The sequence below is a fragment of the Mustela nivalis genome (genome assembly GCF_964662115.1).
Source record: "Mustela nivalis genome assembly, chromosome: 9".
Classification (NCBI taxonomy): Eukaryota; Metazoa; Chordata; class Mammalia; order Carnivora; family Mustelidae; genus Mustela; species Mustela nivalis.
The window spans coordinates 13,200,993-13,345,171 of NC_139028.1; the positions used below are offsets into that span (position 1 = coordinate 13,200,993).

The 144,179-nt window shown below is 40.3% G+C and overlaps 4 protein-coding genes and 1 long non-coding RNA gene across 13 annotated transcripts in view; 2 read left to right on the forward strand and 3 right to left on the reverse strand.

The window, feature by feature from the left end:
• ATM (ATM serine/threonine kinase) overlaps nt 1–8,901 on the forward strand; it is a 122,864-nt gene extending 113,963 nt beyond the window's left edge. Inside the window, 4 exon segments of the mRNA XM_082683215.1 lie at nt 393–507; nt 1,123–1,186; nt 6,244–6,380; nt 6,477–8,901. Coding sequence (XP_082539341.1) covers nt 393–507; nt 1,123–1,186; nt 6,244–6,380; nt 6,477–6,660 — 500 coding nt within the window. The 3' untranslated portion in view covers nt 6,661–8,901.
• Nucleotides 8,902–31,548: 22,647 nt separating this feature from the next.
• On the reverse strand, nt 31,549–94,705 carry LOC309840781 (protein MFI). 3 transcript variants are annotated; one of them, XM_082683234.1, is made up of 9 exons: nt 94,608–94,705; nt 78,951–79,040; nt 69,233–69,325; nt 55,806–55,859; nt 55,472–55,672; nt 53,972–54,102; nt 46,646–46,816; nt 34,196–34,251; nt 31,549–31,951 (listed from the first exon to the last, which is right to left on the reverse strand). In XM_082683234.1, the coding sequence occupies exons 2-9, from the start codon at nt 79,029–79,031 to the stop codon at nt 31,800–31,802; spliced, it is 939 nt and encodes a 312-aa protein (XP_082539360.1). In that variant the 5' UTR covers nt 79,032–79,040; nt 94,608–94,705; the 3' UTR covers nt 31,549–31,799. The 3 variants fall into 3 exon arrangements, with proteins under 3 accessions (XP_082539360.1, XP_082539362.1, XP_082539361.1); XM_082683236.1 differs by lacking the exon at nt 69,233–69,325; XM_082683235.1 differs by lacking the exon at nt 55,806–55,859.
• Nucleotides 94,706–95,795: 1,090 nt separating this feature from the next.
• On the reverse strand, nt 95,796–117,740 carry POGLUT3 (protein O-glucosyltransferase 3). 2 transcript variants are annotated; one of them, XM_082683229.1, is made up of 8 exons: nt 117,609–117,740; nt 110,837–111,034; nt 107,981–108,267; nt 104,786–105,002; nt 102,716–102,912; nt 101,279–101,473; nt 99,897–100,001; nt 95,796–98,483 (listed from the first exon to the last, which is right to left on the reverse strand). In XM_082683229.1, exons 2-8 carry the CDS (start codon nt 110,931–110,933, stop codon nt 98,358–98,360), a joined length of 1,224 nt encoding a protein of 407 aa, XP_082539355.1. In that variant the 5' UTR covers nt 110,934–111,034; nt 117,609–117,740; the 3' UTR covers nt 95,796–98,357. The 2 variants fall into 2 exon arrangements, with proteins under 2 accessions (XP_082539355.1, XP_082539354.1); XM_082683228.1 differs by lacking the exon at nt 117,609–117,740 and adding an exon at nt 116,807–117,065.
• Nucleotides 117,741–124,635: 6,895 nt separating this feature from the next.
• Nucleotides 124,636–144,179, reverse strand: part of EXPH5 (exophilin 5) — a 64,571-nt gene continuing 45,027 nt past the window's right edge. For 4 of the 6 annotated variants that reach the window (XM_082683216.1, XM_082683220.1, XM_082683218.1 and 1 more), the window contains 3 exons: nt 140,028–140,076; nt 133,252–133,387; nt 124,636–130,041 (listed from right to left, as the gene is read on the reverse strand). In XM_082683216.1, coding sequence (XP_082539342.1) covers nt 124,673–130,041; nt 133,252–133,387; nt 140,028–140,076 — 5,554 coding nt within the window. In that variant the 3' untranslated portion in view covers nt 124,636–124,672. The remainder of the gene's footprint in view (nt 130,042–133,251; nt 133,388–140,027; nt 140,077–144,179) is intronic. The other 2 variants (XM_082683217.1, XM_082683219.1) reach the window with 1 other exon arrangement.
• On the forward strand, nt 137,701–142,793 carry LOC309840784. Its single transcript, XR_014298786.1, has 3 exons — nt 137,701–137,824; nt 141,262–141,467; nt 142,011–142,793. It is a non-coding gene; the product is annotated as an uncharacterized lncRNA (long non-coding RNA).

The window sequence follows — 144,179 nt, forward strand, 5'->3', positions numbered from 1 at the left end:
TTGTATATAGTATCTTATGAATGCATATCAATCTATAGTTATCTCAGAATAAAAAGTTTCATTTAATAAAAATTTTTAATATATAACTATATGCATGTATACTTAAATACATAGAAATTAGGATTATAGGCATATTTTGCACTTCAAATCCTCATCACATTTCATTTTAAGAAATCACCCTTTAATCTAGAATTTCCCTATGTCTAGAAGTAGTTATGCTTTTTAAATTTGAGGTGCCTAACAGTGGCCCAGCAGAAAGAGAAAAACCACCATGAGTTCGGGTCCTATGCAGTCTCGGGCAGGTGATCTGGGGCCTTTGCGCAGCTCGCAGGCCCCAAGGGAGGGCAGTCGGTTTGCTCCGGAACCTGACCGTGCTCTACTGTTTACTTTAGGAGTTGCTTTTGAGCAGGGGAAGATCCTCCCGACTCCTGAAACGGTTCCTTTCAGACTCACCAGAGATATTGTGGACGGGATGGGCATTACTGGTGTTGAAGGAGTCTTTAGAAGGTAAGTGTCTAAAACAGATGGTATTTCATGTCAGCATTATTCAGATTATCGATTTCCATAGATTCTAGGGTTCACTGCTAAGTCACCTTCCTTCCTCAGGCCATCTGGGACCTCACCCCGCATCCCATACAGAGCTGTCCTTCCTCGCCCGCTCTGGAAGCAGCTTGCCTCCAGCATTCATGCTTCTGTCCGCTGCTTAGAGCTCCTCAGGCGCCCACTGCTGGGCAGATAAGCTCTGCTCCAGGAGCATATGCTGGTTCAGTTCCTGCTGAAAGCACTTCGTAGGTCCCTGTCTTTTCCCAGGATTGGTCCATGTGCTCAGCTTTTACTAGAGTAGATTCTAGTCATGTGAACTAACAGTGGTCAGTGACCGAAAGCCATGTTTCATAGTAGTACTGTGTGTAATTTTAAAGCTTAGCTTACATTCACATAAATCATTACATTCCTTTCAAAAACATTTACTGAAAACCCAGTCTGCCTAATGTCGTGCTCTTTGATATTAATTTGGGAATCATTAACAAAACAGTCTCGGCCCAGTATACACGAATAACAAGGATGAAGAGATGTTGGAAACACTGGTGTGTAACAAAATCCATTTTTGTAATGTGTTTGTAGATGCTGCGAGAAAACCATGGAGGTCATGAGAAGCTCTCAGGAAACCCTGCTGACCATAGTGGAGGTAAAGTAAAAGGAAATCTTGAATATTTTAAATCTTTTAAAAATTTTTAACTTACTGGGGCACCTGGGTGGCTCAGTGGGTTGAGCCTCTGCCTTTGGCTTAGGTCATGATCTCGGGGTCCTGGGATCGAGCCCCGCATCGGGCTCTCTGCTCAGCAGGGAGCCTGCTTCCCCCTCTCTGTCTGCCTGCCTCTCTAGGCCTACTTGTGATCTCTCTTTCCATCATATAAAAAAAAATTTTTTTTAAGATTTTATTTATTTAACTTATTTATTTGAGAAAGAGAGAGCAAGCACAAGCAGGGAGGAGGGCCAGAGGGAGATGGAGAAGCAGGCTCCCCACTGAGCAGGGAGCCTAATGCGGGGCTCCTTCCCAGGACCCCGGGATCACAGCCCGAGCTGAAGGGGGCTGCCTTACTGACTGAACCACCCAGCCACCCTGAAATCTTTATTTCTCTGCTGTTAGACTGTGTATCTTGTTAGGATGTCACTGATTTGAGGATCGGTGCTTTATGTTAATGTGGTGGGATGACGCCAGGCAGCAGGAGGGAGGGGGTGTGCACATCAGGAAATAGTGGTTCAGAAATGCCTCCAGTCCTTCCAGGTTTGGGGGCATGTTACAGCATCGTAACTCATCTCTAGTATTTAATTCATAAACTGGGCAGGGACCGTTGTGTCTTCACTCTGTCCTGTGGCATAACTTGCTTTCAGAATGGTTTCCGTTGGGTTTTGGAGAGAAATCATTAAATTATATCGCCTTTACCCCATCCCAGGTTCAGAATGTGTAATCACTGCCTCGTGTTGATCAGGAAGAAAGAAAAGAAAGTGATGCAGATTTCTAGTGCTTAATGGCATTAGCTCTACCCCAGAGAGAATTCTGTCCCTTAAAGCAATGACTCACCATGCTGGTGTGTGGGGCAAGAGATCAGGTGTTTCCTGCACAGGGAAACGTGGGCGGCGGAACACCGGGCTGACCTCACTTACAGTATCAGTGCTTATCCTCTAACCCCTGGTGCTCGGCGGGCCGTACTTGAGTATTACCTGCACAGCTCTTAAAAAATACTCACAAAAATACTCATTCAAACTATACTTCCAGGGGTAGGGCAGGGACATTTGTGTTTTTTTAAAAGCTTTTGCTCTCCACTGGGTGGAGGCCAGGGATGCTGCTAACCATCCTATCACACACAGGACAGCCCCCTGTAGTAGAAGTAGTAGCCAAAAATGTTAGTAGTGCTGGCACTAAGAAGCCCTGCTCTAGCTTAATCAGTCTGTAGTCCTTTATTGTTTTCATTCAGCTTCTGTTTTGATAATAAGATTCAAATCATTTTTTGAAGTACTCTGGTTCTTACTTGAATTTAAAATTCACAAATATGACTCCTAACAGAGCCCCTAGTGTTTGAAATAATTTGTGTTGTTTCTCTACTGAAACCCAAGATGGCCATATAGGCTCCTTGTAGTACTAGAAGCCTCCATCCTTTTCATTATTTGATTAATAAAATGTACCTCCCTGTGGGTTCAAACCTAAGCCATCATCAACCTTCATATAGACTGCTGCTATAAGCAGAAGACATCACACACAAACCTAACGGTAACCACAAATCAAAAACCGGTAATAGACATGCAAAAAGAAAGAAATCCAAGCATATCATTAAACTAACAACCATGAAAGAGAGACAGAAAAGGATCAGAGAAAAACTACAAAACCACCACAAAACAAGTAACAAAATGGCAATAAATATCTATTAGTAATTACTTTGAATGTGAATGGACTAAAAGCTTCAATCAAAAGTCACAGGATGACAGAATGGATAAAAAAAAAAAAAAAAACAAGACCCATCTATATGCTGCCTACAAGAGACTAACTGCAGACCTAAAGACACCTGCAGATTCAAAGTGAGGGGATGAAGAACCATCTTCATGCTAATGAATGTCAAAAGAAAGGGGAAGTAGCAATATTTATATTGGACAAAATAGACTTTAAAACAATGACTGTAAAAATAGACAAAGAAGAACACGGTATAATAATAAAGGGGACAGAGGGCGCCTGGGTGGCTCAGTCAATTAAGCGTCTGCCTTCAGCTCAGGTTATGATCTCCGGGTCCCGGGATTGAGCCCCATATCAGGCTCCCCGCTCCGTGGGGAGTCTGCTTCTCCCTCTCCCTCTGGTTCTCCTCCCCATTTGTGCTCTCTGTGTCTCAAATAAATAAAATCTTTAAAAAATAATGATAATAATAAAGGGGACAATCCAGGATGAAGGTATACAAAATTGTAAATATTTATGCACCCAGTATGGGAGTAACCAAATACATAAGACAGTTAATAAGAAACGTAAAGGAACTAATCAATAGTAATACAATAGCAGGGGATTTTAATACCCCTCTTACATTTATGGACCAACCTTTGAAACAAGATCAACAAGGAAACAGTGGCTTTGAATGACCAGCTGGATCAGATGGACTTAACAGATATATTCAGAACATTCCACCCTAAAATAGCAGAATCCACATTATTTTCAAGTCACATGGAACATTCTCCAGAACAGATCACATATTAGGCCATAAAACAAGTCTCAACAAATTAAAAAAGAATGAGGTTATACCATGCATCTTTTCTGACCACAATGCTAAGAAACTGTAAGTCAACCACAAGAAAAAAATCTGGAAAGGCCATAAATACATGGAGATTATGTAACATGCTACTTAAACAATGAATGGGTCAATCAAAGAAATCAAAAAGTACATGAAAACACAATGGTAAAAAATCTTGTGATCAGCAAAAGCATTTCTCAGCGGAAGCTTATAGCAATACAGGCCTACCTCAAGAAGCAAGAAAAATCCCAAACAACCTAACCTGAACACCTAAAAGAGTTAGAAAAAGTACAAACAAAACCCATACCAGGGCGCCTGGGTGGCTCAGTGGATTAAGCCGCTGCCTTCGGCTCAGGTCATGATCTCGGGGTCCTGGGATCGAGTCCTGCATCGGGCTCTCTGCTCAGCAGGGGGCCTGCTTCCCTTCCTCTCTCTGCCTGCCTCTCTGCCTACTTGTGATCTCTCTCTGTCAAATAAATAAATAAAATCTTTAAAAAAAAAAAAAAACCCATACCAGTAGAAGGAAAGAAATAATAAAAAGTAGAGCAGAAATACATGAAATAGAAGCTTAAAAAAATAAAGATAAGTGAAACCAGGAGTCGGTTCCTTGAAAAGATCAACAAAATGGATAAACCTCTAGCAAGACTCATCAAAAGAAAAAAGAGAAAGGACTCAAAATCACAAATAAAAAAGGAGAAATAACCCAGAAACACAATTATAAGAATATTACGAAAAACTATGCCAACAAATTAGACAACCTGGAAGAAATGGGTAAATTCCTAGAAGCACCTACCAAAACTGAAGCAGGAAGAAGTAAAAAATTTGGACAGACTGATTACCAGCAAGAAATTGTTGGGAGTTTTTGATGACTGATTCAAATAAAACTCCAGGACCAGATGGCTTCTCAAGGGAATTCTCCCAAACATGTAAAAAAGAATTAATACCTGTTCTCGAACTATTTCAAAAAATAGGAAAGAAAGGAAAACTTCCAGAGTCCTTGTATGAGGCCAGTATCACTCTGACACCAAAACCTGATGAACACAACATAAAAAAAAAAAGAGAGAGAGAACTACAGGCCAATATCCCAGATGAACATAGAGGCAGAAACCTTCAACAGAATATTAGCAAACTGAATCCATCCAGCATTACATTAAAATCACTCACCATGTGGTCAAGTGGGATTGATTCCTGGTATGCAAGAGTGGTTCAGTATTGCAAATCGATCAAAGTGAGACGTTGATAAGAGAAAGGGTAAAAATCTTTTAATTTCAGTAGACACAGAAAAAAGCATTTCACAGAGTATAATATCCATTCATGATGAAATCCCTCAGCAAAGTAGTTTAGAGGGAACAGACCCAACATCATAAAGGCCTGATATGAAAACCCACAGCAAACATCATCCTCAATAGGGAGAAACAGAGCTTTCCCTCTACAGTCGAACTAGACGAGGATGCCCACTCTCACCACTTGTATTCAACATAGTCCTGGAAGTCCTAGCCACAGCAGTCAGACAACAGAACGAAAAGCATCCAACTTTGTAAGGAAGAAGTAAACTTTCACTGTTTGCAGATGACATGATACCAAAAACAGAAAACCCAAAAGATTCTACCAAAAACTAGTAGAGCTGATAAATGATTCAGTGAAGTTGCAGAACAGAGTCAGTGTGCAGAAATCTGCAGGTGAGCAGACGTTCCACTTTGTGCTTCCACCGTTTTTGTGTTTTTTCGGTACTTCCGTAGGCTGGGACCATGTTTCATTCTAGGCCATGTCCTGCACCAGCAGTACCAAAATCTGCCCACTGTTTCATGCTGTTCCGGGCAACCGCCAGGGACACGAAAAACTGGGGGCAGTGACTTAGAATATATGCACTTTGTGCCAAGTTCCAGTGTTACCATGTGACGTGGCTTTAGAGTTGAGAGATCCAGACCAGATTCACCCACAAAAGGGACCTTGGGTTGGGAGGAGCCTTCAATAGAGTATACCCTTTGTTTTCGCCAGTGGAATTTAGAACTCATTGAGAGAAGAAGAAAAAGCCTTAAGAATAGAAATCAAAATGTTAGCTTTATTGCTGGTAAAATGATGGGTGAAATGGCCTAGGCCTAGGCTCGCTGCCGCCGGCCATGTGGTCAGCTCCTACAGCTGACCTCTCAGTTGGCACAGCCTACCCTTGTGCAGGACCCTAGTGGTGAAAAGGGGGAGAGAAGGAAAGGACTAGTCCTGAGCTCTTTTCAATAGACTAGTCAGGAAACTGAGGTCAAGGGATGTCCCCACCCCCACTCAAGGAGGGGAATGGATTCGGAAAGGGAGAAGCATCCCAGAGCATTATGCTAGCCCAGTGTCCTCCACAAGCAAACAAAGTACCTCGTTGGGTCAAACCCCCAGTCACCTACCATTCGACCAGCCCGTGCTATTTTATCACCCTGGTTCCTCTGTCATCGGAAAGCACAGCAGTCTTCTGATACATTCTGTCCAGGTTCTCCTCTACGACCCCCTGTTTGACTGGACCATGAACCCGCTGAAGGCTCTGTATTTACAGCAGAGGCCAGAGGACGACACTGAGCTGCAGTCTACTCCCGCCGGAGAGGACCAGGAATGCAAACGCAATCTCAGGTGAGCCATCTGTTACCAGCGAGGGCCTGCTGGCCTTCCTGTCCCCAAGGCCCGTGACCTGTCTCACCTCACCACAATCTGTGTGTTTGTCCTTAGTGACACTGACCAGAGTTTCAACAAAGTAGCGGAACGCGTCCTGATGAGACTGCAAGAGAAACTGAAAGGAGTGGAGGAAGGAACGGTGCTCAGTGTCGGGGGCCAGGTGAACCTGCTCATACAGCAAGCCATGGACCCCAAAAATCTCAGCCGGCTCTTCCCAGGATGGAAAGCTTGGGTGTGAGCTAGCATATGAATTTCCTTTCCGCTCAATCTTTCCAAATTATACTGTGGCTTTCATTTTTAACCCAACCAACAGACTCTGAATAGGTCTTAATATTTAACCAAGTGAACTATATACTGTGTTTTTAAAAAAATGTTTAATACTTGACTCAGTCACATAAAGAGGAGTTGAAAGTCTCAAGGAAAATCTCCTCTCTCAAATTTTAGAAATAAGTGGCATTCCTGCTCTACTTCTAGGCTAAGCATTTGTTTTTTCTTCTCAAGTACATGCCTGTATTGTTCAGTAAAATCCCTGATAGAGGCTTTAGCCAAAAACGGAAGCAGCTGGAGGGCGGAGCATCACTGACAGTGTTTGCTCAAATACAGAAACTGCTGGACTGAGGTAGCTTTTAATTAACACTTTTTTCAGATATTGTATATGAATGATAAATTATTTGATACTCATTTATAAAAGGAAGAAAAAAACTTTAAAATTGTAACCATCTATATTTCATGGTAAAGCCACATTAAAAATAGGCAGTGTTGAAAGCAAGTTAGTACTTAAGAAATATGTCTGGATTTTCAGTTGGAAGATCACCCATTGTTACTGAATAATGAAGCTGTTACATTACAGAGAACACATTTCTAAGACATAGTATGGTTTCTCTTCTTAAAAATGTATATTGGTCTTCTCATTCTGTTCTTTTAAACCCTTCTGTGCTTTCTCTCTGATGACTTTATATCTCTTCTAGTTCATGAATTCTCTCGTCAGCTGTGTATAATCTTTTTAGACTGTTCACGTGTTTCTTTTTTCAAAAATGATTTTTCATTTCAGGGTGCCTTGCTGCATGGCTCAGTCGGGTAAGCGTCTGCCTTTGGCTCAGGTCATGATCCTGGGGTCCTGGGATCGAGCCCCACATTGGGCTCCTCCCTCTCCCCCCGCTCATGGTTTCTCTCTTAAGAGAGAAATAAATTCTTCTTAAAAAATTGTTTTTCTAAGAGCCCCTACATTATATCAAATTCCTATTGTTTGTATCTGTCGAATCTTTTATTTGGTGAAATGTTTATCCATGTATTTTGTAATTTTGGAGGGTGAGCTTCAACCAAGGCTTTCTCTGTGGAAATCTTGAGTGACCTGGGTTAAGAATTCATTCCGGAGAAGTTTTCTGGAGAACTCTTCTTAAAATTATTGTTTTGCATTTCAAATTATAAACCTATCCTGGTATATCTTTTTCTTGTACACTGCCTACATGAAGATTTGGTATGTGCAGGAAGTTTTATTACTATAGTAAATCAGGGGATTGTAATAAACAGAGTCTTTAAGAAAGCCTTGAAATCTTTGTAGATGGAATAAGAAATTACTAGTTAGATGACAATACAGGTATATGAATTTGTAGCTGATTCTTGTTAGTTGATGTATGCAATTCTATAACATTAATCTTCTCATCAGCCTGGAGGTATGCCGTAAGTTTCCTGTCCTATTTCCAAATATTCTTAATAATAGTTTTGAAAAGTTGGCCAAATTTGCAGATAACAAATCTAGGAGGAATAGCTAATCACAGGTGATAGAATTAAAGATTTTGACAGGAACATGGTCTAGAAATGGATAGTTTTTTAAAGTATTAATTACTCAATGTGTTGTAAGCTAGGTGCCCCCCATATCTTCTCTGTAGCATATCACGGCACGTTAGGTTATTCCAGCTTGCAGCTGGAGGAAGTGAAGTTTAGAGAAATGAGTAACTTGTCCAAGACCAGAATATAGTACACTGAGGTACATGGGTAATAAGGAAAAGAATCTAGGCTTCAACCAGTCAGTTCAGTGCGAACCAAGTACAGCAGCTACCAGATAGGCTAATACATCGTAGACCGAGAACAGTGTTGTCTGGATTCAGGGAGATCATCGCCCTGACACCTCTCTCTGCTGGTCATCCCACCGCACGGTGTCTTCTTCCAGTACACATTTAGAAAATATAGGCACTTAGAAATGCTGATGATTTAAATATTCTATAAAGGAAGTCAAAGCAGAGAGGGAAAAAGTCTGGATTTCTTATTTGCAATAGGCAGTTCTTTAAAAAAGTAAGAAAGTATATGGACTTGAAATATAGAAAAATGTGCCATTTCAAATTTTTTTTTTGCACTTTAATGAAATTGTATATTTTCTGTAGGTTTATTTTAGTACCATCAAATGTATTTCTTTACTACACTCTTACCAGAATCTGGTTCCACTATTCCCTGTTTTTGAATAAATAATTGTAAAATAAAATATGTGCTAAGACTCATTTATTTGATTCGGATGTTTGAATGTTGTGAGTGTTGTGTGTGCCCGGCCCAGGCTGGTTCCCAGGAAGGCAGCGGTGAGCACGGCAGGGCAGTCGACCCTTGAAGAGTCTGCAGTTTGGGGCAGACCCGCCACTTCCAGGCCTGTGTCAGCTGCGAAGCTGCCACCCACAACCAGCCCAGGGGGCTGCGTCTCAGTCTAACCTGCCTGCTGGTCTCACTTACCTGCCCCATCACATAAAGGCAAATAGATAGATGTTCCTTGTTTGGGCCCAGAGAGTGATCTAGTTCACATTTCTAAAGTCTGAAAGATACCTTCTGGGATATGACAGATACAAAGGTCTTGATATTCTGAATGTGAAGTAAACATTCCATAATATTTATCATTTCTTAAATAAATTCAGTCCTTCAGAGTATCAGGCTCTTATTTCTGTAAAAATGAATTTTGCATAAATACCATAGAGTCAGATTTTTATAAAATTTAGATTCAGAATTTGGTGAGGAGGGAGAAAATCTTATACACTGAAAATTATTTCCTAAAAAATTCTGTAACTTGCCCATAAGGTACAGCATGCATAAGATTTCTAATGCAGCAATATATAAAAAGGTGTACTTTGTGCACTTAGGCACAGTTTGTAATTATAAAGCAGTGTTTCTCAGGGGTGATTTTGCTTCCTGACTCCGCACCCTCACAGAAGACATTTCACAGTGTCTGAAGGGATTTTTTGCTGTCACTCCCATGGGGAGAGCATGAGACACTAACACACAGTATTGAAAGTGAAGGTCAGTGTTTCCAAACTGGCACAGAAATGTGTAGGAGAGAAATGCTCATGATTTTCCTTGGCTCTTGCCATGTGGTAAGTGTGTGTTCACTGCTGGTCTACAAATAAAGTGTGGCTCAGCATTTTTTAACTGTGGTAAAAATACGCATAACTTGACCAGCCTTGACTAGTTTCTTAAGTGTACAGCTCAGTAGTGCTAAGTGCATTCAGTGTCGTGCAGCTCGTCCCCCGTGCCCTTCCCCCTGCACAACGGAATCCGTACGACCAGTCCACAACTCCCCAGTAAACCTCCCCTGTGGGTGGCCTTGGCAACCACTGTTCTAATTTCTGTTCCTAGCTACCTCCTATGAGTAAAATCATACAATATTTGTGTTTTTGTGACTGGCTTATTTCATGAACATAATGACCTTAAGTTTCATTCATGAAACTTCCTTTTTCAAGACTGAATATTCCATTGTATGTATATACCATTTCTTTTACCCATTTATCCATCAACGGACACGTGAGTTGCTTTCCCCTTTTGGCTATTATGAATAATGCTATGAATATGGCTGTACAAACCTCTCTTAATATACCAAAAGTGGGACTTCTGGATCCTGTGGTAATTAAATATTTTTTTGAGGAACTATCATACTACTTTCCATAGCAGCTACACCATTTTACGTGCTTATCACCAGTGTACAAGGGCTCCAATATCCACATCTTCATCAACACCTCGTTTGTTTTTGTTTTTATAGTAGCCATCCTAATGGGTATGGCTGAGTGATTCTTAGAAGTAATAGAAGTACTGTATACTTTATACAAATCCGATGAGTGCCATTGCAAGAACTAACAAGTTCTATGCAGGAATACAAGCAGAAACCCTAGCCCCCTACTGCTGGCCCCTAGCCCTAACCCAGCAGAAGTCAGGGGTTTTATTATATGCAGAGGACTCAACTACCAATTACCAGGCACATACCCTAACACCTAACTCTAACCCCTAAATTTAACTCGAACACAAACCCTTACACTCTGGAGAAGTCTCAACAGCAAAACACCAGGCACACACCCTGACTCTAACCCTAGACCTGAAGACAGCAGCTTCCTGAGCGCACAATAAGAAGAGCTGAGAAGCAGCCTAGTTATCCTGGAGAAGAGCCCAAACATTTAAGTATCAGTAGTATTTCTTAAAATGGTTGGGAAGGTAGAGGTCAAAAGGACCAACTAAATATGTATTTAAAGAGTAGTTAGAGCCCCCACATCCCTCCTTGCCTCAGTGGATGGCTGCTACATTTATTCTCGTGCCAGCAGAAGTCTGGGATTTTATTCTCTGGAGAGATCTCTGAAATGCAGGATACCAGGTACATAACCTAATCCCTCACCCTACTCCTAACACTAACCATAACCCTAACCCTCAGGAGAGATCTCTAAACTGCAAACTACCAGGTACATACCCTAACTCTGACCCTAGAGCTGAGAAAGTAAGTTTTATTTTTTTTTAATTTTTTTTTAAAGATTTTTTAATTTATTTGTCAGGAAGAGAGAGAGGGAGAGAGAGCGAGCACAGGCAGACAGAATGGCAGGCAGAGGCAGAGGGAGAAGCAAACTCCCTGCCGAGCAAGGAGCCCGATGTGGGACTCGATCCCAGGACACTGGGATCATGACCTGAGCCAAAGGCAGCCGCTTAACCAACTGAGCCACCCAGGCGTCCCGAGAAAGTTTTAGAAGCAAAATATATTCTCCAACTCAACAATTTTGAAACCAGATTCTGAGTACTGTTGTTAGCTTTGCTAGTAGATTTTAATATTAGCTTACTTGAAAACTACCCTAAATGTTCCTTGGTGGTATATACAGTGTTTGAATATTCACTGCAGACTTATAAATCTTTGTAAATAATGCTGAACTTAATATTTTTTAAAAGACTTACTTATTTTAGACAGAGTGGACAAACACGAGCGAGAGAGGGGCAGATGGAGAAGGGAGAGAGAGAATCTTAAGCAGACTCCATGCTGAGTGTGGGGCCTGATACGTGGCTCGATTTCACAACCCCGATATGACCTAAGCCGAAATCAAGAGTCAGATAATTAACGAACTGAGCCACATAGCTGCCCCTACACTTAATATTTTTAAAACAACTTTTTTAAGGTGTGCATGGTTATAAGAGTTGTAAATATTTTAAGAGAAAAATGGGTAATCAGTCAACTGGTTACAAATTTAAGGGTAAACCCAACATGGAAAGTGGATTTCATATGCCTCTCAAACATATTCATCACATGAAACACAATGAAAATAACCCTGATGAATCAATGCCTTCTACTTCTAAGGAAGAAGTAACACCAGTGCTACTCAAATTACCTTTATATCAAAAACTACAAGAGTTAACAAGGAAACCGAAGACCAATATCATGAACACGAGGCACATATTAGTAAATCAATTACATCAATATGAGGGGAAAAAAAAAAAGACTGTACATCATGACCAAATCACATTATTCCAGAAATGCCAGGGTGGCTTAGTATTTGAAAATCAAGGTTAATGAACTAACAAAGAAAAACCAGATGATCATGTCAATAGATGCAGAAAAAATATGTGACAAAATTCAACATTTGTGATAATTCATCAAATTAGGAACAAAAGGAACTTTTCAACTTAATAAAGGCCATCTATGGAAAACACAGCTTGTGTCACACTTAACGGTGAAAGACTAAATGTTTTCTCCCTAAGAGGAGGAACAAGGTAAGGATGCTGCTCTTACTAGTTCTGTTCAATAATGTGCTGGAGTTTGTACCCATGCAGTAGAGCAAAGAAAAAGAAAGAAAAGACAGTTTAAAAGGAAATACAATGATCTTCCATTTACAGATGACATGATTATCTATGTAGAAAATCCTCAAGATTCTATATATTAAAAAGTCTAGTGAGTTTAACAAGATCACATGATAAAGGTCATTATACAAAACATCAACAATATTTCTGTATACCAGTGTCAGTGTCCAGACTAGGCCCAAGATGGAGTCACTTATTCTACATCCCACATCAGCAAACCAAAACATCCCAGTTTCTATGCTCAGCAATCCCAGAAAAGGAATGCCCAGACCAACCAACTAGCATTTGCTTCCTCAACCTAAGTTACTTAACCAAGGTCCAAGTCTTCCCTTTTCTCCATATGAAAAGTAATCCTATTTTAACCAATTAAGTGCCCAGTGTAACTTCCTTGCTCCTGCTCACCTTGGTCTATGAAATCTCTTGCTTTGTAAGAAGCTCCTTTCTATTTTCTAGACTGGATGCATCCCAATTCATCAATTGCTAAATGAAAGTCAATTATATCAGGAAATAAAATATCTGTAAAACTTTCCTTTACCACCAGTAATGAACAGTTTGAAAAGGAAATTAAAAAACAATAATTAAAATTTAAAAACCATTATCAAAAACATGAAATAGCTGGGCATAATTTTAATAAAATATGTGAAGTACCTGTATGCTGAAATTTATAAAACATTAATGAGAAAACAAAGGCCTGAATATATACAGAGAGAGGTACTGTGTTCATGGATTGGGAGACTCAGTATTGTTAAGATAGCAATTCTCCCTGAATGGATACATGCATGGGATCAATGCAATCCTATCAAAAATGCAAGCAAGCTTTTTTTTTCTCTTTTTTCTTTTGGAGCTTAAAATCTATGTAGAAATGCAAAGGAAATAAAAAGCATAAACAATTTTAGAAAGGAAAACAACAAAACAAAACCTGTTGAAAGACTTAAAGCCATAGTAACAAATACAGGTGGCATTGTCATAAAGATGAGACACACAGATTAATAGAGCAGGATAAGGAATCTGGGAACAGGCCCTCCTATATGACTAAGTGATTTCCAGCAAAGTCTTCAAGGTAATTTAATTGGGAAAGGATAGTATTTACAAAACAAAACCCCCAAAACAAAAAACATACCCATATGCATCCCTCTCCCCTCCCAAATTTCAAATCTTCTCTCCCACTATATACAAAAGATTTCATAGAGGAGTCCCTAAAGCACTGGCCATAAAAGGAAAACAATGGTAATCTGGGCTTTATTAAAATGAAAACCTTTTTCTCCTTAAAAGACATTAGGAGAATGAAAACACCATCCTTGCCTGCCAAGCCAGTATCAGATAAAGGATTTGCTTTTAGAACATATCTTTTGAAACCTTTTAACCCAATAAGGAAATAAACAATCTAATTTGCAATTGGCAAGACCTTAAAAACCACCTTACCGAGAAAAACATCCGATTGGGAAATAAGCACATTAAAGACCCTCACATCTTAAGTCATTCAGGAAATGGAAAAACGAAAATCACAATGAGATGCCGTTCAGTATACATGCACTAGATACTTAAATTAAAACATCTGACAACACAAAACAACAAAATATGAGTGGAACAACCCAAACTTGTTCATTGCTGATAGAAATACAAAATGGTACAGGCACTTTAAAAAAACTGATTCTTGAGTTTGACAGGAGGGAGGATGGCCAAGTAGGAGGATCTGGACTCCACTCATTCCACAGACACACCAAGGTAACAGCTTTATGTATTGCAACTAACTCTGAGAATGACCCAAGGACGGGCAGAACAGGTTTATTAAAGCTAATCTTGGACAGACGGCCACACCGAAAAAGGAAGGAGTGATGGAGAAAAGGGTGGGAACCACCCCCCAACCCCACCCCCCACCCTAAGCAATTAACAAAAAACAGGAGGGACATCACACGCAAGGACAGGTGGGGAATCAGCCCCCACACTGGGCATCCCTGGCAATGGGAACCTGCGATGAGGAAGATGAGCTCCCATGATACCTGGCTTGAAAACCAGTGGAGCTTAACTCGGGTAAGTTTAAAAATCAGTGGATCTCAACTTCAGAAGTTTTTTTTTTTTTTTTTTTTTTTAATTTTTTTTAAGATCTTATTTATTTATTTGACAGAGAGAGATCACAAGTAGGCAGAGAGGCAGGCAGAGAGAGAGAGGAGGAAGCAGGCTCCCTGCTGAGCAGAGAGCCCGATGCGGGACTCGATCCCAGGACCCCGAGATCATGACCTGAGCCGAAGGCAGCGGCTTAACCCACTGAGCCACCCAGGCGCCCCTCAACTTCAGAAGTTTTAAATATCAGCAGGCTTCACGGTGGGAGAGTGTGAGGGCAACAAGAAACAGTCCTTACCCTTAAAGAGCCAACATCTAACTAACTCTGCCCAAGACACAGCACAGCAGCAGCAGTTTGAAAAGTGCCTAAGACATACATGAAGGAGAACATGTGCCAAAGGGGCAGGGATCTGTAGACTTCTCCAGGAACAAAAATGCTTATGGGTGTCATTCTAATCTCCTTCCCCAGCCTAGGTAGCCAGAAGCTTGTAGGCGCCAACACTAACATTCTCTACCTGGCTTACAAAGCATGCCCTGCCTCTGTGCGTCCCCCTGCAGACCTACCCCACCCTGTCTACGCAGAGCAGCTTTGGCTCCACCACACCCTGCAGGCAGCCGTGGCCGGGACCAGCATCACTCCAAAGTGACCCCTGCCCTGGACAGTAAAGCAGATAACCACACAGACCAGTGTGCCCCCTGTTACAGCAGCCTGGCTCCTTGGCCGGGTGTGAAGGGAGCAAGCCCTGACCCCCAGTGCACCTGCAGCTGTGACAGAGGCAAACTGCAGACAGCCGGCTGACTGCTGGCTCCACACAGCAGTGAACCTCTGGTGATCACAGGTGGGCCTCCCAACAACACTGGAAGCAAATGCTGCCCAGTGTACCCACAGCAGGCAAAGTGGGTCATGGCAGCAGGCTGGGCTAGAGGCAACTGTGCTTCAGCCATAATGGGAAGGTGCATGCGGCCCACACAGGGGACACCGCTGAAGCACCTAATCCTGGTGACTCTAGGAGATTATACTTTAATGCACCACAAAACCTCTTCTACACAAGGTCACCCCCTCCAAGATCAGAGGACACACCTGACGTAGAAACAAATACAGAGTCAGAAAAAATGAGGAGACAGAGAAATAGGTCCCAAATGAAAAAACAAGTCAGAATATCAGTAAAGCAGCTCAATAAAACAGAGAGAAGCAATATCTCTGATAAAGAATTCAAAGTACTGGTCACACAGATATTTGTTGGACTTGAGAAAAGAGTGAATGAGCTGAAGAATTTTTAACAGAAATGAAAGATACACTAGAGGGAATTAATAGTAGATTAGAGGATGCAGAAGAATAGATCAGCAATCTGGAAGACAAGAGAAAGGAAAGAAAACAAGCTGAGCAGCAAAAGAAAAAGGAATAATAAAAAAAGAGACTAGGTTAGGGGAATTCTGGACATCATCAGGCATAATAACATTCACATTATAGGGATCCCAGAAGGAGAAATGAGAGAAGGGGACAAAAAGTTATTTGAAGAGATAATAGCTGAAAACTTTCCTAATAATTAGTGGAAGGAAACAGACATCCAGATCCAGGAGGCACAGAAAGCCCCGAAAACAACCCAAGGAGGTCCACACCAGGACACATAATAATTAAAATGGAATAAAATAATGATAAAGAGAGACTCTTGAAAGCAGCAAGAGAAAAAGAGAACAATTATCTACAAGAGAAATCCCAAAAGGCTCGCTGCTGATGCTTCAGCAGACACTCCGCAGGCCAGAAGCAAGTGGCATGATGTATTTGCAGTGCTGAAAGGAAAAGAACCTACAGACACGAAAACCCCAAGGTTATCCTTCAGAACCAAAGGAGAAATAATGAGTTTCCCCCAAAAAGCAAAGTAAAAATAAGTTCATCACATTAAACTACCCTTATAAGAAATGTTAATAAGAATTCTCTACATGAAAAGCAAAGGCTGTAACTAGAAGAAAATTATGAAAGGGAAAATGTTAGGGGGACAAGAATGTGGGGAAGCAGGAGGAGGTGCCTTTTCAACCTGTACCCTAAAGTGAGCTGACTACCTACCAAAGAACTCCAATCACCCATGAAATCAGCCTGAGATCAGAATTATACACGTCTGGATCGCTACAGGGGCAGAAGACGCCAGTGGGCAGGTAAAGCGGAGTGGGACCGGCTGCAGACTGATATCGGAAGATAAACTAAAGGGGGAGGGAGCCACCAGATGCGACCGGTTGGAAAGTAATACCCCAATACGAGCGAGAGTGCCCTGCGTCTGGGGACCAGCATTAACTTGGAGACTGGTTGAAAGCACTCCCAAAGAGCAAAGGATCACGGGGCGGGGGGGGGGGGGCGGGATTGTGGGGTGGCTAGCGACAGGGGCTTAAGTCCCCGGTCCCAGGACAGCCTCCCCTGGCGCTGAGCCAGAGAGAGTGCGGCGGAGAAACCAGGTCTTGGTCCCTGAGCCGTCAGCTCGCCCGAGAATGCAAGCATGCGTGGGGTCCGGCTCCTGTGAGGGGCTTGGAGGAACGCCAGAGGGCAGAACAAGCGGGCCCTGCTACAGAGCCTGAGATGCGCACGCCCCTCATGCTCCCCTGAGAGAGGTGCGTGCAAGCTGGGTGCTCTTAGACCCAGAGGCACCAGGTACTCCCAGCCCGGGCCAGCGGCAAAATCTCAGTGTGCGACTGCTGCTTGGAAACTCTCTGGTGATCTGGAGCTCCCAGACAGCCGTGGATGCCGTGGTTTTGGGTACAAGCAGAAGATCCTGCATCCCCAGGGACCGCGACTCGGAACCTGCTCTGCCAGCAGCCAAGGGGACATTTATATGGGCTCTGCTACACCCACAGAAGAACAGACTGAGGCTTCTCTCTGAGAGGGAGGTCAGGGTGCAGTTTGCTTTCCTCTAAACCTACAAAAACCATCAAAAATGGTCAAGGTGAGAGGGGGAGAAAAAAAAAAGTGAAAAAAACCTCCAGAGAACAAAAGCCTGAAAAAACCGGTTTCCTCAGAGCCCACCCCCTTGAGGGAGGCGGGAGGACTTAACTCAGGGAACACCATGGACTGAAGACCCACTTGGCAGGCCCCTCCCCCAGAAAACCAACCAGGAAAGAAAAAACAAAACAAAAAAAGACTACAGAGAACCACCAACACTACTTCATAGGGCAACTTTTATTTTTAATTTGTTCCCACTATTCTGGCTCATTTTTTTTTTATATAGATAATTTTTTAACCTATTTACCATCACAGCGAGCTGTCCAGTACATCAAATTCCATAATAACCTTCCAACCTGAACTTTTTGATGCATACACCTGTGTTTCTCTTTTGCATTTCTATTTTTTGAATTTTTAAAAAATTTTAGTTTAGTTTAGTCTAGTTTATTCCTTTTTTATTTTTATTTTCTAATATTTTTTTTTAAAGATTTTATTTATTTATTTGACAGAGAGAAATTACAAGTAAGCAGAGAGGCAGGCAGAGAGAGGAGGAAGCAGGCTCCCCGCTGAGCAGAGAGCCCGATGTGGGACTCGATCCCAGGACCCTGAGATCATGACCTGAGCTGAAGGCAGCGGCTTAACTCACTGAGCCACCCAGGCGCCCTATTTTCTAATATTCATATAGAGTTAAACTTAAAAGTAATCCCCTTTCCCCAATCAATACTACCCCTATAGGTAAACCAATTTTGAATCCCCCTTTATCCTAGGAAAGTTGAGTCCTTTAACAAAGATATCAAGACACATCCAGGAAGGATCAAAACAACGCTCCTCGCCCACACTGAGAATTTATAACCACGCTCCCATCTTTTTCTTCCACCACTGTTTCTGTGTTTTTGTGTTTGTCCTGATAGTATATAAATCTTACACTTGGGGTTCTTTTCGACGAGGTTCTTCCTTTATTTGCATATATATATATTTTTCTCTTGTATATACTTTTATCAGTCTTTTTGTTTGTCTGTTTTTGTTTGTATACCTCATAAATCTTACCTTGGGGCCCATTTGGTCTGAACCTTCTCTTTCATCTTCCCTTTCTTTCCTGTCTCTCTCTCTCTCTCTCTTTTTTTTTTCCTTTTTCTTTTCTTTTTTCTCTCATTTGGGTGGGGAATCCTGATTGCTCAGAAGTGTTCCTGGGTGTACCCTGACTGCACTATGGTCGATACATCCAGCTACATCTTACAGAAGAAAAATACAAAGGATGGACCTTCCGCAACAGAGCTAATGGCTATCAACATAGACAATATGTCAGAAAGAGAATTCAGGCTAACAATTACCCAGGCAATACCTAGGTTGGAGAAAGCCATGGATGACCAAACGGAATTGATTAGGGCCGAGCTGAAAGTGACCAGACAGGATGTTCACAATGTTAGGGCAGAGCTAAAAGCTACCAAGGCTGAGGTTCACAATGCTCTTAATGAGTTCCAATCTAATCTAAATTCTCTCAAAGCTAGGGTAACTGAGACAGAAAAAGAATTAGTGATCTGGAGGACAGAGAGAAAGGATCAAAAGGAAGCCTGGAACAAACAGCTTAGAAACCACAAAAACAGAATCAGGGAAATAAATGATGCCATGAAACGTTCCAACGTCAGAATTATTGGAATCCCTGAAGGGGAGGAGAAAGAAAGAAGTCTAGAAGATATAGTGGAACAAGTTCTTCATGAAAATTTTCCCAATCTCGCGAATGTACTAGAGGCTGAACGGTCTCCACCCAAGATTATAGATTCCAGAAAAACATCAAGACACCTGATAGTCAAATTAAGGAATCATAATTGTAGGTATAAGCTCTTGAAAGCCGCTAGGACAAAGAGGCTCCTTACTTACAGAGGAAAGCCCATCAGAATAACTTCAGACCTGTCCACAGAGACCTGGCAAGTCAGAAAGGGCTGGCAAGATATATTCAGGGCACTAAATGAGAAGAACATGCAGCCAAGAATACTTTATCTAGTAAGACTGACATTCAAAATCGATGGAGAGATAAAAAGTTTCCAAGACCGGCAAGGCTTAAAAGACTATGCAACCACCAAGCCAACACTGCAGGAAATATTAAGGGGGGTTCTATAAAAGAGAAAAAATCCTAAGAATAGCATTGAACAGAAATATAGAGACTATCTACAGAAAGAAAGACTTCAAAGGTAACACGATGTCAATAAAAATGTATCTATCAATAATCACTCTCAATGTGAATGGCCTAAATGCACCCATAAAATGGCACAGGGTTGCAGATTGGATAAAACGACAGGACCCATCCATATGTTGTCTACAAGAGACCCATTTTGAACCTAAAGATACACCCAGATTGAAAGTGAAGGGATGGAGAAGAATCTTTCATGTCAATGGACCTCAAAAGAAGGCTGGGGTAGCGATTCTCATATCAGATAAATTTAGATTTTAAACTAAAGACTTTAGTCAGAGAAACAGAAGGACACTACATAATCCTTAAAGGGACTCTCCATCAAGATGATTTAACAATTGTAAATATCTATGCCCCCAATATGGGAGCAGCCAATTACATAAGAAAACTGTTAATCAAGATAAAGAGTCATATTGATATGAATACATTAATAGTAGGAGATCTTAACACACCTCTCTCAGAAATAGAAATAGATCATCGAAGCAGAAAATCAATAAAGAAACAAGAGCATTGAATGACACATTGGACCAGATAGACCTCATAGATATATACAGAACATTCCACCCTAAAACGACAGAATACTCATTCTTCTCAAGTGCACACGAAACCTTCTCCAGAATAGACCACATAATGGGTCACAAATCAGGACTCAACCGATACCAAAAGACTGAGATTATTCCCTGCATATTCTCAGATCACAGTGCTTTGAAACTGGAGCTCAATCACAAGGAAAAGTTCAGAAGGAACTCAAACACCTGGAAGCTAAAGACCACCTTGCTTAAGAATGCTTGGATCAACCAGGAGATCAAAGAAGAACTGAAACAATTCATGGAAACCAGTGAGAATGAAGACACTTTGGTCCAAAACTTATGGGATACAGCAAAGTCGGTCCTAGGGGGAAATACATAGCCATCCAAGCCTCCCTCAAAAAAATTGAAAAATCCAGAACACACCAGCTGTCTCTACACCTTAAAGAACTGGAGAATCAACAACAAATCAAACCAACTCCACACATAAGAAGGGAAATAATCAAAATTAGAGCTGAGATCAATGAGGTAGAAACCAGAGATACAGTAGAACATATCAATGAAGCTAGGAGCTGGTTTTTTGAAAGAATCAATAAGATCGATAAACCATTGGCCACACTAATCCAAAAGAAAAGAGAGAAAGCCCAAATTAGTAAAATTATGAATGAAAAGGGAGAGATCACAACTAACACCAAGGAAGTAGAAACAATCATCAGAAGTTATTATCAACAGTTATATGCCAATAACCTTAGCAACCTAGATGAAACGGATGCATTCCTGGAAAACTATAATCTCCCAAAATTGAACCAGGAAGAAATCGACAACCTGAATAGACCGATATCTAGTAACGAGTTTGAAGCAGTGATCAAAAACCTCCCAAAAAACAAGAGCCCAGGACCTGATGGATTCCCTGGGGAATTCTACCAAACTTTCAAAGAAGAAATAACACCTATTCTCCTGAAGCTGTTTCAAAAAACTGAAGCAGAAGGAAAACTTCCAGACTCTATCTATGAAGCCAGCATTACCCTGATCCCCAAACCAGGCAAAGACCCTACCAAAAAGGAGAATTTCAGACCAATATCACTGATGAATATGGATGCTAAGATTCTCAACAAGATCCTAGCAAACAGGATCCAACAGCACATTAAAAAGATTATCCACCATGACCAGGTGGGATTCATCCCTGGGCTACAAGGATGGTTCAACATTCGCAAATCAATCAATGTGATAGAACAAATTAATAAGAAAAGAGAGAAGAACCACATGGTCCTGTCAATTGATGCAGAAGAAGCATTTGACAAAATCCAGCATCTGTTCCTGATTAAAACGCTTCAAAGTCGGGGCCCCTGGGTGGCTCAGTGGGTTAAAGCCTCTGGTTTATGCTCAGGTCATGATCCCAGGGACCTGGAATCGAGCCCCGCATCGGTCTCTCTGCTTGGCAGGGAGCCTGATTCCTCCTCTCTCTCTGCCTGCCTCTCTGCCTACTTGTGATCTCTGTCTGCCAAATAAATAAATAAAATCTTTAAAAAAAAAAAAAACGCTTCAAAGTATAGGGATAGAGGGAACATTCCTGAACTTCATAAAATCTATCTATGAAAGACCCACAACAAATATCATCCTCAATGGGAAAAAGCTTGCAGCCTTCCCTTTGAGATCAGGAATACAACAAGGATGCCCACTCCCACCACTCTTGTTCAACATAGTATTAGAAGTCCTAGCAACAGCAATCAGACAACAAAGAGAAATAAAAGGTATCCAAATTGGCAATGAAGAAGTCAAACTCTCTCTCTTTGCAGATGACCTGATTCTTTATATGGAAAACCCAAAAGACTCCACCTCCAAACTACTAGAACTCATACAGCAATTCAGTAACGTGGCAGGATACAAAGTCAATGTACAGAAATCAGTGGCTTTCTTATACACTGAAAATGAAAATACAGAAAGGGAAATTAGAGAATCGATTCCATTTATTATAGCACCAAGAACCATAAGATACCTGGGAATAAACCTAACCAAAGAGGTAAAGGATCTGTTCTCGAGGAACTATAGAGCACTCATGAAAGAAATTAATTTAGACACAAAAAGATGGAAGACCATTCCATGCTCTTGGATCAGAAGAATAAACATTGGTAAAATGTCTATACTGCCTAGAGCAATCTATACTTTTAATGCCACTCCGATCAAAATTCCACCGGTATTCTTCAAAGAGGTGGAGCAACTAATCCTAAAATTTGTATGGAATCAGAAGAGACCCCGAATCGCTAAGGAAATGTTGAAAAACAAAAATAAAGCTGTGGGCACCATGTTACCTGATTTCAAGCTTTACTACAAAGCTGTGATCACCAAGACAGCATGGTACTGGCATAAAAACAGACACATAGACCAGTGGAACAGAGTAGAGAGCCCAGATATGGACCCTCAACTCTATGGTCAAATAATCTTCAACAAAACAGGAAAAAATATCCAGTGGAAAAAAGGCAGTCTCTTCAATAAATGGTGCTGGGAAAACTGGGCAGCTATACGTAGAAGAATGAAACTCAACCATTCTCTTACACCATACACAAAGATAAACTCGAAATGGATAAAAGATCTCAACATGAGACAGGAATCCATCAGAATCCTAGAGGAGAACATAGGCAGTAACCTCTTCCATATCAGCCACAGCAACTTCTTTCAAGATATGTCTCCAAAGGCAAAGGAAACAAAAGCCAAAATAAACTTCTGGGACTTCATCAAAACCAAAAACTTCTGCACAGCAAAGGAAACAGTCAAGACAACAAAGAGGCAACTCACAGAATGGGAGAAGATATTTGCAAATGACAGTACAGACAAGGTTGATATCCAGGATCTATAAAGAACTTCTCAAACTCAACACACACAAAACAGATAATCATATCAAAAAATGGGCAGAAGATATGAACAGACACTTCTCCAATGAAGACATACAAATGGCTATCAGACACATGAAAAAATGTTCATCATCACTAGCCATCAGGGAGATTCAAATTAAAACCACATTGAAATACCACCTTAGACCAGTTAGAATGGCCAAAATCAGAAAGACAGGAAACAACGTGTGTTGGAGAGGATGTGGAGAAAGGGGAACCCTCTTACACTGTTGGTGGGAATGCAAGTTGGTGCAGCCTCTTTGGAGAACAGTGTGGAGATTCCTCAAGAAATTAAAAATAGAACATCCCTATGACCCTGCAATTGTACTACTGGGTATTTACCCCAAAGATACAGATGTAGTGAAAAGAAGGGCCATCTGTACCCCAATGTTTATAGCAGCAACGGCCACAGTCACCAAACTGTGGAAAGAACCAAGATGCCCTTCAACAGATGAATGGATAAGGAAGATGTGGTCCATACACACTATGGAGTATTGTGCCTCCATCAGAAAGGATGAATACCCAACTTTTGTAGCAACATGGACGGGACTGGAGGAGATTATGCTGAGTGAAATAAGCAGAGAGTGTCAATTATCATATGGTTTCACTTATTTGTGAAGCATAACAAATAGCATCATGGACATGGGGAGTTAAAAGGGAGTTGGGGGAAATTGGAAGGGGAGGTGAACCATGAGAGACTATGGACTCTGAAAAACAATCTAAGGGGTTTTAAGTGGTGGGGGGGGGTGGGAGGTTGGGGGAACAGGTGGTGGGTATTAGAGAGGGCACGGATTGCATGGAGCACTGGGTGTGGTACAAAAACAATGAATACTGTTATGCTGAAAATAAATTAAAAATAAATTAAAAACAAAAACAAAACCAGATTCAGGGTGCCTGGGTAGCTCAATCAGTTGAATATCCAGCTCTTGGTTTTTGTTCAAGTCATGTGTTGGTTTCCATGTTTAGCGGGAGAGGGGGTTTGTGCTTTGGGATTCTCTCCCTCCTCTTACTTGTGCATGCTTATGTGCATGGGTGTGCTCTCTCTCAAAAATAAATAAATAAATAAATAAATAAAATTAAAATTTTAAAAAAATGTTACAGGTAAAAATCAAACATACAGTAATGATAGATTGATCACTCATATAGCCAGTATGGAGGCTGAAACACAATCAGTAAAATCAATTCTGTCTACAAAATTAATCAAGGGATATAGAAAATAAAAACATGTAAACTATGGCTTCGTAGACATAAAACATGGAGGAAGGAATAAAAATTGAGCACTTTAACAGTGTGTTTGAACTTAAGTGACCATCAACTTAATATAGACTGCTATGCACATAGGATGTTATATACAAAACTAATGGTGGGGCGCCTGGGTGGCTCAGTGGTTTAAAGACCTTGCCTTCGGCTCAGATCATGATCCCAGGGTCCTAGGATCGAGCCCTGCATCTGGCTCTCTGCTCAGCGGGGAGCCTGCTTCCTCCTCTCTCTCTCTCTGCCTGCCTCTCTGCATACTTGTAATCTGTCTCTCAGTCAAATAAATAAATAAAATCTTTAAAAAAAAAAAAACTAATGGTAACCACAAATCAAAAAACTATAATATATACACAAAACATAGAGTTATCAAAGCATATACTATAGAACCATCAAACCACATGGGAAGCAAGCAAAAGAATAAGAAACAGAGAACTACAAAAATAAAACAATCAAAAAACATAAACTACAAAACATAAAAAACAAAACTACAAAACATAAAACAATCAACAAAATGCACTAAGTATGTATCTATCAATAATTACTTTAAATGTAGGGGCACTGGGTGGCTCAGTCAGCTAAGCATCTGCCTTTGGCTCAGATCATGATCCTAAGGGCCTGGGACTGAGCCTCGAATTGGCCTCCCTGCTCAGCAGGGAATCTGCTTCTCCCTCTGACTCTCCCCCTGCTTATATTCCCTCTCTCTCTCTCTCTGTCAAACAAAGTCTTGGGGTGGGGGGATTGCTTTAAATGTAAATGAGCTAAATGCTCCAATCAAAAGACAGAGGGTGGCAGAATGGATAAAAAACAAGGTGCCCCCCCCAAAAGAAGACCTATCTATATACTGCCTATAAGACATCACTTCAAACCTCAAGATACATACAGACTGAAAGGAAAGGCATGGAAAAAGTTATTCTATGCAAATAGAAGTGGAACAAAAACTGGCTTAACAATACACTAGAGAAGATAAATTTTAAAACGAAGACTTTAACAAGAGATAAAGAGGGGCATTACAAGGCGCCTGGGTGGCTCAGTGGGTTAAAGCCTCTGCCTTCTGCTCAGCTCAGATCCCAGAGTCCTGGGATCAAGCCCCACATCGGGCTCCCTGCTCAGCAGGGAGCTGCTTCTATTCCTCTCTCTGCCTGTCTCTCTGCCTACTTGTGATCTCTGTCAAATAAATAAATAAAATCTTAAAAAAAAAATAAGGGCATTACATAATGATAAAGGGATCAATCCAACAAGATTATATAACTATAAATATCCATGTACCCAACACAGAAGCACCTAAATACATAAAGCAAATAGTAGACCAAAAGAGACAGTAATATTAGAGTACTTAAAAACCCAATTAAATCAAGAAATAGATCATCTAGACAGAAATATCAACAAAGAAACTGTGGCTTTAAGTAACACATTAGACCAAATGGATCTAACAGACGTGTACAGAACATTCCATCCAAACACAGCACAATACACATTCTTTTCAAGTGCATATGAAACGTTCTCGAAGATCACATTAGGCCACAAAACAAGTCTCAATAAATTTGAGAATATGAAATCATATCAAGCATCTTTTCTGACCACAGTGGAATGAAACTAGAAATCAATTACAAGAAAAAAATTGGAAAAAATACAAAGACATGGAGGCTAAACAACATGCTACTAAACAACCAACGGGTCAACAAAGAAATCAACAGGAAATAAAAAAAAATACATGGACACAAATGAAAATGAAATCACAATGGTCCAAAACCTTTGAGACAGAGCAAAAACAGTTCTAAGTGGGAAGTTTATTTTTTTAAATTATTTATTTGACAGAGATCACAAGTAGGCGGGGATGCAGGCAGAGAGAGAGAGAGGAGGAAGCAGGCTCCCTGCTGAGCAGAGAGCCTGAGACCCTGAGATCATGACCCAAGCTGAAGGCAGAGGCTTAACCCACTGAGCCACCCAGGTGCACCTAAGTGGGAAGTTTATACAGGCATAACACAAGAAACAAGAAAAATTCTCAAACAACCTAACCTTACACCTAAAGGAACTAAAGAAAAGAAGAATAAACTAAGCCCAAAGCTAGTAGAAGGAAAACAAGAAGATTAGAGTGAAAATAAATAAAATAGAGATTACAAGAACAAGAGAGGGGCACCTGGGTGGCTGAGCTGGTTAAGCATCCAACTCTTGGTTTCAGCTCTGCTCATGATCTCAGGGTCATGAGATCGAGCCCAGTGTTGGACCCCACGCTCAGCATGGAGTCTGCTAGAGATTCTTGCCCTCCCTCACTGCCCCATCCTTGTATGCACGTGTGCGTGCATGTACATGTGCGCGCACACACACACACACACACTCTTTCTCTCTCTCAAATAAATTTTTAAAATGTTTTAAAAAAATAAGTAAAAGAATAGAAAGGACCAATGAAATTAAGAGCTGGCTCTGTGAAAAGATAAACAAAATTATCAAATCTCAGTGAGAAGTCTAAAATGAAAAATGAAGGAGGAAAAATAATAACTGACACCACATCAAGAGAACATCATGGAAAATTATACACCAACAAACTGGACAACTAGGACAATCTAAAAGAAATGATTAAATTCTTAGAAACACAACGTTCTGATCTAAATTAGAAAGAAACAGAAAATCTGATCAAATCATTACCAGTAATTAAACTGAATCAGTAAACAAAAAATTCCCAACAAATAAAAGTCTTAAATTAGATGACTTCATAGGTGAATTCTACAAAACATTAAAGAAGGGTTAGTATTTATTCTTCTCAAATTACTCCAAAAAAAGAAAGAGAGGAAAACTTCCAAGTTCATTTTAGGAGGCCAGCATTACCTTGATCCCAGAACCAGACAAAGATGCTTCAAAAAAGAAAACTGTAGGCCAGTATTTCTGATGAATGTGTAAGCAAAAATCCTCATCTGAACATTAGCAAACTGAATCCAACAAAACAAAAGATTCATTCATCACAATCAAATAGGATTTGTTCTAGGGATACAAGGGTAGTTCAATATTCACAAAGCCATCAATGTGATACATTAACAAGAGAAAGGACAAAAACCACATTATCCCCTCAAAAGATACAGGTAAAGCATTTGGCAAAATACGACCTCTTTCATGATAAAACTCTCAATGACACAGGTATAGTGGGAATATACAGCTAACATCATACTTGATGGTGAAAAATGGAACTTTTCTTCCAGGCTCAGGAAAAAGACAAGTATGTCCACTCTCACCACCTGCCTTCAGCATAGCACTGGGAAGTCCTAGCTGTAGCAACCAGACAGGAAAAAGAAATAAAAGGCATCAAAACTGTAAGGAAGGGGCGCCTGGGTGGCTCAGTGGGTTAAGCCTCTGCCTTCAGCTCAGGTCATGGTCTCAGGGTCCTATATGAAGCTCTCTGCTCAGCAGGGAGCCTGCTTCCTCCCCTCTCTCTCTCTGCCTGTCTCTCTGCCTACTTGTGATCTCTGTCTGCCAAATAAATAAATAAAATCTTAAAAAAAAAAACTGTGAGGAAGAAGTTAAACTATCACTATTTGTAGAGGACATGATACTACATATAGAAAACCTGAAAGACTCCACCAAAAAGCTATTAGAATAACTCATAAATGAATTCAGTAAACTTACAGGATATAAAATTAACATACAGAAATGTGTTGTGTTTCGATGCACTAATAACAAAGAACCAGACTACCCAGAGCAATCAGCAGATTTAATGCAATCTCTATCAAAATACCAAACAGCATTTTCCCACAAAACTAGAACATGTAATCCTAAAATCTGTATGGAACCCGAAAGACCCCGAATAGCCAAAGGAATCCTGAAAAAGAACTAAGCTGGACATGTAACAATCCCAGACTCCAAAATATACTACAAAGGTGCAGAAACAGAACAGCACGGAAATGGCACAAAAACAAACACATAGGTCAATGGAACAGGACAGACAGCCCAGAAATAAACCCATGGCTATACGGACAATTAAATGACAAAGGAATAAGAATATACAACAGGGAAAAGACATTTACTGCGATAAATGGTGCTGGAGAAACTGGACGTCTATATACAAAAGAATGATATGACTGTGTTTCTACACCATACACAAAAATAAGCTCAAATGGATTATAGACCTTTATGTGAGACCTGAAACTATAATATTCCCAGAAGAAAACATAGGTAGTAATCTCTTAGACATCAGCGTTAGCAATGTATTTATGGATAGGTCTTCTCAGCCAAAGGAAACAAAATCAAGAATTAACTACTAGGGGGCGCCTGGGTGGCTCAGTGGGTTAGGCCGCTGCCTTCGGCTCGGGTCATGATCTCAGGGTCCTGGGATCGAGTCCCGCATCGGGCTTTCTGCTCGGCAGGGAGCCTGCTTCCTCCTCTCTCTCTGCCTGCCTCTCTGCCTACTTGTGATCTCTCTCTGTCAAATAAATAAATAAAATCTTTAAAAAAAAAAAAAAAGAATTAACTACTAGGATTACAGCAAAATAAAAAGCAAAGCAATGGAAACCATCAACAGAACAAAAAGGCAAATCTACTGGATGGAAGAATGTATTTACAAATGATATGATAAAGGATTAATACCCAAAATATATGAAGAACTTATACAACCCAACACCAAAAAAACCAAATAATCTGATTTTAAAATGGACACAAGACCTGAAAGACATTTTTCCAAAGACATACAGATGGCTAACAAACATATAAAATGATGTTCAACATTACTAATCATCAGGGAAATGTCAATCAAAACCACAAGATACCACCTTACACATATCAGAATGGCTAGGATCAAAAAGGTAAGAAATAATGTGTTGACAAGGATGTGGAGAAAAGGGAACTCTTGTGCATTCTTAGTGAGAGTTTCAACTGGTACAGACATTGTAGGAAACAGTATGACAGTTTCTCAAATAATTAAAAATAGAATCATCATATGATCCAGTAATTGCACTACTATTTACTCAAAACAAGAACATTAATTTGAAAAGATATATGCACCTCTATTTTTTAAAAGATTTTATTTATTTGAGGGAGAGAACATGCAAATGCGAGAGCACAAGCAGGGGGAGCAACAGAGGCAGGGGAAGAAGCAGAACCCCCACTGAGCAGGGAGCCTGATGTAGGGCTTGACCTCAGGACCCTGAGATAATGACCTGAGCTGAAGGCAGCTGCTTACCTGACTGAGCCAGCAGGTGCCTAAACCCCTGTGTTTATAGCAGCATTATCTATAATAACAAAATGTGATAAACAGACACATATTAATATTACTTGGGCATAAAAAAGACTGACTTTTGGGGCGCCTGGGTGGCTCAGTGGGTTAAAGCCTCTGCCTTCAGTTCAGGTCATGATCCCAGAGTCCTGGAATCAAGTCCCACATTGGTCTCTCTGCTCAGCAGGGAGCCTGCTTCCCTTCCTCTCTCTCTGCTTGCCTCTCTGCCTACTTGCGATCTGTCTGTCAAATAAATAGATTTTTTAAAAAAAAATCTTAAAAAAAAAAGACTAACTTTTCTGTCAACATAGAAGGATGTTGAGAGTATTATGCTAAGTGCAATAAATCAAAGACAAAAACTATATGATTTCATTTATATGAGGTATCTAAAAACTGTAAAGCAAACAAAAAAACAAAAGTTTAAATACAGAGAACAAACGGGTGGTGGCCCAAGGACAGGTGAATGGGGGGTTGGTTAAAATACATGAGGCGGGGAATGCCTGGGTGGCTCAGTGGGTTAAAGTCTCTGCCTTTGACTCAGGTCATGATCCCAGGGTCCTGTGATCAAGCCCCATGTCGGGCTCTCTGCTCCTCGGGGAGCCTGCTTCCTCCTCTCTCCCTCTCTGCCTGCCTCTCTGCCTACTTGTGATCTCTGTCTGTCAAATAAATAAATAAAATCTTTTAAACAAACAAACAAAAAATACATGAAGGGGATTAAGGGGTACAGACTTCCAGTTATTAAATAACTCAAGGAGATGGAAAGTACAGCATAGGAAATATAGTTAATGATCTCATAAAATAATATTGTATGGTGACTATAGTTATCATAGTGAGCATTGGGCATAGAATTGTCAAATAAGTATCTTGTGTTCCTGAAACGAATATAACACTGTATGTCAATTATATGTCAGTTATACATTTCTAATTTTAAAATACATTTATATTTTACATTTTATTTTATATAAATATTAAAAAAGAAAAAAAACAGGTTCTTAATAAATTATAGTTTGCCTTAGCTATCACCCTTCCAGGTATTTCCCAAGGGAAATGAAAATATATGTACCCACAAAGACTCACACATGAATGTTCAACGCAGCTTCCTTCATAATGATCCCAAACCGGAAACAACCAAATGTCCATCAATTGGTGAATCCCAAACTGTGGGATAGCCATATAACGGAATATTAGTCACTAAAAAAGGAATGAACTATGGATATAAGTGACAAGAAGGATGAATCTCAAAAGCATTATGCTAAATGAAAGAAGCGAACCAAAAAAAGACTACCGATGGAATCATTCGTTTATATGACGTTCTAGCAAAGGAAGAACTGTACTGATTCAAAGGAGATCAGTGGTTTCCAGGGGCTTAGGGGGAGGTGAGTGGACTGACTGCAGGGATGCACAATTTGGGGGTGATGGAAATGCTTTATGTCTTGAATGTTATATTTACATGAATGTATACATTTGTCTAAACTCCAACGGAACACTCAAAAAATTAGATCACAATAAATCTGATTTTTTTCTTAAATATAGAGTAGATCCTCTGAATGCTGGTTTTTGTTTTTGTTTTTGTTTCAGTACTCAAGGATCCAAGCCTCTATCTGTCAGTTGGATTATAGACAGATTTGTAAAGATACAGTGTGGAAAGTGGGATGATGAGTAGTAGGAAAGGTTGCTTCTGGGAACACAGAGTAATTTAGACTTGGAGGATGTGGGAGACCCAGCAGGTACCTCCACTCCTTTACTCCTCTCCTGTGGAAGCTGAAAGACAGATTTTGCTTTCTAGCTTCTTTAGCTAAGGGTGCCCCTGTGACCCAGTTTTATGTCAAGGATGCCTTAGGTGAAAAGGGCTGGGGTTTCCGGTAGGGATTTGGCTTTCCTGACAATAGGAGACCTTATCACATTGTCCCATTCCCTTTTTTTAAGTGGGAAAAGAGCTCTGCCTGACATGAATGCACAAATAAAGAATGCTTGAGGTAAAGAGGAAAATCAATCTGAAGATTTTTTTGCACCTAAATGTATTTATTTAAATGGGATTGTTAGAATACAAGGAGTAATTTCTACATTTTTCATGACCATTGGATTCAGTCTGATGTCCTACTTCTCTTTAGGCTTCCTTACTTAATTGAGCTATATAGATTCTGTGCCAAAAAAATGCAAGTCATCCCGGACAGAATAAACTCTCTCTTGACTATAACCAATAGAATCCGGGCTTGAAGGACTATAGCTCAGAAAAGCAGAGTACTTCATTTTTATATTCCATAAGTAGAATCAGGTGTTAGTCTAGTAGAATTTGACTTTTTATAAATATTTCCATCTAAATTATCTTCTGGTGTTCCCATTTTCTCCTCTGATATATCTGCATAGTCAAATCTTTTTTTCCATGGTTGCTCAAGTGTGTAACCTAAAGAGAAATGACAAACGTTTAGAAGGATGTCAGATATGACACGGTGTAGACTCATTCAATATGTCTCTATCTCCCAGACCAGGTCTCTTTCACAGTGTTTCTCACCACTCTTAGAGCAGATACCTCTGTATCTGACTTAGCCAGAAATGTCTCAAATTTCCCACTTCGTCTACTTACAACAACATCATTGTCCATCTCTACAAGAGGCTCTACAGGATCTGGGTGTGAGGTTCGATCTACTACTAAGTAGTAGTATAATTTGGGGCAGGTTACTTAACCTCATCTGTAAAATGGGAATAGCAATAGCACATACGTAGCTCAAAATTTCTACGAGAATTAAGTGTGAGGGTGCATGTAAAGAACACAACAGTTAGTTGGGCATCGGCTTGTGTTCCACAATTAACTAGTAGCCGATAATGAAGAGAAGCCTGTTCTCTCCCTAGAGCTAGAAGTTTCTTATTGTCTCTGGATTTGATTTCCTTGTGCTTCTTGGAGAAAGGGCACACAGTCTCCCCTCTTCTTCCATGCCAACTGCTTCAGTGTGTCACCTTCCACTGACCACACTGACAGGGCAAGTCCCCCCTACTTAAAATAATTTTCACTTGATTTTATGCTCCTTCCAATTGCCATGTTATAACTTTCCTTCTTTTCACCGTAAACTCTGTTAACTCAGTATTTATATTCTCTGCTTCAATTTCTTATTTGTCATTCCTCGATATTCTTTGATCCACCACTGAGAACCTCCAGGTGCTACAGGTTGGGGATTCATATCAAACAAATCCCTGTTGTCAAGTGAAGGTAGTTACCAAACACTGTTCTCTAGAAGGCCATGGACTGATTAAACCCCTCAAGTGGAAACCACAGAGCATTTCTGAGGACCAGGCAAGAAGCTGGTGCTGCAGGGTGTGGGGGAGGGGCAGAGCGGGACATGAGCAGGGTGGAAGGCGAGCCAGGGCCAGAAGGCCATGACAAAGTAACGACTGCATTCCAAGCACAGTGGGAAAGTATGAAACAGCAGAGGTGCTCATCGTTAGGAGTGAGGTTTCTAAAGCCAGCCTGCCTCTGTTCCAATCCTCACCCTCACAGGAACTGACTGTGTGCCCTGAGCAAGTAACTTCGTACCTTGCTTATCTGTAAAATGAACCTTGTCTCGTTGAGCTGTTATGAAAATTAAATGAGTTAATTTTATAAAGCACTTTAAGACAGCACTTCCACATAGTCACTGCTAAAGAAGAGTTGGCTAAATAAACGAGTTAACTGTACTGACTTAAATCTGTAAAAGATCACTATTGTGTGTGTGGGCCGTGCCCCGGGTGATTGTCAGTTTGGAGGCCGTTGGTTGGTGGCCGTGAGTTGGGAATATGTAGGTTAAGATGAATGACAAACTAACATTTACAGAGCACGTACGTGTGCCAGGCACTATTCTAACTCTTCACACGTGTTATCTCTTATTACATCACAACAACCGATGAGGTAGGTACTGCTGCTTTTCTCATTTTACAGATGAGGAAACTTGAGTCAGTAACTTCCCCAGTACCACACAGTCATCAAATGGCAGAACCAAAAATCAGAACCAGGCAGTCTGAATCACCATTCCACAAATGTAACCTACTGCCTCTCGCTGATAATCACAGGACAGAACCCATACACTCAGATTATACAATACCCACAATTAGGCTTGAGCTATGTTAGAATTCCTGATATTTCTAGGACATGAGAATATGCTTCCTCAATAGGCTATCACTTTCAGCTTCTCAGCACTGTGGACCACTGGCAGGACAAGTGGCACAGAACTTAAAAAATATTTCTAATGTTAAAAAAAATTTTTTTTTAAGTAGGCTCCATGCCCAACGTGGGGCTTAAACTCTTGACCTCGAGATCAAGAGTCACACACTCTAATAACTGAGCCAGGCAGGCACCCCTATTTCTAACATTTTGAGGTATTTGCTTTGCCAAGTGAAGTCTGCTCATTAAAAATAATTACCATAAGAGCAGCAACTTTTCAAAAGGAGGATTTATTTTTTTGAACCATTTTATCCAACATAAATAAAATGAAAATTTTCTTCTATTCCCAAATAATAAGCTTACATGTAAAGGTAAAAAGGACCTAGCAAATTCATCTCCATCTATATACTGTGCAACGTGCTGAGATGTAGGTGCTTAGAAATGTGTGTGTGTGTGTGGAATGTGTCATTCTGTTCACAAGAATTCCCCATAAAAGTATTGCTAAAAATCACCTACTTTTGAAGTTATCTGAAGAGTTGCTTGTAGCAATTTCCTTCCAGTTGGCAATATACCTAAGCACATTATATGGGCATTCATTAAATTAAATCGGTGTATTAGTAATAAATTGATCTCTTAGTACTTGTTATATTACTTCTAAAATTTCACTTTCTCTATGAAATATTGGATTGATAGTGACAAATGCACAGGTTCAAATGTTTAATTCTCATGACTGTTTCATCTCTATCTACCCCCCTGTATGTAAGACAACCCCTAAAACAAGGTGTTGGAGGAAGAATAAAAATGGTGCATCGACCCTCCACCATAGCCATGCCCTCTGATCTCCCTCCAGCACAATCTTCTCATTCTATCCTGTTCCATTCCTGCAACGTCCTGTCTCATACTAAGATCTCAGTTAACTTCTAAAAGTACCAAAAGAAAATTCTCTGGGAGGAAAAAAGTCAGGGGAAAAGAACAACAACAAAAAACTTTCTCCTTGGTTCTGGATTGTCAGACTTACGGTCTCTGTCATGTCAGCGGAAATCTAAAGTGTGTGCTTTATGATCTTAGTAGAGTAAGGGCGCTATCTTTGCCATGTCTGGTGAATATAAGAAATTACGTTAAAGTCAAGCACAATTTTGGGGCTGCCACCTCTCTTCCCTAAACAGAGAGATTGAATTAGGGAGACAAAGGCAGCCCAAGAAGACTTGACTCTATTTATTCTTCAACAATATTGTTCTCAGATGATACTGCTGCAACCAGAAGATGTCCATGATGGTCTCCAGTGGAGTGTCCATCTGTCACACAAGGGGCTAGCACACAACGTTTCTGGGAAGAAATTGATTTGTATCACTGAACATCAATATTCAACACATTTATGTCATTCTAATGGTCTGACTATTGAAGACATAGATAGGGAAGGATAAGGCACAATGAGCTACAGAGATGAGGTAGAGCTTTAAAGAGGCAGGTGTCCTGTGACTTAACCTATTTCATCCCTTTTCCCAAGCCTCTGAAATCAGGTAAGGAGTTGGTTGCACCCAAAAAATCAAGTACGGAGGAGGTTCCAACAGTTGCTGACAAGGGACCTGGCAGAGAAAAAAATGAGAATTCTGAATTATGTAATTCAGAAAAACGCTGTGATTTTTTCAAGAATTTATGTATTACTTTTGAATTGTTTTTATACTTTTGTTGACTATGTGTTTGTCTGTTTTGTTATAGGAAAGTATATACTATCCAACAGTAGTTAATTGTAACAAAGCATTGTGTCTAAGTTGGCTCCTTCTTGTCACCACTACCTATTGCTGCTCCAAGAACTTTGTTGTATGATCTTCACCAGGATGCCGCTGAGTCACTGCCACATGAAAAGATGCAGGAAAACAGCAGGCAGTGTAACCCCTCCAGGATCTTTTAGCAGACAATTCAATCTGGCTTCATTTTAAATTTAGGCGAATTCTGTCTTCAGTGGTCACTCTCCTCAGAGGAGAACTATGATGTGTTGGATGTCCATTATCCTGCTTCCTTGGATTTATATACCAGAAAGTTCTCATTCCACTTTCAAGAAACCAAGATAAAGAGCCTCCAAACAATTGTTTGCTAAGACCTGACAGTCTGGGGCACGAACATATACTGTATTTAAGGCTGATCACTAACCCTGCTCTACCTGAGATTAGGACGTGTATTTAGTTGCATAAGATTTTTCTCTCGTCATGTACATACCAGCTATAACCAAGAAAAAAATCAAAGTTTTACAAACAGAATCAATAATCTAATGAGAGTATTACCATGCTGATCGGTCCTTCTCACTGAGATACTTTTGGAAATTTTTACAGAATAAAGTGTATGTGGAATCTATAGTGAACCCCTCAAAAGTATAAATTTAACACCTTAATGGCCCAGGAAAAGTCCCTGACCAGAGAAGCCAAAAACCATGTCTTAGATATCAAAGGAGCAGCTTCAGATATAAAACTACCCATAATACACAAAGGCAAAGAGCTCTCACCAACAGGATGCCCAGAATATCAGAAGACTAAGATAACCCAGCAGCTGACCACTGAACAAGTTATGTCAAAATTCACTTGCAGTTTGAAAAATATGAAGACTCCGGAAGAGGAACAACCATCTTGATAGAGAATATAACCCTGAAACCCACCAGGATAAATGCCGGCAAGCAGGCAGAGTAGCCATCATGTGGGTGATTTAATCATGACAACACAAGGACTGTTTTACATGCGAAGTGCCTATAGCGACGTATCTCTGGATACTACAGAAGGGCAACAGTACTCCTCAGTAACCTTGAGTCCTAGAATTAAGTTGACTCTATTTATTCTTCAACAATATTGTTTTCAGATGATACTGCTGCAACCAGAAGATGTCCATGATGGTCTCCAGTGGAGTGTCCATCTGTCACACAAGGGGCTAGCACACAACGTTTCTGGGAAGAAATTGATTTGTATCACTGAACATCAATATTCAACACATTTATGTCATTCTAATGGTCTGACTATTGAAATGTGTCCACTGATTTCCACTGTCAATTTTATTGAAGGGAAAAATGTCAGACGCTGAACTTCTTAACAAACAAGGTGTTATCAAGACAACTACAAATATCTAGATGACTATGAAGGTCTAACAGAGAGTACACTGTGGAGACCATAAAAACACTGTGAAAATGGTGCTTATACCTAACTCCTGCCATTAGTAGGGGAAGGTGTTTGCAAGTTTGGTCTTCCCTGAGATAATCAGTAGCCTGAGTTCGGTAATGTTACTGAATTATTCCAAATAATCATGCCGGATTCCTTTGAAAACTTGTTGTCCAGGATTCCACAGAAAAAGTTAGAACAGATGAATACCACTAAAGAAAACAAACCACAAAGGGAGAAAGCAAGAGAAAAAGAACAGAAAAGAACTACAAAAACAACCAGGAAAAAATTAGCAAAATGGCAATAAATGCACAGCTATCAATAATTACTTCAAATGTAAATCAGCTAATACTCCAATCAAAAGATAGAGGGTGACAGAATGGATAAAAAAACAAGAACCATCTATATTCTGTTTAAAAGAGATCACTTCAAAATAAAGACACATATAGCCTGCTGGTGAAGGCATGGAGTAATGCAAATGGAAGTCGAGAAAAAGCCAGAGTAGTAATATTTATATCAAACAAAACAGGCTTTAAAACAAAGACAGTAGCCAGAGACAAATAATGGCATTACATAATGATGAAGGGATCAATCCTTCAGGAGGATATAACAATCGCAAATATCTCTGCACACAACAAAGAAGCATCTGGCAAATGTTAACAGATATTAAGGGAGAAACAGACACTTATACAATTATACTAGGGGATTTTAACTCTGCATCTGTGTCAATGGACAGATTACCCAGATAGAAAATCAATAAGAAAACAGTGGCTTTGAACATCATATTAGATCAGATGAATCTAACAGATTTATACAGAAAATTCCATCCAAACACAGCAGAACACATATTTGAGTGTAGATGGAATATTCTCTAAGACAGATCACATTAGGCCAAAAAACCAGGCCAGAAAATAAATCTCAATAAATTTAAGACTGAAATCATATCAAGCATCTTTTCTGACCACATCAGTATGCAACTAGAAATCAATTACCAAAACCCCCACCAAAACAACAACAAAAAAATTCACAAACACATGGAGGCTAAACAATACGCTACTTAATAACCAATGGGTCCACAAAGAAATCAAAGAAGAAATAAAAAAATATGGAGATGGGGTGTGGGTGGTTCAGCCAATAAGCGTTTGCCTTTGGCTCAGGTCCTGATCCCAGGGTCCTGGGATGGAGCCCACATCAGCCTCCCTGCTCAAGCAGGAGGCCTGTTTCTCCCTCTCACTCACCCTGCTTGTGTTCCTTCTCTCACTATCTCTCTTTCTATCAAATAAATAAATAAAATCTTTAAAAAAATACATAGAGATAAATAAAAATGATTCCACAACAGTCCAGAATCAATGCGATGCAAAAGCAGTTCTAAGAGGGAAAGTTTGTAATGATACGTACCAAACTCAAGAAACAAGAAAAATCTTAAATAACCCAAACTTACACCTAAGGAACTTAAAAAAAAAAAAAATTAGTCTGAAGCTAGTAGAAGGGAAAAAATAAGGATAAGAGAGGAAATAAATTACATAGAGACTAAAAGAACAATAGAAAGGCTCCATAAAACCAAGAGGTGGCTTTTTGAAAAAAAATCAATAAAATTGATAAATCTTTAGCCAGTCTCATAAAAAAAAAAGAATAAAATTAGAAACAAAATTGGAGAAATTACAACTGACACCAAAGAAATACAAAAGATTATATACCAACAAATTGGACACCTGAGAAGAAATGAATAAATTCCTAGAAACACATGAGCTTCTAAAACTGACGAAGAAATACAAAAAATTGAACAGGTCAATCACTCTTAATGAAACTGAATCAGTATTCAAAAAAACCCCAACAAAAATCCAGGATCAGGGGCAGCTGGGTGGCTCAGTGGGTTAAAGCCTCTGCCTTTGGCTTGGGTCATGATCCCAAGGGTCCTGGGATTAGCCCACAGTAGGCTCTCTGCTCAGCAGGGAGCCTGCTTACCCTCTTCTCTCTCTGCCTGCCTCTCTGCCTACTTGTGATCTCTCTCAAATAAATAAATAAAATCTTTAAAAAAAAAAATCCATGATCAGATGGCTTCACAAATGAATTCTACCAAACATTTAAACTACAAGATATCTAGAAATAAACGTAACCAAAGAAGTAAAGGATCTGTACTCTGAAAACTATAGTACACCTGTGAGAGAAATTGAGGAAGACACAAAGAAATGGAAAAACATTCCATGCTCATGTATTGGAAGAACAAATATTGCTAAAATGTCTATGTTACCCAAAGCAATCAACACGCTCAATGCAATTGAATTAAAATATTAAAATACCATCAACATTTTTCATAGAGCTGGACAAACAATTCTAAAATTTGTATGGAACCAGAGAAGACCCTGAATAGTCAAAGGAATGTTGAAAAAGAAAACCAAAACTGGGGCATACCAATTCCAGATGTCAAGCTGTATACAAAGCTCTCATCATCATGATAATATAGTGAGGCAACAAAAACAGAACATCGATCACTGAAACAGAACAGAGAACCCAAAAATCGACCCTCAACTCTATGGTCAACTAATCTTCAAAAAGGCAGGAAAGAACATCCAGTGAAGAAAAGACATTCTCTTTAACAAATGGTATTGGGAAAATTGGACAGCCACATGCAGAAGGGTGAAACTGGACCACTTTCTTATACCATACCAAAATAGCTCAAAATGGATGAAATACCTAAATGTGAGACAGGAATCCATTAAAAGTGTAGAGGAGAACACAGACAGCAACCTCTTTGACCTTGGCCACAGCAACTTCTTGCTAGACATGTCTCCAAAGATAAGCAAAAGCAAAAATGCTATTGGAACTTCAAGATAAAAAGCTTTGCACAGCAAAGGTTAACAGTCAACAAAACTAAAAGGCAACCTATGGAAGATATTTGCAAATGGTGGAACAGATAAAGGGCTAGTATCCAAGATCTATAAAGAGCTTATCAAACTCCACACCCCAAAAAAACAACAGTCCAGTCAAGAAATGGGAAGATGACATGAACAGACATTTCTCCAAAGAAGACATCCAAATGGCCAGGAGACACATGAAGAAATGCTCCACATCACTCCTCCTCAAGGAACTACAAAAATAAAAACTACAATGAGATACCATCGCACACCAGTCAAAATGGCTAACAACTCAGGAAACAACAGATGTTGGCAAGGATGCAGAGAAAGAGGAAGGAACCCTCTTATACTCTTGGTAATAAAGTAAACTGGTATAGTCACTCTGTAAAACAACATGGAGGTTTCTCATAAAGTTACAAATAGAGCTACCCTGTGACCTAGCAATTGCACTATTGCACTACTAGGTATTTATCCAAAGGATACAACCATAGTGATTTGAAGGGACACATGAACCCCAATGTTTATAGCAGCAAAGTCCACAGTAGCCAAAATACGGAAAGAGCCCAGATGACCATTGACATATGAATGGATAACAAAAATATAGTGTGTGTGTGTCCATACACACACACACACACACACACACACACACACACAGGAATATTACTCAGCTATGGAAAAGAACAAAAATTGCCATTTGCAATGACATGGATAGAACTAGAAGGTATTATTCTAAGCAAAGTCAGTCAGAGAAAGACAAATACCATATGATTTTACTCATATGTGGAATTTAAGAAAACAGATGAACACATGGGGAAGGGAAAGAAAAATAAAATAAGATGAAAACAGAGAGGGACACAAACCATAAGAGACTCTTAACAAATTGAGGACTGAAACAAACTGGAACGAACTGAGGGTTGCTGGAGGGGAGGTGGGTGGGGGGATGGTTTTGTTTTTTTTTTTAAGATTTTATTTATTTATTTGACAGACAGAGATCACAAGTAGGCAGAGAGGCAGGCAGAGAGAGAGAGAGGAGGAAACAGGCTCTCCACGGAGCAGACAGCCCTATGCAGGGCTCGATCCCAGGAACCTGGGATCATGACCTGAGCCAAAGGCAGAGGCTTTAACCCACTGAGCCACCCAGGCGCCCTGGGGGATGGGGTATTAATTAAGGAGGTCACTTGAAGTAATGAGTACTGGGTGTTATATGCAACTGTTGAATCACTAAACTGTACCTCTGAAACTAACAATGCAGTGTGTGTTAATTAAATTGAATTTAAATTGAAACATTTAAAAAGTAAAGAAAGAAGACTTAATACTGATTCTTCTCAAACTGTTCCAAAAAACAGAAGAGAAGGGAAAGCTTCCAAATTCATTCCATTAGGTCAGCATTACACCGATGCCAAAACCAGTCAAACACCACAGAAAAACAAAACAAAACAAAACTATGTGCCAATTTATCTGATGACACAGGTGCAAAAATCCTCAACAAAATATTAACACACTGAAGGCAATAATATTAAGAGGATCATTCACCACAATCGAGTGGAATTTAGTCCAGGGATGCAAGGGTGACTCAATATTTGCAAAACAATCAATGTGATACATCATGTTAACACTAAGAAGGAGGAAAACCATATGATCCTCTCAATAGATGGTAAAAATGCATTTGACAAAATACAATGTTGTTCATGATAAAAACTCTAAACAAAGTAGGTTTAGAGGGAACACACCTCAATATAATAAAGCCTATATATGAAAAACACATAGCTAACAATGGTGAAAACTGAGCTTTTCTTATAAAATCAGGAACAAAGTAATAATGTTCACTCTTACCACTTTTATTCAACACAGTACTGGAAGTCCTAGCCACAGCAATCGGACAAGAAATAAAAAGCATCTAAATTGGTAAGGAAAAAAGTAAAACTGTCATTATTTGCATTTGACATGATACTACATATAGAAAACCTGAAAGACTCCACCAAAAAGCTATCAGAACTTGTAAGTGAGGTGCCTGGGTGGCTTAATCAGTTAGGCATCTGACTCTTTTTTTTTTTTTTTTTTAAGATTTATCTAAGATTTATCCTGTGCAAGCAAGCACACACAGGAGCATGAGCACGAGCACGCGTGTAGGGAAAGGGACAGAAAATGGTGCTTATACCTAACTTCTGCCATTAGTAGGGGAAGGTGTTTGCAAGTTTGGTCTTCCCTGAGATAATCAGTAGCCTGAGTTCAGTAATGTTACTGAAATATTCCATATAATCATGCTGGATTCCTTTGAAAACTTGTTGTCCAGGATTCCACAGAAAAAGTTAGAACAGATGAATACCACTAAAGAAAACAAACCACAAAGGGAGAAAGCAAGAGAAAAAGAACAGAAAAGAACTACAAAAACAACTAGGAAAAAATTAGCTCCCTGCAGGGAGCCAGACATAGGGCTCAATCTCAGGACCCCAGGATCATGACCTGAACTGAATGCAAACGTTTAACCAACTGGGCCACCCGGGGGCCCCTCAGCATCTGACTCATGATCTCAGGGGTCATGAGCTTGAGCTTCATGTTGGGCTCCATACTCAGGAGCCTAGAAAAAAGGGGAAAAAAAGAATCTGTACTCGAGGAACTACAGAACACTCATGAATGAAATTGAAGACGACACAAAAAGATGGAAGACCATTCCATGCTCTTGAATCGGTAGAATAAACATTGTTAAAATGTCTATACTGCCTAGAGCAATCTATACTTTTAATGCCACTCCGATCAAAATTCCACTGGTATTTTTCAAAGAGCTTGTGCAAATAATCCTAAAATTTGTATGGAATCAGAAGAGACCCCGAATTGCTAAGGAAATGTTGAAAAAGAAAAACAAAACTGATGGCACCATATTAGCTGATTTCAAGCTTTACTACAAAGCTGTGATCACCAAGACAGAATGGTATTGGCATAAAAAAAGACACATAGACCAGTGGAACAGAGTAGAGAACCCAGATATGGACCTTCAACTCTATGGTCAAATAATCTTCGACAAAGCAGGAAAAAATATACAGTGGGAAAAAGACAGTCTCTTCAATAAATGGTGCTGGGAAAATTGGACAGGTATAGGTAGAAGAATGAAACTCGACCATTCTCTTACACCATACACAAAGATAAACTCGAAATGGATAAAAGACCTCAACATGAGACAGGAATCCATCAGAATCCTAGAGGAGAACATAGACAGTAACCTCTTCGATATCAGCCACAGCAACTTCTTTCAAGATATGTCTCCAAAGGCAAAGGAAACAAAAGGAAAAATGAACTTTGGGGACTTCATCAAGATCAAAAGCTTCTGCACAGCAAAAGAAACAGTCAACAAAACAAAGAGGCAACCCATGGAATGGGAGAAGATATTTGCAAATGACAGTACAGACAAAAAGCTGATATCCAGGATCTATAAAGAACTTCTCAAACTCAACACACACAAAACAGATAATCATATCAAAAAATGGGCAGAAGACATGAACAGACACTTCTCCAATGAAGACATACAAATGGCTAACAGACACATAAAAAAATATTCATCATCACTAGCCATCAGGGAGATTCAAATTAAAACCACATTGAAATACCACCTTAGACCAGTTAGAATGGCCAAAATCAGAAAGACAGGAAACAACGTGTGTTGGAGAGGATGTGGAGAAAGGGGAACCCTCTTACACTGTTGGTGGGAATGCAAGTTGGTACAGCCACTTTGAAGAACAGTGTGGAGATTCCTTAAGTAGTGCAATTGCACTACTGGGTATTTACCCCAAAGGTACAGATGTAGTGAAAAGAAGGGCAATCTGTACCCCAATGTTTATAGCAGCAATGGCCACAGTCACCAAACTGTGGAAAGAACCAAGATGCCCTTCAGTGGACGAATGGATAAGGAAGATGTGGTCCATATACACTATGGAGTATTATGCCTCCATCAGAAAGGAGTATTGGTTGATACTTTTGTATCAACATGGACGGGACTAGAAGAGATTATACTGATTATACTGAGTGAAATAAATCAAGCAGAGAGAGTCGATTATCATATGGTTTCACTTATTTGTGGGGCATAAGGAATAACACGGAGGACATGGGGAGATGGAGAGGAGAAGGGAGTTGAGGGAAACTGGAAGGGGAGGTTAACCATGAGAGACTATGGACTCTGAAAAACAACCTGAGGGTCTTGAAGAGGGTGGGGGTGGGAGGTAGGGGGAGCCAGGTGGTGGGTATTATGGAGGGCACATATGGCATGGAGCACTGGGTGTGGTGCATAAACAATGAATTCTGTAATGCTGAAAAGAAATTAATAAAAAAAATTCATAAATGAACTTAGTAGAATTGCAATATTCCAATATTAATATACAGAGATCTATCACATTTCTACACACTGATGACAAAGTAGCAGAAAGAGAAATTAAGAAAACAATCCCATGTTCAATTGCACCCAAAAGAGTAAAATATCTAGGTATAAACCTAATAAATGAGGTGAAAAACCCATACTCTGGCAACTGTAAGATACTGATCAAAGAAATTGAACACAACAAAAATGGAAAGATATACCACATTTGCACATTGGTTTTTATAAGATTTTTTTTAAAGATTTATTTACTTATTTATTTCACACAGAGAGAGATCACAAGTAGGCAGAGAAGCAGGCAGAGAAAGAGGGAGAAGCAGGCAGGAAAGAGGGAGAAGCAGGCTCCCTGCTGAGCACAGAGCCCAATGCAGGGTTCGATCCCAGGACCCTGAGACCATAACCTGAGATGAAGGCAGAGGGTTAACCCTCTGAGCCACCCAGGTGCCCCATTGGTTTTTAAATGTTAAAGTGTTCGCACTACCCAAAGCAATCTATAGATATAACATAATCCCTATTGAAATACCAAAAGCATTTTTCACAGAACTAGAACAAACAATCATAAAATTAGAATGGAACCACAAAAGACCCCAAATAGCCAAAGCAATCTCAAGAAAGAAGAATAAAAGCTGGAGGTATCATAATCCTAGAATTCAAAATACACTACGAAGTTATAGTAATTAAAACAGTATGGCACTGGCATGAAAACAGACACATAGGTCAATGGAATGGAGTACAGAGCCAGAAATAAACCCATACATATATGGCTAATTAATCTAGAACAAAGGAGGCAAGAATATATAATAAAGATATTTTCTTCAATAAATGGAGTTGGGAAAACTTGACAGCCACATGCAAAAGAATGAAACTGAACCACTTCTTCAAACCACACACAAAAATAAACTCAAAATGATTATAGACCTAAATGTGAGACCTAAAACTAGAAATATCCTAGAACGAAAATGTATGCAGTAATTTCTTGATAGTGGTCTTGGCAACATTTTTCTAGCTATGTCTCCTCAGGCAAAGAAAACAATACCAAAAATAAATTACTGGGACTATACCAAATAAAAAGCTTTTACATAGCAAAGTAAACTATGAACAAAATGAAAAGGCAACCTACTAAATGGGAGATATTTACAGATAAAATATCCAATGAGGGGTTAATATCCAAAATATATAAAGAACTTATACAACTCAACTCACGCACACACACACACACACACACACACATCCAGTTAAAAATGGGTGGGAGATATGAATGCACATTTCTCTTAAGAAGACATGCAGATGGGCAACAGACACATGAAAAGATGCTCAACTTCACTCATCAGGGAAATGCAAATGAAAACCACAATGAGATATCACCTTATACCTATCAGAATAACTAAAATCAACAAGAGAAGAAATAGTTAAGTGTTGGTGAGGATATGGAGAAAAGGAGACCCTCCTGCACTATTGATGGGAATGAAAACTGGTACAGCTACTGTGGAAACAGTACAGAAAATTAAAAACTTAAATATCATATGATCCAGTAATTCCACTACTGGGTATTTACCAAAATAAACAAATATACTAATCTGAAAAGATATGTATGTTTATTGCAACATTATTTACAGTAGCCATGATATGGAAGCAACCCAAGTTGCTTCAAGTTGTCTATCAAGTGATGAATGGATAAAGAAGATGTGGTAGACACACACACACACACACACACACACACACACACAGTGGAATATTACTTGGCCATAAAAAACGAACTCTTGACATTAGTGGAAATATGGATGGAGATAGAGGGTATAATGCTAGGTGAAATAAGTCAGACAGAGAAAGACAAATACCAAAGAATTTCACTTTGTGTGGAATCTAAGAACTAGATTTTGTTTCTAAAAAACAAATGAACAAAAAAACCCAGACTCTAAATATAGAGCACAGATGTTTGTCAAAGGGAGATGGGTGGCAGAATGGGTAAAACAGATAAAGGGGATTAAAAGATACAAGTCACAGTGATGAGAAGTACAGCACTGGGAATACAGTCGGTAATACACATAGTAAAGTTGTGTGGTGACAGATGGTGACTGTATTTATTATGGTGAACACTGAGCTATACACAGAACTGTTGAATCACTATCTATAGACCTACAACTCATATAACATTGTATGTTAATTATACTTCAATTAAAAAAATACCCAAGTCCACTTTTTTTCTTTTATATCATCTTTTTTATATTCTTCCCTCATATCTTCTTTTTTCTAGACAAACAATACCCTTTCTTTTTTTCTTTTTTTTAAGACTACGTTTGTGGGGGCGCCTGGGTGGCTCAGTGGGTTAAGCCGCTGCCTTCGGCTCAGGTCATGATCTCAGGGTCCTGGGATCGAGTCCCGCATCGGGCTCTCTGCTCAGCAGGGAGCCTGCTTCCTTCTCTCTCTCTCTCTCTGCCTGCCTCTCAGTGTACTTGTAATTTCTCTGTCAAATAAATAAATAAAATCTAAAAAAAAAAAAAAAAAAAAAGACTACGTTTGTGGGCCCAAGATTTGAAGCAGAGGTGGGAACATCAGAAACACACACGGGGCCTGCCTTTGCTCCCCAGGAAAAGCAGAAAGCATTTACTCATCAAAGTTCAGGGCATTTGTCCAGTTCAGCACTTCATCCACTTCCCATTCCATCACTGAATCTAGTCCACCGCTTTCGACAGCTCTCATGAGCCCCTTGGTTGCTGTGTGAATTAAATCTAGAGTTCTACGATTTGTTGACTTAGCCTCTAGGTTTCCTGCATAGTACCTAAACGGGGAAAGGAAGGGAGAAATCGATTTTGTGAAACCGGTCATTACTAGTAGATGCAGTTAATAGATATATTGTTGCTGTGAAGCCATTTACATATTAAACCACGTTTTCACCCGATTTAACTTAAATACATCCAAACCAATTCTATGTGATGAGATGTTTTGGGGGGAAAAAAGAAAAAGGAAAGGGAAAGAAAGCAACTGAATCAACCATGTTACCCATAAAGCCTCATTTCAAAACCACCCCTCAGTACACTGCACTGCTATGATAACAATGAAAATACAACTAAATCACTGAATCACAAAATTAGAGTCAAAGGATCCTGGAGATCAGATGAGTAGCCCTCTCGTCTTTCAGGAGAGAGATTAAGTCCTGGAAGACAAGGTCATGTGGCTAAGGGCTGGGAATGGCTGGGAAAGTGGAGGGGAACAGGAAAGAGAGGGAGAGTCAAAGGGAGGAGAGATGATAACACCCTCTTTTGTGTCAGGTACTTTTCATACATTATCTTGTTTAATTCTAAAAAGACGCAGCCCTCCGTGACAGCTGTTTTTACTCCCATTTTATGGGTGAGCAAATGGGGAGGTGAAGAAGTTAAGACATTGATCAGGATCATGTAAGCAGTAAACAGATGTCAGAGCCCGTATTCGAATGGGACTCCAAGCTGAGACTTCTTCGGTGGCACTGTTCTGTCTCATGTCCTGTCTCATGCATCAGTGCGTGCATCTACCGCACGTGAGCTGAGTGAGTAGAGACAAGTCAGCAGTCTTTACCAAGAATATTGGAAAATAGCATTTTTCCTTTGGTTTTTCGTTTTAGGATCTATATTGGCATTCCGTTTTTAAAGTTAACCTATGCTGAAACTGTTTTCATTTATTAAATCAACACAGAGCAGGAAGCGGCACAGTGGTCATGTAGGGCTAGGTAGGGCTCTGATATCCAGCCATCTGGCCTTGAGTCTTGCTTCTGTGATTTATTTACTAGCTCTATGACCTTTCCAAATAACCTAGTCTTCTTGGGCTTCAGATTACCTTAAAATGGTAATCATCATATCCTCTTCTCAGCATTCCAGAAGGATTTTGAAGTGTGAATCTTTATAAAGCATTCCAAACTATGACTGGCACATTGGAAACATTCAATAAAAGAAGGCTTACAAATTCCTGGATGGTAAGGGGTCTGACAGTAACAAGGTACGTCTTTGCCTTCATGAAGTTTCTAACTTTTTCAAATAGTTAATGATCCATGAGAGCTACTCTCATAGAAGGAGAAACATGCCTCTTAGTTTATATTAGCTAGCAAGAGCACAAATTTTAAGAAAGTATGATTTCACAATTTTTCTATAGTTCTTCAATCACTTCCTCATGTAATAAATATTTATCGACTGTCCACCATTTGCAAAGCATTGTGTGCAGAGGTGGGATTCCTCCGTGGAACTTCAATCCTCTACTCTATATTTCCCGAACATAATAGGCAATCAAAAATATATACACTAAATGAATGAATGATGGTACCCAATGGCCCAGGTTTATTAACAAATGCTGATGCCACAACAAAAAGGTACTTAAAAATCAGAAACTTCTGGAAGGCAGAGGTGAACACATTTTTTATGAGTTCTTTCCTGTTTTACATTCCCAAATATACACTTGTGATTAGATTCAGACACCTGGATGATATTTCTTTTTTCTTTGGCAACAGTGATTTAAAAGTTCAGTTATCTATTTTTGCTCTCATCAAGGATATACAGGAAAAGGATGAATTTTAAAGAGAATTATAATACTTATTCCAAGAATTTAATTCTGTTTTAAACTTTTTAAATATTAGTCACTATTTATAGTTAAGGGGGCTAGAACAGTAATCAAACAATGATAGGCTAGCAAGTAGGACAGAACTTCAAATATAATAGTAACCAGAAATACAGATCACTTTATAATCATAACTTGTTTTATAAAAAATGGTATTTAAAACAAAAACAATATAAAATTTGGCTTTAGAGGTAATGTTCCAATATATCCATTTTAAAATGATCTCTTATTCTAAGATAGAAAATTTAAAGAGAAAAAAATTATGAAAATGTCTTTCTGAATATACCACCAGGGAGAGAAGTTAAAATGCAAAAGACCTACTAAGAATCAAAGTTTAAACTGGAAAAGAAGTCAAGAAGAGCTAAGATCTGTAGGACACAGGAAGGGAATATAAAAAATACACTTTTTTTTTTTAATTAAGAGAGATTAAAAAATACAAAGATTTTGTTTGTTTTGTTCACTGCTGATTCTCAGCAAAGGTCGGTAGAGGATGCCATCAGTGAACAAAGCATACCAAGTAACGTTTCTCCTTCACCCCCTGCAACCTTACATAAAGGAAACATTACAACCACATCCAGCCATAAGGACTGAATGACTGACTTGCTCACTCACTCAATTTATTCAACAAAAAACACGTATTCATTAAGCATCTACTATGTCTACAGCCCTGTGCTGACAAATAGATCAGAGTGCCTGTTCTTCAGGAGCTCAAAGTACAGTGGAAGCAGCAGACCAATATGAGGAGATCTGCAAAAGTGTGACAACTTAGTATTTATAGATCTGTGAAGGCACCTCCAAAAAAAGTGCCAGTGCCTAGCTAAGTCAGGGCAGGCTTCAGAAAGAGATGTTTGAGCCACGTATCAAAAGGTGAAAGCTGGGGCGCCTGGGTGGCTCAGTGGGCTAAAGCCTCTGCCTTCAGCTCAGGTCATGATCTCAGGGTCCTGGGATCGAGCCCCGCATGGAACCCCGCATTGGGCTCTCCGCTCAGCAGGGAGCCTGCTTCCCTTCCTCTCTCTCTCTGCCTGCCTCTCTGCCTACTTGTGATCTCTGTCAAATAAATAAAATATTTAAAAAGAAAAAAAATGGTGAAAGCCTTGTTGCCATGGAATTGAGCCAGAAAAGAGCAACCTGGGGAGAGAGACTATCATGTGGGATGTAGGGACAGTGAGCCCCTAATATGTTTCAGGTAAGGAGGGTATTTAATCTGTTTTTGAGACATGGCACTAGTGTTTACACAGAAATGGCAAAAAGACTGGAGACAGAGGGAGCAAGCAGAAGGACCCTGCCTGTGAAGTAGAGACGAGAGCACTGAGCGCTCCAGTCGGGGAGGGACGGGGACGCCGGACTGAGGAGAGTGTTTGGAAGCAGAACTGATGGGACTTTATGACAGATGACACATGGGAGCTTATGAAAGGTAAGAAGTCAAGGCGAACCCCTACATTTCTGGCTTGGATGACTGGGCAAATGATGGTATCTTAATCTGAGGCCAAGAGGAATATGGAATAGAAACAATTTTTATGATGAAGAATATAAGAAATTCAGTGTTACACCAGTTGATTTTGAGATAGAAATGTTCGTGTCATTAGAAATAGAGAGCTCAGTTATGGATGAGGATTGTTTTGAGAATAAACAGAGGAAAGGGAAAAAAAGGATTATTGTCCATGTACATTGGCTTATTACCAGGCAGTCTCCCCACCCCACCCCACCTCATCCCCCGCCCCACCCCGTGCTATGCCTGGGCTTCAGCAAATCATACTAATGTTCCATCAGTGCCACTTCTGGGTGATGGCACACACGGTGCATGTACTTTGTTGTTCTGAGCCTATTACTACACTTCCTGTACTGTCCATGGGCCCCTGGTTAGAGGCAATGTTGAATGGAACAAAATGATGATGGATAAGGCTCTGTAATAAATGGTACTGCTGACCGAAGTGACGCAAGCAGAGAAATCAAACACACATCCAGAATGTTTGTCTATCACTGTGAACACGAAGAGATGCCACCTGACTATGAAGGGACTAACCACCCTGCCACCAGGTAGCCAGCACACTGTCGGAGGCAGAGCAACGGCCTTTGCTGTCCAGTCAGCTGAGACTATGGAGTGGGAACGACCGCAGTGAGGAAAAGACCAAGTTTAGGAGTCTGTATGCAGCCTCTATGCCTGCACCCACGGCCGCCTTGTGCACGGCTCCACTGGGCAGCCACAGAGATGGTCAGTGAGACGGACATCCACAGGCTGGGTCATCTCGTCCATCCGAATACTTAGCGCTTTCTGCATCTTGGGCCCTTGGGAGGGCACTCACAAGGACACAAACATACGCTATGCCCATTGTGAGTATACCTGCCCCAGATCCAATCCCAATTTCCCCATTTAATCCCACCCAAGTGCCTAATCAGCGGAGAAGCTCTCAGTTATCGCCCACAGACAATAAGGTTCCTGTCTCAAGCTGTTCCTCCTTTATATATGAAGTAGAAAACCGGCTGTGCTCACTGGGAGGACACCCTTTGACCATTCTCTGAGCCTACTTGGGGGCTGTAATGTAGGGACTGTCCATATTTGGATGTTGCCAGAAACCTGTGCTGATCCCTGGTGAATTAGATCTAATATATTCTCCTCTGTTAGCTGGCCGCAGGGGACTCCCCATGAAGCCAAAGGCATGGAGAAGAGCAGTGCCAATGCAGCATAAGCGGGTGTTGAAGGACTCCGGGCCACCTGCTCATACAGCTTACCATACAGCTTACCTCATACAGCTTACCACTGCCCTCCAGACCGTTTCAGACCCATTCTCTTTTGCACTTCATCTACTTTGTACTGAGATGATGCTGTATCCTCTCAGCTTTACAGTTCACTGGATTAGATAAAACCCAGGTCAGCTCATAATCGCAGAGCACTCCAGTCCTCCTGCCAAGCACCCGGTCTCTCCCTCAGCCCAGTAGCAGAACTGGAACTGATTTTCAAATTTAAAACAGAGGTTGGCAGAAAAGGGCATTACCTTACTCCTAAACCCTCTGTGCTGAGATCCTCTTATTACAAAAAGCCCCATACAGTATTTCACTGTCTGTCCAATACTGCTGGGACTGCTTGGCCCTAAAGGCCAAGTGGGAGGACCGTGACCACGCTGTGGACCTGCTACCATGTTCACCACCTTGGCTCACTGGAGCCCAGCAGCCTCACTGGGTTACCATGAAAACAGGCCGGAGCAGCACACCCTAATGCGGCACGTTTAGCTTCCTAAATCCAGAGATGCCCTGTAAGTGCTGTGTGCCTTTAAGACAGACACACCAAGGTACTGAAATTTGTCTCTCACTTTAGAAAGGATATCCCAAAATGTCCATAAGCTTTAGTCATGTGGCAAACCCTTAGCATTTTGCAAAATTCTCTCTCCCTCTGGTATGCATTTGTCCTATGAAGTATCGGGGAGTTATTTCTGCTCACTGCCTCTGATGAGTGTAAGGTCACCAGTGCAAGGACAGGCATGATGGCCTATGGGAAGGGAGTAGGGAGAACAGCAGGAGAGCAGACACAGCTCTGAGAATAAGAAAGAAAGGCACATCCTCTTCTTTCCATGTAAATGCGAACTGCCTTTCTTTCTGCTTGCTGGCTGGGATGAGAAAGAACAATAGCAGCATCCCAGGGGCCAGGGGCTGTCCTCACTTGCTGCATTAGAGGAAACGCTTCTGGAAGCTTAGCTGCGACCCCTACCACTTCAGAGTTCCATTATTCCTGGCAAACTAAAGGTACCAATTCCACCACAGCTCTCCCCACTGTCATTTCCGGTCTATAAAAACAGCTACCATGGAGTTCATCCAGAACTCTGCAGCTCCTCTCATGTATTAGTGACTTGATGAAAACTGTCTTCTGGGCCTGGGGTTATAGCTAGTGGGTAGCTGAGTAGACTGCACACGAGAGGAACGAAGACATGCATTCCCAAGACCAGAAATGCTTTTCTCTACAGTACACCAGAGGAGGGCAGGCATTTGCAATGGCAGAGCTTCGGCTGAGTTCAGGCTTTGATTAATCAACCAGACAGACTAACATCATTTCTGTGTCTCAAGCCAACACATTGAATTCATAATCCTAAATGAATGTGATCATTATCAGTAAATTTAACCCAATCATCTTCTGATCTCACAACCTGAAAATCCACTCTCACATGTTTCCAAGGCTCCTATGAAAGGTTGGTAAATTCTTGTAAGCCTTTTGATTAATAAGCAATCTGCTCCTGGACTAGACCTTGACCTCTGTGTCCAGGCTGTTCTGAGCCAGAACTCTCTCCGTGGGCTGGAGGCAACGTGCGATGTTCGTGGGAGAATGCTGAGGAGAAGCAACATGGGCACATGCAGCAACTATGCCAGGTGCAGGGGCTGGAACGCTTTTATGCAGAAAAGGCCTGGGCCCCACAGAACAGGCAGGAAGAATTTCCACCACCAAGAGGGGAGTTTTAAGTTCAAAGTTCTCAGCCTTGTCCATGCCTGCCCATCTGTCTCCCTCCCAGGTCTCTGGGTTCCACTTCCTCACCACTCGTGCCCTTACCTTAGTGCCCAGGACCTGAGAGCATTAAGCACTTGCTTGCATGTAGGCACTGTAACCCTACGACCCTTACAACTGGTTCCTGGGCTGCCCCCAACTCACCCTGCAGGTACAAGAGATGAAGAACTACTTTATCAAGGTCTTCTGAATGTCTGCACATGTTCTTATAAAAATCAATGGATGGACGGATAAAGAAAATGTGATACACACAGAAGAATATTATCCAGCCATAAAAAAATGAAATCTGGCCATTTGTAATAACACAAATGGAGCTTGAGAGCATTATCTAAGTGAAGCAAGTCAGACAGAGAAAGATAAAATACCCTACGATCTCACTTACATATGGAAACTAAAAATACACAAGCTCACAGATAAATAGAATAGAATAAATAATAAATAAATAGAATAGATTGGTGACATGTACAGAATAACTTTTAGTGCAATCCATACAGGTCAGGGTCTTAGGGCAAAAAGAAAGGTTAAGAAGGGTACAGAGTGGATCTGGAGGGCCAAATAAAAGTTATTTGGTATATAAGAGTAAATGTTTATTTTCGTATCTAATATTCCAATAGACTGTAATTTCCTTGAGGTCAAAGACAACATGTCTTTCCCCATTTATATCCTAGATATTAACAGTATATCACACATAGCACACATTTGTTAAATGTTTGCTTTCTATGCATTTTTAAAAACAGAACTGTAATCTTACATTTTCTTTGAAAAATAGCATGTAGTCATTTTAATAGTGATAGCATTTTTTAAAAGAACTTAAAATAGTATATATTTAGTAAGTCTAACTATTTCATTAACTTTTCAACTTACATTTTCCTCATCCATTCTATCTTTCTAATTTTTCTTTTCTTTTCCATATCTTGTCTTCTCTTCAGTTTAGAGAAATGGAATTCAATTTTTTTTTCTTCTCCTACCTCTGCATTTTCAGTAGACATCCAAAACTATTGAGGAAATGAAAAATGAGTAACACAAAGTGCTAAGATACTGATTGTGAGGTTATCTGGTTACAGACAAGAATTTCTGTGAGTTCAGTAGGAATATGTCAAGGTAGAAACACAGGAGTGAATACACCCCTTTTAAGGTACTTCTTATATACCATGGGTGAGGGGCACATTGCACTTTCAGAGACACATGTTATAGAAAGACTAACAAAGCACTCATATCTTGAGGTACTTAATAACTATTGGTTGAACAGATAAATGCATAGACATACTCCAGTACTCTTTTTGTTTTTCATAACAGACCTTACCTACTATTTGTGCTGTTGACTTCTGAAGACTCTAATTCTCAAGGAATACAGGCACCCTTCAAGAACAGTCTCATCATTATGCTCCAAAACTTTGTGGTTTCCCCGTGTGACCTGCTATCCTAACCGGTTGCCTGTTTTTTTACTTTGAATTCATTTCCTCTTTTTTACCACATACACAGTAAAGAAAAAGGAGGAAAGTTTGCTTTCCCCTGTAACACTGTGTATCTGTCCCTCTTAAAGCACAGACTTACAGCACTGTACTGAAATATTCTTTTCACTTGACTCTCTCCTAAATTAAAAAGAAAAAACACTTGAGGGGAGAGACTATTTTATCTACCATTGTATTCCCTAGCATCGAGTACAATGCCTGACACACAGTTGGTATGCAGTAAGGTTTGTTGAATGAATGTATGAACTCACACTTTGATCATTTTCACTTTTTAGTATACTTAATATATCAATTCTATAATCTGCATACGAGAGACTAAGGACCTGAATGAAGATATGAGCCCAAAGAGACATCTCGAACTATAGAACCTGATTAACCTGCAAAATGTAAGCTTACAAACATCCTTAGAATCTCCACAGAAATGACATTAAACCTGGGTGCCTTTGGAAAAGTCCCTAAATCAAAACCATGTACAGTTAAAATCATTTCATTCAGATAATGAGGACATATTAAAGTTCCAAACACTATGCCGACCCAAATTATTTCCCACTAGTCCCTGCTGTTACAAGCTCTATAAGAGAAAACATTATCTTCTTCTCAAGAATTCCCAGCTCTAGTCCAAGGATTAATTAATATAGATTCAACAAAATTTTCAAATTTGCTTTGTTATCTGGGTCTAAAGATGACCCAGATCAAAGCTGATTACTAAAAGCAGAAGTAAAGAAAAAAAAGATACACTGCTGATCTTGAAGTATTATTAGTAACCTGGTAGTTAATGTCATCACTTTTTATCAAATTATCAAAATTTATTGTTTTAAAATTAATTTTCAAGAATACAAATGAGTTTCTAAATATATAAGAGTCAAAATTATTAATATTTCTCTTTTCTTACTGTATCGGTGACAGGCCTCCAGCCATTGTTTTCTACACGACGATACCAGCCACTATGATTCTCTTCCTGAAGATCATCACTTTTAATATGAGATGTATATTTTGCTGGAAGTTTTGTATAATTTCTAGGGCTATTAGCACACAGATCTTCAATATGTCTATGAGTGAAAATTTTATAGTATATATCAGGTGGAAATTTAACCTGTATATGGAGAAGTTCAAAGGACCATTGTAATCTAATTACCAAAAAATGGTTTACATTTTTAAAATTACATCTTTTCAATTTCACATAAATATGCTTTAAAACTATCAAATAAGAATTCATCCATACTTACACCACCTAATCGGAATCGTACATGAACGCCAGCAGCAGCATCTAGAAGCTCTGCCTATAAAAAAATGTATTACTCTTCAACACTGTATACATTAGTTCTCTACTTCTGACTCTATCATGTTAAAATAGTTGCTGAACATATATTATTTATGAAATAGATCAGATAAACCTCAAATAATTATTTTTAAATTAAAAAATATTTTAAGATTTAATTTCTTACAGCATCCAATAAATAAAACATCTTCCATGAAAACTGGAAAAATGATACCAAATTGTGTTTATTTTCTGTGAAACATTTAAGTATAAAAACCAACTGATATGTTGTTATTCACAAGACAGAAATTTTACATAAGTCCTCAAATACATGATTTACATATTAAATATTACTTTATTGGTAAATTCAGGGAAAAAATATGGTTGGCTAATTTAACACCAAATGACCTTTCCTAACTAACTTTTGTTAGGTCAAAAATAAGAATTGTATATAAGAATTGTATATAACTGGTCTTCTAAATTTTAGTGCCCTGTACCAAATGCAAAGTAGAGAAAACAATTTTGGGTACTCAATCAGAAGACAATTTGATCTTACCTCCTGATAATATTAAGTTAAATGAGAAAATACATGTTATCCTAAATCATTCAGAAGACAATTTGATCTTACCTCCTGATAATATTAAGTTAAATGAGAAAATACATGTTATCCTAAATCATTCATGTAAAGCCTGAAAGACCACATGAAGTTTTGCACAATTTTCTCCTGACTAAAGAATGTATATACACATGTATACATATATAGGATCACAATTCTAACATGAATTGATATGTTTTATAACAGGATCTAAGACTTTTATTTATAAAATTCATAAAGTTTATGCAGGTGATGCTTGAACAACATGGGTTTGACGTATGCAGGTCAACTTATATGAAGATCTTCTTTTTTTTTTAAATATTTTATTTATTTGACAGAAAGAGATCACAAGTAGGCAGAGAGGGAGAGAGAGAGAGGGAGGAGGAAGCAGGCTCCCCGCCTAGGAGGGTGCCCGATGCGGAACTCAATCCCAGGACACTGAGATCATGACCTGAGCTGAAGGCAAAGGCTTAACCCACGGAGCCACCCAGGCAGCCCTATATGAAGATCTTCTATAGTACAGTACTGTAAAAGTAATTTCTCCTCCTTAAGATTTTCTTGACATGTTACTTTAGCTTACTTGAATGTAAGAATAAAGTATGTAATACATATAACACATAAAATATGTGTTAAATGACTACTTATGTTATTAGTAAGGCTTCTGGTCAACACTATGTTATTTGTAGTTGACTTTTTGGAGAGTCACAAGTTACATATGGACTTTCCACTGCATGGCAGGGTTGGGGGGGTCACTATCCCATCTCAACATTGTTCAAGGATCCACTGTATATAATTTTTAAACAAAATTCACTATATATATACTTTTATCTCCACTAAATTAGGCAAATCCTAAGTGTACAGCTTCATGGATTTTTTTTTTCTTTCCTCTTTTAGTCAGTTAGGGTGAAAGGATTATCATGTCAATCTAATCAGAAATTGAAGTGGGTCAAGCGTGGATTATAGATTTAGTAATTCATATCTGGTCTGCCCATTTCTAGTTTTTCCCTATTTCTCAGAAGTGGTCCTGGCAAGTCTCTATCTACTCAACTACTAAAGCCTATGGGAAATCCAGGTGTACTTTTGGGAAGATTTGAGTTTACTTCTTTATCCTTCTACCATTTACAAACTCAGATGGGGATGAGAACTGGCTGGGTATTTGAGGCACTTCCCTTCCTTTTAGCACGACTTTGTCTCCTAACCTCATTGGAAATTTTATTTAGTGGAATAGTGTTATTTAAAGTGGACTTACACTAGTTGTAAATATTCACAGCAAACTCTAGGGAAACCACAAATTAGTAAAAAAGAGTTATAATTGATATACTGAAAGAAAATAGAATCATATAAAATGCTCAATTAAAGCCAGAGAAGGCAGAAAAAGAATATGAAAAAAGAAAGAACAAGGGCAAGAAATTGATTGCTTTCCATTGCTGAAAACATTAACAAATATGTTAGATATCAATCACTATATTAAATATCAATGGTCTAAATATACAAGTGAAAGGCAGAGACTATAAACATAGATTTAAAAAATAAGATCTAACTGTATGTTGTCTACAAAAAATATTTTAAATATAAAGACACAGGTTAAAAGCAAAGTTATGGAGAAACAAACATATTCACTAACACCAACTAAATGAAAACTGAACGGCTATATTAATTTCAGAAAAAGCTGAATTCAGAGCAAGGAAAATTCTTAGTGATAAAGAGGAGGATTACATGATGATAAAGTGGTCAATTCTCTTTGAAGATATAACAATTCCTAAAGTATTTATGCCTAACAAGAGACTATCTAAACATGTAAGGCACTATAAGAACTGGAGAAATCTACTATTATAGTTGGAGAATTTCAACACCTCTCTATCAGTAACTGCCATATTCAGTAGACAGAAAAATAATTAAATCCATTATGAAACTGAACAACACTTGTTGTAATCACCTAGACCTAACATTTCTAAAACACATTATCCAACAATAGCAAATATACACTCTTCTCAAGCTCATATGGAACATTTACTGAGATAGAACATGTTATGGACCATAAAACACACCTTAACAACTATAAAATAATAGAAATTATCTAAAGCATGCTCTCAGATGCCAATGGAATTAAATTAGAAATCAGGAACAGAAGGATAGCTGAAAAGTCCAGAACTTAGAAATTCAACAATACACTCTTAGTTACAAATAGATCAAATAAGAAGTCTCAAGAGAAATTTACAAATATTTTGACCTAAGGGAAAATGAAAATACAGCTTATCAAAATTCATGACATGCAGAGGCTATGGTGCTTAGAGGAAAATTTATAACACTGAATAAATATATTTGAAAACAAGAAAGACTTGAAATCAATATTCGAGACTTCCATCTTAAGACTCTAGGAAAAGAAATTAAATCAAAAGTAAGCAAAAGAAAAGAAATAATAAAAGCTAAAGCAGAAATCAGTGAAATCAAAATAGGAAACCAATATGAAAAATAAAAGAAATTAAAAGCTAGTTCTTTGAAAAGATCAATAAAATGAGTAAGCTTCTGACCAGGAAAATGAAGAAGAAAAAGAGAGAGAGGGAAGACACAAATGATTAATATCAGAAAAGAGGGGCTATCACTACTGATTCCAGGGATGCTAAAAGGATAATTAACAAATATTAAGAAAAACTCTATGCCTACAAATTTGATAGCCTATATGAAATGGTTCAAATCCCTGAAAGATACAACCTGACAAAACTCACACAAGCAGATACAGAAAATCTGAATAGACCTATTAAAGAAACTGAATCAATAATAAACCTTTCAAAAAAGAAAGCACCAAGCTTCAATAGGTTCAGTCATGAATACTACCATTTAAGGAAAGAATTGTACCAATTCCCTGAAATTTATTCCAGAAAACAGAAGGAAAGGGAATACTCCTTAACACATTCTATGAGGCCAGCATTATCCTAATACCCAAACCAGAGGGAGACACCACAAGAAAGGAAAATTACAGACCATTATCTCTCATGAACATAGATGCAAAAATCCTCAAGAAAATATTAGCAAGTCAAATTCAACAAAGGAATTATATACCACAAGCAAGTGGGATTCATTCCAGGTACGCAAGGTCATTATCAAATTACAAAAGGCTAAAGAAGAAAAATCGTATGATCATATCAACAATGCAGAAAAAGTATTTGATAAAATTCAATACCAATTCATGATAAAAATTCTGACAAACTAGGAATAGAGGCAAGCTTCCTCAACTTGACAAAGGGTATCCACAATAAACACACCTATTATATTTATTGGTGAGAAACTGCATGCTTTCCTGCTAAGAGCAGGAACAAGGCAAAGATGTCCCTTCACCCCTTCTATTCAACATCATATTGGAAGTCATAGCTAATTCAATAAGAAAAAGAAATAAAAGGTATACAAGTTGAAATGGAAAAAATCTGTCTTTGTTCACAGAAAACATAACTGCCTATATTAAAAATTCCAATGAATCAATGAAGAAATTCCTGGCACAAAAAAGCAACTATAATAATGTTAGGGGATACTACATTAACATGCAAAAGCCAACTGCTCTCTTATATACCAGCAACAAACAACTGGAATTTGAAATTCAAAACACAATGCCACTTATATTAACAACAAAAAATGAAATATGCAGGTATAAATCTAACAAAATATATTAAAATCTTTATGAAGGAAACAACACTGTAATAAAAGAAGACCTATTTTTTTTTTTTTAAAGATTTATTTGAGAAAGAGAGAGAGAGAACATGTTGGCGGGGGCAGAGGGAGAAGCAGACCCCTGTGGAGCAGAAAGCTCAACCCCAGAACCCTGGGATCATGACCTGAGTGGAAGGAAGATGCTTAACCGACTGAGCCACCAAAGTGCCCATAAAAGAAGACTTAAATGAAAGGAGAGATATTCAATGTATCTGGATAGAATGATTCAATACTGTCAAGGTGCCCACTCTTCTATAGATTAAATGCAATCTCAATCAAAATCCCAAGTTATTTGGTAGATACGGACAAACTGATTCTTAAGTTTATACAAGAAAGAGACCTAGAATAATGAACACAATGTTGAATAACCAACATAATATTGCCATTTGCATAATATTGAAGGAGAATAACAAAATTGGTGGACCCAACTTTACACTTGATCTTAGCCAAAAGGCCGAGAAGCGATGGTGGACCCAACTTTAAAACTTACTATGAAGCTGTAATAATCAAGTGTGGTATTAGCAAAAGAAAAGACAACAGATCAGTGGAACAGAGAGACGTTCTGGAAATAGCCCCACATAAATACAGTCCACTTGTCTTTGACAAAAGACCAAAGCCAATTCAACAGGAAAAGGATAGTTTTTAACAGTGCTGGAAAAACTGGACATCCACAAGCAAAAGTTTAATTCCAATTCCAGTTAGTTAACATACAGTGTAATATTAGATTCAGTTGTAAAATTCAGTGATTCAACATTTCTTTAATTTCCTGTTTTGACCCATTCATGACTTAGTAGTGTGTTGTTTAAATTCCATGTATTTGTGGTCGTTTCATTTTTCTTGTGGCTGACTTCTAGTTTCATGGCATTGTGATCAGAAAAGGTGTGTGGCATGACTTCAATCTTTCTGTATTTGTTGATGCCTGTTTTGTGACCTAAAATGTGATCCACACTGGAGAATGTCCCATGTGCACTTGAGAAAAATGTATATTCTGCTATTTTAGGATGGAATGTTCTGAATATATCTGTTAGGTTCATCTGATCCAGTTGGTCATTCAAAGCTATTGTTTCCCTGTTTATTTTCTTTTTAGATGATTTTTCCATTGATGTACATGGGGTGTTAATGTTCTCTACTATTACCCACTACACTATCAATGAGTTCCTTTATGTTTGTTACTGTTTCATATATTGGGTGCTCCCATGTTGGGGGCATAAATATTTACAATTGTTTTTCTTCCTGGATTATCCCCTTTCTTAGGATATAGTGTCCTTCTTTTACCTCCAGTTACAGTCTTTGTTTTAAAGTCTATTTGATATAAATATTGCTCCTCCCTCTTTCTTTTGACACCCATTTGCACAACAGATGTTTCTCCATCTTCTCACTTTCAATCTGCAAACATCATTAGGTTTGAAATGAATCTCTTGTATACAGCAATAAGATGGGTCTTATTTGAACCATTCTCACACACACACACACACACACACACACACACACATAGCCATTTTATTATTTGTTTTGTGGTTGTTTGGGGAAATTTTCTCTGATCCTTTTTATCTTCCTCTCATGTTCTGCTGATTTTCTTCAGTAAGATATTTGATTTCTTTCTCTATCTTTATATTATTTGGATGTTTACTAGTGGTTTTCAATACATGGTTACAATTAGATTCATATATAACTTCTTCTTCAGACAGCAACCTATATTAAGTTGGTGGCCACTTAAATTGGAAGCCATTCGTTTCCCCTCTCCCTCCTACATTTTAGGTATACGTTATTATATTTTATATCCTTTTTATGTGAGTTCTTTGATTTTTTTACAGAAATACTAATTTTTCTTTTTTCTTTTTTTTTTTTAAAGATTTTATTTATTTATTTGACAGAGAGATATCACAAGCAGATGGAGAGGCAGGCAGAGAGGGAGATAGAGGGAAGAGGGAAGCAGGCTACCTGCTGAGCAGAGAGCCCGATGCGGGACTCGATCCCAGGACCCCGAAATCATGACCTGAGCCGAAGGCAGCAGCTTAACCCACTGAGCCACCCAGGCGCCCAGAAATACTAATTTTTACTGCTTTTGTGTTTCCTGCCTTTATACCATCACTTTTGGTCTCCATTTTCCACTCAAAGAATTGCTTTAATATTTCTTGCAGTGGTAATGAATGCCACTGGTTTTTGTTTGTCTGAAAAACTCTTCATCTCTCATTCTATTCTGAATGACAGCCTTGCTGCATCGAGTATTCTTGGCTGCAGATTCTTCCCATTAAGCACTTTGAATATATCATGCCACTCTCTTCTTGCTTGCCACGTTTCTGTTGAAAAATCTCCTGCTATCCTTGTGCGTTTTCCTTTATTTCCTTTATAAGAAGTTAAGGACTTCTTTTGTCTTGCTGTTTTTTAAGTTTTTTCCTTATCATTATATTTTGCAAATTAATTATAATATGTCTTGGTGTTGGCCTGTTTTTGTTGATTTTGATGGGAGTTCCCTGTGCCTCCTATATCTGGATGTCTGTTTCCTTCTCCATATTAGGGAAGTTTTCAGCTATTATTTTTTCAAATAAATTTCCTGCCCCTTTTCTCTCTCTTCTTCCTTTTGTATTCCAATAATACAAATGTTATTATGTTTATTGGAGTCATTCAGTTCCCTGAGTCTATTCTCATGTTGCATAACTGTCCTCTCTTGTTCAACTTTATTGCTCTCCATTACTTTGTCTTCTAGGTCATTAATTCATTCCTCTGCTTCTTCCAGCTTACTGTTCATTGAATCAAGTGTGTTTCTAATCTTGTGTATTGCACTATTCATCTTGGATTCTTTTTTAACTTTTTTATCTGTGGTAAGGGTCTCACTGATGTCTTAAATTATTTTTTCAAGCCTAGGGAGTATCCTTATGATCATTTCTTTAAATTCTCCATCAAGCATGTTACTTATATCTGTTTTAGTTAGATCTTTGGCAGTGGCCTTACCTTGTTCCTTCATTTGGGGTAAGTTCCTCTGTCTTCACATTTTGTCTAAGTCTCTGCCTTGTTCACTGTGTTAGAAAAGCCAGTAATGTCTCCTGCTCCTAAAAGTAATGGCCTTATGAAGAAGAGGCTCTATAGTATCCAGGGTCTGGTACTTCAGGGAATATCTCCAGTGTGTGTTTTCTGCATTCTGCTATCATGTCCTCTGCTCTGTCCTTTAGGCCAGAGGCTCCCCTTGCTTGGTATGGGAAGGGTTTGGTCCCTGGCCTGAATGTGGAGAGTTTTAACTAGGTGTGCTCTGGTCTGCTTCTGAAATGAGACTCATTATCACCTCCACCAGAATTGAAGCCCTGCAAAACTCTCTGGTAGGAAGACATTGTATGAGCAGGAAAAGGAGTTTGTGCTGGTCTTTTTGGGGAGATGTCCACCACATTGGGACTGAGACAAGTGTGACTGAGAAGGACAGCTCCACCAGAGCCAGGAGGTGAGGGGTGGTGTAGGACTTGGTGTATGCAAGTTAGGCAGCCAGTATCAGTGCTGCACTACTTCCCAAAGGTGGCTCTGTGTTTATGCTGAGGGGCAGGGTTAGGAAATGGTGTTGGCCAGCTCCTTTGTTCCCAGAGAGGTATCTCTGTGAATGCTGCCTCTTAGGGACACACTCTGAGAAGACCAAATAATCAGCCCTTGAGTGCCCTAGGTGTTCTTAAGATTGCTGTTTCCAAGCTGTCTGTGCCTGAGTTGTCTGCCTGCCTTTTCTCCAGGAGTAGCAGTGCCTTCCAGGTTCTACCCCAGTCAAGCCTGCTGACCTTTAAAACTTCAGACTTCAAGCCCTGGTGGTTACAGGAACCCATAAAATTCAGTCCCTCTCATTTTCCAAGCCAATAGCTTTGGGGAAACATTTTTCTTGTGTGTTCCCCTGTATGCTCCTGCCCTTCTCCATGACCATGGCCACGTCACAGCACTCGTGAACTATTTTTCCTCTAAACTGTGTCTCTGCACTTCCTACTTTCTTCAATGTGGCTTCTCTTCCTTTAGTTGTGGAATTTGTTATGTTGCTCTTCAGGTCGATCTCTAGGGTATTGAGGATGTTTTGATAGTCATCTACTTTTATTGGTGGGATGAGATGAGCCTAGGGTCCTCCTCCTCCATTGCCATCTTTCTGCTCTCTCAAGACTCTTAAATACAGATAACAAACTGGTAGTATCCAGAGGGGAGATGTGTGAAGGGATGAGTGAAATAGATGAAGGGGATTAAGAGGTACAACTTCTAGTTTTAAAATAAATAAGTCATGGAGATGAAAACTACAGCATAGGGAACGCAGTAACACTGCAATGACATAGTATGGTGACTACACTACACTTATCTTGATGAGCACTGACTAATATATAAAATTGTGGAATCAATACGTTGTAAATTTGAAAGTAATGTAACAGTGTATGTTAATTATACTTCAATAAATACAATTAAGAGGGAAGAAAGAAAGAAAGTGAATAGGCAGAAAATAAAGAGAATTAAAGAATCATTATAAAGATCATTAAAGAATATTATCAATAATTCTATTAAATAAACTTGAAAATTTAAGTGAAACAGGCAACTTCCAGAAAAGTACAACTTATCAAATGTAGCACAAAAATAAATATAAGATAGGAATAGATCTATAACTATAAACTAATTCTGTAATTTAGAATCTTTCCACCAAGTAAACTTCTGGCTTCCCTGGTAAATCCTTCCATTTACAGAAGAAAGAACACACAATACGAGAAGGAACATTTCTCAGCTTGTGCTACTATGTCAGCTAAACGTGATACCAAAATCTGACAGAAACAATAGAAGAAAGTAAATTACATGGTCTGCCCGAATGTAGGTACAAAAATTTAAGCCAAGTACTAGCAAACTAAGTTCAGTGATATTTGAAAAAGATAAGACATTTTGACCAAAATGTGTATATTCCAGAAATGCTAAGTAGTTTAACATTCAAGTAAAATAATAATATCTCAATAAGAGCAGAGAAATGTCATAAAATTTAACATCCATTTTTTGGATTGGGGGAAAAACTTGTTTTTGCTCAAAGAGAGAAGAGAACTTCCTTTTTTTTTTTTTTTTTAAAGATTTTATTTGTTTATTTGACAGAGATCACAAGTAGACAGAGAGGCAGGCAGAGACAGAGAGAGGGAAGCAGGCTCCCTGCTGAGCAGAGAGCCTGATGAGGGACTCAATCCCAGGACCCTGAGATCATGACCTGAGCCGAAGGCAGCAGATTAACCCACTGAGCCACCCAGGAGCCCAAGGGAACTTTCTAATAAAAGTTTTCTACACAAAAACTTATAGCATACTGTATACTTGATGGATTATTGAGCCCTCTCCTTTTGAAATCATGAATGGCAGTGGTTACCACTTGTATTCACCAATTTACTGAAGGCTCTAGTTAATGTGGAAGTATGAGAAAAATAAATAAATTGTATATTTGGAAAGTGAAAAAATAAACTCATTATTTGAATTTGGCATGCTTGTTCCTGTAGAAAATCCAAAAGAGTCTATGCACTAATTATTGAAATTAATAAATGAGGGAGCAAAGTTGCTGAAACAAAGCTAAGAAACAAACAAAAATTACTTGTCTTCCTATGTATTTGCAACAGAAATCAGTAAAAAAATTTTTGTTTTAAAGATTTATTTTAGCGAGAGAGTATTCATGAGTGGGAGGAGGGGCAGAGACAAAGAACCTTGAAGCAGACTCTCCACAGAGCATGGAGCCCGACGATGAAGTGGAGCTCAATCCCATTAACCATTAGATCATGACCTGAGCCGAAACCAAGAGTGGGATGCTCAAGCAACTGAGTCACTTACGTGCCCCGAAGTTAGTAAAAATTTTCTAATTACTATTTAAAAAGAGCTTGAAAAAGCAAGGTCTAAATTTAAGAAAGAATGTGCAAATTCTCTACACAGAAAACTATAAAGCATTGTTGAGAGAAATTATAAAACAACTAAATAATGTTAAGGATTGGGATTTCCAGAAGAAGATACTGAAAAGACATTTGGGTGCCACATGTTAATAAGGGATCAACACCTAGAAAAGAGGAGGAAGGATGTGTTTGAGTTACTATGCAGGGCGATCCAAGCCTGTGGCTTCTAGAGTGAATATTGCCAAACTGGACTATCTCAGGTCAGACTTTATGCCCCCTTCCCTACTCTACCCTACACTGCTTGGTTACTGGATATGAACTGCCCTGGAAATACCTGACTGACCTTGAGGCAGTTCTCCCCAGATAAGGTAGAAACAAGATGCTCGGAGCTGGAGGCTCTCTGCTGATCACAGTCCCTGGGACTGAACTGGGTACTAACTCCTTGTAAGAGGAATCTGGGCAGTACCTCACCATGTTTCCTACAAATGTTCATGGACTGGAGCTCTCAAAAGAGTTGAGAAGTCCATTTTCCTCAAACTGATATAAATATTCAATACAATCCCACTTCTAAAATATTTTTTAAAACATTTTTTAAAATTTTGTTAGGGGCACCTGGGTGGCTCAGTCAGTTAGGCATCTGACTCTCCGTTTTGGCACTGGTCATGATCTCAGGGTTGTGAGATTGCACCCCACATCAGGCTCCACAATGGGCATGAGGTCTGCTTAAGATTTTCTCTCTCTCCCTCTGCCCCTCTCCTGCCACTCTTTCTCTCTAAAAAATAAAATAAAATAGTGTCAAATACACACAACACAAATTTACCATTAGCGCATCTGATACATTCACAACATTGTTTAGCCACTGTCTATTTCCAGAATATTTTTTTTACTCCAAAGGAAACCCCATACCCACATACCCATTAAGCAGTCACTCCCCATTTCCCCATTCTCTCCCTCCCTGGCCAGGACCTGACAATCACTAATTGATTTTTTAATATACTCTCTATTTATTCAGACACCCTGTATGTTCATCCTCAGTCTTGTCCTTCCCAGGCTCTGGGTCTGCCTGTTCTTGACCTGTCTGGCAGCCCCTGTATCTTGTCTGTGGGCAGGGAGCTGGCCCAGCCCTGGGGGTGCCTGGCGGTGAGGAGAAACAAAGGCAAGCCTCTGTGCAGGTCCCTAAAGCAACTGCCAGAGAGGTCAAAGTCCACAACAACAATTTTTGAGAATAAGATCTCTAGTTGACCCCTTGGCCCTAGAAAGCCACACCAAGAATGTAAATGTTTGTCTCCGTAGCTACCAACAAGCTGAGGCAGGAGGCCTGCTGGGTGGATGAACACAAACACGACAAGGCTTCCTCATGAATTTAGCAGCCTTTTTCTTCATGAAGCACGCTCCTAGTCGCCCGATGTTTCCTTTATTGGATTCCAGAATTCCAATAAAGGTGATTCTAACAGTTACTCGAAGAGCTCCCTAGTCCACTATTTTCCCGATGGTGGAGGATTTTATGTGTATAAACTGACAACTTAATTCTAAAATTTACATGGAAATACAAAACACCAACAAAAGCTTGTAAGTGTCTTTTTGAAGAATTACAAAATGGGAGTACTCTTTTACCATAAAAACTTGCTTTAAACATATACTAATACAAACCTATAATAATTATGACAAGGGTCGAAAATAGACCATGGAAGAGAATAGAAAAAGCATCAACAGACCCATCCAAAAATAGTTACTCGATTTATGATAAAAGTGGCACGGAGAGCAGTAGAGAAAGGACTATGTTTTTAAAAGATAGTGTTTCTGGGGCGCCTGGGTGGCTCAGTGGGTTAAGCCTCTGCCTTAGGCTCAGGTCATGGACTCAGGGTCCTGGAATGGAGCTGGGCATCAAGCTCTCTGCTCAGCAGGGTGCTGGCTCCCCCCTCCAACCCGTGCTTCCCTTTCTGCCTACTTGTGATCTCTGTCTGTCAAATAAATAAATAAAATCTTTAAAAAAAATAGTGTTTCATCATTTGGATATATATAGGGAAGAATATGAAAGTGACTTCTACTTCATACTGTACACAAAATATCAACCCCACATGTACTGCTGATCTAAATATGAAAAGGCAAATTGGTAAAGTTTATATATAATATAGGAAAATACTTTTATGACTTCAGGATTAGTGCAGTTTATAAAAAGCACCAACCATATACAAAAAGGTTGATAATTTAAACTACTTTAAAATTAAGAACTCTGGGGGCGCCTGGGTGGCTCAGTGGTTTAGGCCTCTGCCTTCGGCTCAGGTCATGATCTCAGGGTCCTGGGATCCAGCCCCACATCGGGCTCTCTGCTCAGCGGGGAGCCTGCTTCCTCCTCTCTCTCTCTCTGCCTGCCTCTCTGCCTACTTGTGATCTCTCTCTGTCTATCAAATAAATAAATAAAAATCTTTAAAAAAAAAAATTAAGAACTCTGTTCACCAAAACACTGTTCACCACAATAATGAAGTCTTGTTTCAAAATATTAACCTAGGGATTGGGGAAAGAGGGAGGAAATGTAGATGAGGCAGGACTGGCTATAAATTGCTAATTGTTGAAGTTAGGGGATGGGTACCTGTGGTTTATTACTTTACTCTTTCTACTTCTCTATATATTTGAGAATTTTCACGATAAAAAAAAAAAAGGAGGGAAGACCGTAAAAGTGACAAGTCAAATCACAGAATGAAAAATGTCATGTGCAGCACAGAAAACCAACAAAGGGTTTGTATGAAGAACACATAAAGAACTGCTTAAAGCCTGGAAGAGTGAGAGACAATATACACATAAAAGACATGAAAAAAAAATGTCAGGAGCTCAGCTGACCTGGAAGAACCATTGTTGAGGCGTCAGGTGTCAGAAGAGCCAATGAAGGAAACAAGCAAAAAGGGAAAGAAACCACACGTGGTTCAAGAATAGTGAAGACTGGAAAACAACAACAACAAAGCTTCAACCCAACCTAGTGGTTGCCTTTTGGGAGCAGGGAGTTGGCCGCGACGTGCAGAGGTGTGCAGAGTGCCACAAGCCAGGGGTCTGTCTCACACTCTGATCTGGGTGATCGCTACACGGGGGATTGGGATGACCCACCGAGCTGCACATTTGTGTTTCATGAACTTTTCCATGTGTGGGTCACACTTCAAGAAAAAGTTTTTAAAAAGAAACACAGACATATTTATAGAGCACTCACACATTTTGAAGGGAAAAAACAGATGCCGCAAGAATAAATACCATCCTCACCTCTTTAGGATCAATATATTTCACTATCTGACGTGGCTCCCCTTGTCTTCTGATATCAATCAGTCCTTTATAGTGTTGGAATACAGCAACATTCTAGAGGTTCAAGCACATAAGATTCTATTGTCAAAACTGGATTTTCTACCTCTAATTAAAGCTTTGTGTCTAACTAGGGCAAAATAAGTAAAAACCGTAAAAGTAGACTTTATGTATATAAACTAGATTTTAGAAATCTTATCCACTCAGGGTTTGCTTTGGCAAGCTAGGCAATACCGGTTTTATTCTCACAAAGAGTTTTACCCTTAATTGTGGAACTACATTAGTAACTATAAATCAAATACCCAGGATGTTGGTGGAGTCACTTCGATGCAGCCATAGTAAACCGGGAGAAAGACAAAACAGCCTGCTGGTTAAGAACATGGAGTCTGGCACAATATTATCTGGGTTCCCATCAACCATGTGACCGTGGACAAACTGCTTAGCTTGTCCACTCAGTTTCTCAGCTGAACGACCAGAATGACAGTGGGTATCTGATACAGCTATGGTGAAGAATTGATGAGTTAATATTTGTAAAGCTTCTAGAACAACTTCTGGCACAAGAAAGCACTAAATAATTACTATCTTACTATCATTACAGAACCTCGTTCCTATACAGTTCCTGCTCCTGACTTACAAACCCGATCTGCTATTCATGTTAGCACAATATTTAGGCAGACTACTCCAAACAATTCTTCTATCTCAGAAAACTATTTCTTTGATGACACTCTCCTTATGTCCTATGCTCCCCCAAACCCTCAGTAACTCTTGGTAAACGTCTGCCCTGCCCCACTATGCTCATGTCACCTCAGATCAGTTCTAAGAGAAGTAATCCACACCACCAGTATGGCAATGTGAAGCCCCATGGCAACTGCCTGTGGGAATGGTGCAGCTCACATCAGAACATAACTACCCACAAGGAAGACACCTGCTGTGCCCATCTGCCTGTCTGGCTGGCATGGAAGGAAAAGAACCTGTATGTTGGTGAACGAAGAAGCTGGGTGGGACAACAGTAAAACCTGGTCCAACGTGTCCTATAAGCTGTAAAGTGCCACTTTTTCTGTTCAAATGATTTTAATTATTGGAATGCACAATTTTTAATATGCAAATAAAAGCTTTAAAACCTGGGGGGAACCCCCAGTAGAGTAGATCAATGAAATCAGGAGCTGGTTCCTTGAAAAGAGCAACAAAATTGATAAACCTTTAGCCAGATTCATAAAAAAGAAAGAAAAGGAGAGAAAGAAAGAAAGAAAAAAGGAAGGAAAGCAGGAAGGGAAGGAAGGAAGGAATAAAGAGAAGGAGAGAGAGAAGATTCAAAACAGTCAGAAATGAAAGAGAAGAAATAACAGCTTACACCATAGAAAAACAAAGGATTTTAAGAGAGTATTGTGAAAAAACTATATGCCAACAAATTGGACAACCTAGGAGAAATGGAGAAATTCTTAGAAACATATATGCTCCCAAAACTGAAACAAGAAGAAACAAAAAATGTAAACAGACTGATAACCAGCAAAGAAATTGAATCAGTAATCAAAAACTCCCAAAAAACAAAAGTCTGGGCCAGATGGTTTCATGGCAAATTCTACCAAATATTTAAAAAAGAGTTAATACCTATTTTTCTTAAACTATTCCAAAAAGAAGAGAAAAGAAAACTTCCGAATTCATTCTATGAGGCCAGCATTACCTTGATATCAAGACCAGACACATATTGCTGAAAAAGAGAACTGTAGGCTAATATCTCTGACAAACACAGATGCAAATACCCTCAACAAAATATTAGCAAACTCAGTCCAAGTATAAATTAAAAAAATAATTCATGAAGATTAAGTGGGATTTATTCCTGGGTTGCAAAGGTGATTCAACATTAAAAAATTATTGTGAAACATCACATCAACAAGAGAGAGGATAAAAACATGATCATTTCAGGGGCACCTCAGTGGCTCAGTTCGTTAAGCATCCCTTGATTTCAGCTCAGGTCATGATCTCAGGGTTGTGAAATCAAGCCCTATGTTGGGCTCCATGCTAAGCATGGAGCCTGCTTAAGATTCTCTCTTTCCCTCTCCCTCTAGCCCTCCCTTTTCTAAAAAAAAAAAAAAAAAAGGCCTCAGAGAGATCCCTGATCCCTCCCATTACATGAGGTCATGGCAAGAAGACAACTGTTCACCTATGAACTAGAAAGCGGATCCTTACCAGACACCAAATCTGCTGGTGCCATGATTTTAGACTTTCCAGAATCCAGAACTGTAAGAAATAGATTTCTGTTATTTATAATCTACCCAGTCTATTGTACTTTGTGATAGCAGCCCAAATGGATTAACACAGCTACCAAAGATGTGAATAGAATGATTAACTAATTTGATCTAAATATGTCAGTATACATTTTTTTCTCATGTTCACATTTCCAAATTACATTTGGAACATTTCCAAAAATAAACTTTTTCTAGGTCAGGCAAGTTTCCACAAATTTCAGGTTATTGAAATCATATAAATAACTGACTTCAGTGGAATGAAATCTGAAAACCAATAACAGAAAGGTAATTAGAAAACTCCTAAATATTTGGTAATTAAGCAACATACTTTTCAAAAAAATCCTTTATTTATCTGAGAGAGAAAGCACAAGCAAGGGGAGGGGGAGAGAGAGAAGCAGTCTTCCCACTTAGCGAGGAGCCCAATGTGGGGCTCTATCCCAGGACCCTGAGATCATGACTTGAGCCAAAGGCAATGACTTAACCCACTGAGCCACCCAGTAACCCATAAACAACACACTTCTAAATAACTCACAGGTCAGGATGCCTGGCTGGCTCATTTGGTAGAGCATGCACTCTTGATCTTGGGGTGATGAGTTTGAGCCCCATGTTTGGTGAAGGATTACTTAAATATAAAATTCTTAATATCAATCAATCATGGATCAAAAAAATCATAATGGAAATTATAAAATATTTTAAACTGAAATGTAATAAATATATGACATATCAAAACCTGTGAGATATATCTAAGGGAATGCTCAGGGAGAACGTAATAGCTTTAAATACGTATATTATTTAAAAAGAATAAATGGGGGCGCCTGGCTGGCTCAGTGAGTTTGAGCCTCTGCCTTCGGCTCAGGGTCCTGGAATTGAGCCCCGCATCGGGCTCTCTGCTCAGCGGGGAGTCTGCTTCCCTCTCTCTCTGCCGGTCTCTCTGCCTACTTGAGATCACTGTCTGTCAAATAAATAAATAAATAAATAATCTTAAAAAAAAAAAAAAAAGAATAAATGTGTAAAATCTAAGATCTAATGTTCCCTCTCAATAAGTGTGAAACAGAACAGCAAATCAAATTCCCTCAAAAAATGAAGGAAAACACAATAAAGTTCATCAATTAATGAAATGTAGAGTTAAAACAGAAAGCCAAGAAAGCCAAAACCAGGTTTCTTTCTTTTAATAAAGACTAAGACAGATATAGAAAAATAAGGAGAAAAACACATACAAGCAATATCACCCCAGATCTTATAGACATTAAAAGTATAGTGAGAGGAGACTGTAAACAATTTTAGGCAAATAAATTTGACAATTTTAAGAAAATGGACAGATTCCTTGAAAAGAAACACCAAAATGGGCATAAGAAGAAATACAGTTTTGAATAGTCCTGTATTATTAAAGAAATGGAATCCCTAATTAGAAATTTTTCATAAAGAAAACTCCTACATACAATATTTTGCCAACGTATTCTCCTCTTTATAGAAGAAACAGCATTAATCACACAAATTCTTTCTGATAATATAACAGAAGTATTTCCCAATTTATTAGGCCAGCATAATCTTGATATCAACAGCTGAGAAGGATATGACAAAAAAGAAAAATTACATTCATGAGCAAATATGCAAAAATCCTAAATGAAGTTGATGAAAGAAATTTTCTATTTTTAATGCCTATGAGTCCTGTTCCTGGACTTCAGGGCAGGCTACACCTTAACATTTAGCAAGGTCAAAGTAACTAGGCAAAACTTCAAAGCATGGATTCTATTTCTTCCCTGAGTACACACTGTATATCTGTTTTGTTAAAGAATAAACAGAAAGGAACGTTCTGAACATGAAAGAGAAAGAAGAAACTTCCCTGATTCCGCTAAAACTGAAGTCTAAGCCCTGCATATACAGGAAACTTAAGGTCTGTAATTTCCTAAAATGTTCTTTGTCTAATAATTTGTAACTCTTTATGTATAAAATGAATAAAATCTTACACCAAATGTTCTCCCTTATCAAAGCACTCTCTTCTTTGTGAAGATTGTATCCAGGACAGCTGTTCTAACTTGGGCTTGAATGAAACTCTTTTTTTTCCTAGAAATTCTAACAGATTTGTTTATTTGTGTCAATAACGTTTATCAGATCAAATCCAGGATATATCAAAAGGGTAATAAAACATCAGTGAAGTAGAATTTTTTCCAGGAATGCAAGGCTGGTTTAACATTTGGATATCAATCAATGAAATTCACCACATAAAAAGAATGAAGAAAACAGACCAAATGATCATACAGTAAATGCAGCAAAAGCATTTGATAAAATTCAACACCTAGAGTTTTCACAATAAAAATAAAAAGCAAACTAGGAATAAAGTTAAATTCCCCAAACTGATGTTAAGTTTTTACCAAAAAACTACAAGTAACATCTTAACTAATGGTGGAATATTACATGCTTCTGTGTTCAACAAAAGGGCAAGAATGTCCATAATTGCTGCTTCTATTCCATCTTGCACTGGAGGGTCTAATCAGTGCAAAAACGAAACAAAAGGTATAAAGTTTGCAAAGAAAAAAGTAAAAGTTATCATCCAAGGATGACATACTTAAGTGGAAAATCCAAAGGAATCTATAAAAAAGCAATTAGAAATAAGTGCATATTAGGTCAGCAGGCAAAAATAAACTACATTTTATAAACTAGAAATGAACAATCAGAAAATAGAATTTAAAAATAATACCACTTACAGTGGTGTCAAGAAATGTCAAATACCCAGAAGTAAAATGAAAGATGTTTAAAACTTCTACACTGCAAACTACAAAACATCCCGGAGGAAAAAAAATTTTTTTTTGAAGATTTTTATTTATTTGTCAGAGAGAGAAAGAGAGAGAGAGAAAGAGCAGCAGGCAGAGGGAGAAGCAGATTTCCCACTAAGCAGGGAGCCCAATGCAGGACTTGATCCCATGACTCCAGGATCATGACCTGAGTGGAAAGCAGACACTTAACCAATTAAGCCACCCAGGCTTAATTTATTTATCTAATAAATAAAGATATGTACCATGTTCATGAAAACTCAGTGTAGAAAAATTCAGTTTTCTCCCAAACTGATCTACTGATTCAATTTAATTCTAATTATATAATCTCCATAATGATTTTTTAAAAAATTAATGAATTGATTCTATAATCTGCATGGAAATGCAAAAGCCCTAGAATAGCTATGACAATCATGAAGAACATCAAAGTTGGAGGACTGTACTGCCATATACCCATACTTCTGATAAAGCTACAGTTACCCAGACAGTGTGGTATTGACTCAAATAAAGACAAATAGACCAACACAACTGCACAGAGACTATAGAAACACTTCACATATATGATTACATGATTTAAACAAAGGCACCACTGTGATTTACTATGGAAAGGATGGCATTTGCAGTAAAGGTACTTAGTCATTTGGTTATCTATAAAGACAAAAATGAACTTTGTCCATACCTCTCATCATACACAAGCATTAATTTGAGATGGATATTGGATCTCAATCTATAACTAAAGCAACTAAGCCTCTAGGAAAAAAACAAAAACAAAAAAGAAGGATATCTTCTGGCTTCAGGTTACACAAACAATCCCCTCAGATTTATTTCAAATATTTGACATGTAATACAGTGCTGGGTGAGTCGGGTGTCCACCTTGGGATCTCATTCCCCACTGGGGAAAGGAAAGGCCCAGTGGGCTCCTTAGGGCTGCCTTGTGCCAAGTGATGTGATCAAAGTGAAAACCTTCCTCTTATCCTTCTAATGTGGTCCTTGTCTCTCTGGTCCTTGGCTCTGGGATTTTCATAAGAATGCTTTCTACGGATAGTGGCTAGTTGGTCTCCTTATGAGGCAACTGAAATTGAGAATGTCACCTCTTTAGGCAAATATTTTTTTTTAAAAGATTTATTTACTTATTTTAGATAGAGAAGGACAGCACGAAGAAGGGAGGGCAGAGGGAGAGAGCGCATCTCAAGCTGTCTGCACTTATGGAGCCCGAAGTGAGGCTTGATTTCATTACATGGAAATCATGACCTAAGCCGAAATCAAGAGTTGGACACTTAACTGACAGCCGCCCAGGTGCCCCTAGGCAAATATTTCTTAAACAGGGCTCAGAAAACACTAACCATAAAGAACAAGTAATAAATCAGATTTAATGAAAACTCAAGACTTCTCATTATCAAAAAACACCTTTAAGAATGAAATGAGGCCAGTCTGAAGAAAATATCTGCAACACACGTATTCAATAAAGGACTTCTGTTCAGGATATCGGAGAGACTCCTCCAAGTGAATATTGGCAGTGTAATAGTAGATGTGATGGGATTTGTGGATTTGAAGATTGGGGGGACAGGTTAAAAGGAGGGGGGTTGGGATATTTATATCCTCACCATATATAAAAAGAAGTCACATCATGTTATGTTAGCATGATGGAACAAGAAACAAAGGCTTAAATATCCTTTAAAGAAAGAAGGTAACAATAAAAACAAGAAAGAAAGGGCGCCTGGGTGGCTCAGTGGGTTAAGCCGCTGCCTTCTGCTCAGGTCATGATCTCAGGGTCCTGGGATCGAGTCCCGCATTGGGCTCTCTGCTCAGCAGGGAGCCTGCTTCCCTCTCTCTCTCTCTCTACCTGCCTCTCCGTCTACTTGTGATCTCTCTCTGTCAAATAAATAAATAAAATCTTTAAAAAAAAAAAAAACAAGAAAGAAAGAAGGTAACGGATAGAGGAACTAAAAAAATAATCCCACATGACACTGTGTAAGGGATAAGCAAGATAAGCTCTCAATTTTCTTTGCAGAAAGTCAACAGGTCACTTTGGTAAATAAAAGATAATTATCCAAGCATATTATGCAGAAACACAGAAATTACTACTATAGATCTAAAACAAAAAATGGTTAAAAGTGGTTGCCTTTAGGATATGAGGGTAGAGAAGACTAGGAGGGGCTAAAATAAGTGCTTTTATTTCTAAGTTCTTTTACACTATTTTACTTAAAAATACATTATTTTGATCTAAAATATGCAAATATTGGGGCGCCTGGGTGGCTCAGTGGGTTAAAATATTCAAATGTGAGAAAACGCCTTCATTTACATTAGTTTGACTCTGCAGATTATTCATTTATAGGGCCCTGTAATATGTTAAAATGACGCTTCCTTATTTAGAAGTCATCCTCTAAACCATCTGAAACAGAATGTTTCTAGACTTAAGATCAAATGTGTTCTCTTTGAATCTCAAAACTTTTAAAATTATCCTTATATTTGAACCATGGCTTCCTTATATTTGAACCATGGCTTCCATGGTTAGCTTTTTTTCAGTTTCTAAACACTTTTCAAACGTAACTGTGCAGTCATACCTTCTGTTGCAGGAGGTACCATTTTATCTCCAAATATACCCCCTTAGCTATTTAACATACTGATCTTATCTAAACTGATCACCATTTTTATTTCCTTCATTTTTTCCTTTCTCATTCTCTTTCTCTCTCTCTCTCTCTCTTTTTTTTTTTTTACATCATTTAATGTTTCTCTTAAATATCAGTTGATCCTTGCTTGTGCATTAATACTTAAGAATGAAGGTCTGAGGGCACCTGGGTGCCCTGGGTGGCTCAGTGGATTAAAGCCTCTGCCTTCAGCTCGGGTCATGATCCCAGGGTACTGGGATCCAGCCCCGCATCGGGCTCTCTGCTCAGTGGGAGCCTGCTTCCTCCTCTCTCTCTGCTTGCCTCTGCCTGCTTGTGATTTCTGTCAAATAAATAAATAAAATCTTAAAAAAAAAAAAAATGAAGGTCTGTGTCAATTCTTCAGGGGAACTAGTTGGAATATCCTGGGCTTTTTTGTAAGTCTCCTATTTCGCCATTGTTCTCACACATGAATGGGAAGGTGGTCTGGGAGCTTTGTACTGTGTGTGGAATTAGACAATCAACAGACTTTTGGCGGGGGTATGGTTAGGTAGCCAGCAATCCAGCAGGGTGTCTTTCAAATACTAAAATTAAGAGACTTTTACTATGGAGCCAAATCTGCAAAAGAATTAGCTTTTCCAAATAGTTCATTTAATTTTTTAAGAAAGAGATAAGTCATCAGGGTTTTTCCCCCTTAGGGTACATATCCATCTATGAGCAAATTTTTTGACCTATGGTAAATATCCATCTACCTGTTGCTTTGGGGCTTGAAGTGACAGGGCAGACAACTGCCACAGCTGTCTTACATACACTTAAGCCCCTTGCCTACGGTCCTTCTCCTTCCAGTTCTTTCAAATTGCTAACTCCAAATGGATAGGCTTTCTAGGATCCCAGTGACAAACCAGCTCTCTCACTGGAGCCTCTCTGAAGTGTGGCGAGGCAAGTCTTCTACACAGTTCTATCCAACGGGACTCAACGATCTATTTTTGGTTTTCCAAAAATGAGATAAAATTAATCTGCTCACGAAGTCCCTTCTGGTATGGGTTAACTTTCTGTGTATTGTCATTTTAATAGGGGCAAAAGTAAAGATGTGTGCTCAGTCCACCATCTTTTTAAGATACACATATACACATGCTTGTCTGTTTATATACAGGGCTTCTCTACTAAAACTCCTTAAGGGCAAGGAGGTATTATAAAGTTCTTCGCTAGGAATATAAAAGGTATACAAAGTAGTGTTGGTTGGATTGGATGTGGGATAAAGGAAGTTACAAATAACAGAAAAGCTTAAGCCGAGCTAACAAGTAGACTAGTAGAAACCATCAAAGGGATAGATTTTGAAAGCAAATTATTTTAGTATTAGAAATCAATACTTATGGATTTTATGGCTTTGAAAGAGGCAAAAGAAACAACTAATGGAAGCTATTTTGCAAGACTTGATGAGCCAAAACAAAGGTATTCTTGTGTGCCAGAAATAGAGTCATACCACTTCACACAAAATTATCAAACACAGACAATGTTGCTGCTGTCACAGAGGAAAGAGCAGAGTCATTTCAGCTGTTGGCTCTCACCCAAATAGGTAAATCAACTCGGAATAATCCTTACACCAATGGGACCAGCTATACCCATACTAAAGCATGATGAATAAACGCATTAATTCAGACACAGTTCATTATTTAAACATTGTCTTCAAAAGTAGGTACTCAGTAAATATTTAATGAGTGAATGTATCCCTAACACCTGCTCAAAAACCTGATTTCTGAGTCAAGAAATAAAGTTTTAGAGGTGAAAGCCAAATAGCCTTATTAGTGATACTTACATTGATCACAGCCATTATCACAGGGCCTGGCCCTGATATGGAGCTGGTAAGGATTTGTGAGGTTAACAAGATGATTAGTGTTAACTTTTTGAACTTCTAAAAAAATGTGTGCTTTGAAAGCAAAGGGTAGTACACAAATCCATAAGTATACTAAAAACTATTGAACTGTACACTTTCAACAGCTGAACCTTATGACATATAAATTATACTGTAATCAAGTTTCAAAAAATGAAATAAACTCACAAGGTAACACTTCCAGGCCTTCTGAATGACTCTGGCAGCTTCATCCCTCTCTGTAAGTTCTGACTCCTCTTCCCATGGCATTTGAAAGACCTAACAGAAGCAGAAAAACCGTATGCTCAGAATTTTTTTATGAACTCCATTATGAAACTCATTAGAACTCAAGAAAAACAGAAGATTAATAAAGGAAATAATACAGATGATATTTGGTATCAAAATAATTTTATAAAAATTATTACCTACTTTTAATTTTATGTATTTTATAAAAATTGTTACCTACTATTGATTGTCTATATGTTCCAATTTCTCTTTTCTAATTTAAACAACAATCTTGCATAGCAGATTTTGCCAATTTGCTTGTGTTAGAGATGAGGAGACTGCACTTCAAGGCCAAAGGTCAAATAGTGATTGACTAAGCCAGTATTAAACCCAGGTCATTTTTCTCTTGAAATCCATGACCTTTTATGTCCTCATTCAATGGCTTCATTTTTTTAAGATTTATTTGACAGAGAAAGAGAGAGAGAGAGAAAGCACAAGCAGGCAGAGAAGCAGAGGGAAAGGGAGAAGCAGGCTAAGAAAGGAGCCCAACATGGGGCTTGATCCCAGGATCATGTCCTGAGGCAAAGGCAGATGCTTAGCCAACTGAGCCACCCAGGTGCCCCCCAAAAAGCTTTTCTTAATCAACATGCACAGTTTCATTCCAAATTCATCCAGGCTTCTAACCTAGAATTACAAATGCTATAGAATTTTTCTTACTGTGTAACTCGTAAATGTGTTGACAAGTTAATAAATCATACATTAAATTGTCAGAAAAAGAGATGAAGCCTGACCACTAAGAATCAAAACAAAACCACTAGTTCTATCCATAGTTTTTATCAATACTGTGAAGAAATAAGTAATGGGAGAAGTCAGAAAATCATAGCTTATGAGTCCTTAAAGAAGTTGCAGCAGACAGAGGATTCCAGAAAATGGAATAGGAAGTGCCAGGAATCTCTTTCCCCACCTAGACAACTACACTGGCAGAATTTAACTATTTAACTATTTTGGAACTCTGGAAGCTACTGAAGGCTTGGAAGGCTTGGGGGGTAAACTGTGGTTAATTCCGGTCAATATTGGCTCTTAGCCCAGTCCTAGCTATCCACTCCCTTACCTCAGCCCCAGCAGCAGCAGCTGTGTACATATTCCTGGAACAACTTGCACACAGATTGTGGGAGTGGGGGTGGAGAGAAAGGACTCTGTCCAGGAAATACAGGAGATCTGTGTTGGGGTTGTTGGTTGCTGCTTCTGATCACAGAGGTGCAGACAAACAGGAGGGCAGTCATTGGTGCTGTATGTCCACCCTCCACCATTGTTGCAAGCCCTTCCCATCTAGCAACTTCCAGGGAATTTAAAGGGTTTTTCCTTCCTGCTATGTTGTTCCCCTTCCTCCCTTTGGAAGGCAGGCATTCAAAACTAGGACATTCAAAAATAACTACATATATGGAGAAAATTAGAAAGTGACCAGTCATTCCAGGGAAAGGCACAGACTCAGAAAACTGAGAAGATCTTAGGTTTAAAATTCAGGCTGATTCTTTTTTTTTTTTTTAAGATTTTTTTTTTAAAGATTTTATTTATTTATTTGACAGAGATCACAAGTAGGCAGAGAGGCAGGCAGAGAGAGAGAGGAGGAAGCAGGCTCCCTGCTGAGCAGAGAGCCCGATGCGGGACTCGATCCCAGGACCCTGAGGTCATGACCTGAGCCGAAGGCAGCGGCTTAACCCACTGAGCCACCCAGGCGCCCGAAGATTTTTTTTTTTTAATTTATTTATTTGTCAGAGAGAGAGCGAGCGAGAGCGAGCACAAGCAGACAGAGTGGAAGGCAGAGTCAGAGGGAGAAGCAGGCTCCCTGCGGAGCAAGGAGCCCGACGTGGGACTCGATCCCAGGACGCTGGGATCATGACCTGAGCTGAAGGCAGCTGCCTAACCAACTGAGCCACCCAGGCGTCCCTTCAGTCTGATTCTTGTCTGATCCTTGTAAGCTGCAGAAACAGACTATAGCAATTTTAAAAATAATAAAAATACCACACACAGTAAACTCTGAGGAAAGGAAAAAAAGCTGATTTCCAGAGTTCTTGTATTATTAAATTTGAATTTCCAGCTTTCAACAACAACAACAACAAAAACAAGGCATATAAAGAAACACGAAATGATGGCTCATTCTAGGAAAAAAATAAATCAAAAGAAACTCAACCTGAAAAAGACCTGATGGCAGGTCTACTAGACAAAGACCTTAAAGCAACTGTCTTAAAGATGCTCAAAAAATTAAAGGAAGACATGGAGAAAGTCAAGAAATGATGCATAAAATGGAAATATCAATACAGAGATGAAACCTAAAAAGAGACTCTGAAGCTGAAAAGTAGAATAACTGAAAGCAACAATTTATTAATGGAAATCAAAGGCACAGTTGGACAGGTAGAAGAAACAATCAGCAAACCTGAAAATAAACCAAAGGAAACTGTCAAGTCTGAAAAATAGAAAAAAAGATTGAATGAAAGTGAATAGAACCCAAGAGACCTATGGCACCGCAGTAAGGAGATCAACATACACATTGTGGGAGTCCCAGAAGGAGATGAGGAAAAGAAAGGGAAAGAGAAGGTATCTCAAGAAATAATGGCTGAAAAATGCCAAATTTGATGAAATATATGAATATCAACATCCCAGAACCTCAACAGACTCCAAGTAAGATCAATACAAAGATATATCCACAACAAGACACATTATAATTAAACTCTTGAAAGTGAAAGATAAACTATTGAAAACAGCAAGAGATAAGTGATTCATCACATAGAAGGAATTTTTAATACATTAACAGATTTCTCATCAGAAACTTTGGAGGCCAGAAGGCAGTGGGTTAATATATTCAAAATGTTTAACAACAAAAGTGTAACCCAAGAATCCTGCATCTAGCAAAACTGTCCTTTGAGAATAAGGGAGAAATGAAGACATTCCCAGGTGAACAAAAGCTCTAAGAGTTCACAGCTACGAGACTTGTCTTGCAAGAAATGTTCAAGAGAATGCTGCAGGGAAAAATGAAAGGACACTTGACAGTAACTCAAAGTTATATGAAGAAATAGAAATTCCAGTAAATGTAAATACACAGGTAGTTATAGAAGCTAATATTATTATAACTATAATTTGTAACTCTATTTTTTTTACAAAATTTAATAGAACAGTATTTTTTAAAAATTATTATTCTAAAAACTAGTATTATTGTAACTTTGGTTTGTAATTCCACATACTGTTTAATTTAAAAGACAAATAATTAAAATATTAGATTTTGTTTTGGGGCACACAATGCATAAAGATGTAATCTGTAACATCAACAATTGAAAGGAGTTGGGATGGAGCTATAAAAGAGGAGTTTTCTATGTTAATGAATCCACAATGGAGGGTTATAACTTTAGGATGTTAAATGTAATCCCCATGGTAACCACAAAGGAAACAGCTATAGAGTATACACAAAGGGAAATGAGAAATGAATTTAAATGTTTTGCCAAAAAAAAAAAATCAACTAAACACAAAAGAAGATAGTAATGCAGGAAATGATTAAACATTTATAAAGCAGGGACGTCTGGGTGACTCAGTTGGTTTAGTGTCTGCCTGCAGCGTAGGTCATGATCACTGGGTCCTGGGTTCACATTCCACTTCAAGCTCCCTGCTTAGGCTGCTTCTCCCTCTGCCTGCCGCTCCTCCTGCTAGTGCTCACTCATTCTCTGTCTCTGACAAGTAAGTACATAAAATCTTTTTTAAAAAGTTACAAAGCATAGGGGCACCTGGGTGGCTCAGTGGGTTAAGCCTCTGCCTTTGGCTCAGTCATGATCCCAGGGTCCTGGGATTGAGCCCCGCATTGGACTCTGCGCAGCAGGGAGCCTGCCTCTGCCTACTTGTGATCTCTGTCTGTCAAATAAACAAAATATTAAAAAAAAAGTTACAAAGCATAGAGAAAACAAATAGCAAAGACAGAAGTAAGGCCCTTCTTATCACTAATTACTTTAAATGTAAGTGGTTTAAACTCTCCAATCAAAATACAGAGATTTGCAGCATGAATAAAAACACAAAATCCAACTATATGCTATGTAAAATCGACTCACATTAGATTCAAAGACACAAACAGACTGAAAGTGAAAAGATGGAAAAAGCTATTCCATGCAAATGGTAACCAAAAGAAAGGAGTGATGGCTATCTTAACATCAGACAAAACAGACTTTAAATCAAAAAAGTTTAAAATAGACAAAGGACATTTTGCATTAACAAAAGGTTCAATGAAGTAAGAAAATATAACAAATATTTATGCATCTAATAATAGACCAGCAAAAATATATGAAGCAAAAAATGACAGAATCGAAGGGAGGAATAGACATATATATGCCATAGACATATATAGCTTTACGATAATAGTTGTAGATTTCAATATCTCATTCTCAACAATAGATAGAATAACCAGACAGAAATAAATAAGGAAACAGAGGACCTGAACAACACAATATATCAATTTGATCAAACAAATATAGAATATTCTTCTCAAGTGCACAAGGGACACTTTCCAGGATAGACTATATATTAGGCCACAAATTTATGTCTTTTTTTTAAAGATTTTATTTATTTATTTGACAGAGATCACAAGTAGGCAGAGAAGCAGGCAGAGAGAGAGAGAGAGGAAGCAGGCTCCCTGCAGAGCAGAGAGCCCGATGCAGCGTTCGATCCCAGGACCCTGGGATCATGACCTGAGTTGAAGGCAGAGGCTTTAACCCACTGAGCCACCCAGGCGCCCCCTCAAATTTATGTCTTAATGTATTCTGAAAGATAGTTATCATACAAAGTATCTTATCAAAGTACAATAGAATGAAGTTAGAAACCAACAAGTAAATTTACACATTTGTGGAAATAAAACTGTGGATCAAAGAAGAAATTACACAGGAAATTAGGAAAATGAAAACTAAAACTCAACATATCAAACTTACAGAAAGCAGTAAAGGCAATGTTAAGAGGGAAACTTAGAACTATACACACATTAAACAAGAAAGATCTCAAATCAGTATCTAACTACTACTTACAGAACTAGTAAAGGAACAAAAAGCTAAACCCAGAGCTAGGAGAAGATTAGAACAGACATAAAAGAAATAGAGAACAGAAAAACAATAGAGTAAATCAATGAAACCAAAATTGATTCTTTGAAAAGATCACTCAAGAGACAAATCTTTAGTTCGAAGGATAGAGAAAAAAAAATTACTTTTGGTAATTTAGAAATGAGATGAGGATATTACTACTGGTTCTACAGTACTATGAACAATGAATCATAATTTATAGTCATGTTTGATAACCTGATGAAACTGACAAACTCCTAAAAACACAAAACCTACCAAGACTAAAACACAAAGAAATAGAACATCTGATTAAACCTATAACTAGAATAAGGAGATAGAATCAGATCAAAAATCTTCCAACAAATAAATCAGATAAAAAATATCCCAACTAAAAATGCCCTAAACTTGACTCCACTGTGAATTCTAACAAACATTTAAGGAACTAATACCAATCCTTCTCAACTTTTCCAAAAAACTGAAGGGAAGAGAACACCTTGATTCTATGAGGCCGGCATTACCCTGATACCAAAGCCAGACAAAGACACTGTAAGAAAACTACACATCAACATTCCTATTAACATCGATGCAAAAATCCTCAACAAAATATTAGCAAACCAAACTTGGCAGCATGTAAGTGAATTACACACAATGAACAAATTGGTTTTATTCCTGGAATGCAAGGGTGATTAAATATACAAATACTGATCAATGTAATACACCACATTAACAGAGTAAAAGAAAAAGCCCACATGATTATCTCCACTGCAAACAAAACAAAACAAAACAAAAAACCCCACCATTTGACAAAATTGAACATCCTTTCATGAAAACCCTTAACAAACTAGAAATAAAAGGAAAATGCCTCAATGTAATAAAAACTATGTATGAAAATCCCATAGTGAACCTGATATTCAGTGGTGAAAGACTGAAATTTTGCCTCTGACATCCAGAACAGGGCAAGGTAGTTTACTTTTACTGGCTCTGTTCAGCATTGTACCGGAAGTTCTAGCCAGTGAAATAAGGCAAGAAAAACAAATAAATGGGACTCAAGTGGGAAAGGAAGAAGTAAAATCATCTCTATTCTGGATAATATGATTTTAAATATAGAAAACCTAATTATTCCAGAAAAAAACTTTTAGAATTAAAAAACAAACTCAACAAAGTAGCAGGGTATGAAGCCACCACATGAAAATCAGTTGCATTTCTCTACAATAACAATGAACAGTCTGAAATAGTAATTACAAAAATAATTATATATATATAAGCATCAACTAGAATAAAATACTTAGGAATTACTTTCATCAAGTGAAAGATTTGTACAATGAAAACTACAAAAAAATGAAATTAAAGAGACATAAATAAATGAAAATGCCATTCCATGTTCATAGATCGGAAGACTTAATATTTTTTAAGATGTCAATACCACCTAAAATGATCTACAGTTTGAATGCAATCCCTAACAAAATTCCAATGACATTTTTTTCCAGAAATACAAAAGCCCACTTCAAAGTTTATATGGAAACTCCAGAGACCCAGAATAGCCAAAACAACTTTGATAAAGAAAGATCAGTGATGTTGAGTAAAATAAGTCAAGGAGAGAGAGAGAGTCAATTATCATACGGTTTCACTCACCTCTGGAGCACAAGAAGTAATATGGGGGACATTAGGAGAAGGAAAGGAAAAGTGAATTGAGGGAAGTTGGAGTGGGAGATGAACCACGAAAGACTGTGGACTCTGAGAAACAAACTGAGGGTTTTGGAGGGGAGTGGTAGGGGGTTGGGTGAGCCTGGTGGTGGGTATTAAGGAGGGCATGGATTGCATGGAGCACTGGGTGTGGTGCATAAACACTGAATCTTGGAACACTGAAAAAATTTAATTAAATTTAAAAAAAAAAGCTGAAGGACTCACACTTCCAATGTCAAAACTTACTATACAGCCACAGCACTCAAAACAGTGTGGCATTGGCATAAAGACAAACACACAGACTAACTGAATAAACATTTCAGAAATAAACCCTTACATATACATGCCCAATGATTTTTGACAGGCGCCAAGACCATTCAATGGGCAAAGAATAATCTTCTCAAGAGTGTTGAGAAAATTGGATATACACATGCAAAAGAATGAAGAAAGACTCTTTTCTAGCACTACATACAAAAATTAACTCAAAATGGATCAAATTATTGACTATAAGATCTAAAACCATAAAATGCTTAGAAGAAAACAAGTCAAAAGTTTTACAGCGTTGGATTTGGTGATGACTTCTTGGCTATGACACTGAAGGAGTAAGCAACAAAAGTGAAAATAGCAAATGAGACTTCATGATAAAATAAAATTCAATAGACACTAGCAAAATAAAAAAGCAAGTCACAGAGTAGGAGAAAATATTTACAAGTAATGTATCTGAAAAGGGTTTACCTCCAGAACAGAGAACTCCCCAAACTCAACAAAAACCAAACAACCTGATTTTAATAATGGACAATATGTATGTTTCTCCAAATAATATATACAAACAGCCAATAATCAGACAAAACATGTTCTACATCACTACTTATTAAGGAAATACACATCAAAATTATAATGAGATACCACCTCATACCCATTAGAATGGTTACTATATTTTTAAAAATGGAAAAGAAGAAATGTTGGCAAAGATGGGGACTAATTGGCAGTTTTGTGCACTGTGATGGTAAGAATATAAAATGGTAAAACCACTATGGAAAAGGATATGGCAATTCCTAAAAGAACTAAAAATAAAAATACTGCATGAATTAGCACTTTCATTTCTAGGTGTATATGAAAAAGAATGAAAGTAAGGTCTCAAAGAGAAATTTGTATACCCAAGTTCTAGCAGCATTATTCCCAATAGCTAAACATAAAAGCAGCCCAAGTGTCCATTAATGGATGAATAAACAAACTGTGATACATACAATAGAATATTATTCAGTCATTGAAAGAACGGAAATCTTACATACACTACAACATGGATAACCCTTGAGGATATTATGCTAATTGAAATAAACTAGTCAGACAAATACTATATGATTTTACCTATATGAGGTAGTTATAGTAGTCAAAATCATAGAGACGGAAAGCAGAATGGTGGTTGCCAGTGTCATGGTGGGGGTACAGGGTGGTTATGGTTTAATGGGTATGGGGCTTCAGTTCTGCAAGATGAAAAGAGTTATGGAGGTTGATGGTGGTGATGGCTGCACAACATTATGAATGTATTTAATACCAATGAACTGTATGCTCACGAGTGGTTAAGATGGTTAATATTGCTTTTTGAGTGTTTTACCATACATAAAAAATTTGTAGGAAGTTCAATTTTTATACTGATTAAGAATTTGTTATCTTAAAAAAGGATGTCATTCAAAATTGAATGATTGATGAGGTCAAATAATGAAACTGTTCCAATATTGCTCCAGTGTTATCAGAAAAGTGTACTGCAAGAATTTTGTTTCTCTAGGTTATATAAATTATGTACAACAATTCTGTTTGTTGTCAGTATACATAAGGAGAGGAAATACAAGTTATACATAAGCTTTGTAAGTAACCCACTGTTTTCAAAGGTTTTTGTACACGGAACTATAGAAGGAAGACTACTGAACTAAGAGAGGGCCCATGTGGTTCAGTTTTAGCTCACATTGCTACTTATTGTAACCTTAGACAAAGGGTTCAACATCTTTAGCCTTCAGTTTCATTAGCTGTAAAATAAAGCACTGCAATAAATTAACTGCAAAGGCACTTTCAGTGTCACAATTCTGTAAGGTTACATTATAAAGAACACAATGTTCCAATAATTTAAAAAAAGTGGGTGGGGGGCGGGGTCCTGCACGGAACACAGGGAGAACCATGGGTTTTACTTAATCTCTGTTACTATACTTCCCAGTATAACTAATGTTATTCATTACATTTATAGCAGCAATATGGTTCTGAGATGCTTTACCATAGTCCAAACTAAGTGAATAAATTGTGCTCAACTTAAAAATCCTGAGCTGTTATTTCAAAATGTGAAATGTATAATTCCCAAATCCCTTAAGTAATGAAATATATAACAGACATTGACTAATACGTTCATTTAATTTAGAGAGACAAAGACCAAAGAGAAAAATTCTCTACAGGATATGCCATTTATAGAAAGAATTAAAGAAAAAATGTTTTGTTATTTGTTTATTTTAGGCTTAAAATTAATGTTTTCTTCCTAACTGTGTATATTGTTGAGTTTTAAAAATTAACATTTTTAATAGGGAGACAGTGTCTATCAAAACTATCAAATAGTTTTAATAATATAGGAGGCATGGGGATATAGGTTAAATCTGTGGGTCTGAAGTGAGACACATGGGGGGTTAAATCTTTTTTTTTTTTTTTAAGATTGTATTTATTTGAGAGACAACAAGACAGAGAAAGCAAGTGGTGGGGGGAGGGTCAGGGGGAGAAGGAGACTCCCTGTTGAGTGTGGGAGCTTGATGCAGGGCTTAATCCCAGGACCCCAGGGCTTAATCCGAGGACTCTGGGATTATGACCTGAGTTGAAGGCAGATGCTTAACCACTGAGCCACAGAGGTGCAATATGGGGTTTTAAATCTTTAAAAAATTCTACCTCATACCTCACTGAGTGATTTTGTGTAAGTTATTTAACTTATTCCAGCCTCAGTTCCTCATTTGTGAAATACGGGGACTGATAGTATCTATATCTCACAGAATTAGGATTAAATAAGGTACTATAGGAGAAGCATTTAGGACTGTAACTACTCAATAAATTGTAACTCTTTTTAAGTTTTGTTAGTCACCATACAGTATATCACTAGCTATTGATGTAGTGTTCCATGATTCAGTGGGTACTAAGGACGGCATGTATTGCACGGAGCACGGGGTGTGGGGCATAAACAATGAATGCTGGAACACTGAAAAGAAATAAAGTGGAAAAAAATAGGCACTATCCATGGGCATTACTCTGATTTAAAAACCGATGTAACTGAACATTTATTCTCACAATTTACAGATAACTGATAGTAAGGAATGATATTTGGGGCTTAAAACATTTGCTAATTTGTGTCAAAGGATAGTATTTTGAGGTACTCTTTTTGGCTAGCAGGTAGAAAAGAAATGAAGTATAGTTTATCTGTGTATTTCTTTTTTTTTTTTTAAGATTTTATTTATTTATTTGACAGAAAGAGATCACAAGTCGGCAGAGAAGGGGAAGCAGGCTCCCTGCTGAGCAGAGAGCCTGATGCGGGCCTCAATCCCAGGACCCTGAGATCATGACCTAAACTGAAGGCAGAGGCTTAACCCACTGAGCCACCCAAGTGCCCCAGTTTATCTGTGTATTTCAAGACACTTCAGGAAAATAAAGCCTTTTCTTTATAAATAGCGTGATGATCAACTTTAATAATTTTTAAGGACACTGTCCCTATATCTATCATTTTAAAAAATACACTTAACTTTGCCATCTGTGATTTACTGTCCCTTTTTAAAATTACACCAACATTTTGGGACACCTGGGTGGCTCGGTGGGTTAAGCCACTGCCTTCGGCTCAGGTCATGATCCCAGGCTCCTTGCTTGGCAGGGAGCCTGCTTCTCTCTCCACCTCTGCCTGCCACTCTGCCTGCTTGTGTTGTGTGTGTGTGTGTCTCTCTCTCTGATAGATAAATAAATAAATAAATAAATAATTAACATCTTATAAAAATTACAACTTTGAAATGTGAGAAAAAATAGAAAAATAATTATACTGAAATTTGAAGTGTGGTGGTCACCCTGATTCATTACTCATGTTTTCCTATTCGTGTTCTTTTCCACTGGTCAAAACACAGAATATAGTTATTTGGTTATTGACAAATAACCACAGAATCAGGGCAATACCTAAATGGCATTAGAAGAATGTGTAAATATTATTCTTTATTTAATATCTCCTTACTGTTTAAAATCCAAAATTATTTAAAAAAACAAATAAAATAAAATAAAAAATTTTTCATACTGTCTAGATTTAGTTACTTTAAAAGTTATTATATAAATGACACATATACATTCTTATAGTAAAAATTTCAAATATAGAATAAAAGTTAAAATCCATCTCCATTTCTTGTAGACTAGTGTGCTCTTCAAAGTTGTCTTTATCCATTAATAGATGTGTAACTGTTCCAGATCTTTTCTTATATATTTAAAATTTACATGTATATATACATGTACACCCATGTATATGTATATACACCCACCCACTCCACACAGGTTTGTTTCATTGATGTGATGAAACTATACATGTTTTCTGCTTTCTTTACTTATCAGTATGTTAAAGTAACTCTGTCAAATAAATAAATAAAATCTTAAAAAAAATAAAAATTAGTTTGTCATCAGCAGGACAACTCACTGCAGGCTTGACCCAAAGATCAGAAGCAGTAGAACTAAAGGGGTCAGGATGGGTCTTCTGTAGGTGAATCTCTAAGAGTTGTGCTACTCTCTGTGTTCACAGACCTATGTCAGTCTCTGAATTGCGTGATACCAGATGAAATAAAGAAATTGAGAGTAGTCAAAGTTTTGCAGCAATTTGACCCCGCTGTGGTATACTAACACACCATCAGTGGGCTTACAGTTTGCATAGTACATCTTTGTTATTTGTATTCTTTTCTCTAGCAACTCACTTTTATTTTACAAAAGTATCATTCTGAAGGGGGACAAAAGGAAACAAACTAAGCTTGCTCTGGCTCATCCATGAATAATTATACAATCATAACTATGTAAATATTAGTATTAACCCTACCAGTATGTGCATTAGTACAGTAATGCCCTGTGATTATATGCTCTATGATAATATCACCCATGATGATATGAATTTGGATATAAAATGTTTGCTGACTACCTTCTGTCTCCAAAGTAGGCTGACCTTGGATATTCAGTTACTTTGGATTAACTCAACATTATATTGTATGCAACTAAATTTCTGATCCTACCTAGTATTATGGCAGGATTTCTCTGTTGTGGTTTTAATTAGGAAGATGAGGGGAAGAGGATGAGTGTGTGTAAGTATGTATGTGTGTTGTGGCACTTTGGTATAAGAGGCCTGTATTATAGAAAGATATCAGACAATAACTACATCTAAAAGAAATCAAGAACAAGCAGAATAATAAGCTATCTGAAATATGGAAGCAAATATTTAATATTTAAAGAAAAGGGGGGGGGCTGCCTGGTTTGGTTGGTAGATCATGCAACTCTTAATCTCAGGATGGTGAGTCTGAGCCCCACATTGAACGTGGAGCCTACTAAAAATTAAAAATACGATAAAATAAAACAAAACATGGAGGTAAAAACAAAAAAATGCATGTGCAATAAAGAAAAGAAGATAAAACAGAATAGTGGGACAAAGAATGATCGGGGCTAGGTTAGCATAAGCAGTCAGGGAAGGCCTCTCTACTGAGAAGACATTCGTTTTCAAGATGCAAAGACCCAACTACAGGAAAATTGTAGAAGACCCAACTACAGGAGAATTGTAGAATTCTATTCCCAGGCACAGGGAATAGAAGATAAAAATGCTCTGAGATAAGAAGCTTGGTGTGCTCAAGCAGCTGAAAGAAAGCAGGGTTGTTACAGCTGAAAGAACAGGCAGAAGTGTCCGGGGAGAAAAGGTCAAAGAAGTGGGCAGGAGTCATACAATACTTATACAGGAAATTGACTACAAACTTCTGGTTTGGATGCTGTACCACAGTTGGCTTATATTAGCTCAGTGGAACCAAAACGTAAATTTTCAAGAATTTTGTAAGGTGGTTTTTAAACACAGTGATTACTAAAAATCATTTAAGCTTATAATCAAATAAAATAAAGGTAACAAATACTCAAAATTTAACACCTACTAATTATTTTACTATTTTAGGGGATCATAATACACCACCTTAAAATATGTCAGTTTGGCACAAGGACTGTTTTCAGCTAAAAGCAATTTGGAAAGAACAAATAGAGGAAAACCTTTCTACCTCCCCATTTGCCTAAAAGTGGGACACAAATTTCCCTTTTTGAAGGTGTTTTGTCTCTCCTTTACTGCACCAACAGGAGAAAAGTAGTATCACCAGAAACAAAAAGTCAGCACTGAGATGGGTGTTTACAAACAAACCTTAATAAAATAAACCTTACCTTTACTAATTTCCCTATAAATTTACCTTCCCACAATTTACCACCCTTTTTTAAAGTGGTATATAAAACCCTGGGCCTAAACTCCTCTGTGGGTTTTAAATTTTTTTTTATATATTTATTTATTTTGAAAGAGAGTGTGAGCCAACAAGCAGGGGAGGGGGCGTGCCAGAGGCAGAGGGTGAGGGGGAGAGAAAATCTCAAGCAGGACCCATGTGAGCCCAACGTGAGACCTGATGGATCTCACGATGCTGAGATCATGACCTGAGCTGAAATCAACAATCAACAGACGCTGAATCGACTGAGCCACCCAGGTGCCCCTGGGTTTTAAATTCCTTTTCTGTGAGACCCCCATGTGCATATAAAACTTAAGTATTATAAGCAAATAAAATTTGTTTACCTCTTCTCTGGTTAATTAGTCTTGTCAGTTTAATTTGCGGGTCCCAATTACAAAACCTAGGATTGTAAAAGTTTCTTTCTTCCCTACACTCCATTTTACTACGATTTCTTGAGGTTATTCATGTTCACTGCAGTGGCACTGCTGATAACTGCGGCTGCAATCTCTGCTGTAAGGCTGTCCTGTATACCGCAGGATGTTTAGCAGAATCCCTGGACTCTGTCTACTAGATGCCGATAGCACAGCTGGGACAACCAAAAATGTCCCCCGACATTGCCAAATGCCCCTTGGGGAGCAAAATCACCTGTGGTCGAGAACTACTGGCCTACATGAGCTACCTACAGGTATAGGTCTGGTGGAAATAATATATTATGGTGCACTAGGGCACGTTTCTTCCCAATACCTGGGGTCATTTTGGTATCATGAAATTCGGCACGGCCAGGGTATTTCCATCACAAAAACTGACAAACACTACAAATCAGGTCTTGATACGCTGTTTTGCCAGTTGTCTAGACAGAAGAAATTGGTGGTGAAAATGGCAGAGGACACTGCATTCATCAACGTGTCATGGGTCACCACTGCATTACGGATAGCACAAAATCCTGACACAGTATCTTCAACAGTATATTCAACCTTACTGATTCAGAAACGAGTCCCTCACATCAGACCCGTGAGGGTACCCCGCATATCCCAAGAATGTGCTCAGTTCTGTCAAAGGTACACGGAGGGTCAAGTCAATGGACATAAAGAACAAGATTTGGCCAGATACAGTCGCTGGGAAGTGCTTTTAAGTACTGTTTATAGTGGAGTAGCCAAGAAGAAAGCCGGGTAGAGGTTAAGGAGGTGGCCAAGTGGGGACAGTTAGTACAAGAACATCTGCTTAGAAGCGGAGACACAGAGCGGCTGGCGGGCAGGCATGGTCTCCAGGGGTGATCTTTTTTAAATATGCGAGACATTAAAGCCTATTAAGATGTTGTTAGGTATGATCCCGGGGCGAGGGAGAAATCAAAGGTGACCGAGAGGCACTAATTGAAGAGTGGACGTTTTTTGAGTAGGTTTAAGAGAACACAGTCCGGAGAAGAGAGCCGGCAGGGACAGCTGGTGGCCTGCGACCGACGGCAATACCGGTTTCACAGGGTTATAACGAGGCTCTAAACTAACCGACGGGAAAACACCGCTTCATTTGCAGGCACTAGAAAGCACGACCGAACCACACCGCTCGTGTAACGGAGGAATCGACTACATCCAGGTTCCACCTGCAGATTCAGAAGTGGGAGACTTTCTATCTCAAATCGCCGGTAATTTTTAATAGATGAAGACTCCAAGGACCTTATCTTCACGAGAAAAAGCCCCCACGGTCCGTCTCTGACTTCTCGGTACCACTACTTTAAAAGCTGGGCAAGAGTATTTAAGCTGATTTGCTGGGATCAGAACCTACACTCCTCTGTTTTGGTGAACCCACTAAAGTGTTTCCCGACTTTTTTTTTTTTTTTTAATCAGTTCTGTCATTTCGCTCTTCCTTTTTCCTTTGTAGTCCTTCATCCTGAGGGCGGAGGAGGGCAAACCACCACTAACGTACTGCTTGAAAGAACGCTTTTTCCCTTTTCTAGCTCCAAACAACGCAATGAAACGACAGGAAACCGTGTCAGGGGTCGAACCGGAAATAAAAAGTCCAGAAAAAAAAAAAAAAGTATGGTGGCTTAACAAGTTATTTTGCCCTTGGCCTCAAGGGGGAGAATCCAGGTCTCTAGGGGGTGCGAAGAGCGGGGGCCGGGAGCTGGCGGAATGAGCAGGGAGAGCGTCCAGCCCCAGCAAGGGGGTCAGAGGGGCTGGAGGCCGGCGGGGGTGGGGAGGCGGCGACCTCAGGGACGCCGAACGTTTTTAAGGGGTGGGCTGGGGAGCGGAACTCAAGGGCAGGGGGCCTGTAGGGCTCTTGAGAAGGGTAGGATCAGACCAGGCGCCACGAAGGCGGGCGGAACTGCTGTGGTACTGACGAGAGGGAGGGGACACCGTTCCCTTCACCTGTCAATCGCCGCCCTCCCGAGCTCCGCGGGACTCCTCGGTTACACAGCAGACGGAAATGACGCGCTCGACTTCCGTTCTCAACTCCTCGAGGCCCCGCCCTAGTACCGCCCCTTAATAACGCCATTTGGCCACGCCCCCTCGTACCGCCCCCTGGGCCCCGCCTTTCCCCATCCCGACGTCACTGTCTCCAGGGGGATGCAAAACAAAAAAATCCGTGATAGTTAAACCTGTGAGCTCTCACTGCGAACGTTAATGGCTTTGAGGCAAAGATTTCGAAAGGGAAACCAAAGTGAATTTCTGCGAATTGGGGCTAAACTTACTGCAAAGTCTGGTCACTTCCTCCAAGGGGTTTAAAGTTGTGGGAGAAATACACAAAATCTTTCATATTTAAGTACTTTATTCATTTGTGAATCAGAAAACGGATCCTTTTATCGATTTAGCAGCTAGTGCTTAGGATCAATGAATAAGTGACAGGTGATTGTAGTCTAATGCTATTTCTAAAGTTAAGCTCTTTAGCTGGTGAAGCCTAAACCAGTTTTGTTTTTTTAAATTGAGGTATAATTGACATATACCATACATTAATTTCAGGTGTACAACATAATGATTTAGGACTTGGTTATATTGCTAAATGATCCCTACAATAAGTCTAGTTAACATCTGTCACCGTTCGTAGTTACAGCTATACCAGCATAATGGTGACCTGAACCAGCGAAGACACTGCACTTCTTGTATTTTTGCCTGAAATAAGAGAAAATAACGGTGTCGAGCCCAAATTTCTTTCTCCCTAATATTAGATTTATACCTACTAGGGACTGAGTGGCAGTGATAGACGTTTTGGTTCATTTATTCAGGAAGACACAATAAAATTAAAATTAGACCAGTTCAGTTACAGAAATACAAGGGCTATAGGTGGTTACAATCTTTCTTCTCTTTCTTTAAAGATTTATTGTTTATTTATTTGAGAGAGAGAAAGAAAGAGCACCAGTGCAAGCAGGGGGAGGGGCAGAGGGAGAGAGAAAATCTCAAGGCTCCCCACTAAGCATGGAGCCCACTTGGGGCTCAATTTCAGGATCCTGAGCTCAATGACCTAAGCTGAAACCAAGAGTTGAGACTCAATCCACTGAGCCATCCAGGTCCCCTGGTAGTTACAGTCTTTCTTAAAAACAGAAATTATCTTTCTCAAAATTTTATTTAGAAAATTTACTTTATTTTAAAAGTATATATAATATGTCCCATGATATAAAATTCTAGAGAGTAGATTTAAAAAAGCATACTGGAAAATATAAATATCCATTTTCTTATGTATATCTTTTGTGCACTTAGAGTCTTTTCCTAGGTTTACATTTTTCTTTATTTTACAATCTGATTCTTACTTGTAGTAAAAACAAATATCATAGACAGGTATACAGCAAAAAGTAATTCCCTTCTATCCATCTCTTTCTCAGATATTGTTAAAATCCTTCCAAACTTTCAAGCACACAAATATATTTTTGTTTTTTACCTTCATGGTTTCACATTATACATGTTGTTCTGTAACTTAATTTTTTCACTGAATACTGTAATGGAAATCTTTCATGACAGTACATATAGAGCTACTTTAAAAAAAAATAGTTGTACTGCAGTCCTTTATATATCAATAACTATTTAGCTAGTTCCCTCATGAAAACTATATAAGGTGCTTCCAATATTTTACTAATAAAAGCAATACAGCAATGAACATGCTGGCAGCTTATTTAGAGAAAAGCACTTATTGTATTTACCTGCATATCTTTACACCCCTCTCTTCCTTTTAAAAGTCAGATTTTTTAAAGGACAAGTGAAGTATTAAAAGCGACTAATGGAATATGTAGATACTGTGTGAGTCCAAAGGGGGAAAAAATCAGGGTTTTAGCTAAACAATTTTATTAAGTTATTTGTGTGAACAAACCAGAAAGCCATGTAAAACTAATTTTTTTTAAAGATTATGTCTGAGCTGGGCAGATGGAAAATTATCTAGATTGACTGCTCACTCCCTGTGGAATTTTTTTTTTAAGATTTTATTTATTTATTTGACAGAGAGAAATCACAAGTAGATGGAGAGGCAGGCAGAGAGAGAGAGGGAAGCAGGCTCTCCGCTGAGCAGAGAGCCCGATGCAGGACTCGATCCCAGGACTCTGAGATCATGACCTGAGCCGAAGGCAGCGGCTTAACCCACTGAGCCACCCAGGCGCCCCCCTGTGGAATTTTTTGAGGACTCCACTTTATTTCTTAAAACCGTCCTTTTCCTGTTCCATGCTCAGAACTATGTGGTGTAGCTCAGTTCACTTTAAACTATCAGGCTTGTTTGGCAGCAGGTGATGGGCATTTTAAAAATTTAAGATGTTTCTAGCAAGATGCCATCAGCCACAAGGAAGAACCTGGTTTGGTGGGCAGGAGGGCAAATTTTCTTTCAGTCATTTGTTTTGACAAGCCCCAAACTCCATGTACAATAAATGCAGGACATGGCTTCGTTAGCATATGGTCTTAGGACAGCTGCCCTTTATTTTGTACTCGTGACCTTGTACTTTTGAACAGTTGGTGGGTGTTTCCCTTGAATACTTGGTTTTGATGATACTGTTCTATGCTCTCGTCTAGTTATGCAATTCTGTGTTCTTCTTGACCTCATAAAAGGATATGACAACTATAAAGTGGTTACACTGTTTTTCAGATTAAGTAAATATTTCAATTAGGGGAGTAAATATTTTTAGACTGGGAGTGTAGCTAACTCTTGCTTTGGGAGTGTGCTCCTTAGTGGAGTGGATCTTGGATTAGTGGTTTTACAAGGAGTGTGTAATGGATTTCTGGGTTATAAGTCTTAAGTATTGACCCTGTCCAAAAAAAGCAAAGGAAATTTCTAAAGTTTTTCTTGCAGCAATGCACTGAAACAGAGGAGGGGTGCAGTTAGGATGCTTGCCTTTCTTATCCACTTACTGGTGAATTCCGAAGGTACCAGGCTTCCTACTGCTTCTGGCACCTGTTTTCAAGTGTCCCTTTTAAGGATTCAACAAAGTAGTAGAGATCTCCACCTGACTCTTGTTATCTTCCATCTATTCAACATAGATAATGGGTAGTACCCGCAGAATGTTCTCATCTACTAATAATTGTGTTGTCCTCGATGGGTGTGCTACCCTGATAGATCGGGAATTTCTAGTTTATGGCATAATTTCTCCTTAATTTTGTCTCAGGCCTTGATAAAACTTAGCTAAAAACATATGAGTGAGTTTTTAAAAATGTGGCCTCCACAGTCTCCCAGCTGCCTTCAACAAGGGAGCCATGCTCTTCTTCCTTAATTATCCTTATCAGACCTTCCAAGAGGAGGTTTGTTATTACGGAATGTCCAAAGCAGCTTGTAGGAGGAGAAATTACTCAATAAGAGGGGAGAAACCTGCACCAACATTTTTTCTTCATAGTTGGAAGAGGGAGAGGGAAAAGTGAACAAACTAGGAAATATGGTGGAAATCATTTCACAGGGAATGATTTCTATTCTGGCAAAGCCTCTCTGTCCACAGTGACCCGCAAGTTTTCTGATTCGAGAAACTGTGATGTTGATGATGGAGGTTTTTACACAACAGAAAATTATATTCAAAGAGACCTGTAACACTTGCTCTCATTTTGCTCTGCCTGTCCACGTTGAGTCTCCTCGACTGCATTCACCGCAGCCCGGCCTCTGTCTGAAGGCTTGCCTTCAACCTGTCGCTGGCACTTGCAGGACTGTCGATGGGAGCTGACTTAAAGCTCTTCTCTGGAAGGTCTTTCCCGGAGGCACTGGCACGGGGACGCGTTATCATCTGACTGAGGAACGAGCTCCATCCCATCACGTATTTTGGGTTTGCTGGACTGGCGCTCCGCGTATTTCTGAAATGCATGTTGGAAGGCAACTGAAAGATGAGTCCACACTTCATTCCACTGGATTCTCCCTACCCCACCCAACGCCAGTGTTCCTAGCTGCTGTCTACCTTGAGATGAAAACTAAAGGTCTGGTTTATTGGGTCCTGAAGCTGCATTTGAACTTCAGGGGTCCAGGCACTAAGTGCGGTATTTTGAAACCTAACACGGAACCCCAATCCACAGTCTGAGGTGTTCATAGGAAGCCTCCAGGAAAGGGATGTCAAGCCAAGGGTCCCTACTTGAAATAGCTGCACCTCTTGGCATTTATCCTCCCCTCATTAATGAGTAATTACATTTGTTGAACATTCAAATCAACCAAGAGATGATAAGCATCTCAAAATAAAGCTGACGGTCTCACACACTCCTCCCTTCACCCTCATAGTCACACACATTTTGTCAATGGTGACAGACCTGTGTAATGTCCTCTAACTTTAACCACGGACTGAAACATTCCTATAAATTAGACTTTTGATTCAGTGGTTCCATATACATTTAGCTATAGATTCCTGGTGCTGGGCCAAACCCAACAAAGTAAGTGACATGAGCACAGGAACCTAATGAACATTTTAGAGGGAGAAACTCCTACTATTAATATTATAGACAGACTAGCAGAGGGTATACAACTCATTCAAGGGAAAGGCTGCTTTTAGTAAATGGTATAATTTATCATTTTAATTTTTCTATAAGAGAGTGATATCCACAGACATCTGAAGAAATGTGCCTCTTTTTTTTCCTGTCCACAGAAAAATAAGTTTAGGTTAAAAGCAAAAACATCCTTTGTTTTTTTCTTTTCTTCCTGGCTAGAACATCACCAATTCTTAGATTCCCAATAAACATTTGTACTTCAGTAATTAGGCCTGAGGTGTTACAACCATTATAAATACATTTCATTTTTTTTTCTACAACAAGCTAAATACTTGCTGTCCATCCTATACTGTGATAGCAAAAGCATGAATCTCAAGGAGTAAGAAGACCAAGAGGCAGGCTTTTTGAGTGAGCAGAGAGATGTTCATGATTTCTAGTCCAACGCCCTTATTTTCTAGCTAAGGAAAGATCTTTTCTGAGGTTCAGAAAATACCTAAACTAGAAATTCCATAGGGCATCTAATTAAAGATAGCTAATGCCCAGCTAAGAGGCGCTTTTAATCTATATTCATAAGGGCGCTAAGCATTGTTTTTCAAAGTAGTGAGGGGAGCTATGAATATGAAGAACCACAAAAGGCCTTAGTACACTATTCCCATCTTTCCTCGGGCTGGGCTGGTACTCAGCTTCCCCAGAGATCCACCGGCTGATGCTCTGAACCCTTTCAGGATGTGCGGTCCTCAGGCCCAGTATGGCTGCAAGGACACCTGAACCGCAGGCCGGGCCATGGGGACGAACCTGGAGTACTCCGTAATAGTAGCAGAAGAGCCGGTGTGGCTGCAGCAGCTCCCTCGCGGCCAGCTGCCCTTCTTTTGCAATCTTCCTGGCTTCTCCATCATTTTCCTGAAAGGGTTAAACGCACACACACAATAAAAGAAAACTACTCCTGTGAACCTCCCCACCCCCAAAGAAGGCTACCGTGGAGTATGAAGCAGGACAGAGGTCGGGTTGAATGTGACCAGCACGGGGACGGGGACACGAGGAAAACAACTTCAGAGCGAGGCTCTGAGAAATCGACAAGAAATTGACGTTTCTAGCTCCCGTGTTACACCTAAGTGGTCACACATGTTCCGACCCTGGTCCACAGGACCCCCCCCCCCCCGCTGCCATATGCACACCAGACATGCAGTCTTCTCTCTTGTGACTACCCCTCATACTATCCTGGCTACCCAAGAAATTTAGGGCTCATCCCCATCCCCTCCAATCCCATAGCCTCTCTGCTTGATATTAAAATACAATCTGGAATAGAATGAAACCCGAGATGTTATAACGTCTCTTAAAAACTTCATTTTAAGTCAGAGCCCAGAAGTTGTCATTAAACAGTACCTATGAAGGCCTGTCTTGTTGCTATATTCATAAATTCAGTCATTAGAACCCACAGGTTTTCCTTCAGTATCAGGAACGGTCAGTGTTCCTAATATACTTTTTGAAAACAGCTGATATTCTAGCACATTGCCCATTAAAAAAGCCACTGGCAAGCAATCCTGACTCTTTATAAAGGGTCACGAGAATGATTCTGCCTCAGGCACCCAGCTATTTGCATACCTGAATATTGCTTCTCAGAAACTTAGAAACAGAATTAAGTCCTACCAACAGAAGGGTGAATTTTTATTGTTTCATAATAAAACATGACAGCTTTGTCATCTGTTTCTTTAAAAAAAAATTCTTATTTTATGCGAAATCTGTGATTCTTGGGATGTTGTGTATACCTTGTATTCATTGTACCTTTTTCCTGACTGGAAAAGAAAAGGGTATCACAATTACCTTCAATGTCTTCTTGTGCATCAAGCACTCTAGTCCTGGGATTTCCAATCTGTCACTTATATTTAGTGTGTTTTTGCTTGTGCACATATACATGAATCTTGATTCCTTCAGAAAAACTCATATTCTACATAACACTAGACTTCAAATCTTCTAAAAATCCTCCAAAATGTTGGCTAAAGGGTATTAAAATAACTCTGATGTTGATTCTTTAGATATTTCACGGGAACAAAAATTTCAGAAAATAACATTACTTTTGCTAAATTGTGTCAAGTCAAATTTGGTCATGATGGAACGCATGTAAATAACCCTGGTAAGTCTGTTATTGCCTCAAGAAATTAAAATTGCAGAAAACGTACCTTGGCCCACTTAACTTTCTCTAGTAAATCACTAAGATTTCTTTTAATTGGAACATAATGTTTCCAAGGCGTTAGTGCCATATAGAAATGTTCATAATACATCGAGTCCTGCTTCAAAACCAAGCTGTCACCCAACATGAGGTATGGATATCTGTAAGCCGCCACGGTCCCATCCACATTCACTTGATACTTGTACTAAAAGATTAAAACAAACATAAACAAAGAGAAAAATAGCTATTTGCTTCACTTCTGCTTGTCATCAATGCTATAATACTAAATATAAAGAAATTATTTTCCACATTCCAACCTCAGTGTTTAAAAGTGTTTTTTTTTTAAAGATTTTATTTATTTATTTGACAGAGAGAGAGAGATCACAAGTAGGCAGAGAGGGGGAAGCAGGCTCCCCACTGAGCAGAGAGCCTGAAACAGGGCTCTAACCCAGGATCCAGGGTTCACTTCTAGAGTTGACGAGGCAGAAACCTGGAGACATTTAGGGATTCGTGTGATGCTAGCAACACAAGATGTACCCTGTTTGCCCATATGCTGGGTTAATAAGCCTTGCTTTACATTTCAAAATCACTTTTCATGGGAATTAAACCTCACTCGATCATAGCCATGTGAAGCAAGTATTACCATAAGCTCTTTCCTCTTTTCTGTTTTGCAAATGAGAAAATCGTGTGTTCATAGAAATTTATAAACCTCTATTATAAATTATAAATTTATATTTATATATATTATACATTACATATATATAATATATATATTATAAATTTATAAACCTCCATTTTCTAATAATTGTCAAATCAAATGTTCTTTTCATTATAACCACGCTGAAACGAACAGGAAATACTTGCAGGTTTGGTCACTCATTTTTTTCTCAAGTAATTGGTAGCAAAGAGTTTTCAAACCAGTCAGATTTTGTTACATTGTTCACATCCCTATCCTCACGACAATATTCGAGGAACAAGGCAGGCATCCTGCATGTTTAGGGGTGCAAAGAGATACGGTTCCACAGTCAGTGACAGAGGAAGGACCACAAACAGGATGTGAACCCCAATTCCAGCTCCAATTTTACTTCTATGGAATTTACACTCTTTCTGTTTACAAAAGGCCTTTAAGATCACTTCATGTAAAAGGTATTTATATTCCCAGTTTATGAAAACAAATACAAAAAAGAGAAAAATGCCCCCAGCCCCCCTGGTTAATCCCTGCACTATATTTTGAGTATTAAATATCGTTCTGGCCTTTTGGTAGACAGAATTCACAAAAACAAAAAGGAAATTACAATGAGTTTTGTAATTCCCCAAGCTTGGAAGGGAGAAAGTAAGAAAGTGTGCTCCAGCTCACAAGACTGGAGAAACGGGCCCACCCAGTGATTCTGTAGAGTTATCACGAGTTTATCACTTCCTACCCGTATAGGAAGACATAAATGCATACCTTAAAGAAATCAAAGAAACCTGTCAATTTAGCTTTTCCAAGCTCCTTTTCTTTCTCTTGGAAAAAGAAATATCCTGTAATTCCTGCATCTAGGAGCTCTGGATTTTCCTTGGAGAGCTGTACCAACTGGAGCCTCTCTTCTCGGCTATCTCTACCTCTGAAGAAAGCTTTCTCGGTTTTGTTGATCCAGGAAGGCCCTAGAAGTTTGAAGCCATTAAAAAAAAAATGTGATATGAATCTGACATTTTAAAAAAACAGTAAGCATCATCATCTGTAATCTACCATGGTCATTTAAGCTATTAATGCTCTTTGATCATCAACTCACCTTCTAAAATAGGATGCTACTTCCAAAAAAAAAAAAATATGGGATCAAGTAACTTGCCTGACATATTTTCCAGTTCAGACTTTTAAAAACAGTCCTTTTATGTGCTGTATCCCAGAAAAGCATGCTCCAATTTCACCTATTTTTTTTTTAGATTTTATTTACTTTTATATAAACTTTATTTATTTATTTATTTTTACAGAGAAAGAGAAAGCACAAGAAGGGTAAGCAGCAGGCAGAGGGAGAGGGATAAGAAGACTCCATGCTGAGCAGGGAGCCTAATGCAGGGCTCGATCCCAAGACCCTGAGATCATGACCGAGCTGAAGGCAGATGCTTAACCAACTGAGCCACCAGATGTCCTTAATTTCTACCCGTGAGAGCTCACTCAAATATTGGACAGTCTGCTGTATGACATTAGGAGATACCCAAAATAACAGTGGGTCAAGCTCAAAGCAAAAGACATTCAGTGACTTGGCCCACTCCCAAAGCGCTTCCATGCTTCATGCTTCACAATAAAAAATAAGCTCAGTGGGGCACCTGGGTGGCTCAGTGGGTTGAGCCGCTGCTTTCGGCTCAGGTCATGATCTCGGGGTCCTGGGATCGAGTCCCGCGTCGGGCTCTCTGCTCAGCAGGGAGCCTGCTTCCCTCTCTCTCTCTCTCTGCCTGCCTCTCCATCTGCTTGTGATTTCTCTCTGTCAAATAAATAAGTAAAATCTTAAAAAAAAAAAAAAATAAGCTCAGATTTGTTCTTCTACTAGGTGACCGGAACAAACTATGGAACTAAGTAACATCCACATCTTCAATCCCTGGTTGTTCAGAATTTTGAGCACATTGTTTCTGCTTTATTAGACTTTGTCTATTAAGTTGTGAAATGAAAACACATATATAGCCCAACTGTGTGTGTGTGTGTGTGTGTGCGTGTGAATTTCTTTCCTGGGAGGGAAGTATTCTAGGAGAATTAATTTAAGTCTATTTCTATTACTCTAAAGAGAGATTATTAGTTAACACCTATTACTATTTGAAGGGATAAATCATAAAACAGAAACTGGAGGGGGGTGGTCACTGTCTCTAATATTCAACACGCTTCTCAGAATTCACTGTTCCCAAATAAAAAGTCAGTTTCATTTCATGTTATCTTTAAGTAGTTTACGAAGAGTCTCCGGTGTTACCTACTAAACGAGTCTACCAAATCACAAATGGCAACAGAGACTGTGAAGAGAGGCAGGGTTTATTCTACTCAGGGAGTCTGGTTTAGTTCAAGAGTGTGTTGTGCACTAAGTGTTAGGCCGTCAAAGGGGAGAAGGAAGGAATTCGATTTTGAAGGATCAAGCAAGGCAGAAAGAGGAGAGGGGAAAATTCCTCCCTAGGCGCTGGAGGTAGTAATACCCTAATTATACTGTTACCACAATTCTCTCACGGCTGCATACCATTTTATATTTTTCAAAATGCTCCCTTCACCCAGCAATATAACGGCATTGGAGTCACTATTAAGTGACAATCCTACCAAATACATATTTCCAAATGGTATTTACAAGTGACCAGCTCAGAGGAGACTCAGTTACAGTAGGTTTGGTCATTACCAGCCCAAGCCACATATCTAATTTTTGGATTAGAAGAATCCTACACTGCTCTTTCTTCTTTGTTAGAAAATAAGAACAATGGTCATTTAGATATATACCTTTATTCTCTCTGACTGAACATTCCTTTCTTGCCTCTGTTTTTCCCTCAAGAATAAAGTTTACTTTACCTGTATTTCCCTGAATAGAGAGGAGATCATTGGTGACACCCCTCATTGCTTCGAGCGTGGAGTGGGTGATGTCATACGTTGGAAGGATAATGTCCCGTGAATCCAGGGAGCCGCACCATGAAATGATAGGCAAAGGGCCCGGGATTTCATTGACTTGCCGATGCTCCAGAGGCCAATCTCCAAGATTAATATAAAATTCTAAATCGGGGAGAAGGACCTAAATAAACAAAAGAAGAAACATCAGTGCCGGGAAGACCTAAGTTTTAGATACTAAATGCTTGCGTTCTTTGGCTTCTTAAAACATGCCCAATAAAAGTGAACATGTGAAAACAGCAGAATAGAGAAGAATACCTCTCAGTCACCAGCAGTAGCAGAAAATCGTGGGTGAGGATGGTTCATGGCAAATTCATTTAACCAGGAGTAAGCTCCCGCTGTTCAGAGGTGGCATTTAAAACTGCTTAGTACCGGGGCTCCTGGCTGCCTGTCGGTTAAGTGTCTGCCATCAGCTTGGGTCATGATCCCGGGGTGCTAGGACTGAGCCCCAAATTGGGCTCCCTGTCTCCCACTCTCTCTGCCCCTCCCCCTGCTTGTTTTCTCTCTCTCTCTCTGTCAAATATAGGAGATCTTAACATACCTCTCTCAGAAATAGACAGATCATCGAAGCAGAAAATCAATAAAGAAACAAGAGTATAGAATGACACATTGGACCAGATGGACCTCATAGATATATACAGAACATTCCACCCTAAAACAACAGAATACTCATTCTTCTCAAGTACACATGGAACCTTCTTCAGAATAGACCACATACTGGGTCACAAATCAGGACTCAACCGATACCAAAAGACTGAGATTATTCCCTGCATATTCTCAGATCACAATGCTTTGAAACTGGAGCTCAATCACAAGGAAAAGTTCAGAAGGAACTCAAACACCTGGAAGCTAAAGACCACCTTGCTTAAGAATGCTTGGACCAACCAGGAGATCAAAGAAGAACTGAAACAATTCATGGAAACCAGTGAGAATGAAGACACTTCGGTCAAAAACCTATGGGATACGGCAAAGGCTGTCCTAAGGGGGAAATACATAGCCATCCAAGCCTCCCTCAAAAAAATTGAATAATCCAGAATACACCAGCTGTCTCTACACATTAAAGAACTGGAGAATCAACAACAAATAAAACCAACTCCACACATAAGGGAAATCTCTCTCTGTCAAATAAATAAAATCTTTTGAAAAAATTGCTTAGTATTGGGGTGCCCAGCTGGCTCAGTTGTTGGAGTGTCCAACTCTTGATGTTGGAGCATCCAACTCTTGATATGGTTTTGAGCCCTATGTTGGGCATAGAGATTACTTAATAAATTTTTTTTAAAGTATCAAAATTCCTTAGTATTATAGAAGTGGACATAGTATGGAAAGAAAGTGACTTCAAGAACTCTCCCTGCCAGCTGCCTGAGAACTGACAAGGTTAGATCCAAGCCCTTGTTTTCCTCCACTCTCAAAACTCTGCATCACATCTACCTTTGTTTCTGGACTCTGTCACTTATGTCCATCTCCATGGCCAATGCCTTATGTGAGGCCCTTCTCATCTCTTGCCTGGACTCTTGCAGTAGCTTGCTCACTAGGTGTTCTGATACTAGGCTCTCTTCAATCTGATCTGATTTCACCTTCTGTCAAAATTCTTAAAACCGAAATCAATGTTACCATCAAGGTCAACAGAACCCTAAAGCCTGCAGGACAAGGTCTAAACTCTGGGGCCAGAAAGCCAGGCCGTGTTATCTTGCTCCACCTGAGCGTGGCCCAATAAGCTTTAGGCTACTCTCTGAAAGTGCCACCCACTCTCATAGGTCATTCCCTTCTCACTTGGAATATTCTTCTCCTACTTATTCACTTGGCAGTCTCCTTTCTTGTCCTTTGAACCCAGACCGAATGTCACCTCCTTAATGGCTCACTCTCCTCAGGCAGTTTCACCCCGGAGATTGGCTCTTCTTATAGGCCTATCATGCTGAGGTGCCACTATTTTGTTTCACATCCTACTCTAACTTCCAAATGACAAAAACAAGTCCCACTAGCGTAGGCCACTCTAAGTCCAGAGATGAGTCTCATTTATCTTGGATTTCTTCCCAGCCACTGGGCAAAGAACCTAGAACAAGAAGGAAGGGCAGGGGACATGACGATTCACGCTGTTGCTTATCTACTCTCGTTTGTCAGCTCATTAAAAAGTCTCAAAAAAAGTGACCTCGAGGCTCAACATGTCTGGGAGTCCACAGGAACCTTGGGAGTGCTCCGTAGGAAACTACTTGCCTCAGGTGGGGCCTCAAGCCACTTAATTCAAGGAAAGAGGGATCCATAAAGGGGGGAGAATTTATGAACACTCACGTGGTGGACACATTAGATGCACATGTCCAAGTCTGGAATCCATTTCCATCCTTTGACATTGTTGCTCTAAGAATCCCAAAGTTACAACGAAATAAGTAAACTCCAGCTCACCCTTGAACAATGCAGGGGTTAGAGGTGCTGACACCGCATAGTCTAAAATTTGTATATAAATCTTGACTCCCCCAAAACTTTACAACTAGTGGCCTACTATTGACTAGAAGCCTTACCAATAACATAAGAGTTGATTAACACATCTTTTATGTTATGTGTATTATATACTGTGTTCTCACAAGATAATCAGCTAGAGAAAAGAAACTGCTCATTCAGAAAATCATAAGGAAGAGATTATTATGCTGAGTGAAATAAGTCAAGCAGAGAGAGTCAATTATCATATGGTTTCACTTATTTGTGGAGCATAACAAATAGCATGGAGGACATGGGGAGTTAGAGAGGAGAAGGGAGTTGGGGGAAATTGGAAGGGGAGGTGAACCATGAGAGACTATGGACTCTGAAAAACAATCTGAGGATTTTGAAAGGGTGGGGGTGGGAGTTTGGGGTACTAGGTGGTGGGTATTATAAAGGGCACGAATTGCATGGAGCACTGGGTGGGGTGAAAAATAATGAATACTGTTATGCTGAAAATAAAAAATAAATTAAAAAAAAAAAAAGAAAATCATAAGGAAGAGTTTTATTTATGGTACTGTCATGTATTTATAAAAAAATGTTCATGTCTAAGTACACTCATGCAGTTCAAACCCGTGTGGTTTAAGGGTCAACTTTTTATTTTTTTCGGAAGCAATGAATTCATTCCCGTACCTTTCTTGCCAGTGACAGCAAAATCTCATCCGAGAACATTTTGAAGTCTGTGTACTTCCCTAAAGATCTCCGGTAGATGCGGTTATTGAGAATCGTGTAGTGAACAATGGCACCCCTCTCATCCCCAAACCTTTTTGGAACTTCATTCAGCATCTGCTGGAGATTGATGCTGGGGAAGGAAGCAAAATCCTTTGTAATCTGTGGTTCCTTGGTTGGACAAGAAAGAGTTTTCTGCCAGGCCTGAGGATCCCCTTCTGGACACTCACAGTACTCGTGGTACACTGGTCCTAGGGAAGATAAAACACATGTAATGCCATGCTCCATTAACAAACCCCTCTGCACAGAGGGTTGTTTCTGCCCCGATAGGAACATGGGATGACTTCTTGGTGAGGTCTGAGGTTCTCCAGATGGGAATAATCTGCCCTAAACAAATCCATGGTGAAAGTACTTGTGTCAGAGTCCTGTGCTTCTACTTTGCATCCCCTGATCGTTCTTCTAGTATACCATATGCTCTCGTATACGTATCTCGTATATCAGTACCGTATACGGATATAACCCACTCTCAGCCAACAAGCTGATAAAGTCAGTGAGTCATAAATACCTGGTGGACATAAAACAACTTACCTTTTCACAAGGAAAAAGAGAATGTATTACTTTTCAGGCATTATTACAGAGTAGGTGATGATTTTTTGTAGACAAGATGGAGGCCTCCTCCCTTGAATCTCTAAAATCACCTCCATCAGCTCATCTCAAAGAAGAAATATGTAACCCAGGGGTATCTGGCCATGTAATTTTAATGTATGCAGCTATAAGTATAAAACTTCTTTGAGGACTCATTTTAGAAGGGATTTATACCAATTTTATATCTTTTTTTTAAGATTTTATTTATTTATTTTACAGAGATCACAAGTAGGCAGAGAGGCAGTCAGAGAGAGGAGGAAGCAGGCTCCTTGCTGAGCAGAGAGCCCGATGTGGGGCTCAATCCCAGGACCCTGGGATCATGACTGAGCCGAAGGCAGAGGCTTTAACCCACTGAGCCACCCAGGTGCCCCACCAATTTTATATCTTACTTCAAGATGTATTTAACTTAATATAAAAATATAAAGATTAATGCAATTTTATAAATATAAAAACTTCAAAGAAATTATTTATGTTTCTTGAGGATTTCTATTAGACCAAGATGAGTAATAATGGACCAATTTACCCTTCTACTTGAAACTACCAAAAAAAGAGACAAAATATACGAAACAGATTTTGAGCCACCGGACATGAGGCAGTGAAAGACACTGAGTCTGAGAGATGGGAAACAGATGAGGTGATCCTTATAGTTCATAATCTTACTGCCTTAGGGAGTTTCCAGGTTATGGAGACAGGGGGAGAAATGTAGCCAGAGCCCAGAAAACTCACTGAATTGAGGGGATAGAGCCGGGTGTCCAGGGAGAACAAGTAAGCTGACACTTGCAGGACACATTCCCTGAAAGGAGAGAACTACACAGATAGAAAACTCCAGAGATCTGTAAAAGGTTCCCCCTCAAGTATTTAGGGTTTCTGAAGAGGCAATATAAGGGAGGAAACTATCTAAGGCAAGGAAAGAAACATCCAGAAAGACTGAAGGCAACACTACCCACTGGTCATACAGGGTTGGGAATAGTACCTGTTCATACCAGGCAGACTGGGAAGCATCCTAATTCCTGGGACTCAGGGTAGAGGAGGCCTGAGTGGTGGGGAATAACTAGCCCCAGACTAAACATGGTTCGGGTCTTACCTAATGAATTGTAAAAGCAAAATTTGAAAGTTTCAAATTATTTCCAAGTAACTTAACTACATTCCAGAAAAAAAAGCTCAAGATGAGAAAGAAAAAAGAGATGAAACATACACTGGATACAATTAATGACAAAGTGGACAATGCAGAAGGAACTTAATGATAGAAAATACACAAAATGAAGTGGAGGAAAAAAAAGAATTTTAAAAATGAAAAGAGCATCAGTGAGCTGTGGGCTAATCTCAAGCCTGATATAGGGGTCACTGGAATTGTGAGAGGAACTCTAGAGTAGAACAGAAAAAAAATATTGATGATATAATGGCCAAAATTTTTCTGGATTTAATGAAAACTATAATCCCAAAGATCTAGGAAGCTCCACAAACCCGAGCACAAGAAACATGAAGGCAACTACATCAGAGTATGTACAATCTGATTGTTCAAACTGACTTGGAGAGAAAACCTTTAGCAGGACAGAGGAACAAAGTTTTGGAGATCAGCAGATATACTGTTGGAAACAATGCAAGTAGGAGGACAGTAGAACAACATCTTTAAAGTACTAAAAGGAGATAAAACCAATCCTGTTAATCTACAATTCTGTATTTAGTAAAAATGTCTTTAAAAAATGAAAGCAAAATGCAGACTCTTTCAGATACTCAAAAGCTGGGAGAACTCATCACCAGTATTCTCGCACTAGAAGAAATGATGATGGAAAGCCTTGAGCAGAAGGCAAATGGTACTAGACAGAAATGTACATCTATATAGAAGAATGGAGAGTGCCAGATGTGTTAAATACACAAGATATTCTTGTTTATCATTCAAATTTCTTTAGTTTTCTTTCCCACAAAATTCCAAGGTAAATTGAGCTCCAGGAGGGGTGCCTAGCTGGCTTAGACAGTTCAGCATGTGACTCTTGATCTTGAGGTAGCAAGTTCAAGCCCCATGTCAGGTGCAGAATATGTACAGTTGAGCTCCAGGAGGTATGCATACATGTTCACACTGTTGTACATGAATTCAAGGTCATCCTAAACCATTTTGAAAGGCATAGGGTCTACACATATAAGGCTGGCTCTGGATTGTGTGATATAAGCACTTACCTTCCAAAATATAAGGAGACTGAGCCACATGCTCATCACCGTAAAGGACCTCTATCTTCAGCCCTTCACTGGCAGTTTCATACATCCTATATCGCATCAAAAATGTCCCATCATTCCTGTCCAAAGGTTTGGGGACGTGAATCCGGACTAACTCTTTAGGTGAAAGAGATTTGATTACTACTTTGAATAGTGTTTGACCTGAAAGAAAAAAGAAAAAAATATATATATATGTATGTATGTATGTAGCTACTATTTCATGGTTATTTTGTCTTACCAATTATTGGATAGGTGTCTGTACTCCAAAGTTACTTTTCTCCGTACTATCAAAATAATAACAAAATAATTTTAGTTTGGAAGGTCCTTGAGACCAGGAACCATGTCTGGGTTGTGTCTTGAAACCAAAGGTCTGAGTCAACATTTGATTCATTAGTCTTTCAGTAAAGATTTACTAAATGAACAAAATCAGTTCTTTAGCAAAGCAAGGAAGAGAGGACCTTTTTGCCTCTTTGCTCTTTTCGCCTTCGGGTAGGTTTAAAGCAGCCCAGATAGTTAAAAATCCAAAAACTCTTAGAATGACAGAGCTCCAAGGCTCCTGTAAAATATATACCAGCTCTCTTCGTAATACCTAATACCTAATAACCCTAATAACCCTCATTGCTGAGGAAATTTCCCTTTGGTTAACCCAAATTTCGAGTTATACTTCTCAGACTATTTCCCTAAGTAGAGAGAGATTATAGCTAGTTATTAGACTGTGCCCAAATATCAGACACACACACACACACACATTTCACACACTTTGTAAATACTAGAGTTTACTTCTCTAAGCTTGTTTCCTCAGGTTGGATCGAAAGTTATACTCGAAGAATCTAACACCCTTTCAAACTCCAAAATTCTGTGGGTTTTTTGGAAATTCCAGGGTAAACCATACCTGCTTAGTAAACCCTCCCTTCTCTTTCGGTAGTATATGAGCTGACTGACTGAGGCTTGGAGAAAGTACTGTTGTGATTAATACTATCACTGGGATCCAGGAATAAATGTGACATCCCTCTTTCCAGAATCCAGTGGATGTATCTGCTGCCCTCAGCGTGGATCTAATCCTCAAGACCTCTGAGAACAAAGATCAGTTGATGTCCTAACTACAGTTCATCACCATATCAAAGGCAAATATTTTATAAAAAGTGGTGAATCCTCTGAAATTCAGTCCTGGCAAAAAATAGTGGTGATGGAAGGAGTCTTTGATCTCACTTCTATCATATTATCAAACTAAGCATATTTAATATATATTTTTTAAATTACTGAAAAAAGTTTCTTTCTCCCACGCTTAGTTTCTAAATCTTGTGCATGAAGCTTGTACTCTCTTTTGATCTTCAAGCATTGTATTTTTTTCTTGTGGGTGAGGAGAGGTGTTTTGTGGTCTCTTTAATTTTGTAATTGTAATGTAGTATCTGACAACTTGCTATTAAAGAATACATTTAGACATCCTTGAAATAAGTGTGATAAAATTATGAAAGATATCTGCTAAAATCAATGAATTGTAATAAATATAGGGGATGTTGTAAGAAAAAGGTAATAATGTAAAATTATTTAAAATATTAGCCATTTACCTGAAATGCTTACATGAAATACATTGGTTATTGCTTTGTGTTATTTCTCACTTGATTTGAGAAAACACATATACACACTGCAAATCAGGAAGGCAGAGCCTGGGGACCTGGAGGATATACCTATAATTTTCTCCCTAAAGTGGAACCAGTACAGAAAAGTTAAGTGTCTTCGTCAAATAGTCCTGTTCTCCATAAACCTGTGATTGTAAATAAGCAAAAACAGATATAAGACAAATATATTAATGATTCTGTGATCATTTTGGAATGAAATGGATTTACAAAAAAAAAACTAGTTCCAAAACACTTCATTTTTTTTTTTAAAGATTTTATTCATTTATTTGACAGAGAGAGATCACAAGCAGGCAGAGAGGCAGGCAGAGAAAGAGAGGGGGAAGCAGTCTCCCTGCTGAGCAGAGAGCCCGACGTGGGGCTCGATCCCAGGACCCTGAGACCATGACCTGAGCCGAAGGCAGAGGGTTAACCCACTGAGCCACCCGGGCACCCCAAAATGCTTCATTATTTTTAAATTCAAAGTACTGGACTAGATCTGTATTGTTTCTTCCAGTTATAAAATTTTCTGTTTCTGAAAGAGCATTTAAGAGCTACATTTCAAAATAAATGTATAAAGCTAAAAAAAAAAAAAAACTAAAATAGAATCATTGGAAATACATATTGTAAATGTCCAGTAATTTTTATAGGACTCTCATGCCTATGTCATTGTTGGCATGAAATTAATGTTAAAATCAACGCAAAATAACAATTGTGATGACTGAAACAGAAATAAGCAATTTTAACCATATAAAAGAGAAACTGAGAAGAGTGTGATTTGAAAATGCTTCAAACGGAAGGAATGTGAATTCTCATTTGCCCCAAAGGCTGACATAAGGGAACAGACTTGCAATTCAACTTGAATTTTTCTACTTCAATTCAAACCTCTTTAGGAGAGAAAGCTAATGGAATGAGAAAGCAGGGACTAGCTAGATCGAGGAGGTTAGCAGTATCGAAGTCTTGCATCATTAGAATCAGAACTTTTGAAGACTTCAGCAGTGATTATGGGCCAGTCCTGAGCTTGAGATTTTCATTTACATTTTCTACCTTATTTGTTTCCTACAAAAATTTGTTTAATATAGGCATTGTCACCCCCATTTTACAGATCAGGAAACCAAGGCTCCAAGAAGTGACGTAACTTGCTCAAGGTCAACTACATATAAGTAACAGCCAATATTTGAACACAGCTTGAGTCCTTCTTCAAAGCCCATGCTGCGGCCACCTTGTCACGCTGTATCACGTTAGCCTTTCGGTTTGCAGAAGTGAGAGTTGGAGGAATAACCCCTGGCACCATTGGTACCAGAGTCATTGCCTTCCCTGCTGTTCAGGAAGACTATGAAGGCTCTGCAACTGTAACAAGTGTCAACCCCACACGGCCCAGGGAACTTATCGAGAACTGATGCACGACAACCATATTACGGGAGGTTTCATTACATGGAAAGAGGATGAGTGTCTCCTCTTGGCTCTGACACTTAACGGCTGTGGGGCCACAGGCAAAACATTTTAGCTTCTCTGAGCCTCAGTGTCTGAGGTGTAAAGTGAAGAGTGTAATATCCAGGCTTCCTACTTAACAAGACAGTCAAGGATGACAAATTAAACAGGGCACAGTTTAAAACGCTGCAGTGCTACAAAAGTAGGAAGTACGATTATTTTATGCAGATGATCACTGCTGATGAAGGTAAAGGAGGACTGAGTCGAGAAGGACTATCTGTATCCAGACATCGTGACGGATTCCAACCACCCTCCCTCCGTCCCTTCTTTTCTTTTCTCCGTGGTACTTACAGAGCACCTCTCTCACGCATGATGTCTCATGCTGACAATATAACAGTATCAGTAGGTTTTGCTTACATTCCTAATAGAAGGAAATACTACATTTAAGTCAGCAGGGAATAAAAACAAAGGTTGAGATGGCTTCTTTCCCCTATATCCAAGGTCACGGACTGTCTAATTTCTGTCTTCGGACTCCAGTTTGAGATCCCCTGCTTTAGACCATTCAAGGTCACATGCTTGTAACCCAGGTACCTGGAGATACACAGCATAATGATACTCAGATAAATGTGACACTGTTAAATGGGAGTGATAATTATCAAGGGAATCTTGATAAGCCGTGTAAGAAGGTCTATGTCTTGAAAAAAAAATGGCCTTTTTTTTTTCCCCCATTTAGTTCTTGGAGAAGGAAAAGCTTTAGGACTTGCAAGTGAATGATGGCAGAAAATGTAAAATACCTGGTTGCATGAGCTTTTCAAAACTACAGAGTAGCCTTTTAATGGAAGCTAAAAATTGAGTAGCATAAGAGGAAATAGGGAGACTCTAAAGGTATGAAATTGAGGTTGTCTGAAAAGATTTGCTGAAAGTCTTTTGTTTTTTATGACTTCTTTTCCTGACCATAAAAACAGTAAGATTACTGTCGGGGGAAATTTTCTTGGGAAAAAAGAAGAGTGAGACAAAAATCTTTATTCTCATGTTAGAACTACCGAGAACACTAATGAGAGGTATAGTTTCCTCTATTTATTATAAAATTATTATAAAATTAAAGTGAAACTATGTAATTTCTTTCCTGTTTAGTCCATCCATAACCTAGTTTAAGCATTATTAAATATTTTAAAACATTACTTTAAAGGTAAAACTTAAAGCATATAACAAAAGTGATCATCTTAACCATTTTCAACTGTACAGTTCTGTAGTGTTAAATAAATTCACATTTTCGGGCAACAAATCTCTAAACCTTTTTCACTTTGCAAACCTGAAACTCTACAGCTATTCAACAATTTCCCATTTCTCTCCTCCATAGGCCCCTGGCAACCACCATTCCACTTTGTTTCTATGAACTTAACTACTTTAGATTAAGTGGAATCTAAAATGTTAACTTTTAATGGGCTGTCAATATGCCATCCCATGAAAGTACCACACCTGATTTAGCAATGACCTCAGAGTTGGCTAGTTAAATTTGTTGTAATAAATGATGACAATGTGGCAAGAATTTCTTGCATAGGAATCTTTGACCATGTTCTGATCATTTTCTCAGGTCAGATACCTAGAAATCAGATTACCAGAAATAAACAGCACCGGCATTGTTTGCAAAGGACATTTTTTTTTTTAATCAAATTTTCTCACTGTTGAAACTTATTTTTTGTACATTAGGTTTGTAAATATTTAAGACACTTGGTACATTTGGAAAACTGCTTTCCAGTAACGTTTTAGGACTTTGCCCTCCCACCAGCAGAGGATGAAGGTCCCTGTCTGAGAGCATCTTCATGCCTTCTTGACAGCTTTGAGTACTGCCACTTAAAAAAAACTTTGCTGATATTTTCTGATTAAGGAATAGAATTTTATTTGAATGTCTAGCTCTTTCATTAATAGTAAGATTAGCAGCATGTCACTTTGGATCATGTCACTTTCTCTTTTCCTGTATAAATTAATTTTTCCTTTGTTCTCCCTTTTCTTTCTAAAGCACCCCCCCATTATAACATTATAAAATTAATTTTACGAAAGAAAGAAAACTATAAAGGAGAAAATACACCCCATAGTGGAAGACTTTGAATCTGAGCTTAAGAATTTTTTATTCTGATCCTTAGGGCCCTGGAAAGCCTTTCTAAACCTGAAAAAAAGTTTAGTCATGGCTTCTTGCGGGCGGTGGAAAAGGCGCTGGGCTATTCTGATGGTCTCTCGATAAAACAGGGTGCGCGCTGGCCGGACGTCCAGGAGGCAGACATGAGCAGATCGCGACCCGCAACAACTTGAACCCAGCAGGACGAGTCGCAAGGAGGTGCGAAGGGGACGCGGGAGAACGCCGGACACAAGGGCTTCCAGGACAAGACCCACCCTGGGGAGGGAACCGCCGAGGGCCGCGGGGCTTCCCTCGCGCCTGCCCCGGGCCTCCGAGAACGCAAAGCCCCCAGCCCCGGCGCGCACCCGGCGGAGGGTCTGGCTGTGCCGAACCCCAGGCCTCAGTCCAGTAATCGGCGCCCGTTCTAGGGTCGATGACTCCGCGGGCGGCCGCTCCCTACGAGCCGGGACAGCGCGGGAAGACGGGCTCGGGCCGGGACAGCCCGGCCGCCGCGAACGCCAGCGCCGCCCCTGGGCCGCGGAAGGGCCAGCGGAGATCGTTCCACAGACTCCGGCCGCGGCGCCCTCCCCGCTGTGCGTCCCGGGAGGCGGGGGCAGGGGCGGAGGCCAGAGCCGAGTCAGGGCGACGCTCGCTCGGGGACGGACGCCACGCGGGCGGCGGGCGGACTCCCGAGGGGCGCGGGCGCGGCGGGGACAGAACGCGCGGGGGTTGGTGCGTGTGGGGCGCGGAGGCGGCGGCTCGGCGCTGTACCTGGGGGCGAGCGAGTGAGGTTCTGGCCCTGCGAGTTCACGGCCTGCAGGTAGAAGTAGCGGACGGGCAGCACGACGCCCGCCCGCAGCCCGGGCCCCCACACCAGGCTCCGCGGCGCGCTCACCGGCGCCTCGGGGGCCCCCGCGGCCACGAGCAGGGCGAGCGGCAGCGGCAGCAGCGCGACCCGCGGGAGGCGGCGCATGGTCGCGGGGCCCGGCGTCCGGCTCGGCGGCGGCGGCGGCGGAGGCGGGGAGGGGCCGGCCCGGGGGGCGGGCTCCGGGGGCGGCTGCTGCAGCCCCGCCGGCCCGCCCCCGCGCTCTCTCGGCCCCAGCGCCTGGCGCCCGGCTGGGGGGACGGCGGAGGGCGCGTCGGGCCGCGGGGACCCGGCGGAGAGCACGGCCCCGGGGCGCGCTCGGTGAGGCCAGGGGCGCGAGCCTGCGTCCACCGCCCCGAGACCTCGCGGGGCTCGGCCCGCACCCCCGGCTGCCGGAGCTGGTGCGCCGTTTGGAGGAAACCGCTGTGAAGGGACACGAACGCGAGGGGGATGGCCGTGGGGCGAGCGAAAGGGCCCCGCAGCGAAGAACGTCCGTGTCCTTCGGGAAGTGCCTTCAGGGCAGGAATTTCACTGGGTCCACGTGGTGCGGAGCCACCGTCACGGCCCCTCTGACAGCTCGCGTCCACGCCGGCACCAGCCGGATCGGCTCCTCTCCGTGGAGCGCCGCTCCCTTCTTCCCAGTCTCCCTCCCCTACATTCTGCTTTCCCCCGTGTGTTTTCGGAGCACCCACCAGCTTAGGCACAAACCTCAGGGCAGCAGTTAGGCACTGCGGTATCAGAAGTCAGGGTGGACAGAGGACTTGCCCTGAGCCTGGCAGGCAGGCGACCTTCCCCCTCTGTCAGGAGGCTCTGGTCCCCTGAATTAACGAGGTGTGACTGGTCTTGGTCACTCCTCTGAAGCTGGAGGTTCGGTCCAGGAAGAGGCTGGCAGGAGCCCTAAAGCCCTAAAGCAGCCGTGTCTGCCTCCCTCCTCCTCCCCCTTGATCTGCATTTGCTAATTATTTTTTCTTCTTTTACCGGCTTATGCTTCCAATCTGTTCAAAGAAAATAAAGCATTCTGCTCAGGCTGGGTGAGCCAGGGCGGCCCCAAAGTACAGAATGGACTCTGGGACTCTGCACCCTCTTCACAGAGCTCCAGCCAGAAATGCCAGAACCAGGCACCTCCTTTCATCTCCCGCCTTTAATTGGGTTACTCAGCATTCTTGCTATGACCACTTTATACTGGGGCAAATTCCTCCCCAGTTCTGTTGGCCTATTTTGGTAATACTGAGTAAAGGTTGTAGGCAGTGTTCTTTGTATTTTGGAAAGAATTTCAGAAACTGGTGGTTAACCACTGGTAAATTGTAGGGCGAAAGCATAGCATTATTTAGTATTTCACTGATAATTTTTAGTGTGTGGGGCTGTCTGCATGCTTTCAGTAGAAAGCATTGCTGTGCTCTAGCTATGACTTTGAAAAATTGTGTAGAACACATTTTATTCATATTCTTCCCAAATCAAACTTTAAAAATTTCCCAGAGATAATCTGAGGGTTAGCTGGTACAGGACGAAAGTAAAATACGGCCTAATATATTACATCCTATTGCAGTAATGCCAGTATTTTTCTAGAACACATCAAGGAAGCTATATAATTGAATCTGAACCCTGTTTGGCAGTACTGAGTCTGTACCAAACGGTTTTCTTCCTCACTGCCCTCCATATCTTTAAAATTGTATCTCTTCGGATCAACCAGTGCCTTGACTAGAGTCTTCATCCTAAATCGAATTTCAAATATATATTCAATGCCTGCTATGTTTTAGACATTATACTCGGACTTTAAAACTCTTGTTTTAAAGAAAGACAAAGAGGCTGTGTGGTGGGTGCTAAAATACGGGGGTGGAGAATTTGGCAGATTGGGATTGTTGCCTCTTATAAACTAACAGGTTAGCCTGTTTGAAGGACATGCTGTCGAAAGACACAAGACTCCTGGGTCAGAGACAAAGGACTTTATTATTCATTGTCAGGGTTTCCTGTTGGTGTATGTTGGATTCCCCATGTCCCCTGTTATGGGCAGAATTGTGTTTCTCCATAATTCATATGTGGAGGCACTAAGCTCTGTGACCTCAGAATGTGTATTTGGAGATCGAGCCTGTAAAGAGATGATTAAGTGAGAGCAGGCTGTTAGGATGGGCCTCCAACCAATCTAACTGCTGTCCTTATTAGAAGAGGAAATTAGTAAACACAGAGAGACACCAGGAATGCTTGGACACAGAATAAAGACCCAGGGAGGGCGTGGGGAAATGGCAGTCCTCTGCAGTCCAAGAGAGGCCTCAGGAGAAACCAAACCTGTCAACATCTTGATCTGGGACATCTACCTTCCAGAACTGTGCGAGAATAAATTCTGTTGTTTAAGCCCCCCAGTTTGTGGTATTTTGTAATGGTGGCCCCAGCAGACATAAATAGCCCACAAGTCTGGTGGGGACAATGCGAAAGTCCATCACAGACGTGTGAAGTGTGTTGCATTATAAGAGAAATGCACCAGATTCAGGGGATTACTGATTCCACAGCAAGGGGAATCAATCCTGCTCTTGGCCAGAGGGGAGATGTGATCTCATCCTTCAAGGTTGCTGGCTACAAATATAAGCCTAGGAAATGGCCTGTGTGGGGCACCTGGCTGGCTCATGAAGTGGAGCGTGGGACTCTTGATCTCAGGTTTGTAAACTCAAGCCCCATGTTGTGTAGAGATTACTTAATAAAACCTTCGATTAAAGGGGGATGCACCTGGGTGGCTCAGTGGGTTAAATCCTCTGCCTTCTGCTCAGGTCATGATTCCAGGGTCCTAGGATCAAGCCCCACATCAGGCTGTCTGCTCAGCAGGGAGACTGCTTCCCTCCATTTCTCTCTGCCTGCCTCTCTGCCTATTTGTGATCTAGCTGTCAAATAAATAGATAAAATCTTTAAAAACTTTTTTTTTAAGAAGGGAAAGAAATGGCATGTGTAAACCATGGTCAAGGACTTACATTCTTGGCATGCCCAGCAAAAGTGTTCAAGACCCATGGCTGACTGTTTCTCCCAATATAAGTATGCTTCTCTCTCCCCCGCAGGTTGAACATACCATTTATCCCAACTGGGCACATGTAGCAACGGACATAGCAGCCTCGTATATTTCCTTCTAGATGTACACATGCGTAGGCAGGTTTGTGTTTTTACTCAGTAGTACCTCATGCAAATTCTCCTAAGTCAACTTACATGTTTCTACTTTATGATTTTTAGTGGTCGCATAATATCACATACGTGGGTGTTCCGTCATATATCCAGTCCTTTTTTTTTTTTTTTTTAAGATTTTATTTGTTTATCAGATAGAGATCACAGTAGGCAGAGAGGCAGGCGGAGAGAGAGGGGAAAGCAGGCTCCCCGCCGAGCAGATAGTCCAATGCAGGGCTCAATCCCAGGACCCCGAGATCATGACCTGAGCCGAAGGCAGAGGCTTTAACCCACTGAGCCACCTAGGCGCCCCTATCTAGGCCTTTCCTATAAAGTGTTCACCTTCAGTTTTGGCACCATTGTAGCAATAAAAATTCTTACCCTAAGTCTGTATTTCTGCTGGTGTGATTTCTGGGGAAAATGAATACGTGATTCCGTGTATTGGTTCTCTCCTGAATTGCTGCCTTCCTGGTCATTACAGAGACCATTACAGAGACATGACAAGTCCAACTCCCTGGCATCATTTGAGAAATTGCTGCTGGAATTTCAACTTAATATCTATTTTGTCAGCCCTGTCAATGCATTTGTGAGCAAACTGGACATGCTTTAATAAGTCCTTTTTTTTTTTTTTTTTTTTTTTTACCTAAGTCCCCTAGAGAGGCTTTTAGTCTACAACTCAAAATCCTGGCTCATGCAATGTATTTTCCATTTTAATACAATACTGTACATATTCAAGATGACAACACTCTCCTGTCCTTGGTAGGGACACAGCCTTTTTCTAGATTGGTACAGATCCGTAAATTAATATTGCATGTCTTAATGTTTCAACTGGAAAGAATGGTTTACCAGTGCTACTGGGCAGTGGGTAACACTCCATGTAGCACTTTTCTTCCTCTCACAGAGAAATGCCAACCTTCTTTTCTCCTCTGTCATGCAACCAGATAGACTGATCTTCACGGGTCAGTCGATTGCTTTTGGGTACAAATGAAAGAAGAGAGAAGCAAGTCCCTGTGTTTTTTTGAAACTACATATAGCTGATCTCATTCAAGAACAACCAGAGAGATTTGTGTGAATGTTTTTGGTCCCCCTCTCTGCCACACCTTTTTAGAATTCTTCCTGAAACTTTCACACTTAAAAGTAATCATTTGAGGATGGGAATAAAAACCAGGTCAAACGTGCATCTATTTAAATCATTTATTTCAACATAGGCATTGTTTTAAATTTGCACCTTATCTTGTAACACTCCTCATATCTACAGAACAGGATTGAGAAAAGTACATAAAAGGATTATTTGACCACATTTTAACAAAAGTGCTTAAGGCTTACCTGTTTCAGAAACACAGGTGTGCCAGTCAGAAAGAGCCTCTAAGTGGTAATACATTCACAAACTTGCTGGGAAAGTAAAATATTTACAAACTCACTTTGTACATTTAAACGGGATATTCTAAAGCGTTATCACTACTGTTAACAATAAAATCTTACCAGTAAAGCCTCCTTAATCCTCTGGCATTCCACAGAGTATAGTGCTTTTATGCAGGTGGGAGTTTTTCAATTTTATTCCCATCTTCACCATAAGCTAAGTGGGTTTTCTACCACTATTTCTAGTACAGGCATACATTTACCTCCTACACAAAATGGTTTTTATTCACTTTTTGTCAGTTGAAACCTTGTCAGTAGCAGTTGGAAGTTTCATTAACAGCCATGTATTTATAAATGTAAGGGGGTAAATTATTCAGAAGGAGGTCTCTAAAAATTAAAATAATATCATTAAGCCACCCCTGCTTTTTTACATAGGCTCCATGCCCAGTGTGGAGCCCAATGCGGGGTTTAGAACTCTCGACCCTGAGATCATGACCTGAGCTGAGATCAAGTCAGTCACCTAACCGACTGAGCCACCCAGGCACCCACACCCTATTTTAAATAAACTGTACACTGTGAAATTGAAGTCCTTTATCTAAACAAGTTAATAATTTAAAGATACTTATTAGAAAGGATTCCCTCATGATTTATTCCATTTATGTGAATATTTATTTTAATAATGATTAGAACACAAGTGAGGGGTATAAAAATGACTATTATAAATTACTATAGCAGTACCAAAAATGAGTATTAAAAAGCAGCAATTCGTATGTTAAAAATACATAGAAATTTGCTGTACTTCTTTAACGAAGCATTTTATAAAAGTATAAAACTATAGAAGGTGCTTTTTTTTTTTTTTTTAAAGATTTACTTATACATTTGAGAGAGTGAGCGAGCAGGGGGAGGGGCTCAGGGAGAGAGAGAATCTCCCTGCTCAGTGCAGAGCTTGACGTGGGGCTCCATCTCACAACCCTGAGATCATGACCTGAGCTAAATTCGAGAGTTGGATGCTCAACTCACTGAGATACTCAGGTAGCCCTAGGAGGTGCTCTTTTTATGAATTTTCTGTTTCTTTGATTCTTGAGCCAGAGCAACAAGCAAACATTACAAACAGTGCAAATGAGCATCAGCAATCAATTACCTTTGAGTTCAAATAGGAGACTCCAGTGCAGAGCAGAAGGGCCTCAGAGTAACTGCTTATCCTCACCTTAATTTAACTAACTTGTTACAGCCTAAACTCAGTGAAATATAAGCTAACTTCATTTCACCTCCTGTAACATACGTGTAAACTCAGAGTATTTACTGAAATAGAACTTGCAAGTGGACCATTTTTCAAAAACTGCAACACTTAACATTAAAATGTGAACTCTGAATGTCTTAAAATTAGAAGGGAAAACCCAAGTCATGGTTTATAAAACTTGTACTTAAATAGTCAGATAAATAGAAGGGGAAGGGGAAAGGCAGAATTTACAAACATAAATAAGAAAGGAATAAAATGTTATTTCTTCTTTACGATTTAAGGGGAAATATTCAGCACAGTTGATTTAAAACTCTATTATCAGTCTCTTTGAGCTTGATATTGGTCAAAGCCTGGACTTTAAAACAATTTACAGATTTGAGGAATAGCTTTCATGTCAGTTACCAGATGTTTATTAGTTTTGGGTTTCATGGGAATGATGTAAAGCAGCCCTGGTATTTTGCTTCCAGGCAAGGCAATGGGTAGGAGGATAATAATAATATAGCTCTTTCTTGCATTTCTATCAGTTCCAGATCTCTATATGCTTCACCAACACTATCATTATCCTTAATTTATATGGATGATACAGACTAGGTGAGAAAAATGGAGAACAGAATTGGGTCAGGAAGCAACTATGAAGCAATCCGAAGGAAATCCACTCATGTGGACCCTCACAGCACTAAGATCCTGGAGGGCAGGCTTTCTGGAGTTTGAGTTCCAACATCTGTTGGTGTTTATCCTATTAGGAGGGGAAGTTCCAGAAGATCTCCTTGGCAGTTAAAGAGTTAGAAAACCAAGGTATCAGGGGGTATGAAGAAGGATAGAATGTATATATTAGATAGAATGTATCTTATGTAGTCTAGATACATTATTGAAGGAGTCATAGTAACAAGCACTTAGAGGCTCTGCCTTATAGTTTCTCAGGGGTTTGTTCTGCCTTTAATTTCCAGGGGGTCTGGTAAATGGTCCTGCAAAGAAGCCAGTGAATCCCCGTGTTTCTGACCTGACCCAGCAGCATTGTAGGGGCTTGGCCAAAGCTACTGCTTGATATTTGTGACTAAAACGTGCACATGAAATCAAGCGTCCTATCCTGCAAATAAAGAAAATCAGAAATGGGGAGTCCTAGAGAAATGGGGAAAACCAGCTGGGGGGGAAGAGCTGCAGGGAGGATGGCAGTCCCACGGAGGATGTCCACTTACCTGCATCCACAGGCATGCTCCCTTCCTGAGCAGGAATGCTGTGGCCAAGCCGCCTCTGCACCATCGTGCTGCCGGCCTGAGTCCTTGACAGATTAAAATTCAGCCCTTAACAAATCAGCCGGTCCCTACAAATGTCTTCAAAGGTATTCCTTGGAGTACTAATATTTTGGGCTTAATAGGGATTCAGCTCCTCACTTATAACCTCAATAAATACATCAAACATCTGTCTTCCGGGCTTCACTATGGATCTAATAGGATGCCTTTGTGAAAATGCCCTTATTTTTGTGTAAAAGGAATAAAAAAAACCAACAACCCTAAACCTCCTAAATGCCAGGTCAAACAGGATGATACCATTGACTCCATGGCCATCATCAAGACATTTATTTAATGTCTTAGATATAGGGTATGGAATGGAAGGGGAAATATAAAGTTTTCTAACTACTAACTTACTGAAGTTACTAGTTTTGTATGTGCCTCAGGTATTAGGGCTGTGTATCAAATGAAAGGTGTAAAGAATTAGGGAGAAAGTAAAGCAGAAAGCCAAAACTGGACAGTAGGAAGAAAGGCCAAGAACATATACAGAGGGAGAAAACAGCAGAGAAGGCCCCCAAATAAAAATTCATTTCCTCTAGAATTTAGAAAGCATATATATATCTATATATATCTATAGATATATATAGTGTAGAGAAGAAAGGTTAGAGAATTCGGGTTGTTTCAGAGCAGGTGCTGCTCAGACCAGATCTTTTTTATACTGTCCTTCTCAAGGGCATACACATTTACACTTCATTTCCATACAAGCTTTTGGTGGAAAGGTTAGGCATTTTATTGAAGAAGGCTCACAGTTCTGACTCTTTGTCATTTTCATCCAGATAATATTCATCATCTGTGGTTGTGTCTGTGTCACAATCTGAGTCCAGTGGATTCTCTTCATAGATATTAAGTGGTGCGCTTGGAGATAAGGCATCTTCTGGCATTTGGCCCAGAGGAGAATTTGAGCCAGATGACTCTGTTGGATTAGGAGCACTAATTACGTCATCTTTCAGGAAGCCAGGGTTCTTGAGAAAGCTTGGCTTCCATAATCTTCCTTGTGTGAGTGACCTCTTTACGTTCTCCAAGAAGGCCAACTGCTGTTCTTTCCCAAAAATTCCATAGTCAATGGGTCTGGATATAGACGCGGCAGACCGGGGACCCATTTTTGTCCTGCCACTGCACAAAGCTGGATTTTCATTTGCATCACAGGAGGAAAGCTCAGAAAAGGATCTGAATCTTCGACTGTACCCACCGTTGCTAGAGAAATCATTCCCTAGGGTCAGCTGACTCAGGGCATTGACAAGAGACGTGCTCTCAGACAAATGGCGCTCCCTGACTTTTGGAGGATGACTTTTGCGTACCAGATTACCATGCACACTGATGCTTTTTAAACTGTTTGAGTGACGGCGGAGTGGTTCAGGTTCCCCCTCCAGAGATGAAGCACTTTGTTGCTGCCCATAAGTGGACAACGGGATGCTCCCTCTGGATTTCTCTTCAGGCTCCAATGGAAAAGGAGGGTTCGGTCCTTTCTGATGGTCAGAGAAGTCTGCTTCCCCGAGGCTGGGGAACGTCAGTTGGGTCAAGGCCGCTGACTCTCTTTCCAAGGTCTGAGCTGCTGCTATGTCTTTAGACTTCTCATACTTGGATGATGAGTCTGAGACATTTTTAGACTCACTCTGACATAATTGTGACATGCCGTTAGACTTCTGATTGCTTAAATGTGTAGAAGCTTCTCTGTCGGATATTACAGTCACCTTGAGAGAGTTCTCGGATTTCTCAACACCTATCACATCGCTACTCAACCTGAGTTCATCTCTGGATTCTACGGGCTTTGGAGCAGGCTCAGGGGACAAAGCGTCGCACTCTGGTGTGCCAAGAGACCGGCTGTCCAAACCACAGCTGTTCCCACTTTGGGGGAAGATAGTAGCTACATGTCTTCTGGGGCTTAAATCTTTAGCTGAGAATTTTCTGCTGGCTTTGGACATGGCTGCCCATCTGTGTTTAACTAAAGATCTATTCTTCCCTTTTTCTGGGTCATCCAAGCTGGTTTTATTTTTATTGCTTCCTTCAGGAAGTGAAGATTGATCCCATGCCAACTTCCGTATTTCGTCTTCAGCTTTGCCATTCTCTGTCATACTTACCTCCTGACTCCTTTGAGGTCGGTCTCTGGGTTCAGACTGCAAACTGTCTACATCTGCTTCACCTAGACAGGTCCCTTCGTTAAGGTGTAGATTTTGCAAAACTGGAGTAAGAGCAAAGACCTGGCTTTCCGAGTCAGAAAGTCCTTTATTAGTCTCATTTTGGACATGTGTTCCAGTTTCCCCTCTTACTTGTCTGGGCTGCGATCCACGGGCGCATCCAGCTGTGGCTTCGCCTGTGGTATCTTTCTGAGGGCGTTCCGCAGTTCCCGGAGCTGTAATCACCACAGCCTTACCTGTACACTCCTCAGAACTTCTTCCGGTTGGGGAATTTTCAACAGTCTCTTCTGAGCGGGCTGGAAGATGAGAAGGGCCACAGTTAACCAACTTAATGGGCTTCTGACAGTTTTCCGAGTTCTCTTCTGTAACTTTTTTTCCCTGAAGCATTGATGAAGGGCGCAGGGTTTCACTTGGCCATTTCTTCGCTCCCTCCTTTCTGCTCTTTGAATCACCAGCAGGTGTTTTAGTGAAGTTATCTGGGGAAATCTCTCTAGTTTTCGATGGTCCTTTATGAAGAGAAACATCTGTCTCCGTAGAAGCCATTTCCTGTAATGTGAGCTCTGAGGGTCCAAGGTGTGGTACAGCAGTAGTATCTTCAGTGGTGTGAGAGAGAAAATGGCTCTTCTCCTGGGCAGAGCTGACCAGCCTCTTTTGACCTTCAGATGAAGGTGTTCCTGATTGCTCTTGTGGAGAATCATTTAGTTTGTCCTTTTCAAAAGCATTAGGAAATGCTTCAGTCTCCACTTTCATTGATTCTGGATGGGAATCCATTTGCTGTGTATACTTTTCAAGAAAGTTGCAGAATTTCTTGCTGTATTTCCTTGGCAGAGTGTAATATATCGAAACCACCTCGAGACATTTTACATTATCTTCATCACCAGAAACAGAAAACATACTAGTGGTCTTAAATTTGTGTAATGCTTTCCCACTTTCTTTTCTTGACATGTCTGAAGAAAAAGGTAAAGGGTCTTCATTTGAAAAGAGACCTGTCTTGGAGGAAGCAATTTTACCATCCTTTTCAGTATGTTCTTGAAAGTCTTCCTTTTGAGGGTGTCTTTTGGGTAAAGAACAATCGCTAACAGGCAAGTTTCTTTCTGGAGGGCTAGTGATGGTCTCCCAAGGTTTTAGTGTTAGAGCACAAGCACCTGTGTTTGAGGCCAAGGATTTTTCTCTTTCATCTCTCCCATTAGAGGCATCTTGTGCCCCCGAAGGACAAGACACAGCCCTCTTGATGAGGAATGGAAGTGGTCCTTTTCTAACAGAAGCTGATCTAATGGTTTTCATATGTGTCATCCTCTTTGTGGCTTCAGACGCTCCTGAGACCGAGTCTGACACGGCTTTGGAACATTTGCTTTCTGACTCTGAAGAGCTGGAACTGAATTTGTTTGATGTGTACTTCCCTACCGGGTCTTCCACCTTATTCTTGACTTGGAATGGAAGTGGGTCATTCCTCAAGGAAGAACGCACTATCTTACTTTCCAGCTTCCTGTTATTGATGAGGAAACTGGCTGATTTTCTTGGCGAGATACAGTAAGTTGGGTGACCCTCAGGACGCTTGGAACTGCCTTGATTCATTTCCCTGTGGTTACTTTTATCACTTGATGCCGATCTGCTTTCCGTGTTGCTTAACTTTTCAAAACGGGATATGCATTGTCTTATTTTTCCTTTTCCTTTTCCCTCCCTGCAAGGAGGGCAGGAATGACATTTGACAGCGTCAACTACCTCATCACGTACGAGCACGAAATGATCATGACTCCTTTGGTCTTCTGAGGAGCTTGGGGCAAACTGATCATTTTGGGGTTCACTATCATTGTCTTTTTGTTCTCCTTCTCCCAGAGATGGATCTTTGCCTGAAGGACTTCTCCTGGAGAACGCCGTTGTAGAAGGAATCACCAGAGCCTGGAGGAAAGAATCATTCGATGGTGATATATCACGTAGGATAGCTGAGGACAGATCTAAAGAGTCACCTGGGATCTTGTGGCCAGCCGCTGACTGGCTACGGTTCATAGAATGAGTCGTGCTGCGTTGTTCTTTCTCAGCATCTAAAACAGCAGGCTCTTCTGGAAACTGTGCATTTTGATTATCAGCAGGTTCAGAGCTCCAGGGGTGATTTCTAATAATGCCTGCACTATCTTCACCACTTACTCTTACTTCCTGGTGACACCCTGGATCTGGGCCGGGAAATGATGTTCTGCTTTCCTGAATGAAAGGAGGGGTAGTTGCTGAGCCAACTTTTCTATTCCCGGGATGATAATTACTATCTTTTTTTAGTTCGTTGGATTTCCCTCTGTGTGATAGATGAATTTTGGATATATCTCTCTGTTTGGAACTTACTGTGGTAGATGCGTTCCAAGCAAATCTTCTGCTCTGGGCTGAGTCCTGAAAGAGGGGATCGCGAAAATCGGGGGAAGGGTTAGAGATTACAGTCTGTGCATCAAGTTGGGGCCTTTCACTTGTCATGTTTGTCTGGTCCATCTTGTTCAGTTGTTTATATTCTCCCAAAATAGAGTCATTCAAGTCTTTCTCATGGCTCACTTCTGTGGCCAAGATATTGGGTGGGTTTTCAGTAAGAGGTGGAGAATCAACTGAATTCCTTTTGGTCACAGTGACTTCTGTATAGGTTTTTCCAGGAAGAGAGGCAGGCCTAATTTTCTGTGCGGTGACGGCGGGCTTCTGAAAGATAGGACTCTGAGGATTCCCTCTGTCATCAGGAATCTGGGGGAATGAACTTTTGAACGTAGATGCTAGAGTCTGAGCGATGCCAGATGAATAAGATTCTTTGTTTATGTGTACATCTGTAGGAAGACTGCCATCTTGACACACTGATTTACCAGATGGGATGTGATAGCCTGGACCAGTCATAGCACAAACATTTGGTGTGTTGAAATGAGTCGACTGTCTCCCATTACCTCGTGACATCTCCATGCTCTCCAGCGTGGGTGTCGGAGAACCAAACTGCCCGGGGTGTGGCTCTTCTTGTCCTCCGAACATATCTGTTCTGTAACTAGAAGAAAACGATCCCCAGTATTGAGAAGGAACACCATGGCCACGAGCAGCCAACACACTATTTGCTTCCATGGGAATCATTTCAAAGTCTCTGTGGGAAGAAGGGAAGAGATGCCTGCTTTGATGAAACTCAGACCAGGAAGAATGTTCCTCCTGTGGGTCCCAAAAAGAACTCTGTCTAAATCTTTGTTCCCCGTTTCGTCCAAAGGTGTTGCTAGAGAAAGATTGAGCAAATGGGTTTTCCTGAGGGTAGAATGGCATATTCTCTGAGTTCTCAAATGGGTCAGGACTCATTGCATTATCCATGGGGGCATTAAAATGAACACCTTGGTAAACACTCTGTGAACGGTAGAATCCGTATCTCATCTTCTCCTGAAAACACCTGGGATACGCATACGGGTCGGCAGTGTCGATTTCCATGGGCGAGGGGGCCCTCGGAAACTCTTCCTGGCTCTGCCTATCTCCAGAAGAATCCGCTCTATTCCATATGATGGAGGACAAAGGAGTCCTCTTTGGGCTCTGCTGGTGCCTGGGTGGTAGAAACCCACTCTTGTTCTGAGTGATGGTTGGAAAATGTAAGCTTCTTGCTGTGAAATATCTTGTAGCTGGTGAAGCTGATCGTTGCCTGCTGTCGAAACACAGAGAAGTACTACCAAAAGTATTCTTCCGCACAGAATCTTCTTTTAGGAGCCTGGGCTCCCTCGTTCTGTACATATCATAAATTGTTTTTGTTCTTGGAGAAAAGGTTTTAAAACCTTCCCTAGGGGCTCCTGGCCTCAGGATGTCATAGATAGACATATTAGAAGTTTCGTTATAGTGGTTTTTGTGCCATCCGGTGATATTACCGTGTGTGTTCCTTCTAGAGTAGAAATGACTGAACTGTGTTCTTGATCCATAGTTGAGAGACGTTGTGGTAGTCACGGAGCTTGGACACTGTTCCTGAGCCAGTTTGGTATCCAAATCATCCAAAACTGAAAGGAGAATATGAGTCAGCTTTTTTGTACAACATTTACAATCTAATAATAATTTGAGTTGTTGGGGCCCCTCAACAAGAAATAAAATAATTTAAAATTTTATTTTTGTTTTTTTAAGTAGGCTCCATGCCGAGTGTGGAGCCCAACGTGGGGCTTGAACCCATGACCCTGAGAGCAACACCTGAGCCCAAATCAAGATGCCTAACTGACTGAGACACCAGGGTGCCCCTCTAATTTTATTTTTATATAAATGTGGTGACATATGTTTTGATTATGTTTTTAAGATATTCTGAATTTTACAAAGTTGTGGAGGAAGTTTCGTTTTCATTCTTTTTCAAAATTAACTTTTGATAATGCCTTAAGGACATAAAGCTACATTTTTTTCCCCCAACAACAAAATTTTAAGTGTGTATTTGGCTTTCTTTTTTTTGTTCATCTTTTGTGTCACCAGGTAGTTAAAATATTCCCCACCATGTTTACCTCAGAGGGTTCCAATAAAAATGAGAATCTGTAAATAACATGTGATTTCTCAGTTTATTGTTAAAAAAAAACAGCATTACTACCAAAAGCTTAAGCATGTAATTTATAAACATACTTACTTGGATGGATTTGAGCAATACAGAAAATTTAAAGTTCTATACAATATTGCTAACTGATATGCTAACGCTAGATTGTTTTCCTGGAAAAATAAAGACCCCACTATCACCCCTATAATATCACACTTTCTATGTGTCAGCCCTGGTTCTAAACACTTAATTTATTAATGCATTCAATCCTCACAGAACCTTATAAGACTGACACTATTACTGTTCTCGTTTTATAAATGAGGAAACTAGGCATGAACAGATTAGGTTGTCAAGGTTGTCAAGGTGACAGGCCGTCTATCTGCTGTGTCCACATAATATAACACCTGGGCCATAAAAGCTCGCTTTTCATTTTTTAAATGAACCATAAAGGTGATTTCACTGCAAGCTCATGATGTTACAAGGATTTGGACTTGTTGTTGTTAGGCACGGTTGACTTTTCTCTCAGTGGCAAGGTTGGAGGGTGGTGTCCAAGTCAGAGCTCAGTGACCTCCTTCTAATATGGAGGAGGTGGGGTAGCCCAAAATCAGAAACCAAGCTGACTAGGACCCCAGCCTCTGAGACCACAGACAAGTCACAGGATACATTCAGTCTGTTGCTATTTCTTTGAATTGTGTTTACTTACTCATATATGACCTCTTTTCCTCAAGAAAAACTTGTCAGATTTTTAAATAGAACAATTATCTTTTAAGGTTTCAAGATTCCCAAGGACCCATTTTTGTCGTGGATACAGTTTTATCATATTCATGTTATAATAAATATAAACAAGTAGATTATGTATTTATTGAAGAAATGTTCATTCATGACAGTCAAATATGGTATGAGAAATAAGTTATGGGATTATTTAAATTGCTGAAGAAACCACAACTTTCCTTCTGAGTTACATAAAATGGTGCACTCTCAGGGGCACCTGGGTGGCTCAGTTGGTTAAGCATCTGCCTTAGGCTCAGGTTTTGATCCCAGGGTCCTGGGATCGAGTCCCACATCCAGCTCCTTGCTCAGCCAGAAGCCTGTTTCTCCCTCTGCCTGCTGTTACCCCTGCTTGTGCTTTTTCTCTCTGACAAATAAATACATAAAATCTAAAAAAAAAAAAAAAAAGGTAACATGCTAAAGTTTAAAAAGAAATGGTGCACTCTTTCCTTGGTTCCTTAAAATGATTTGTCATTTAAAAATTTCATCTTAACCCTTCAATGACAGGGAAAGGGAGGCATATCAGTATTTGTGAATGTGGGTGGGATATATTTCTAGATATATCAACTGTATTCAGGCAGGTGTCAAAGAGATTTCTGATGTCTGTTCCAGATTTTCCCAACCCTACAGTACTTGTAAGCTGGTGCTATTTAAGTCTGCACAGCCACTGGAAGAACAAATCTTGAAAATCTGTACCTAAGGAAGTCTATAGGGAATCATCCCGAAGAAAAAAATTATTTATCTCCCGTCTCTGAAATAATTCTACTTATCCACACACACAAAAATCAAACAGTGCCAAAATGTAAGCCAAGGTATAAAGAAAACACAATTATGTCAAAATTATATCATGAGTAAAAAATCTGTCTTTGAAACAAATTATAATAAAGTCTCTTTGATTGCTGTTCTTCCTTTCAAGCTAGTTGTAGTTTTTTCCCCCCCTTAAATAAAGTCTTTTGCTACCTACAAAAGCAATATATTTGGGAAAGTATAACAAAAAGATAAAAACTCCTGGATTCCTCCCCAGATGTAACCACTTTTAACATCCCCATAGGAGGATTTTAAATTATTCAAAAAGCCTGTTATATTCATTACTCTTGAGGTTAAAAAAAATAATAATCTGTTCTGTGTTTCCTTTTTATTTTCAGAGAAGCCAAATCTTTTTTTTTCCCATGTCATAAACAGTAGCTCTCCTATATTAGCAAACCTTTGTGTGTAACAGATTTTCCTCTGGGCTATGTTTCTCTGAAGCAAGTTCTCTGCCAGGAACCATGTAACTGAAAGGTCAGCCCCCTCTCCCCAAGATGGGTGTCTCTCCCTGACCAACCCCCTCTCCCAACACAGCATCCAGTGGTGGTCATTAACTCTGCAAATGGAATTTAGTTCCTCAGCTTGAAGCTGGTGAATGACTTCAGAGCTGACTGTTCCAATGGCCAGGTTTTATTTTGATACAGAATAACCTAAGGAAAGGGGAGCTATGCTTTATAATAATAATAAGATCCACTTGTATGCGGCTCCTTTTGAACGTTTCTGTTTTTATTGCTATCTGTTGTACAAGGTTAATTGTTTAACAACAATTAGGTTTAGTCACATGCATTTAGGTACTGATTGGGAACAATAAAAGTCCATTAGGAACAGTAAACTTTATATACGTATTTCTTAGAAATGCATTTCCTTTTTACCTGAGGTTAACTATTAAACGTTTTTTATCATTCCACAGATTTATCAGCCTGGGTCTGAGCATATTTGTTTAGATTATATTTAAATAGAAGATTCTGGAATATTTGTGTTAGTAGCATGTAACAGCCTCCTCTTCAGATAAGGGAAGCAAAAGGTTTTCAAAAATACATGGTTTGCTATGTCTGGAGTGTTTTAACACAACACCACAATCATTATTTGCTTTAGTTCCGGGCGTCAGTTTCACACATAGACTTACCTTGGAAAAACTCATTTTCTAGCAGGGATGCATCCCACCGGGGCACGCCACTTCCCTCCCTCATGCTTGTGGGCCTGGGGACAAATGCACTCTCAACTGGCGGATTTTCCAGAGGTGAGCTGTGTATTTTTGCCTGCTAATTTTGAGACAGAAAAATACAATATTATTTCTGGACCTTCTCTAGCTAGAATACTCACATGTCCCCACAAAAAGCTCCCAAACCTAAAATTCTTAGTCTAAGGAAAGCAAATCAATTTTTCTAACACTTACCTCTCAACTTAGAATGTTTCATTATTTCTGTCATTTGTAAGTGATCATGAACTTCTCTACACTTAAACTAATGGTTTTTACTCTGAGTTTTCAAGCAGTGTATTGAGTTTCTTTCTGCCAGGTACTCCTACAGACACAGCACGACACAATCTTAGGGAGTTTCCCAGAACACAGGAAAGAAACCGACCTCTCTTGAATTGGGAGTGTTGTCTCCATGGCCCCAAAGGCTGGAATTTTGGATTTCTTAACACTGTTCCTGCTCTATCAAGAGCTGGCGAGCTGAAGCTTGCACCGGACCTTAAGATTTGTGAACATGATGCTTTAGGGGGAAAACAAAAACTATTTCTAGCCACAGAGTTCATTCAGAAGGGTAGACCCTCCCAGACAGACATAAGCAGCTGATACAGTTCTGGATCAAAGGTGCTAAAAAGTATGACCTTATAAATTTTTGTTGCTGTTGTGAAGCACTATTGCTAGCAAGACAGAGCTTAGGGGAATGAGGCAGCGTTAATGTTGTCCTGTCTTAACAGCCACCGTTGATCTTGATTTCTCCAAATCTATCACTGCCCTACTCTCAAGCTTTAGTTTGTCCTCATGACCTCGGGGGATCCTGCACTTCCACACCTTCACTTTCTATTGCCGAAACTCCATTTGCATTTCCTCTGTCACACCGGTTCTGGGCTCTGTGGCTCTGCTCTAACTTGTTCTGCTCCTGTCCCTGAACAATGCTACCAGCCACTTCCCATTCAGTCTCTGCTGTCCACCCCCTCATCTACCCAGCGCTTGCCGCTTGGCTCCCACGGCCCCTCCAAGTTTTCTCCTTCCCTTTGATGTTTGAAATGTTACCTTTCATCTCCCCTTGAACGCTTAAGACCAAATCTCTAATGTTTCCCAAGCTCCAACTTTTTTACTTCTCCATCTCAGGTCTGTCCAGTTCTAAATCTCAGGTTCTCCTGATTTCTATACTCCTTACAATCTAGGATTTTCACTCCGGCCTGTTTTCATTCTCAAGATCACTTATTTCTTGTAGGGGCCCTGCCCACGTTTCACTGACTTAGCGGTTTTCAATTCTATAGGCAAGGAATGGAAGGGAAGACATGCCGACATTGATGAATAAGAGAGAAACAATCCTGCGATCACTTTTGTGGGTCATTGGATGTAATTAAACACATTAATATGAGAACCAGAAGTCAACAAATACAGAGGCAACGTAACTGCAGTGAGATACCAACTGGATAAAACCAACTGTAATAAAACTGGAAACACGGGGGGCCCAGCTGTTGAGTGTCTGCCTTCAGCTCAGGTCATGGTCCCAGTGTCCTAGGATCAAGCCCTGCATTGGGCTTCCTGCTTCTCCCTCTCCCTCTCTCGCTGTCTCTCTTTGTCAAATAAATTAAAAAAAAAAAAATACTGGAAACGAATCATTCATGCAGACTAGATGCATCTGATTAAGAGAAGAGCATTGTCACTCAACCATTTTGACACCCGAATGAACTTCTGCTTTCCTCTGTACAGACCAGACCACATCCTTTTTGGCTTTCTGGGTCATATGCTTTTATAATGAAAATTTACACTTAAATGAAAAACACTTGGACGGAGGGCTCAGGTGAAGAGATGAACGTCTCAAAAGCCGGGAAGGGTTCTTGCCCCCTAGAGACCCTGTCTTTGGTCCCTCTTGAGGCTTCTGCTAAAAGACCAATGCTACTCGTCCAACATGTTAAGGACACTTCTCACACACAGAGGTACAGATTATATGACGAAGAGAAAATACGGAGAGTTTATTTACACTCAGCTTTAATGTGCAAGGACATACTGTTCCGTGACAAAATGGTTAAAAAAGCAACTGCCAGTCAACGGCAGGTACCAGGCATACGATCTCTCCAGAGACCCCTTTCACTTGAGCTCTGTGTGAGCAGTTACTGTGATTATTAATTATAATTATTAGCAGCAGGAGCATCTGCTCAGTGAATATTCCAGGCAACATGGGTTTTATACAGTTACCTTATTTCATTATTTTAACCACGCTATGAGGTTGGTACGATTATTACTGCCACTTTGAGACAAACCTCACTTGGGAGAAGGGAATTTGCTCCAGGTCACACTGTGGAGGGAAGGATTCCTTCCCAACCTCTGAGATTCCAGAGCCCAGGCTGAACCACCTCTCTTCACTGTTCTGTTAGCATATTGTACCCCAGATCCCAGCTGGAAGCATCTTTTGAGGCCAAACGCGGGTCTGAGATGCTGAAGAATGTACCGGCACCTAGCACGGGGGCAAACTCCCCCGGGGCCCAGACACACACGATCTTCAGTCGAGGCTCTGTTCTGGACTCAGAATCCTCCTCAAAACACTGCTCCGTGCCGTGAAGTTGCCATAAAAGATGACGCCTACGTCCCACTCCTGGCCTCGCGTGTGAGGCTTGAACACCCCCACGCAACAAAATCCTGTTGAAATGCTCTTCGACCTTCCATTTCAGCCCTTCCTCCCCAGCTCCCTTCCAGGGCCCCGTGCTCCAAGCCCACTGCACCCGGTTCCCCAGAATGGCGCACCCTTCCTCCTAGACGGCCACGCGTGCTCCTGATCTTTGCTCTCTTCTTCCCCTGGAAAACAGCAACGCATCCCTCAGAATCCAGCTTGTGGATCACCGTCACTGTGAGCCCTTCTCCCCGAAAAGAATCAGTTAAATAGTGTTTTTGTACCTATTACGGTGCCTGTTATTATACCTGCGATATCCTGTTGAAACTGCTGACATTCCTCCCACTGGCACTTTACCACCGGACCCCTCTCCTTCCTGCCAGACCCCACCCCGATCCAGGAAACCAAAGATTTGAAGACAAATAGATCGGGACCCTGCAAGCAGACCCACTTCTAAAATAACTACGAAAGCCTAGTATCTGCCCAGCATCCAGCACGGAATCAGCAGGTAAGAGACTCACAAAGATTTACTGAGCCGCCCGTCAACACCATCTTGCCACCGTCCCTTTGTCCGCTGCTGAACGTCTCAATCACGTTTTGTCCAGTCCCTTGATGCCAACCAGCTTATCTTTGAACAAAATCACTCATGGATTCCAATTTCAACCTACTTTCAAAATATCCTCTCCCCTACGATACTTAGAACAAGTTAAAGAATTAAGTAGGGATTATCATTCCCATTCTGCAGATGGAAAACAGAGTCTGGGTAAGTGCCTTCCTTAGGTCATAGGAATAATAAATGGTGGCCTTGGCTGCTCTCACGGATGGGATCTGAACCCCAACCCTGTTCTTTCCATTATGTTGCTTTTTACCGGTATTCTACTCATGCACATGACCTCAATCAGATGACAGACCTTTTCGATGAAAACCTTGCTTTAAGCGTTCCAGCCCCTCTAAGCCCATGCAGCTATCGACTGACTGATGCTCTATACCGAGGGAGAAAATTACATATATGAGATTTCTAGTAAAGATCCTTCTGTAAATCAAGACATACAAGATTTTACAGTATTAGGACTTGGAAAAGCATCTCTGAGACAAGAAGACATAATGGTCAAACACATGAGTTCTCCACCAGAGAACTCCTAGTTCTGCTCCTTACTGGGGGTATAACTTTGGACAAGGTAAACTCTTGGTGCCTTTGTTTCTTTCTTGGTAAAATGAAGACACAATAGTAATGACAAGAACAGCAAAAAGCAATAAGTGAGTTAATTGCTTTAATTGCTGGAAATACTTCAGCCTGGTGTCTGGCACTTAGTGAGGTTACTTGTTGGCCGTTCCTATTTTTCCATGGTTTCAGAGCAATTCCCAGAGGACTCCTCCCAAGGCCTCCCATCGAATGAACTGGAAAAGCGTACCAAAGAATGAGAAGCCAGAGTGTTGGAACACTGGCTCTTAAGATCTCAGTTCTGGTCTCAAACATGGCACCTAAAATAGGCTGAGCCAAATGAGGCCTGTTACTCGCCCCGGCTCCCTCTACCGCTCCCATCCGCAAGTCTGACACAAACAAACCTTGTCACAGAGTAACCTTAGCCCATTTGAGAACTTCCCAGGGTGGCCAGACCTGTAGGGCAGCTGTCGGAGTTGAAGCCTGAGCTCACTGATGTTATCACACACCCTGGCAAAGTCAACAAATTAATTTTTCAAGGTGTTGCTGAATTTGTTCTCCGTCTGCTCTCCTGCAAAGGTCAAGTCCACCAGTGCACCTGAAGCTGGAAAGCACTCATTCATCATTCCTTCTTTCCACTTCCCAGTGTTCCGGTGGTGCCAGGCCCTGCGGTGAGGCAGGAGGAAGACACAGTCCTGGCCTCGGAGAGCTCACACTGGCCCAGCGTCGTAAGTACACTGGAGATGTGCGTCTGGGGGTACAGACCTCGCATGTCACCTCACTTGAGGCCCAGCCACAATCTGTTCAGAGTGCTGGAGGGATCAAGTGGCCAAGGCCGTGTGTTTTCTCTCTACTCTCAGAAATGGTGACTACTTGGACTTGGGCTGCCTCACTCGAAGGAGGCGGCCATACTCCCTGGGGCAACGTGCGCTTCAGGGAACACTAGCAATTTCTGGAGATATTTTTGTCTCTCATGGCCGAGTGGAGGAGAACTATTGGCATCTAGTAGGTGGAGGCGAGGGTTGCTGCTGAACAGCCAGTGATACCCAGGGCGGCCCCCACAGCGTGGGATTCCTCAGCCCAAAAAGGCAGAAGTCCTGAGGTCGGGAGGAATGCTGAGCTACAAATCTCTAACGTTCTCTCTAGCTCCCCAAATGCTGTTTTCTGAAACCCTTTGCTACATGGCAGCTGTTTTCTCTTTGAGTGGAAGGTCGTCTAACAGTGTAGCACCATCTCCTATAAAATGCCCGGTCCCCTTTGTAACCAACTTCCTGCTAGGCTGCCAACCAAGCGATGAGAAGTTCATTACCTCAGATCTTGGCAAGAACCCCTCAGCATCAACGGCTAACCTTTAGCTGTTTGTAAGCCAAGGGATAAGATTTCCATGAATAAATAATGGAAATCTACATGTCCTACAAAACCTTTGTTTTCTCTCTGAATTTTTATAAAAGCCATTAGCCAGAGCCAACAATGACTGTCTTGAGTTTCATTTGTTTTCCCAGCTCTCCCTTGCAGAGGGACGCATTTCCGAGCAGGGAAACAATTAGATCTGAGCAGCACTCAAGAGTGCCAACGAAAGGTCATCTATGAGTCCTCAGACTGGGTTTTCAAATCCTGAGGATTCCTAATTAGCTCTACTGTTTTATAACTTCTAGGCATTTGCACTTCTTTCTGTGTTTCTCATATACTTCAGACCCCATAGCTCCCTCCTGGTAGGGGAAGGTGAGCTCCAAGTCCTTCTCCAAGGAAAAGCGAGAGTATGGGAGCATCCTGGAGCAGGGCTGGACGCACGACTCTCCAGCCCGTTGCTCCAAGACAGGAGCCCCTGCCCCTAGCAGGCCAGCAGGGCTCAGAAGCAAACAGGGCTTTGGGGTTGACAGAGCTGTAGGCATTACTGACTTCCGGCTGTGGAGTTACAGAAACCTAGATTTTCTATTCTGGACTCTACCATTTACCAGCGACCTTGAACATGACCTTCAGATTCTCTAAACCTCAGTTTCTTCATCTTTAAAATGGGGATAATAATAGCATACTTTGTAGATAGCCCCTAGGGATTAAGTGGAATGATCTCTGCCAAGTGCCAGGTGATAGCAGGTTCTCCAAGAGAGTGTGGAGGGTTCTTGGTGCTGGGGTCATGACTGGGGCTCACACTTCAGGAGACAGCGCTCGGTGTTATTCGGAAGGAAGTGGCAAGCCTCTGAAGAGGAAAGGGGGCCTTCTTTTGTTTCTGGAATAAAGAACCTCTGTTTATATGTACTCCTCACCATGAATTCTACCATGCTTTCTGCAAAAAGAGAGAGACTGGTAGGAGTACTAAGACTCTCCTGCACTCTTAGGTCCTTTCCGACATTCTTCTCATCTCTGAAACATGAGTCACACAAAAGACACAGGCAGGTGAAGATCAAAAGTTAAGACCATGAAGCAAGACACAGCAAATGTCTAGCTGCTTGATCTTGTAGGCCTGTGAACACAGAGACACTTCAGTCTAAACGGTGGGGTCAGTCCCTCCCGGTGAACTTGTCCCAGCCAAATGTATCCCACAGATCACTGGCTTCCACTCTGAACACAAATGACGATCCTGTCGAGAAAAGGTCAAGCCCAGACCCACACTGGCTTGCAAGAGTGCCCCTGGACACCTCCAGCCTCTCCCACTGCCCAGTGCTCGAAGGCTGTACTGTACGGGAGTGACCGTGGTCCCAAATCAGAGATGCCACGACGGTGTGAGGGGACACACAACGGCCTCCGTCCCTCCCGGAAGAGCCAACCGGAGACCTACAACAGTTGGGAAACTTTGAATTCTCTAGGGCAAATCTAAGCTTCTGAAGTAAATTTAAAGCTGAGCCAAGGAAAAGCCTATTTGGGTAGGCAGCCAACCACGGATTGCACTAATGCTGAATTCCTTGGCATAACCTTAACTTTCCAGTTACTCACCGTAAGGACTCGCCTCACAGACGCAGGAGGTCCCGGGTGGTTGTCGCATCTGTGGAAAGATTGTGAAATAATTTCTTTGAAGAAGTGCCCAACTTTTACCAGGAGGAAAATCAACAACACATCTGCTGTTATAGCTTAATAACCCGAGAATATATTAGAGGCATTTCTAACATCCTGTAGGAAGACATTTCTTGGTTTGTGCACTGTTGGAAAAAACCTCAGAGAGAGCGTTTCTTAGGACTGTTTAGGATCGACGCTTCTCATCTTCATCACTCAGGTAGCCAAGAGGAGATTACATAATGGTGGATTTGGATGTGAGTGCAGCATCAAGACAGAATAACAAAAAGAGTATTCATGGGTTGCAGGTTTACTGTGCATCAATACACGTTATATCGTTTAAAGACATCACTCTTGGGGCACCTGGGTGGCTCAGTGGGTTAAGCCTCTGCTTTCAGCTCAGCTTATTATCCCGGGGTCCTGGGATCGAGCCCCTCATCGGGGTCTCTGCTCAGCAGGGAGCCTGCTTCCCTTCCTCTCTCTCTGCCTGCCTCTCTGCCTACTTGTGATGTCTCTCTCTGTCAGAACAATAAGTAAAAATCTTTAATTATAAAAAAGCAAACCCTTCAAAGATGGCTTCTGGTGTTTAGTTTTATAAAGATGCCTTCCTTATTCAGTAGGAAACCATCTTGGAGAACAATCACGCTTTTACTGTTTATGCTGCTTCTCCCAGTTTCAGTAGAAGGTGAAAAATTTACAAGACATGGGTCCCAAATAGAGATAGATTTTGATCTTCTAGATCCATAATCCTATGCCAGGGGGCACTCTGCCTGAATGACAGCTCAAGATTTAATAGACGGTGATGACTCACTGCTCTGTAGAAAATGAGGTCCTCACCGTCCCTAAGAAAACAGCAAAGGGAATCGAGCATTAAAACAATGAACCAGGACTTTGGGTCAGATCAGCTGAAAGTGGCAAGATACGGTTTTCCTTTATTGGAACTCCTAGCTGCTCCATGGTTCCCCAGAGTTGGGCATAAAACCTGGGAAGCCATACAGCTTTAGATGTTGAAGATATTCAGCTATAGCTGACAGTTTAGCTCGAATTTTGAACAGAAATGGAAATTAATACCATGGACTGTGTTTCACATTACTCTGAAACACCAGCTCTAAAAGAAAAATATCTAGAACTTGAATACTGAATACTGCTCTTATTTTTATTCTTCTTTTCCCCACAGCCTTACTGAGCCTACAGGCTGCCTTTCTGCCACCACTGTTCTGAGTGTTACGGAGGAAACCAACAGGACTGAGATAGGGACCCTGTTCCCTGAGAGCTTTTGTAGTAGGAACGATTAGATACATAAAAAGTCAAAATATAAGCAAAGAGGTGATGCGGACAATAAGGAGATGTTGAGTTAAATGCCCTGAACATGCAGAGGCCACGGTGAGCACTTGTGGGGGGTGAGCAGGGAAAGGGACAAGGGGAAGGTGGGACGGTGGCGGGTGAACTGGTGTGAAAGGCGGGGAGCAGCACAGGCAAAACCTGGAGATGGGCAAGAGCCAGGGAGCTCGGGGACTGGCAAGAAACTCAATTTTGCCGGAGCCAAGAGAACATGCCAGATTGGGAAGAGTCTTTCCAGAGCCCCGGGGGCTGCAGCCCTCACGGTGTGCCCACGCGGCTCCCCAGGTCCCGAAGCTGATTTGGAGCGTGGGCAGCTGGGGTAGGGATCCGTTCCCGGGACTGGCAGGAGGGCAGAGGATGTGACTTAGAGGGTGGCAGGAGCATGAGAGAGTGCCACCGAGTGCAAGGGAGTGCTGTGTTCCGTGGGGGATGTGTGTCCCCTGACGGTGTGCAAGGCCGAGTGTGCCCTTGTGGATTTATGGGCGGAGGACTCAGGTGGCTTGGGGGCCCCGAGTCTCCGCAAACACTCTCGGGCCCTCCTAAAAGTGAATTTCTGTTTCTAATGTGAACAGCTTTTGCTTGCAGAGTGAATGAAAGCAGCAGTGGTGTGAGGGGACTCTGCTGGTAGGAGTCCTCTGGACCAGTGATCGCAAGGGACACAAAGCTACCGCATCTTCTGCATTCGCTTTCAAGCCCTGCTGAGGCCACATCCTGAAGGTCACTCACTTCACCTACAAAACTTCTATAATTTCTCTCCGACTCCTCTCCATCTTTCCTACCACCAACAGGGATCTGCCTAAAATGCACGTGCAGTCCCATCGGTCCCCTGCTTACCGTCTTACAAGGTATTACCCAAAATCTTAATTGATGCAAGGCTCTTCTTTTGTCTGATGAGCCTCCCGGACCCACCCCCCACACCCTTCACGCCGTATCCCCCAACACTCCGCTCATCTCTAGGTACCTGTAAGCTTGACTTACCGAATTTATTTCACTTCCATAAAATACTCTCTCGTCTCTCCAGCTTTGCAGAAGCCATTCAGAAATTCTCACTCAGTACTTGAGAGTGTAGCTCAAGAATATTCTTTTAAAAAGCAGGGGACACCTGGGTGGCTCAGTGGGTTAAAGCCTCTGCCTTCGGCTCAGGTCATGATCCCAGGGTCCTGGGATTGAGCCCCGCATTGGGCTCTCTGCTCAGCAGGGAAACTGCTTCCTCTTCTCTCTCTGCCTGCCTCTCTGCCTACTTGTGATCTCTTTCTCTATCAAATAAATTAAAAAAATATTTAAAAAAACAAACCAACCAGAATCCCAGGTGACTTCCCCATGCAGTGATGTGGCACGCTCCGAGCACTGGCCACTGAGGAGCTCCATCTAGATGACCACGGGCCATGCAGACCCTCCGTGTCCCAAATGGACTCTGTGTCCTTCTTCCACATCTACTCTTTCCTATCCAGTCAACGATCTTGTAGATTCACAACCAGAAACCACCCATACCTCTCCACCCCCCCAAGTATACCCCAGTTATGGCATGAACCATCTGCTGCCCTCCTGTTGGCACTAGTTCCCTGCCTGTCCCTCTCCCTCCAAATTTTGTTCCAATCCGCTCCCTACTCTATAGCCAGAGCGATCAGTGTAAAGTGAATCATGCTACTTCTGGGTGTAACATTTTATGATTCAAGCTCTACCCTGCCCCGGCAAGGCTCTGTACAACCTAGTCCCCATACACTCTGCATTTGTACATCCCTCTGCCACAGGCACTTGGCACAGCTCTGAGCATCTGCACGGAATGTATCTGAAACCTCTTTCTACCACGTGTGTGCCTGTGCAACTCTCCTCTTCTTGAAAAACCATGACCGATGTCATCTTCCCTGGAAGACCTCTCGGGCTCGAGACGTAATGTACCAGACACTCCCTCATACGTCGTACTCCCAGAGCACGAGGAACTTCCCCACTGGAGCACCAGCATTCTACGTTCCTCTCTTTCCATTCCGTCATCCCCACCGGACTGAAGCCTGAGATAGCAAGGGCTGCATGCTTCCCTCCACGGCACCACGTACCGTGTTGCTTGAGCACCCTTCTTGAATAAATAAGCAAATGTGTTCCTGTTCATCCTCACCACGTCTGCTCCAACGATCTTTCGGCACCAGCACCTGCTCAGTTTCCTAAGTCGGGGGAAAGAGTTCACCTGCATTCCCCCGTCTTCTTCACCCATCACATCCCGTCAGCAGGTTCTCCCGATGCTACATTCTAAGTCATGCGCGAATCTGCCCACAGCTTGCCCTCCTCCCTGCCTGCTACCTCGTCCATCATCTCAGCAGCCCCTTACCTGGTCTCTCTGACTCCGGTTTTGCCCCCTCGAGTCTGTTCCTTGTGCTGTAGCCAGATCAATCTCCCAGCCTCGGCCCTACGGGCATTTCTTTGGGGATGGTGGTTGTGCAACATGGGGTACTCAGCAACATCGCTGACCCCCTACCCACCGAATGCCCAGAGTTCCCACCCTTCATTGTGAAAACCAGAAATATCTTTTGGGGGACAAAACTGTCCCTGGTCGAGAAGCACCACGCTAAAATAATGTTTGTAAAATGAAGATCTGATCATGTCATTCTTCTGCTTACAAACTAACAAGGAGGGCCACCTGGGTGGCTCAGTCAGCTGAGCGTCCGACTCTTGATCTCAGCTCGTGTCTTGATCTCAGGGTTGTGAGTTCAAGCCCTGCACTGGGTTCCATGCTGGGCACGGAGACTACTTTAAAAAAGA

Excerpts from the sequence above, each read along its gene's own strand:
- LOC309840781 (XM_082683234.1), bottom strand. The coding sequence starts at position 79,031 with ATGCCATGGGAAGAGGAGTCAGAACTTACAGAGAGGGATGAAGCTGCC. Across the intron at positions 55,673-55,805 it reads TACGATTCCGATTAGGTGGT|GTTAAATTTCCACCTGATAT; the intron begins GTAAGTATGGAT and ends CTCCATATACAG. Across the intron at positions 54,103-55,471 it reads GGAGGCCTGTCACCGATACA|TTTTGGATGTCTACTGAAAA; the intron begins GTAAGAAAAGAG and ends TTTCCTCAATAG.
- POGLUT3 (XM_082683228.1), bottom strand. The coding sequence starts at position 117,008 with ATGCGCCGCCTCCCGCGGGTCGCGCTGCTGCCGCTGCCGCTCGCCCTG. Across the intron at positions 100,002-101,278 it reads AGAAAGTTAAGTGGGCCAAG|GAAAATGATGGAGAAGCCAG; the intron begins GTACGTTTTCTG and ends TAACCCTTTCAG. Across the intron at positions 98,484-99,896 it reads ACTATTACGGAGTACTCCAG|AAATACGCGGAGCGCCAGTC; the intron begins GTTCGTCCCCAT and ends CATGCATTTCAG.